Source organism: Mustelus asterias, chromosome 7 (assembly GCF_964213995.1).
Source record: "Mustelus asterias chromosome 7, sMusAst1.hap1.1, whole genome shotgun sequence".
NCBI lineage: Eukaryota > Metazoa > Chordata > Chondrichthyes > Carcharhiniformes > Triakidae > Mustelus > Mustelus asterias.
The window spans coordinates 74693303-74803600 of record NC_135807.1 but is presented as its reverse complement, the minus strand read 5'-3'; the positions used below and the strand labels follow the sequence as shown (position 1 = coordinate 74803600).

General features: G+C 43.0%; 1 protein-coding gene across 1 annotated transcript; it reads left to right on the top strand.

Moving 5' to 3' along the window:
- The first annotated feature begins 31948 nt into the window (after window positions 1–31948).
- ppp1r42 (protein phosphatase 1, regulatory subunit 42) lies at window positions 31949–86294 on the top strand. Its single transcript, XM_078217091.1, has 7 exons — window positions 31949–32080; window positions 33845–34011; window positions 37536–37674; window positions 41928–42044; window positions 56485–56602; window positions 63062–63190; window positions 86104–86294. Exons 1-7 carry the CDS (start codon window positions 31949–31951, stop codon window positions 86292–86294), a joined length of 993 nt encoding a protein of 330 aa, XP_078073217.1.
- The last annotated feature ends 24004 nt before the right edge of the window (window positions 86295–110298 follow it).

Below are 110298 nucleotides of genomic sequence, written 5' to 3'. Positions count from 1 at the left end.
TTGGAAGGTTGCTGTCGAAGGAGCCTTGGTGAGTTCCTGCAGTGCATCTTGTAGATGTTAGACACTGATGGCACTATGCGTCGGTGATGGAGGGAGTGAACATTGAAAGTGGTGGGTGGGCTGCCAGTCAAGCAGCTGTTGTGTCCTGGATGGTGCTCAGGTTCTTCAGTGTTGTTGGAGTTGTACTCATCCAAGAAAATGGGGAGTATTCCATCACACCCCTGACTTTTATTCATTCGTAGGACATGGGCATTGCTGGCTGACCAGCATTTATTGCCCATCCCTAGTTGCCTGAGGGCAGTTGAGTCAACCATGTTGCTGTGGCTCTGGAGTCATATGTAGGCCAGACCAGGAGAGGACAGAAGATTTATTTCCTTAAAGGACATTAGTGAACCAGATGGGTTTTTCTGACAATCGACAATGGTTTCATGGTCATCAGTAGATTCTTAATTCCAGATTTTGATTTCTTGCTTTGTAGATGGTGATGATGTGGAGATGCCAGCGTTGGACTGGGGTAAACACAGTAAGAGTTTTAACAACACCGGGTTAAAGTCCAAAAGGTTTATTTGGTAGCAAATGCCATTAGCTTTCGGAGTGCTGCTCCTTCGTCAGATGGAGTGGATATCTGCTCTCAAACAGAGCATACAGAGACACAAAATCAAGTTACAGAATACTGATTAGAATGCGAATCTCTACAACCAACCAGGTCTTAAAGATACAGACAACGTGAGTGGAGGGAGCATTAAGCACAGGTTAAAGAGATGTGTATTTCTCCAGACAGGACAGCCAGTGAGATTCTGCAAGTCCAGGAGGCAAGCTGTGGGGGTTACTGATAGTGTGACATGAACCCAAGATCCAGGTTTAGGCCGTCCTCATGTGTGCGGAACTTGGCTATCAGTTTCTGCTCAGCAACTCTGCGCTGTCGTGTGTCGTGAAGGCTGCCTTGGAGAACGCTTACCCGAATATCAGAGGCCGAATGCCCGTGACCGCTGAAGTGCTCCCCCACAGGAAGAGAACAGCCTTGCCTGGTGATTGTCGAGTGGTGTTCATTCATCCGTTGTCGTAGCGTCTGCATGGTTTCCCCAATGTACCATGCCTCGGGACATCCTTTCCTGCAGCGTATCAGGTAGACAACGTTGGCCAAGTTGCAAGAGTAGGTACCGTGTACCTGGTAGATGGTGTTCTCACGTGAGATGATGGCATCCGTGTCGATGATCCGGCACCTCTTGCAGAGGTTGCTGTGGCAGGGTTGTGTGGTGTCGTGGTCACTGTTCTCCTGAAGGCTGGGTAGTTTGCTGCGGACAATGGTCTGTTTGAGGTTGTGCGGTTGTTTGAAGGCAAGAAATGGGGGTGTGGGGATGACCTTGGGGAGATGTTCATCTTCATCAATGACATGTTGAAGGCTCCGGAGGAGATGCCGTAGCTTCTCCGCTCCGGGGAAGTACTGGACAACGAAGGGTACTCTGTCCACCTTGTCCCGTGTTTGTCTTCTGAGGAGGTCGGTGCGGTTTTTCGCTGTGGCGCGTCGGAACTGTCGATCGATGAGTCGAGCGCCATATCCTGTTCTTATGAGGGCATCTTTCAGTGTCTGGAGGTGTCTGTTGCGATCCTCCTCATCCGAGAAGATCCTATGTATACGGAGTGCTTGTCCGTAGGGGATGGCTTCTTTAACGTGTTTAGGGTGGAAGCTGGAGAAGTGGAGCATCGTGAGGTTATCCATGGGCTTGCGGAACAGTGAGGTGCTGAAGTGACCATCCTTAATGGAGATGCGTGTGTCCAAGAATGCAACCGATTCCGGAGAGTAGTCCATGGTGAGTCTGATGGTGGAATGGAACTTGTTGATGTCGTCATATAGTTGTTTCAGTGATTGTTCAGCATGAGTCCAAAGGAAGAAAATGTCATCGATGTATCTAGTGTATAGCATTGGTTGAAGCTCCTGTGCAGTGAAGAAATCTTGTTCGAACCTGTGCATGAAGATGTTGGCATATTGAGGTGCGAATTTGGTCCCCATGGCTGTTCCATGTGTCTGGATGAAGAACTGGTTGTTGAAGGTGAAGACATTGTGATCCAGGATGAAGCAGATGAGTTGTAAAATTGCACCTGGAAACTGGCAGTTGTTGGCGTTGAGTACTGAGGCCGTTGCAGCAATGCCATCATCGTGGGGGATGCTGGTGTAGAGTGCCGAGACATCCTGGACCACAATGTCTTCACCTTCAACAACCAGTTCTTCATCCAGACAAAAGCGTAAATGATGGTCACAGTGACAGATGGGCTGAGACAGCAGCAGTGTTGTGTGATGTTGTAAAAGTGGAAGTAGGTGATGTTGGATATGTGGTTGGAGTAAATCTGAAATGTCACACTTCAACAAATCCAGAGGCACTGGAATTAATCTTGCCAATATTATTCCTGCCTCTCCACTCCCACTACTGACCTGTGAAATCTGCAGTGAATCAAAAATCACAGATCCTCTGCATTGTCTTCCTGTATGTTCACTTTTGAACAATGCTTTGTTGTAGACGATTGCATTGAAAAACACCTGGGTCACAGCTGATGACAGCTTGCTCCATGCTGTAGCATCGTGACCTCCTGCCAGCTGCACTTAAGTTTTGATAAACTAATATCCAAATGTTTTGATGTTGACCTTTATTGGTGGTAGTGCTTAAAGTTAAAGTTTATTTATTAGTCATAAGTAAGGCTTACATTGACACTGCAATGAAGTTACTATGAAATAAACTTTATGCAACACAAAGAATTTTGTATTGCAGCATCTGAGAAGTAGTGCTCAGTGCATAATAGAGAATTGTGTTACTCTGTTGTGTCCTGGGTAGAAGCTGCAATGACAGGATGTGATATGTGCCCTCTGGCCTGTGCCCTGGCTCCTTCCTCTGTTTCACCCTCCCTGATGTCTTCTATGCTTTCTCTGTAAATATCCCTTTGATTCAACAAAGATTGGTGGTTTTGAATTAATCATTGGGTTATCCAATGTTGCTATCCAATTACAGAAATGCAAACAGAAAATATCTCTGCTTGCTCATGGTTCACTCACTCGTTTTAACTGAACTATTATCAATGCAGTTGATATAATGCAAAGAATCATGTCTCCACACTGGAGAGTTTTGCATTATTCCTGTGACATCCAAGTTGATTTGGTCATTCCAGCTGTTGTAATTCACAGAAACGTGTCTCCACTCTGCAGAGTTTGGCTCTTGGGGGTCATATCCAAAATTGATGAGCCACTTGTTCTTGGTTCCCATGGGAACATAGCAGTCTTTTTTTTACTTCCTCATATCATATTTTGTTGATAGATGACTCTTCCATGTAATTATAGTGAAGTTATTTATAATTGTCTCTTAATTGCCTTACTTCTCCCTCCATTTTTGTCAGCCTGCATGACTCACTAAGACTCATCTGCTGGTGCCAGTGGATCTGAGCTTGTACAAGCACTTAAAAAGCACAATGGTGTATTGTGCAATTAAACATTTATTCTCAAAAATTATTTAATAGACACTGAAGGATTCTCAGGAAATTCCATTGTTAAGAACCCTGCTGATAACTGCGAGGGTATTCTAAAACCCAGAAGGGTAACTTGGAAACACAAGCTCTTAGTGGTATACATTTTCAACTTGGTATAACGTGAGGAAAGATAGGCAAACCAGTGACAAACAATTAGAGCTTGTTGTAATTGATTAATAAAGAATATTTGTTAACATAAACACAACAGGAAAGACTGCAATACATTACAACAGTATGCTTAACTACAATAACGACTACACATACAGTATGTCATGAAGTTAACCCCCCCCCCCCGTTCCCAGCTATCTATATTGCTGATAAATGCCCCTTTCCCAAACAACATCCAATATTATATATCTCTGAGCTAAATCCAGCATATAGCTACCATCCACAGGTTTTTTTTCCAGTTTGGGAAAACCTCCTTCCGTTCAGTGTCGTAGTTTGTCTCAGTTAGAGTTCAGCAAGTTTTTCATCACCTTGTTGTTTCCTTTTGGGAGAGTCTGCTGTCTCCACTTGGGTGTGACTAGGGTAATTGGCTGCTTCTCTCCTTCTGTACCAGCTATCCTGCTATGGTTGTACTGTTTCTTCCCTTTAATGTTATGCCATCTTAATAATACCTCACACCAAGCTTTAACCAAATTTAATTCTCTCTCCATTCTGAACTCATCTCTTCTACAGTCCTAACATCTATTTCTATACATCATTGTTCATCCAATAGTCACTTGTTTTCCTGCTGCTATGCTAATTTGCATATCAAAGAACCGTTTCAAACAGATGTAGTTATTAATCCCATTCTACACTTTCTCCATATTTTACTCGTATCTTGACACCATCAGCATCATCCAAACTGCTTTGCTTCTATTTCATCCCAAAATCCACAAACAGGATTATCCTGGTAGATCCATCATATCCGCCTGTTCCTGCCCCACAGAACTCATTTCTTCCTATGTTGACTCCATTCTCTCTCCCCTTGTCCAATCTCTTTCTACCTACATTCGTGATTCCTCTGATGCCCTATGTCATCTCAAAAATTTCCAATTCCCCGGTCCCAACAGCCACCTCTTAGTTATGGATGTCCATTTCCTCTACACTTCCATCCTCCACCAAAAGGGTTTGAGGGTTTTCCTCCTCTTCCTTGAGCGAGGGCCCGGACAATCCCCGTTCACCACCACTCTCCTCCACCTGGCTAAACCTGTTCTGTCATGCAATAATTTCTTCTTTAACTTATCTCACTTCCTGCAATAAAACGTGTGGTCATGGATACCGAAATGGGCCCTAGTTATGCCTGTCTTTTTTTTTTGTGGGTCATATGGAACACTCCTTGTTCCAGCCCTACTCAGGCCCATTCCTGCAACTCTTCATTATATCCATGACTGTATTGGTGCCACTTCATATTCTCATATGGACCTGGAAAAATGTACTGATTTTTGCTTCCAATTTCCAATTCCTCTCAAATTCCAATCCCTCTCGCCTTTACATGATCCATCTTAACACTTTCTTTTCCTCCTTTGACCTCTCGGTCTCCATTTCCAGTGATAGACTGACCAATAATATTCATTACAAGCCCACCGACTTCCCACGGCTACCTTGACCACAACCCCTCAGACCCTACTTCCCCTAAGGACTCCATCCCATTCTCCCAGTTTCTCTCCCTCCATTGCCTAGTTCTGATGATGCCATCTTTGAAATGATACTTCTAACATGTCTGCCTTTTTCCTTAACTGAGAATTCCCCCTACCATAGTTGACAGGGCACTCAATCGGGTTTGACCCATTTCCCTCACCTCTGCCCTCACTCCTTCCCCTCCATTTCATTCCCTTTGTTCTCACTTTCCATCCCATCAGTCTCTGCGTTTAAAGAATCATCCTCACGATTTCTGCAAACTTCAGCATCAACAAAACACATCATCTTGTCACGTCTCCTGTCAGAATTGCTTGTCAGTGATGGTGTTTATCTCTTCAATTACGGCAGTGAGGGTAGGTAGTTCTTTTAATGGATAAGATATGGGGTCACATTTGATTCTACCCTTGTGCTGTCTGAGCTCATTGTGTCTCTAAACTACCTCCCACTCTCTTGATTTTATTTCCATTAATTGCTAACCACACAACTTCCGCTAGCTAGCTGATATGGTTAACGGTTACTGCTCCCTCAGGGACTGACCCCTACGTTTCAAATCTCATGTCACCACTCCATCCTCAAACAAAACCTCACCCGTGCTAACTACAGCCTGAACTCCAAATTTGCTTTCCTTTTCAAAGTGTTTGAACATGTTGTTGCCTCCAAAATTCATGCCCTCATCCTACTTGACTTTTCTGGAGTCTTCAACACAGTTGAGTACATCATGCTCCTACGATGCCGTTCTTCTGTTATACAGCTGAGTTGAAGGGCACTTTTCTGATTCCATTCTTATGTAACCAGTCATATAGAATTTCATGAAATAGTTCTGTCTTCAAATTTTGGAATACCACAAGAGTCCATCATTTGCCATTTCTTATTCCTCATCTATATGGTGGCTCCCTTCAACAACATTCAAATAGAGTCATAGTTATAGAGGTTTACAGCATGGAAACAGGCCCTTCGGCCCAACTTGTCCATGCCCCCCTTTTTTTTAAACCCCTAAGCTAATCCCAATTGCCCACATTTAGCTCATATCCCTCCATACCCATGTAACTGTCTAAATGCTTTTTAAAAGACAAAATTGTACCCACCTCTACTACTATCTCTGGCAGCTTGTTCCAGACACACCACCCTCTGTGTGAAAAAATTGCCCTCTGGACACTTTTGTGTCTCTCCCCTCTCCCCTTAAACCTATGCCCTCTAGTTTTAGACTCCCCTACCTTTGGGAAAAGATATTGACTATCTAGCTGATTTGTGCCCCTTGTTATTTTATAGATCTCTATAAGGTCATCCCCCAGCCTTCTACGCTCAGAGAAAAAAGTCCCAGTCTATCCAGCCTCTCCTTATAACTCAATCCATCAAGTCCCGGTAGCATCCTAGTAAATCTTTTCTGCACTCTTTCTAGTTTAATAATATCCTTTCTATAATAGGGTGACCAGAACTGTACACAGTATTCCAAATGTGACCTTACCAATGTCTTGAACAACTTCAACAAGATGTCCCAACTCCTGTACTCAATGTTCTGACCAATGAAACCAAGCATGCTGAATGCCTTCTTCACCACTCTGTCCACCTGTGACTCCACTTTCAAGAGCTATGAACATGTACCTCCAGATCTCTTTGTTCTGTAACTCTCCCCAACCATTAACTGAGTAAGTCCTGCCCTGGTTCAATCTACCAAAATGCATCACCTCGCATTTATCTAAATTAAACTCCATCTGCCATTCGTCAGCTCAGTGGCCCAATTGATCGAGATCCCGCTCTAACTGGGGATAACTTTCTTCACTGTCCACTATGCCACCAATCTTGGTGTCACCTGCAAACTTACTAACCATGCCTCCTATATTCTCATCCAAATCATTAATATAAATAACAAATAACAGTGGACCCAGCACTGATCCCTGAGATTCACCGCTGGTCACAGGTCTCCAGTTTGAAAAACAACCCTCTAAAACTACCGAATGGGTGGCATTGTTTTATATGTATAACAACCAACTCTGTTTCACTGTGATACCCAGTAAGGAGTTAATTTCATCACTAGAGACAGCTGATCACATTGCTGAAGGACAATGAACTTACTGTAAGATGTGGTGTATTGTACTATAACAACACCATAACATAACTTACTACATTTCAAGCTGGAAATGTCCCCACCAAGAGATGGGCCCTTCGTATCCTATTGTGCAGAACAGAACATGAGATACAAGGTGTTAACTATGGATCGTTCAGCAGGCTGGGCCCAGGAAATAAATCAATTAACAGTACAATATGACACATAAATTGAATTCCAGTGACTGGGAAAAAAGGAGGATAAGACAAGGCTCAAAGACCATTCAAGGAAGGAGAACACACAGAGAAAGACCGGGACCAATTCTCCAGAAGATTATCTGAAATGAGACTTTGCAAAGGCGTACCCCTGCTTTAGGCCTGATCAACCTGAGGACAGATGGGTAATATCACAAAAACGCATGAGAATAGTTTTGGCTTATGTAATTATGGTAAATTGCTTTTAGTGCAACAAAGCATTGTGATTGTTTAAATTGAAATTTGTGTTCTCCGGGTCATTACTTGGTACCATTGCAAAGTGCATGGGACATGTTTCTGGGCACAGGCCAATATCACTGGCTTTTTCAACCTCTCCCCTACCTTTGTGTTTTCAAACTATTTGTTCACATTCAGTCTTGCATCAGCTGCAAAGTCAACATTTGCCGTCAATACCCATTGAGCATGAATTCCGGATGTAGTCCTTGTGTAGATTAACACAGGAATCCAAACTTGGTGCTATGTCATTCAGTGGCGAAGAGCCAGCAATCAGTAAAGTCAGTGAGAATTTAACTTTTCTGCTCCCATAGAAAATGGTAAACTTTATTCAATCGGGTGTAGCTGGGTTTTAATGGCAATGTGATTAATAAAACTTAATGGACAACAGAACTGGCCCAGAAAAAAATTGTTATATTCATGGAGTGCTGTTAAATGATTTAGTGTACTTTTTAAAGTAAATTTTTACAATTTTTAAAAACATTTTTTCAAACTATTTTAGTTTCAACATTCACCCATGTATATGTTCCATTCTTTAACTTGATCGAATTAAACTGATGTTATTTTTCTGCTCTTTGTTTCCTGATTCCTGTGAAAATGATTTAATGCATTTGGCAGTGCTGTAGCTGTATGCTGGGAATTACCTGTAAAGAAGACTGCAATCAGTTCCAGTACTACTGTATCTCAGAGGTGGATATTTTTGCCTGTTACAAGGGTGTGATCCATGTCATAAACTCCAGTCCTTAGCAATTGATTCCATCTACTCTCCAGCCACTGTCAAAAGCTGAACCAGACTGTAACCTCAGTATCTTATTTGACGCTGAGCTGAGCTTCTGATCCCATATCTTCTCCAACCTTCCTACATTCACTTCTATAGTATCATATGTCTCAAATGCAACAATTTTCATTTACATAGAGCTGAAGTAAAACATCCCAAGGCATTCCTTCCCTGCTTCAGTTTATATGCAGTCAAAACCCTCATCCATGCCTTTATTACCTATAGACACAGTTATTCCAATGTTTTCTGCAACCAATATTGTAACACCTGCCAAATTCTGTGCACCAGTACTGTCCTCATTGACCTATATTGGGTCCTGGTTCAGTATCCCTCAATTGCTTAGTAAGCTTTGAAATTCCTTCACTAAGTTTCTACACCTCTCCACCTCTTTATCTTGCGCTTCCCTCCTTTAAGATGCTCCATAAAATATCCCTATTTAACCATACATTAGATCATCTGCCCAATATATATCTTTGTCAAATTTTATTTGATAATGAAGCATCTTGGGGAATTTTATTACATGAAAGGCATCACATAAATGCAAGCTGTCGTTGGATTTGGACCATATGAAATTGGTCTCCCAATGTGTGACAGTATCTCAAACTTTTAGATAAATGTATGATTCTCTACTGAAATAAAATCCAGTATATTAGTACATTACTATGATTACTATTTTGAATGAAATAAAGTCAGACAAATCAATTTCATTGAAACGTTTTCATTGTAAGCTTTTGCAACTAATGATACACATAGAGTCTCAAAAGGCATTCGATACAATGGCATACAGCAGAATTGTGAGCAAAGTTATAGCTTATGGAATAAAAGGAATAGCAGCAACATTGATACAAAATTGGCTGAATAATAGGAAGCAGAGAATAATAATGGATATTTTTGGGCTGGAGAAAGGTTTGTAGAGGTGTCCCCAAAGGGTCGGTATTGGGATCCTTGCTTTTCCTGATATATAAATAATCTACATCTTGGTGTGCAGAACAATTTCAAAGTTGGCGGATGACACAAACTTGGAAGTACTGTAACTTGTAAAAAGGACAGTGTAGAACTTCAAAAGGACATAGACATTGGTGGAGTGGGCAGACAGGTGGCAGATGAAGTTCAATGCGGAGAAGTGTGAGGTGACACATTTTGTTAGGAAGAACATGGAGAGACATATATTTTTCAATGGCATTCTCTGATCACAGTATTGTAGTATTGTCATAGTGCAGGAGGAGGCTAATCGGCCCATTGTATCTGCACTGTCTCTCCAAATGATCATTATGACTTAGTGCCAATCCCGTCTTTTACCCTATCTTGCATGTTGTTTATATTCATTTTATTTATATAGCCGGGACCGCACTCCCCTTGTTGAAGGAATGTTTCCCCATCCGCCTCTCCAACAAAGATCACTGGTATCAGGGCCCTCCCAATCAGTTCCCATTCATGACTCTTCCCTTCATGAGCATCCCTTTCACAGCCCCCCCTCATGAACCCCACAATGCCCTGGCCCCCTCAGGCTCCATCCTCCTCATGCCCCAGCCCACTTGACACTGCCCTGGCAATGCCCAGCCATGTCCACGACCACTGGGGGGGTTCAAGGGCCTCCAAGCCACTTGGCATAGCCATCACACCTGTTTGTAACTGTTAGTGGGGCCTGGGGTAGAATGTCAAAAATAAACTACAGACCATTTCAAGCAGGGTGACCAGTGCGACATTAGTGGGCTTTGCAATTGACATCACAGCCCAGCCCACTTCCCCAAGCACCCCACCCACCTTGCACCATGGCAGTTGACTCGCCCTTTTACACCCTGGAGGTTAATGCTAAGCGGTACTCACCTCCCTGCTTGCCCTCGCGATCCATGGTGGCTGAACCACACTTTAAGGGACCAGTGATTTGTGCCCATGTAACTTCCTCTGGGAGGGGGTGGGAACATTGTGGGAGGGGAGATGATTGCGTGCCAAACTCGCAGATGAGACTGAAAATAAGTCAATCTCATGCTAATCAGCTTTGCACCCTTTCTGAATGAGATCCGTTTGTGCTAGCAGAAAGGGACTGGGAAGGTTGCAAACTGTTTGGCGCCAGGTGCAAAACCCATCTTTAGGCCCGCGCACAATTTTCCCAGATTATTGCGATCTGCACCAGGCACAACACAGCCGGAAAGTCGCTGCCCATAAGAGAGAAGGGATATGGTGAGAAAATTAGTAGATGGAAATGATCTCTGAAAAAGGGATGGGCTTGTTGAATCTAGCATTCTATTTCTGTTCCCAATTCTTATGATTCCAAAACTATATAACAATGAATTATACTAAAACAGAAAATAAGTAAAGCCTTTATTAAAAAATTTTTCCCCAGCTAGTATACACTGAAGCACATTTTGTTTCATTCAACCTCTTTAAATTGGCAAGGGATTCTCCAGTATGTTTTCAATTAGTAAATGGTCACTTCATTTCCTTTAGAAAAAATCAACAGTCGTTATAGAATGCTAAACATCATGAGCTCTGAATATTATTTTTAGAAAGTTGAATGCTGATAAATGAAAGTGGCCAAATTACCATGGTGATATGTGAGATTAATGATAAATGGCTTCCTTCATTTTTAAGCATATAGTGACCTAAAATGCTTAAATTACTAAACTGATACACAGTAGTCTTAGGTTCTTATGTAAACTTCATGTTTACTTAGGATTTAAAAACAGTTTTAACAAGCATGTTAAATGATTGGCAGAACCCCTCTGTTGAAAAGGTAATGTTTGATTAATTACATTCTGAAGTTTCCTTCTTGCTCAAAAAAATCTGCATGCGCAATGCAGAAAAATATCCTTTACAGGAAGGTCATTTCTTGAATGTTCATTTTGTAGGTCACTGATTAAGTCCAGGTTTTTGAACCTTACATACTCTTATAAATACTGCATCCACATTCTGTTCTGCCGTTGTGAAAGGTTCAGTAATCCTGGTGCTTTACAAACTTGAGAATTGCAGCCCATATTCTATTCTCTTGCAGATACTTGACATATCTCCTAACCAATGTAGCCTAATATCACACATGCCTATCGTTATCTGGTTCTAACTATTCTGATGAATAATTAACAGATAAATTTAATATCTGGGAGATGGGGCTTCATAAAAAGTTAGCAATTTTTACAACATGAGACAATTTCCTGTGGATTTGAATGTTGGTAATTAAGACAAATCTTGAATTTTTTAGACCAGGTTGGGCTAAAGGGAGATGATTGAATCAATGTGAGAGAGAGAAATAAAAAGAGGGAAAATAATAAAGAACTCAGGAGGCAGGGGAGGTGAGATGTGCAATGGAAACAGATAAATAGGAAAATGTAAGGGAATAGGCAGATCGGAAATAGGAAAGAGTGTGGGAAATGGAGAAGACCGGAAGGTATGAAGAATATATTGGAGAAGGTGGACAGGAAGAGAGGAGGGGCATTGTGATAGGGACACAGTAAAAGACCTTTCGTGGTTTGAGGCTCTGCCCTTCAGGGAGTGAGATATCATTGACCAAAACTTAACCAACGGAGAGGAAAGGGTTGAAGTACTAACAAAAAAATCAGCTGGGATAGGAAAATTGAGACATGGAAAGTGAATATCAATTGATGGGAAAAGGGGTGGTTTGTTGCTGTGAGTTGAACAGGTGAGAAGTTTATTTTAAAAGAGCAAATTAAATGGGGAAGGGGGGAAGAGATTGATTGGAGTAAGGAAAAAGACGAAGCCTGAAAACATAATCATGGTGGCAACCTAATATTTGTTCATCATTTGGGGAGGGGAGGATAAAATTCTACCATTCATTTAGAGCTCCAAGAATTTCAAGATTGTTCTTCAGATCATTCTACAACTAACACCAAATATCTGGCATTTATTTTCAGATTAAACGCTTTTTATCTGAGAGCTCCATTGGATTTTCATTTTACTATAAACGTCCCTTGTGTGTTCCATTTTATTTTATTGCTCTATTTATAGCTGTCCACATTGAATTTGATTTCCACTTTTCTGGAACATAGGCATCTAACAAGTTCCAGTGTCCTTCTACTTTCTCTGTTTCAGTTAAAGATATATTGAGGTTACATATTCAAGATCCATTATCTAGGATTTCTGCATTTGAAAAGCAATCTGTCAAAGTCAGCCTGGATATACAAAAGGGAACTCTTCAAGGATGTAACTCTAGTACAGTTAACCAAGGAGAACCGGTGGTTGTGGTTTATTTAGACTTTCAAAAGGCTTTCCACAAGGTCTAAATACCAGACTACTATGTAAAGTTAAAGCACATGGGATTATGGGTAGTGTCTTGAGATGGATAGAAAGCTGGTTCGCAGATAGGAAGCACAGAGTTGGCATAAATGAATCTTTTTCTAATTGGCAGGCATTGACTAGTGGGGTACCACAGGGATCTGTTCTAGGACCCCAACTATTTACATTATAATGATTTGGATGAGGGAATTAAATGTATTATCTCCAAATTTGATTTGATTTATTATTGTCACATATTTTAATATACAGTGAAAAGTATTGTTTCTTGCGTACTATACAAAGCATACTGTTCATAGGGAAGGAGAGAGTGCAGAATGTAGTGTTACAATCATAGCTAGAGTGTAGAGAAAGATCAACTTAATGCGAGGTAGGTCCATTCAAAAGTCTGATGGCAGCAGGGAAGAAGCTGTTTTTGAGTCAGTTGGTACGTAATCTCAGACTTTTGTATCTTTTTCCCGACAGAAGAAGGTGGAAAAGACTATGTCCAGGCTGTGTGGGATCCTTGATTATGCTGGCTGCGTTTCCGAGGCAGCGGGAAGTGCAGACAGTGCCAATGGATGGGAAGCTGGTTTGAGTGATGGACCGGGCTTCATTCACGACCCTTTATAGTTTCTTGCAGTCTTGGACAGAGCAGGAGCCATACTAAGGTGTGATACAACCAGAAAGAATGCTTTCTATGGTGCATCTGTAGAAGTTGGCATGAGTTGTAGCAGACATGCCAAATTTCCTTAGTCTCCTGAGAAAGTAGAGGTGTTGGTGAGTTTTCTTAACCATAGCGTCCTCATGGAGGGACTAGGAGAGGTTGTTAGTGATCTGAACACCTAAACACTTGAAGCTCTTGACCATTTGACCAGGAATGAGCAATAAATGCTGGCCAGCCAGCGACACCCATGTCCCATGAATGAATATTTTTTTTAATTCTACTTTGTCCCCATCTATGTAGACAGGAGCATGCCCTCTATTACACTTCCTGAAGTCAATGACTATCTCCTTTGTTTTGTTGACATTGAGGGAGAGATTATTGTCGTCGCACCAGTTCACCAGATTCGCTATCTCTTTCCTGTACTGTGTCTCGTCATTGTTTGAGATCCAACCCATAAAGGTGGTGTCATCAGCAAACTTGCAGATGATACAAAGTTGGGTGGGAGGGTGAGCAATGAGGAGGATGCAGAGATGCTTCAGCGTGATTTAGACAGGCTGAGTGAGCGGACATGTGCAGTATAATGTGGATAAATGTGAGGTTATCCACTTTGGTAGCAATAATAGGAAGACAGATTATTATTTGAATGAGTGTAAATTGAGAGAGGTGGATACTCAGTGAGACCTTGGCATCCTTGTGCATCAGTCACTGAACGTAAGCACACATTAAAGAAGGCAAATAGTATGTTGGCCTTCAAAACAAGAGGATTTGAATATAGGAATAAGGATGTTTCACTGCAATTCACGACCCTTTATAGTGGTGTTGGTGAGGCCACATCTGAAGTATTGTGTGCGGTTTTGGTATCCTTATCTGAGAAAAGGTGTCCTTGCTATAGATGGAGTACAGCAAAAGGTTTACCAAATTCATTCCTGGAATGGCAGTTCTGTCATATGAGGATAGACTAAGTCGGTTCAGATTGAGAAAGTAGAATATAAATAAAGGCTTAACTCAGAAAATATGGGTTAACATGATTTGACAGGTTTTAGAGAGGATAGCATGAATAAAAACAAAATGAAGGCACACAAAGAATGGAATGTTCTAGGAAGAAAGCTAAAACCACAAAAGTGATTTAATTATGGGTGTAACATTGTATTCTGGTAAGGACTATTGGGTAAACAAGGTAGGAAATCCATTATATTAGATCTGTACAGAATTGAATATACTCATATGATTAGATCTGTATAAAAGATGGCTATAATAGAACAACTTCGAGTGGATGTTTCTAATCACTCCCAATGGCCATTGTAAGTGCAAAATAAAGTAATATTGTGCGGATTTGCTGCGATGTAGGTTGTTCTTTAAAATTTTCTTTAACAGGATTACATTCATTGGAATTTAGAAGAGTGAGAGGGCATCTCGTAGAAACTTATAAAATTCTAACAGGATTAGACAAGGTAGATTCAGAAAGAATGTTCCCAATAGGAACATAGGATTTAGGAGCAGAAGTAGGCAATTCAGCCCTTCAAGCCTGTTCCCATTCAATCAGATCATGGCTGATCTCTTCCTCGTCTCAAATCCATCTCCCTACTTGTTCCCTATATCACTTTAACCTGATGGCAGGGGAGTCCAGAACTAGGGGTCATAGTTTGATGATAAAGGCCTTTTAGGACTGAAGTGAGAAGTTTTTTCCCTCGGAGTGGTGAATCTGTGGAATTCACCACCACAGAAGGTAGTTGAGGCCAAAACATTGTGTGATTTCAAAAATAAATTAGATACAGTCCTATAAGGATCGAGGGATATGGGGGGAAGGTGAAATCAGGATATTAAATTTGATAATCAGCCATGATCAAAAAGAATGGCAGAGCAGACTTGAAGGGCCGAATGGTCAACTCCTGCTTCTATTTTGTATGTTTTTATGTCTATGTTTCTATGTATTATATAATGGCATGTTGATAGTGACACATAATTTGGATATTCTGAGAGCACCTGCCATTTTTATTATACATTAAAATTAATTAATTGACCTGGATTTTTCTGTAGTAATTGCTGTTAGCATTCATTATCATTCTTCTTCTTAGGCAGTCCCTCGGAGTCAAGGATGAATTGCTTCCTTGCTGAATATGAGTTCTCAGGTAACTGAGGAGTCCAATGTCTGACCTACAGTCTCTGTCAAAGGAAGCCAGACAGTAGTTTGGAGGCATGGGTGAGCTGGGTGCCTGGGTTGCCACACACTCCTTTTGTTGTTGGCAGCTGGCTTCAGCTTGGTCTCGACAATGGAACTTGAGATGTTCAGCTCCTTCCTGGATGCTTTTCCTCCACTTTGGATGGTCTTGGGCCAGGGATTCCCCAATGTTGGAGGGAATGTTGCACTTTTTCAAGGAGGCTTTGAGGATGTCTCTGCAGCATCTCCTCTGCCCTCCTGGCATTCCCTTGCCATGTCGAAGCTGCAAGTAGGGTGCTTGTTCATGAGTTTCGTATCAGCCATATGGATGATGTGGCCCCCTAGGTGGAGCTGATCGAACATGGTCAATACTTTGATGCTGGGGGTGTTAGCCTGAGTGAGAACACTGACACTGGTGCACCTATTCTGCAATAGATTTGTAAGATCTTGTGGAGGCAGCACTTCTCTACTGTGCCTGCTGCACGTAGTCCATGTCTCTGAGCCACATACGAAGGCAGATAGCACTACTGCTTTGAAGACCATGAACCTGCTACTGGGTCTGAGGTCTTGCTGAGGTTAAGAATGAGCACTGCAGCAAAGAAGACCAAGAAGAGTGTCGGTGCAGTAATACAACCTTGCTTGACCCCAGTTCGAACGTGAATTGGATCTGTGGTGGATCCATTGTTCAGGATCACAGCTTGCATATCATTGCAGAACAGGCAGACAATGGTGACAAACTTTGGGGGAAGCCAAAACGGAGAACACTCCATAATAACTCGCAGTTGAATGCCAAAGGACTTTGAGAGGTCAAAAAAGGCCATCTACAAGGGTTGGTGATGTTCCCTGCATTTCTCTAATGGTTGTCGCATAGTGAAGATCATCTCATTCGTGCCTCTTAATGGATGGAATCCGCATTGCAACTCTGGGAAGAGCTCTTCAGCCTCAGGGGGAAGGCGATTAAGAGGGACTCTTAGAATCCTCGAATCCTTACAATGCAGAAGGAGGCCATTCGTCCCATCATACCTGCACCAATAACAATCCCACCTAGGCCCTACCCCCCATATCCCCACGTATTTACCCTACTAGTCCCCTGACATTAAGGATCTTCTGCAAGACTTTTAGGAACGTAAAATACTAATCCCCCTCAAGAACAAGAAAGCAGCTTTACAGATGGCTGAAGGCTGAGGTCCAGCAAAAACCTGTGAAGCAGTTCAGTTATGTCACTGTATTCAATACTAATAAATTTTGAGATTAGAGTTTGAAATGGATGCAAATTAGTGATTTTAACTTGTTGTTAGAAAATAGAGATAGTTTTAAGTAAGTTTTGTATTTGTGGTATTAGGAATAAGTTTTAGCTTTAAGTTTAATTTATATTTTCCCACTTCACATGCACTATTAAACAGAGAAATCCAGAAGTTTTTGCACTTCTCTGCATTGTGAGAAATGATACTTAAATTTTAAAAATTGTTTTCATGAAGTTTGTTTATGATACTTTAGGTTCTATTTTTAATCACACGTGTATATCCCAATTATTTTGCTATCTGTAAAATTCAAAAATTAATTGTGAAGTGATTCAAGAGTTTTTATTTTCTGGCTTGCTGTCTGTGGGAATACTTTTGTGTTGGCTGCTTACTCTGCTTAATGATTTTACTGTTCTGGATACCAAGACATTCCTGTGACTTCACACCAGATTCAAACTGAGATCTGAAAAAGGAAGACAATGTCTAGATGTTGGTGAGCAGTGTTATTCAAGGTCAGTGACAAGCATCATTGCTTTGCCACTGACTACAAAATTTGCTTCTGTTTCAGAAGTGGACATTAATTGCCTTTGAAGGACCTTATCCTGTCACCGCTCAAATGTTCAGACTGGCAGGTTTGATGCTGCTGACTGCTGGCCAGTAAGAGGGGCGGGTACATCCCCAGTGTCAATCGGAGGATCATCTCTTTAGTTTTCCCTCACCATGTCCACCATTACCCCCCCCCCCCCCCCCCACACACACACACACACACTGGAACCTGTCAACTGGTACTGGCAAGATCCCAGACTTACCTGGGTTTTGAGGCATCCATGGTTATTCTACCTTCTGGGATTTATGCAGTACTGACAGTGGCCACTGATCCTGGTGGTGTTGCTGATAATACAGAGCTGCCAACCTCCAAATGGTCGGTAGTTCTATGAGGTGCGATTCCTCCTGGCAAGGGACGGAATGGAGTTTGTGAAAGACAATAGCATCTGCCTTTCCAACATTTAATTAGAGGAAAATTCTACTCAACCAATCCGATAGTTTAGAGGTGTGGAAAAGAGAGGTGTTTGAAACTGATACTGTGTTTTCACTCGACACCAACATGAAGGCAGTTCAGTTATGTCACCGTATTCAATACTACTTATAAATTTACAGTTGAGATTAGAGTTTGAAATGGATGCAAATTGGTGTGATTAACTTACTGTTAGAAAATAGAGATAGTTTTAAGTACGTTTTATTTGTATTTGTGGGTATTAGGAATAAGTTTTAGCTTTAAGTTTAATTTACATTTTTCCATTTGTGGATTAAAAAGGTGAAACCTGCAATATAGTTTCCTTTTGCGTGGAGACAGCAGGCCTAAGGCTGTGTTTGCATACTTGCATTTTTAATGAGGTTTTACAACTCTTGAAAAGAAGTTAAAAGTACACAAAGTAGAAAAAGTATGCTGTTGCTAAGCAAAATTGGATTGGAGAGAGATCCACGGATATTCAAGGTGACCCAGAAGGAAGCAGCATTCCACAGAGAGTACCAGAACAGGTGGGACATGAAAAGGGACAGAGAGCAATCCCAAATTAAAGAATGTTCCAATAACCAGTGATGCACAAGAAAAAGTTGCAAGATGACTGATAAGTCAAGGGACAAGGAGTAGAATCGTAAACAGGTTCTACTCAGTAAGTTAAAGAAAGGAGCAGAGGAGAAAACTGCAAATTAAAGAGAGAAAGCTGCAGGAAGCAGACGTAAGGCAAAATAGGCTTGCAAGAAGCCAGAATATCCAAGGAGAGTGTAGATGGTATATAGCTCTTTATTATGGGCTTCTGAAGCAGTGGTATTCTGTTGACATGGCTGAGTAAGATGATTGAGCCAATCATCTTAGTATGAATTGTTTACCTTGGCCAATAACATTTTACTCTCTGGCAGCATGAGAATATATAGGTCCGTAAAGTCTGGAAGTTCTTGCCCACTGTCTCCTAGTAAACACAATACTGTAGAGTTCAAACGTTTTTTCCCACTGTCGCATAGCAACTCTAATACGTAGGTCCATAGAGTTCAAAAGTTCTTTTTCCCACTGTCTACCTTAACAACCCCTTATCGGGAAAATTGAATTATTCTATTCATTCTACTGTTTGGGAAGCTTGTACTTTCTAAAGCTGATAAGATAGTTCTCAGTAGCTGTATTGTTTTCAAAGAATGTGGTTCTTCTTGCTTAGCTGTATCCCATCATGCCCTAGAGTGTCATTCGCCAAGGTGTATGCCTTTAATTCAGAATACAATATGTTTTTCAAAAAAACACATGTTTAAATTCTCTAACAGTGGTTATATGTGCTTCTATGCAAACCGTACCGTTGTAATTCCAGGTACTTTGTACTTTTTCGATACTATATTCACTCTAAATTAGTCTTAATCTATTAGCCTTTTAGTCCCTAGTTATCCAAAACCCCTCTAACAATCTGTCACTTGGTTTTGGTGTGTGGTGTTTCTGACCACACGTTGCTGGTTGATTTACATGGACTGTGTACTTACTGTGAATATACAGCATAAGAAGATTTAGTAACTTGTGTTATCCTTATGAATCTGTATATATTTGTAAAGTTATGGTTGTGGATGAAGGAACAAAGAACAGTATAGCACAGGAACAGGCCCTTCGGCCCTCCAAGCCTGCGCCGATCACATTGTTCTATCTAAACCAACCGCATATATCCCTCTATTACCCGGTTGTTCATATGTCTATCCAGATAAGTCTTAAATGTGGCTAACATATCTGCCTCAACCACCGCACTTGGCAGTGCATTCCAGGCCCCCACCACCCTCTGTGTAAAAAAACTTCCCCCGCTTATCTCCACTGAACCTTCCCCCCTTATCTTGAACTTGTGCCCCCTTGTAATTATCATTTCTGCCCTGGGAAAAAGCTTCCACAGTAAGAAGTCTCACAACACCAGGTTAAAGTCCAACAGGTTCATTTAGTAGCAAAAGCCACTAGCTTTCGGAGCACTGCTCCTTCGTCAGGTAAGTGACTTACCTGACGAAGGAGCAGCACTCTGAAAGCTAGTGGCTTTTGCTACCAAATAAACCTGTTGGACTTTAACCTGGTGTTGTGAGACTTCTTACTGTGTTTACCCCAGTCCAACACCAGCATCTCCACATCAAAAAGCTTCCAATCATTCACCCTATCTATATCCCTCATAAACTTCTATCAGGTCACCCCTCAGCCTCCGTCTTTCCAGTTTATTCATTCTCTCCTCATAGCTAATACCCTGCATATCAGGCAACATCCTGGTAAACCTTTTCTGCGCTCTCTCCAAAGCCTCCCTGTCCTTCTGGTAGTGCGGTGACCCGAACTGAACACAGTATTCCAAATGTGGCCTGACCAACGTTTTATACAAAGTGTAACATAATTTGCCAACTTTTATACTTGATGCCCCGTCCGATGAAGGCAAGCATGCCATATGCTTTCTTCACAACCTTTTCCACCTATGCTGCCACTTCTAAGTATCTGTGGACCTGTACTCCCAGATCTCTCTGAGTCTATGCTTCTGATGGTTCTGTCATTTATTTTATAGCTCCCACCTGAATTGGATCTAACAAAGTGCATCACTCGCAACTGTCCGGATTAAATTCCATCTGCCATTTCTCCGCCCAATTTTCCAGCCTATCTATATCCTGCTGTAGTGTATTATAGTTAATTTTTTTTGTTTAATAAATATTTTATTCTTTTGTTAAAAGTTCATCAGCTAACTCCTGTGACTTTGTTCAGTAGCCGCCCGCCACATTTCTAAAGGAGAAATAAAAGTTCAGATCTCTGGAGCCGGGTTCCACCCTGGGATCTGACTCATCCAGTAGTAACATCAGCTGGGATCATAACATTATGATTTCTGAGATAACTAGCAAATTAACAGCATTACATTGTCACTCTATTAAATTATTTATGCTTGTAGTCAGCAATATTTCCAGAATTTATATGACCGTGTACTATAACCATAGATGAAGGAGATTGTCAACGAAACGAAGGAGATTGTCATCGACTTCAGAAAGTGTAAAGGAGAACATGCCCCTGTCTACATCAACAGGGACGAAGTAGAAAGGGTCGAGAGCTTCAGGTTTTTAGGTGTCCAGATCATCAACAACCTGTCCTGGTCCCCCCATGCCGACACTATAGTTAAGAAAACACACCAACGCCTCTACTTTCTCAGAAGACTAAGGAAATTTGGCACGTCAGCTACGACTCTCACCAACCTTTACAGATGCACCATAGAAAGCATTCTTTCTGGTTGTATCACAGCATGGTATGGCTCCTGCTCTGCCCAAGACCGCAAGGAACTACAAAAGGTCGTGAATGTAGCCCAATCCATCACATAAACCAGCCTCCCATCCATTGACTCTGTCTACACTTCCCGCTGCCTCGGCAAAGCAGCCAGCATAATTAAGGACCCCACGCACCCCAGACATTCTCTCTTTCACCTTCTTCCGTCAGGAAAAGGATACAAAAGTCTGAGGCCACCGACTCAAGAACAGCTTCTTCCCTGCTACTGTCAGATTTTTGAATGGACCTACCTCGCATTAAGTTGATTTTTCTCTACACCCCTAGCTATGACTGTAACATTACTTTCTGCACTCTCATTTCCTTCTCTATGAATGGTATGCTTTGCCTGTATAGCGCGCAAGAAACAATACTTTTCACTGTATGTTAATACATGTGACAATAAGTCAAATCAAATATGAACTGGTTACTTTGTCATACACTGCCAGGCAGTGTGTTCCAGATCCTAGCCACTTGCTATATTTTTTTCCCCCTCATGTTGATATTGGTTCTTTGGCCATTCACTTTAAATGAGTGTTCTGTTTCTCAACTTACTTGCCCTTGTATTGTAAGACTTCATTTATAAAGCCCAGGATCCTTATGCCCTTTTAACCAATTTCACAAACTGCCCTGCCATTTTCAATGATCCCTGCATTTAATCCAATAACCCTTTGCACTTTTAGAATTTCATCTTTTATTTTATATTGCCTCGCTTCATTCTTACTGCCAAAATATATCACTTCACATTTCTCTGCATTATATTTCATCTGCTATATATCTGTCCTTTCCACCAGCCTGTTTATGTCCTCTTGAAGACTATCACTATTCTCCTCACAGAACATAATACTTCCAATGTTTGTGTCAGCTGCAGATATTTAAATTGTATCTGGTGCACCCAAGTCAGCATGACAACCTACTGGTGTCACATAAAACAATGTTTACAGGAATGGTTGAGAAATTTCAATTATGAGGATAGATTGGAGAGGTTGGGACTGTTAACTGATTCAGTGATGAAACAACTTCGCTGTTTAAAATCTAGCTAACCTATAAAGTGGCAGGTCAAAATCCCTAACACCAAATTCTTGCACCGTGCTGATGATGACTTGGTATGGAGAGCTCAGCTTCGCTAAATTGGCTATGTGGTTCACATGGAGGATTCCCGCATATCAAAGGCAGTATTCTACTGCAAGCTGAGAATCAGAACCCGTACCATTGATACGCCATTTTGAAAGCCAATCTCGGAGCCTCTAGATTGATCCCCATTACATTGCAAAAAAAAAGAGCTGGTGTCCATGTCTAAAGGTCTTGGTCACCAAACACTCTCAGCATTTGAGGAGACTACAGAGAGTGCAGAGTTTGTATGTTCCTGTCAGGATTAAAGGCAAAGTAAATAGGAATAAGGAACCTTGGTTCTCGAGGGAGATTGTAACACTGATTAAGAGGAAGAGAGAGTTGTATGAAATGTACAGGCAGCAAGGAACAGATCAGATGCTCGAGGAGTATAAAAAGTACAAGAAGCTACTTAAGAGGGAAATCAGGAGGGCTAAAAGAAGACATGAGGTTGCTTTGGCAGACAGAGTGAAGGAAAATCCAAAGAGCTTCGATAGATATGTTAAGAGCAAAATGGTTTTTTTTGCATCCGTATTTACTGAGGAAACGGGCATGGAGTCTACGGAAATAGGGCAAACAGGTAGGGAGGTCATGGAGCCCTTACAGATTAAAGGGGAGGAGGTGCTCGCTGTCTTGAGGCAAATCAGAGTGGATAAATCCCCAGGACCGGACAGGGTATTCCCACGGACCTTGAGGGAAGCTAGTGTTGAACTTGCAGGGGCCCTGGCAGACATATTTAAAATGTCAGTATTCATGGGGGAGGTGCCAGATGATTGGAGGGTGGCTCATGTTGTTCCGTTGTTTAAAAATGGTTCCAAAAGAAATCCGGGAAATTATAGCCAGTAAGTTTGACGTCGGTGGTGGGCAAGTTATTGGAAGGTGTGATAAGGGATAGGATCTACAAATATTTGGATAGACAGGGACTTATTAGGGAGAGTCAACATGGCTTTGTGCGTGGTAGGTCATGTTTGACCAATCTATTAGAGTTTTTCGAGGAGGTTACCAGGAAAGTGAATGAAGGGAAGGCGGTGGATGTTGTCTACCTGGATTTCAGCAAGGCCTTTGACAAGGTCCCTCATGGGAGGTTAGTTAGGAAGGTTCAGTCGCTAGGTATACATGGGGAGGTAGTAAATTGGATTAGACACTGGCTCACTGGAAGAAGCCAGAGAGTGGTTGTGGAGGATTGCTTCTCTGAGTGAAGGCCTGTGACTAGTGGTGTGCCGCAGGGATCGGTGTTGGGTCCATTGTTGTTTGTCATCTATATCAATGATCTGGATGATGTGGTAAATTGGATCAGCAAGTTTGCTGATGATACAAAGATTGGAGGTGTAGTGGACAGTGAGGAAGTTTTTCAAAGCTTGCAGAGGGATTTGGACCAACTAGAAAAATGGGCTGAAAAATGGCAAATGAAATTTAACGCAGACAAGTGTGAGATATTGTACATTGGAAGGACAAACCAAAGTAGAACGTACAGGGTAAATGGTAGGACTCTGAAGAGTGCAGTTGAACAGAGGGATCTGGGAATACAGGTACAGAGTTCCCTAAAAGTGACGTCACAGGTGGATAGGGTCGTAAAGAGTGCCTTTGGTACATTGGCCTTTATAAATCGGAGTATCGAGTATAAAAGTTGGAGTTTTATGGTAAGGTTATATAAGGCATTGGTGAGGCCGAATTTGGAGTATTGTGTACAGTTTTGGTCACCTAGTTACAGGAAGGATGTAAATAAGGTTGAAAGAGTGCAGAGAAGGTTCACAAGGATGTTGCCGGGACTTGAGAAGCTGAGTTACAGAGAGAGATTGAATAGGTTGGGACTTTATTCCCTGGAGCGTAGAAGATTGAGGGGAGATTTGATAGAGGTGTATAAGATTTTGATGGGTATAGATAGAGTGAATGCAAGCAGGCTTTTTCTGCTGAGGCTAGGGGAGAAAAAAACCCAGAGGGCATGGGTTAAGGGTGAAAGGAGAAAAGTTTAAAGGGAATATTAGGGGGGGGGCTTCTTCACGCAGAGAGTGGTGGGAGTGTGGAATGAGCTGCCGAATAAAGTCGTAAATGCGGGTTCACTTTTAAAGTTTAAGAAAAACTTGGACGGGTTCATGGATGAGAGGGGTGCGGAGGGATATGGTCCAAGTGCAGGTCAGTGGGACTAGGCAAAAAATGGTTCGGCACAGACAAGAAGGGCCAAAAGGCCTGTTTCTGAGCTGTGATTTTCTATGGTTTTCTATGGTTCTATAAGTGAGCATGCTGCAAAGTCGATGCCGCAACCACGCCAATGACTTTGTTTCTAATATTTGCAACCTGCAAATCAAGACTAGGCTTAATATCATACATGCAGATGACATTAAACTAGGCGGCGAACAATTTGTCTTTTTGCTGAAGACTGATCAAGCAATAGCTAGGAGAATCCATCATCCTCATATTGTCTCCGGACCACCTCACTGTATGCCTTGCCAACAATTATTGCTTAATTGCTTCCTTTGATTCGCAGTGTTACAGGTTTTGGAAATAAGAATGCATTTATTGTTGTTCATTCACTTCTAGAGTCCGAGATCAACGGTGAATGAAGTGAGCAGTACGAGAAGGTGAAAACTATTATTTGTAGTTATAGATCCTATTAGAATGGTGCGGTGTACTCGTAGTATTCAAAATTACCCCTACTTGAGGTTTCATTCTCTTTCTGGTGTAGCTCTGAGGCGAGTGAAGTTGAAGGACTTTCAGGATCTTCCTGACCCGCTGAGCGCGGGGCGGGAAGAACATGGCGCTTCACTGGAAAACAAAATGGTGGCACCCGTTTCCATAGCAACCGCCGATGCGTCGGCCACGAGCTTCCAAACAGCCAGTGTTCGAAACGGCCGCGGCGTCTGGCAGCTTTCCAACTGTACTGTCAGCAAAGGGAAGAGCAAACTTAAACATAATTTCACCTTTTTGTTAAAGTGAATGTTCAATCCTTTATTCAATTTGTTTTAAGTCAGTACGGGGCGAATCCCTTCCCTGATCTGGTTAACGAGCAGCTCCAATGTTCGGTGGAAGTGCCCAGGCTCCAGGAAGCTGTGTATCCACAACTGGTAGTTTCTTCGCTTTCAGCCTCGTGTTATGAAAATATTGCGGGAAGTAAAGCCGCCTCCGGGCAAACTCTGTGAAACGGCCTCAAGCAGCTTTGCACCGGCAGCCAGGTATGTTGATGTGACCTACTTCCTAACCTAATTTGCCCCAGTTAACGAGTCCCCCCTTCCCAGCAACCCTCCCACCTTCCCAGCACACCCCCCCCCACCTTCCCAGCACACCCCCCCCCCCACCTTCCCAGGAACCCCCCCCCCCACCTTCCCAGCAACCCCCCCCACCTTCCCAGCAACCCCCCCACACCTTCCCAGTGCACCCCCCCCTTCCCAGCACAACCCCCCCCTTCCCAGCACAACCCCCCCTTCCCAGCACAACCCCCTTCCCAGCACCCCCCTTCCCCCCTTCCCAGCACCCCCCTTCCCAGCACCCCCCTTCCCAGCACCCCCCTTCCCAGCACCCCCCTTCCCGGCACCCCCCCTTCCCGGCACCCCCCTTCCCAGCACCCCCCCTTCCGGGGCGCCCCCTCCCCCCTCCCGGGCCGCTCTCCCCCCCCCCCTCCCGGGCCGCTCTCTCCCCCCCCCCCCTCCCGGGGCGCTCCCCCCCCCCCCCCCCCGGGGCGCTCTCTCTTCCCCCCCCCCCCCCCCCCCCCGGGGCGCTCTCTCTCTTCCCCCCCCCCTCCCGGGGCACTCTCCCCCCCCCCACCCTCCCGGGGCACTCTCCCCCCCCTCCCCTCCCGGGGCACTCTCCCCCCCCTCCCCTCCCGGGGCACTCTCCCCCCCTCCCCTCCCGGGGCACTCTCCCCCCCCTCCCCTCCCGGGGCACTCTCCCCCCCTCCCCTCCCGGGGCACTCTCCCCCCCCCCCCTACCGGGGCACCCCCCCCCCCCCGGGGCACGCCCCCCCCCCCCCTGTCCTGGCCCCCCCCCTCCGCCCTGGGGTGCCCTCCCCGTCCTGGGGTTTCCCCCCCCCTCCCCATCCTGGGGTGGCCCCCCCTCCCCGTCAGTTATTTACTGTGCATTCAAGATAAAATAATGTGGAGTTGTAGACTGTGGGTTGGATGCAAACAACTCAGGTTTATTAACCAGCTGTTAACTCTACAAAGGCTTGAACTAGACTGAGGCAAAGAGAAGCAGCAGATGTCACAAACTATAGATTGTTGAAGTAACCATGCAACAACCCAACATCCCGAAGTGGATAACATCCCTCCCCCTTTCATTCTAAGGTCCCATAACAACAAATAACCAGTCTCACAACTCCAGGTTAACGTCCAACAGGTTTATTTGCAATCACGGAGTACTGCTCCTTCATCAGGTGAGTAATGTTGTGAGACTTCTTACTGTGCCCGCCCTCGTCCAATGCCGGCATCTCCACATCATACCAAATAACAATAGTACTTTCACATCGTCGTCAAAACATATATATTAGGGCAGACAATGAGTCATAACACAGTAATAATAGCTCGGAAAGACGATCTGTGACTGGGGGACGTCTGTTCCGCACTGGTTGCCTGCACACATAAGGGATTTGGTTCTTCTTGACCTCACAGTTACTCTCTGGATCATCAGATGATTTCTCTACCTTGGAAGGTGTAACAGTTTCTCTTGCAGAAGGAAGACTAGTAGCAGCAAGGGATTCTTTGGCAATCTTGGTTTCTGCTGATTGACCAGAAGTCGCAATTTCTGGTGCTATGGATGGCAGTTCGTCTTGAGATGGTTCTGACATACATGGTACTGGCTGGCATATTGATGCATGCAACTAACAACTGATCTGCATGTCATCCCCACACTAGCTCATCTTCAGTTTGTATTGTATAGGAGATGGGGCCGGTTTGAGTCAACACAGTTGCAGGAACCCACTTCTCATTGCTGATATAGCTGCGTGCTAAAATCTGCTCTCCTTGTCGAAATAAGAGTCTTATGGAATTACAAAGAACAATACAGCACAGGAACAGGCCCTTCGGCCCTCCAAGCCCGCGCCGCTCCCTGGTCCAAACTAGACCATTCTTTTGTATCCCTCCATTCCCACTCCGTTCATGTGGCTATCTAGATACGTCTTAAACGTTCCCAGTGTGTCCGCCTCCACCACCTTGCCCGGCAGCGCATTCCAGGCCCCCACCACCCTCTGTGTAAAATACGTCCTTCTGATATCCGTGTTAAACCTCCCCCCCCTCACCTTGAACCTATGACCCCTCGTGAACGTCACCACCGATCTGGGAAAAAGCTTCCCACCGTTCACCCTATCCATGCCTTTCATAATTTTATACACCTCATAATTTTATACACCTCTATTACCTCTCTAAAGCCTCCACGTCCTTCTGGTAGTGCGGCGACCAGAACTGGACGCAGTATTCCAAATGCGGCCGAACTAACGTTCTATACAACTGCAACATCAGACCCCAACTTTTATACTCTATGCCCTGTCTTATAAAGGCAAGCATGCCATATGCCTTATTCACTACCTTCTCCACCTGTGACGTCACCTTCAAGGACCTTCAAGGAATTACCTGCTCTTCTTAAGAGTTGTGACCGTGGATTATGTTCAACTATCCTGGATGTCTCCTGTGGTAAAAGTAGATCAAGTGTTGTCCTCAGCTTGCTCTTCAGTAGTAGGAAAGCTGGGGAACTCTTGAGTGGTCATGTGTGTGGTGTTGTGATATGTCGCCAAGACACTGTTTAGATGGTGATTTAATGAACCTTGGTCATTTGAGGCTTTCAGTGAATGCTTCGAGGACTGGGCAAACCTTTCGGCTAATCCATTCGTAGATGGGTGGTATGGTGCTGATTTTATATGTTGCTTACCACTCATCTTTAGATAGTCTTCAAATTCCTGAGCTGTGCATTGTGGTCTAATATAACTCACAATTGGTTCTTCTTTCCCAGCTTTGGAAATAATCTCATTGAGCTTTTTGATTGTTTGTTCCACAGTTGTTGACTTCATTAGGACAACTTCAGGCCACTTGGAGTGTGCATCTATGACAACCATGAATATGTGCCTTTTGTATGGACCTACGAAGTTAATGTGTAGATGTTGCCAGGGCATTTTAGACCACTCCCCTGGATGCAATTGGGACAATGATGGTGCGTTCCTCATCCACGCATATGACTGGCACAGTCCTGCTTTTTCCTCGATCTGGGCATCAAGTCTTGGCCACCAGAAATGGCTTGTCGCAAATTGTTTCATGCAAACTATACCTTGGTGTCCTTTACGTAATTGTTCCAAAACTCTGTCGCAAGTTTGGAGCAATTATTACCTTCATTCCTCCATATCAGGCCTCCGCCCTGTACTGCTAACTCGATTTTCTGAAAACATATGGCTTTAATTTGGGATGCGTTGCCGCTATTATCCCTTTTACACCATTTCCAGTACCTTTCCCATCACACGATTATTTGTGGTCTGTCATTGGACCTGAGCTTCAATCACTGGGAAATATTTTATCTGTGAAAAATAGAAGATATTGGAAACACTACTGAGTGGTACTTGACCAGCAGGCAAAGGCACGCGGGCAAAATCATCAGCATCGGCATGGCTCTTTGACTGGCAGTGCTGGATCGCACAGGAATGTGCTGATAATATTAAAGACCATTGTTGAAGTCTACTTGCAGCGAGGGATGGAATACCCTTATGTGGCCCAAAAATAGTTGTTAAGGGACAATGGTCTGTCAGCAATGTAAAGTGACTACCATCAACACCGCAAACGAGCAATGTAAAGTGACAACCATAGAGGTATTGGGGAAAATGTCTGCACACCAAAGATAATAATCAGTGCCTCCTTCTCCAACTGGGAGCAATTTCCTTCTGCACTTGTTAAGGCATGCTACGCAAAAGCTATTGGTCTTCCTTCCCCTGAAGGTAGTCTGTGTGACGCTACCGCTGCAACTCCGTACAGTGATGCATTACAAGCAAGTTGTAGTGGTAATTTCAGTTTGAAATATACCAACATTTCTGACTTCTTTAGAGCTTCTTCAACTGATTGATCTGCTTTTTCGTATCTAGTATCTATTGCTGTGCTTTTTGTGTGCATGAAGTGGGTGACCTGATTCCTTGGAAAAACTAAGTAATTTGAAAAATTAAATCTCACAAAGGCAAAATCCTTCCATTTTAATGCATACGAAGATTTATTAAAACATATAGAACTAATATAGACAGACAAGACCATGAAACAACGGCCAAAGGGAGACCTTCAGATTGCCAAGCGGTACAGAGTACCATAAGCCTTCCAAAGATCTCATCTTTGTGCCAAAATTCAACACACTTATACCCTTCTTTCTGATCTAAGCCTTCCCTCCCTACTAATTAGTTTAATTCGATTTCATTGCATTTAAAATTATCAGTCTTTATCATGTCAAATGTCTCAATCAATTACAATATGCCACCCGATATAGTGAAATTTTACTGGTCCATCCCAATATCTGATTCCCACCTATTCCTACTTATTGGCATGAATCCATTTCCTTTACGCTTTGTATCTAGGGATGCTACTCCTTGTCTACCTTATCAGTGGCATGTCGCCAAGGCATAGACAGCGCCAACTTCGGGCCCTGAAGATTGACGCTATTACATGCCTGGACAACATGTGTCCCATTGTTCTAAATTTAATGTGTTTCTTAACTCTACCTAATTTGAAACATTGTATTTTTTTTACTAACAAAGTTATGAGTTTCTGAATTTGTAGTTTTCTGTATAATTCACATTTCTTGACTGGAACTGGGATTTAAAAATGTTTAAATCACATTACTACATTCTTTTTAATTTAAACATTAAACTTTCCACATTTAAAATGATGATTCATTTTAAAAATATTAAGTTTAAAATTATTACATTCCATAAAACTTTTCATTATCAGTTAATAACATGCACACATAATCAAATATTCCAAATTCAATGTTGTATTGTTTGTTCTTGAAACATTATGTTACTTGTTAAGCAAATCTTAAACATTCAAATTCCATAACTGCCGCTTCTGTATTTCACAGATATATTAAATTGTAGTTAATACATATTATTTAAAAAATGATTTCTCAGTTGAATATACTTCACACACAGAGTCATAATATATAATTTCACTTCAGTTAAATGCATTCACATATGATTAAAATAATGGTAATATCCAACTTTGAGTAAAAATCATTTTAACTCTTTACTTACTATTCTAGCTAATTTCATATCCCCCTCTACAATGCACAACAAATTATGCAATTGTTTCAGGAGGGTTGCTAGATTCGGAACAAATTTCCCATAATTAATTAATTAATCCTCGGAATGATCTTAACTGTGTTAAATTCTTTGGTTTTGGGGCTTCCATGATAGCTTCCATCTTCTTAGGTGCCTTGTGTAAACCCTTGCCATCAATCATATGACCTAAATATTGTACTGACATTTGACAGAAGTCACACTCCTCTTTCCTGACATGAAGACCATGCATCTGAAAATGTTTCAATGTAGCTTCTAGGTTACATAAGTGTTCCTGTTCGTTGCTTCCAGTGATCAATATGTTGTCAAGGTAACATTGTACCCCCTGCAGACTGCTTAAAATCTGGTCTATGGACTGTTGGAACAAAGCGGGTGCTGACATTATACAAAAAGGTATAGTGGAATAGGCCTTTGTATTATAATGGTGAGCAGACATTGTGATTCATTTGCAGGTAGGCCTGCAATAGGTCAGTTTTGCTGAATTTCTGCCCTCTTGAAAGGTCGTCAAAAAATCCTCAATCAAAGGTAGCGGGTATTTTAAAGGCAGTTACTCTTGCCTTTCCTCTGGCTTCATCTCCAGGCTATGAAGGAGTCTGTAGCCAAATGGTGGAATGTAACTTTAGCACCAGTGAGTGGAGGGTGACTTATTGGCACTTTTGATGACATAAATAGTCTGTTCTTTGTAGATCTGAACATGAGATAAAGTGGATGACTCCCCCCCCCGTGTTACTTTCCTCACCGTCTGACATAAGCCCAATCTAGCAATTATATCCTTCATTACTCTGCCAGCTCAATCAGTGGTCGTTCCAACCCTTTGTAAAGTCAGTGCCCTTGTTTCTTTCCATGCTCTGTCCAAAAACATGTTAGACTCAAAACTACCGATTTGTCAGTTTCTGTGGACTTTGGGATGATGGGTGATAATTGTTTTACTTGAAACCATAAGACTTGAATCAGTGTGCAGATTCCCTCCTCTCTCAATCTCAGGTATTGCGTTAGAATGTGAAACCTCAGGACCCCTGAATGTCTTATGATGCTTCCCAAACTATTTTTCAATGTGACCCCATTTTAATACGTGCACATTAACCCATTCATGGTGGTCAACCAAAGGAAAACAGCAATAAAGCAGCATAGTAGCATTCAGTATACAATTATTATAATTTGCATTTATAGGTTAACATTATAATGCATCATATGAATCCAAAAATCTGTGTTTTTAAAGTACTTTCCAACCCTTAATTAACAAGCTGACAGTGATAGATGTGTGTTTTTCATTGGTCATCAAACTCATGTAAATGAGAAGTAACCTAGACATAGAACAATTGCCCCACTGACTCTACTGAAACGTTATTCCTTTCACCCTGTGCCATCCATTGGTTTTACTGTGGAGAAACTAAAATCAGCCTTACTATGTTCAAGAGGTACTTGTATTCTCATATATTTTTATTTGTATAATTGCCTGTTAAATTCATTCCACAGGTTAATTTAATTATTTTCTGGAAATAGCCAAGCTCTCAAAGACAACACCACGTGAAATACCTTTAAATCAAGTTCTGTTACGTTATGGGTCGACTTACAGTGGATCTAATTGCTAAAAGTAGTGTCCATGTAAAGAACAGAAGAGATGAGCCATTGGAACAATACCTAAAAAAACTGACTCATCTAAATTTTTCAAACAAGAATATTGATGAAATCGTAAGTTCATTTAATTGATTGAAGCCAAGTCATAGTCCCTGATTTTTGCTGCTTGTATAACTCTTTAAAATATATCCTAGGGATTTGAATCTCTCTGTGCCATCTCACTCATTGCCCTATGCTTGCTCTGTCCTCTGCTTCACAGCTGTTCAGCCATTGGAAACAGTTTATCTTTATCTATTCTATCCAATCTCTCCCAAATTTTAAACATTTCTATCAGTCTTTTAGCTTTCTGTGCTGTCAGGAGAACAACCTCAACTTCTTCGGCCTATCCATGTAACTGTAATCCCTCATTCTTGGAACCATTCTAGTAAGTGCCTTCTGTAATCTCTCCAAAACTATTACATAATTCCTAAAGTTTGGTACCCAGAAATGGACAGAATATGCTAATTGGGGCTGGACTAGTGTTTTATGTAGGTTTAGCATTACAATCCAGTTTTCATGCTTTATGCCTCAATTTATAGAGCCCAGGATCCCACATGCTTTATTATCTGCATTGTTAATCACCCTTGCGTGTGTTTGTTCTTGCACTCCTTTTTAAATTGGATCATTTAGCTTTTATCATTTCTTCACCTTCTTCCCAGCAAAATATATTACTTCACACTGCAATGCCATTTGTCTGCCCATTCCTGTCAGCCTGTCCATGTCCTTTTGAAGTAACTTAATACCTTATTCACTCTTTATTGCACTTCCAAGTATGTGTCATCTTCTAATTTTGAATTTTTTTTACACCCAAGTCCAAGCCATTAATAAATACAGTATAAAAAACAGCAGTGCTCCTAGAACTAAACCTAGGGGAAGAGCACTGTATTCCTCTCTCCTGTCTTAGAAAAACAATTATTCACCATAACTCTGTTTCCCAACACTAAGCTAATTTTGTATCGATGCTGCTACCTAACCCTAACCTGGCTGGCTGTAGGATTCGCATTCTAATCAGTATTCTGCAACTTGATTTTGTGTCTGTTTGCACTGTTTGAGAGCACATTTCCATTCCATCTGACGAAGGAGCAGTGCTCCAAAAGCTTATGGTATTTGCTACCAAATAAACCTGTTGGACTTTAACCTGGTGTTGTGAGACTTCTTACTGCCCATTTTGGCCAGCAGAGACACAATGGGCTGAACAGCCTCTTCTTGCGCAACAACCTTTCTATGGTTTTTTTTGTTTTTTATCCTATTAGCTTCAATTTGCTAGCAAAATTATTATCTGGTACTTTATTAAACACCTTTTGAAAGACCATAAACAGATTGACCACACTGCCCGCACCTGCCTTCTCTTTTTTCTGAAATCATATTGGTCAAACGCAATTTGTCATAGAATCATAGAAGTATCATAGATACTTGTCCTTCACAGATCCATACTGGTTCTCCTTTATTAGTCCCTGCTTGCCCAAATGGCTGTTAATTTTCTTCCATATTATTTGGGGGATTCACCTGTTCACCGGTCCTGTTCGCTGCTGGCAGGATACCTGATGTCCTGCTGAATTATGATGCGTCATATGAAACAATGTTCTTTAAGCTATATTGTTTCACAATGTCAAAGATCTATGACGTACCTAAGAAAGTTATCAAATGCAAATGCGACAACCGCTTACCTTTAGAGATTGGAGAGTCCGAGGATCAAAGAGTAGCTCCTCTCCAAGAGGGAGGTGCTGATTCTCTACCTGTAATAGCTTCTGATTTCCACAGTGATGTGATTAAAAGTGAAAGTACAGTTTATATATGCTGAGTTTTTTTTCTAAAGCTATGCTTTTTCTTTTGTTTCAGGATGACCTCTCTATATGCAAGAACCTGTCTGTCATATATTTATATGACAACAACATCACACAGATTCATAATTTAGATTTTGCCTTCAATCTCACCCATCTGTACCTGCAGAATAATAATATAACACACATTGCAAATCTGTCCTCATTACAAAACCTCTCTAAATTGTAAGTTAATCATGACTTTTATTTTTAAAGTGGAATTTGAAAGCAAAAATATAATGAGAATAATGGATTGTACCATTAGCTCAAGTAAGAAATAATTTGCATATATATTGTGCCTTTAATCACCTTGACGTGTCCTGTTTAATTATTTTTGAAGTACAGTCATTGTATTAATATGGGGAAATGTTGAAACCAGTTTACACAGACAGGTTTTACTGACAGTGCTGATACAAATGACCAAATAGTGATTGCAGATGAAGAAATGCTAGCTGGGACACCACAACACCTCTGTTCGTTGTCTTCAAAAATAGATGGGATCTGAAAGGACAGAAGGCACTTCCTTTTAATGTTTCATTTGGATGCTAGCACCTCTGACAGTGTAACACTCCCTCAACTTCCTCCATTTTGCACTGGTGGGGAGAAGGCGGGGGAGGAGCGACTGAGACTTTTGCCTGGATTTTCCCCTTGGAGTTGGGAGCCATGTGTTGAGCCATTTCCCAACAATTGTTTTCCTGACTTATAGAAGTCAGAGAACTTTCACAAGATTTTGGGCTAAGGAAATTCAGCATGTCCACTATGACTCTGATCAATTTTTACAGATGCACCCATAGAAAGCATCCTTTCCAGGTATATCATGGCTTGGTATGGCTCCTACTCTGACCAAAACGGCAAGCAACTACAAAGGGTTGTGAACATAGCCCAGTCCATCGTGCAAACCAGCCTCCCATCCATTGACTCTGTCTACACTTCCCACTGCCTCAGAAAAGCAGCCAGCATAATCAAGGACACCACGCACCCTGGACATACTCTCTTCCACCGTCTTCTGTCAGAAAAATGATACTAAAGTATGAGATCATGTATCAACCGACTCAAGAACAGCTTCTTCCCTGCTGCCATCAGACCTTTGAATAGACCTACCTTATATTAAGTTGGTCCTCCTTGACACCCTAGCTCTGACTGTAATACTATATTCTGCACCCTCTCCTTTCCTCTTCCCCTATGTAATCTATGAATGGTATGCTTTGTAAAGCGCGCAAGAAACAATACTTTTCACTGTATCTGATTGTATGTGGCAATAATAAATCAAATCAGTTGGTGTCAGGCCAGAATTGGGAATGCTGCCTCCTGAAGCAGATATGAGATGGCAACAGAGGCGAGGTGGGCTTGTTAGAAGCCTGCCTTAATTTGCTGGGACATCATCCCAGCCCTGTACATGGTTGTTAGGCTCCCCAGCCCTCACGCCTATCCCAGCATTCCTCACCACCTGTCCAGTCCCATGTCCACTTCATGTCCCTTCATATTTCCATGCCTCTCTATAGCTCCATGACCCCTCAGCAGCCTCTTATATTACCCCCATGTGCCTTCCATGTCCCCATACATCCTTCAAACTCACTCTATCTATATCCAGTATGTACAGAACCAGTCAGCAACATAATAAAAATGGGAAGTCTTTGAAATGTTCCTGAAACTGACAAAATAAGCAAACAAGCCTTGAAAATCTCTTTTGAAAAATCTGTTCCTCTTACAACCTCATAAAAGTGTCAATCAAAATTCTGTAAACATTGCCTAATGGTCTGAATGTTTTAGTCAGACTTGAAGCTAAGCTAAACATTCATAATGAGGCATTTGAATAAAAAACATATCTGGTCATCTGTTGAAACAACTGTCAGATGGTTTCATTATGAATGCTTGACTGAGCTCCAAGAATGGTTGAAAGAGGTGGTGAGTATGTAGAGCTGTGTATCATCAACTTGCACGCAGAACCGTACATTTTTTCTTTGGATAATGTTGCTGAGGGGAAGAATGTAGATGGTTAATAGGAGCAGGTTGAAGGTAAATCCCTGCATGACTTTAAAATTACAGTGTAGATGTTAATCCCTAGATAGTTGTCTTTCTGACATTTAGGACTGGGTTTTCGTGGTGTTGGTCGAACTACATGGACTTTAACAAATGGTGGACAGGACCTGGACGGGCAAGTTCCATCCCCATTTCTAACAGATCCAGTTTTTGCAGGCAGGGGGAAGGGAACATGGTATGATTCACACAAGAGGGAAATCTGAACTCGGAAGGGCCATTTGAACCTCAAACTCAAAGAGCCCCTATTTTGGCTGTTCCAAGGCCATAACTCACAGTATAGGAGTCACAAATTGATGGAGTAGATAGAAATACTCATTAAGAGTGGATAAGGTCTGTTTAAAGTGTCATGATCTGAAGTTTTTAAAATCACCCCTCCTTAAACATGAAAAAAAACAGTTGAAGCTGTTAGTGGGAGTTAACACTGTTGGGTTGCTTTGATTGACAACCATATGCATTTGAATGAAACATTATCATCTGTTCATGCAGTTTTGATGAATTTCTGTTATGACTGATCTCGAGGGCTATTATTGTATTATCATAAATACTTCGGTGAGTTTCAAAAGCTGCAATTATTTCAGCAGAATGTTCTGACTTCATAGTTTGGCTGTTTAAAAATGCTATTAAAGAGATTAATTGTTTTTAATATAGGGTATGAATAGAAGTTTGTTTTTATAAGAGATTAACCTGGCATTGGTGGCACAGTGGTTAGCGCTGCTGCCTCACAATGCCAGGGACTCGGGTTCAATTCCTGACTTGGGTCACTGTGTGGACTTTGTATGTTCTCCCTGTGCCTGCGTGGGTTTCTTCGGGTGCTCCGGTTTCCTCCCACAGCCTGAAAGACGTGCTGGTTAGGTGCGTTGACCCGAACAGGCGCCAAATGTGACGACTAAGGGAATTTCACAGTAACTTCATTGCAGTGTTAATGTAAGCCTTACTTGTGACTAATAAATTAACTTTAACCCCTTGAAAATATGTAAAAGCTTTAAATGGGTTTCATGATTGTAAGTGTTTTTCATTATCAAGTGTATATGAGTGAGAGCCACATTAGGTTGTTCAAAGTTTTTTAAAAAACGTAATCTCCACGTGGCTCCTGAGGTCTGCCATAGTGGATACTGGGTGAATTGCGATGGAGGTGGCATGGGGTATGTGGTGGCACGAGGTAGATGACAGTCATGTGGGTAGGTAGGGAACACGAGTTGTCATGAAGGATATGATAAAATATGGAGTTGGGTGGAGGAGCCATGGGGAGGATGAGAGGGCATATGGGGGTAGGTGGGGCAGCATGTGTTGGCATGGAAGGTCCAGGAGGGGTAGGTGGGTGGGGCTTTTGAGGGTAGAGGGCCTAATATCCTCTAAAACAACTGGGGCAAAGTCCCAGAGATCTGAGGCAGGTCTTCCAACAGCCCAGCTTGACTGTCACCCTCTCCCATGTTTATCTCAATTCTGCGTCCAGGGTGGCTGGAGCAAATTCTATCCCGCTCCCTTATCCCCGGTCTGAAAATTAGGGGTAATGAGGCTCTTTGGCTCTTTAAATGGAGGATGCTCTATCAAGTTGGGAAATTTACTGACTTGAGATACCCACTTGGGTCTTTCAATGTATTTGGACAGCTGAGAAATCCTCTTTATGCAATGTATACTGCTTACAGGAATGTGTTCACTTTTACATGTAGGTATCTCGGTGGCAATTGCATTTCTGTAGTGGAAGAGCTAGAGGGATTAACAGAGCTCCGAGAATTGCACGTAGAGAATCAGCGCCTCCCTCTTGGAGAAAAGCTACTCTTTGATCCTCGGACTCTCCAATCTCTAAAGGTAAGTGGTTGTCGTATTTGCATTTGATAACTTTCTTAGGTATGTCATAGATCTTTGATATTGTGAAACAATATAGCTTAAAGAACATTGTTTCATATGATAGACAGATTTAAAGTGTAATGACTTTACATTTTAACCTGAACTCAAAATGAGAAACTCATAAAAATATGGGGCAGAATTTAATGCCTCTTTGGCAGTGAGTTTGGAGGTAGTGGCATTTGGTCACGTGGGTTGGGTTATCCCCTGCGCTGGTATTCAACTATGCAGGAAGCCCAAGAAAGCAAACCTGAGCTTCTGGGGTGGTTAGTTGGGGGAAGAGGGGAAGGAGCGGCCCCTCATTTAAAGACATTCAGTGTCTGATCAAGATGGAATGTCCTAATTATGATAGGGGTTATGGTTTTTACACAAAAAGAATAAGATGTGGTATGCACACACAGATTCAAAGTAACACACAACAGCTTTATTGAAAGAGGTATTTTCTGCACAGAACAGAAAGTGAAGCTAAGATAGAAGCCTATGAAACACCCCAATGATTTCATGATCAAGTCTTTGACCTGCTCCTAAAGCAATCATGTAACATTTAAATACATAACATGAGGGATCTGGCATTGGGAAGGGGGAGCTGCTAAAAGCAACCCCCACCCCTGTCCTTGCCTCCAAACCACCACTTCCACCCCTTTCCAATGCCCTGCCTCTCTGTGATCCACATCCTGAATTCTCTCAACTGTGGTCTGGGTCCCTCAGTGGGCCTTTGGTGTGTGCATTGCCACCTGCTACAACTGCCCCCAGTGGTGCTGAGGAGCAATGAAGAGCTGCCACCCTTTGATTAGCAGCAGCTCTCAGGGTGGGATTTGCACACATGGAGTCCCAAATCCTGGGAATATCCACTGCTGTCCAATAACTTATTATGACAGGCTTTCCCCAACTTCTGAACTAAATTCTGCAAATGATTTCCGTTCTCTTTCTAGCCTGACACAGTGGTTACCATAGAACCATAGACTCCCCACAGCGCAGGAGGCGGCCACTTGGCCCATCAAGTCTGCACTGACTCTGTTAGAGCATCTTACCCAAATTCTACCCCCCCCCCCCCCCCAAATTTATCCCCATAACCCCATGCATTTACCATGGCATTTCCACTTTTCTGACACATTTTTGGATACTAAGGGGCACTTTAGCATTGCCAATGCACCTAACTTACGCATTTATAGACTGTGGGAGGAAACCGGAAGAAACCCACACAGACGCGGGGAGAATCTGCAATTGAAAGCTCAATTATTTTCCCCAGATTTTATTACATATTGTGGGAAACATTACTATAAACAAAACCATTGGTTAAGTTTGTGCTCGTAGCCTCTAAACAAATGACATAGTGTGGTGTGACTAGGGTATTTAAATTTGGGTTTGTAACTTCATCCAAGGCTGGAATCGAACTATTACCCTGCTTACAGTTCACAATACTGCCAAGGTTTGGATCATCTGATTATTTGAAATTGTGCTCTACATGCCCATATCTGGGTTATTAAATGATTAAGAAAAACAGAAGTCCTAGTACTAACTCCTGGGGAACCCCAATCTATATCTTCCTCCAGTCTGAAACAAAACCACACTCTGTTTCCTATCACACAGCCAATTTCATATTTGCTTTACAACTGTCCCTTTCATAATCAAATTTTCACACTTTAAAGGAAAAAGTACATGTATTTGGAAGGAAATGCTTTAATTTCTAAGTAAATGCTGGAAATGGATTGGGTTAGATAGAACCATGGCAAAGGAAATAGCAACGTTTCAGTAACTTATCCTTCGTATTTACAAACAGTAATAATTGCCATTAAAATCTTGCTTACTTAAGATGTCCCATGGAGGGTCTTAGCTATGAGGAGAGATTGGGTAGACTGGGGTTGTTCTCCTTGGAAAGATGGAGAATGAGGGGAGATCTAATAGAGGTGTACAAGATTATGAAGGGTATAGATAGGGTGAACAGTGGGAAGCTTTTTCCCAGGTCGGAGGTGACGATCACGAGGGGTCACGGGCTCAAGCTGAGAGGGGCGAAGTATAACTCAGACATCAGAGGGACGTTTTTTACACAGAGGGTGGTGGGGGCCTGGAATGCGCTGCCAAGTAGGGTGGTGGAGGCAGGCACGCTGACATCGTTTAAGACTTACCTGGATAGTCACATGAGCAGCCTGGGAATGGAGGGATACAAACGATTGGTCTAGTTGGACCAAGGAGCGGCACAGGCTTGGAGGGCCGAAGGGCCTGTTTCCTGTGCTGTACTGTTCTTTGTTCTTTATGCAAGTGGTTTGATTAACATTTTTTTTCAACCATCTTAATATGGAATATTTGTTTTCGTGATTCGATTGGTTTCTGTTAACCTGGAAAGACACTCGCTGTTAAATTACAGCATATTGTTTGGAGAGATGTTTCTTGTCATTCTATGTGATAGTTGGATTGGATATTGGAGTGTCAAAATGTTAGTAACTTTTGGTCCTTAAGGTGTTCTTAATGCTGGAATGAGTAGCTGCAAAATAGACTCCCCAGGGTTGAACTCTAATATTTTAGGCTGATCACTGGTCTTTCTAAGGGCCCTGCCAAGAACTTTGATTTGGTTTAGCCTCTCTGAACTTTTGTTTATAAAACTTTTATCATAGATAAATCAGAGAGGTGGTAATGTCATAATTTGCTGGTAAACACATCTAGGAAATAACTATATTTGAGAGAAATAAATCCATAAATCCTTAACCTATTATTTTTGTATGTTATCTCCCTCTAGCATCTTTTCACATTCCATGCAGGATATTATTCCCCAAATGAAAATCTTACCAGATGACCTATTCATACATCTTCTGGTTCTGTCACTTCAATCTTTGGGAGTTAGGTGAAAATCAGTTTTATTTATTAGTGGCACAAACAGGCGGCAAAGTAGCACAGTGGTTAGCACTGCTGCTTCGCAGCTCCAGGGACCTGGGTTCGATTCCTGGCTTGGGTCACTGTTTGTCTGAAGTGTGTCTGTGTCTGCATGGGTTTTCTCCGGGTGCTCCGGTTTCTCCTCTCAGTCCATAGATATGTGGGTCAGGTTGATTGGCCAAGCTAAATTGCTCCGGAGTGTCCCGGGATTAGCAGGTAAATATGTGGGCATACGGAGATAGGGCCTGGGTGGGATTGTTGTTGGGGCAGACCGGATGGGCCGCCCTACAGTGCAGCCTCCTTCTGCACTGTAGGGTGCCTATGGTTTCTAAGTAGGCTTACATTAACACTGTAATGAAGTTACTGTGAAAATCCCCTAGTCGCCACACTCCAATGTCAAATAACATGGGTTAACAGATTTTTCAGTTCTGTATTTCTCAATCTGTTCAAACTGACACTGCAGTCATGGACAGCGATTCTGCAGGCCCGTTTGTTACAGGTCCAAACCCTGTTATAGGATATAGAGAAAAGGCGGGAGTGGGATACTGAGAGTGCATGATTAACCATGATCATATTGAATGGTGGTGCAGGCTCGAAGGGCTGAATGGCCTACTCCTGCACCTATTTTCTATGTTCTTCTGTTTTTATCAATATTTATCCTGGATCAAAATTGCAAGAAAACGCAAGATAAGAGTTTCATAATGAAAAGGAAAGCCTGCTTATTGAGGAGTTTTACATACTGCAAGGATCTCTCCCCCCACCTCCTTCCTCCAAGTCAAAGCTTGGAAAATTACAAGGTTAAAAAAATGAATTTATTGTCATTCTGAAAGAAGTGAAGAGCCAGCTGGCAAAAAGACTTAGGAATATTCTATATTCCTGAAGACGAGGTATGAGAAGGAGATTCGCTGTTGTGATTTTGACATTTAGGCTCCCACTTGATTTATTCACCGGCCCACCATGCTTTCCACTCTCAGATTCTTACTTTAATTCCACCCTGGGGAGTGTGATTTTGTAACTGCACTTCATCTATATTTCACTTCTTAAAAAATTGATAAATGAGAATGATCTCCAGACTGCTTTAAGAGTTACCAGCAAAGTTTATGAACTGTTTAGGTTTTATTTATATAGTCCACTATATGATCAGCATATTTGTAATCATTAGTCTATCCATTATTCTCTGTGAAATACTGATCGTAAAATCATTAATATTGATTTGATTGTACTAGCCTGCATTGACAATTACTATGACAATTAAAACAGAATCAATATAGATAATAAGTGATAATTTAAGAGTAAGTAAGGAAATTTTGTTTTAAAAAATCTATAGAGTTAATATTTTTTATTTACAGAAATCCCTGTGTGTTTTGAACATCAAGAAGAATAATATTGATGAGCTAAAAGAGTTGGCTTGTCTTGAGAACTTGAACCAGCTTATGGCAGAAGACAATCAGATTCAAGATATAAAGGTAATCTTATTTGAAAACCAAAGAAAAATATTAAATCAAGTCTTTTTCTGTCACTCTTCAGTCACAACTGCAAATGTGGGAAGGTAAGCTGCCATGGGACCTCTGCGAATGCTATTACTTTTTGTCTTTCTGATAAGACATTAAACCCAGGTCCTGTCTGCCCTCAGGTGGCTATAAAAGAATCCCATGACATTGTTTGAACAGCTTTTACTTTTTTAAAAGTAAGTTACATATGAAAATGATCAGCGAATGGTCACACCATGGAAGGAGACTGCGTTAAATCTGTACCAGCTCTCTTAAGAAAAATTTAGCTACTCCATCTCCCCTGTCTTTTCCCCATAGCCCAGCAATTTATTTTCCTTCAGGTGCTTACCCAATTTCCTTTTGAGAGTTATGATTGAAACTGCCTCTATCAGGCAGAGGCAGTACATTTCAGACTCTAACAACCTACTGTGTACAAAAAAAAAGTTTATCTGAGTGTAGACTTTGGGGTTTTCTTGCCAAGCACCTTAAATTGGTGTCCTCTGGCTCTCCTTTTCACCAATGGGAACGGTTTTCCCCATTTATTCTGTCCAGATCGTTCATCGTTGAATACTTCTATCAAATCTCTTCTCAATTTACTCTTCACCCAGGAGAACATCCCCAGCTTCTCCATCTGTCTACCTGACCAACATTCCTCATCTCTGGAATCATTCTCATGAATCTTTTCTGCACTGTCTTTAATGTCTTTGTATCCCTCTAGTTCTGAACCCCAGTTAGAACTGTATCCTTTATTTTATGTTCACTTTATGCCTCTTTTCATTTTTCTGATCAAAATGAATCACTTCGCACTTCCTTGCATTAAATTTCATCTGCCACTTCTCCACTCATTCCACAAACCTGTCTACGTCCTTTTGAAGTTTAATCTCCTCACAGTTCATAATTATAGAATCATGGAAACCCTACAGTACAGAAAGAGGCCATTCGGCCCATCGAGTCTGCACCGACCACAATCCCACCCACGCCCTACCCCCATATCCCTACATATTTACCCACTAATCCCTCTAACCAATGCAGTTCAGGACACTAAGGGCAATTTTTAGCATGGCCCATCAACCTAACCCGCACATCTTTGGACTGTGGGAGGAAACCGGGGCATCCGGAAGAAACCCACGCAAACACGAGGAGAATGTGCATAATATATCCAAGTTTTGCAAATGTGCCTTATACACCAAAGTCTCGGTTGTTAATTGGTATCAAGAAGAGCAAGAGTCCTAACACCAACCCCTGGGGACCCCACTAAAATCTTTTTCCAGTCCCAAAATAAATTCTGAATTGCTGTCTGTTTTCTGACACTTAGTGAATTTCATATTCATGCTGCTGCTGTCCCTTTTATTCCATTAACTCTAACTTTTCTCACAAGTCTGTTGGGCAGCATTTTATCAAATATCTTTAGACAACCCATGTACACCACATCAAACACATTTCCCTCATCAATTTTCTCGCTAATCTATTATGAGCTTAAAGTTTTGATAAGATCCGGTTAGGGACCAATAACATTTTGTTTAAAGTATTTCTATGATAAGGTTTGAGATTCAAGACATTTGCTAATAGAATAAAGCCACAAGATTCCACAGGTTTTGGGCAAACAAAAATAAACTTTATTTAGGGTCAGAAAAATAAATCAAGTTAGAATATCTATCTTATATTCTAAAATTCAGGGTTAATATGAAGCATATGTGAAGTAACAGGCAAACTGTGGTCAAAAACACCATACAGCACATAAAATGACAGATGCGACTAACTCAGAGTCCATCGATTTCTCAACAACACACCCAGAGGTCAGTAAACACAGTCAACCAATCTCACTGAAATTCTGTTCTCTCACAATGAATTCCAGTCTTCACCTTCAAAGCTCTAACCAGAGAATTCTCTCCAAAAGTCACGCCAACATGGACAGCTTCAATGACAGCCCATCACACAGGTTTTCAATCTCATCTCCTGAGGTTCAGTTCCCTTGGATTTCCAACCATGCACCCAAGCACAATTTCAGCTCTTCACCACACTAAGCAGATGATCCACTGCTCCAAAGGGCTCCAAAGCTCAACACCACCAACCACAGAGTTATCAATCTTTGATTGTCTTCCTGGCTCTCCAGGGCTTCTCCTTAAAGTCCTTCACTTAAAGTCTGCCAACTTCAGCCCTGCAGCAGGGAATGATGGAGGAGTGGACCAGGGTGGCCTGGAGGGTGGCAGTCCCTGTGGAATGTTGACAGGAGGTGTGGAGTAGTTGTTTGGTGGTGGCACCATGCCGGAATTGGTTAAAATGACAGAGGATGATCCTTTGAATGCAGAAGCTGGTGGGGTGAAAAGTGAGGACTAGGGAGATCCTATCATGATTCTTGGACGGAGGGAAAGGGTTGAGGGCAGAGGTGCAGGAGATTGGTTGGAAACGATTGAGTTCTTGTCAACCACAGTGAGGGGTGATCTCTCGGTTCAGGGAAAAGGATGTCAGAAGAGTGTAGCAGAGAGCAAGAGTGACCTTGGGAAGGAGCAAGAGCAGCAGGGCTCCAAAAGACAGTGCAGAGATCAAGAGTTCAGAACCAGAGTTCTAAAAGAAAAATTGAGGTGTGACATCACAGGGAAGCAGATAGGTGATTATCTGGTGAGTATCCATTGACTTTGCTCATTTATCTTTTCAAAATTTGTAATTTATTACTAATTGAAAAATTGTTTTAGTAGTATTAAGGTTTAGTAAAAGCAGCAAAGCTTATCAGGTGTAGTAGGGTTTATCAATTAGAAATTAATTCAGAAAAATAATTAATTCATTTAATAAAGATGGCAGGGTAAGTGATATGTTGCAATTTTAGAATGTTGGAATTCCTGGATACCAGTGTGAAGCAGGTAAAACATGTCTGCAGTCGGTGTCTGTGACTCTGAGCTAAAGCTCCTCAAACTATTGAACTGGAGGCTGAGATAGTGACACTGCAGTGCATCAGGGAGGGAGATGTTACTTGGACACTTTGCTCCAGGAGGTGGTCGGAGCCCATAGTCTAGAGTCATCTGATTCAGTTGGTGGTCATGGACAGGAGGGTGTGACTCTGAGTGAGGTAGGTGAGGGAATCAAGAAAGTAGAAGAACCTCAGACCCTGAGGTCCAATAGGTTTGAGGTGCTTTCAGTCTGTATGAACAAAAGCGAGATTTGTAGGTGGATGAGTGTACTAACTATGGCACTGTGGTAGAGGAAGCCATTCAAGTAGGGGAGATGATTGGAATGTAGTGGTACTAGGGAACACTATAATCAGGGGTATCGACACAATTCTCTGAGCTGAGAGTGAGAGTCCAGTAGGCTGTATTGCCTGCCTCATGTCAAGATTCCAGACATCTGCTTGAGCTGGAGAGGAACTTGCAAAGGGAGGGGGAGGATCCATTGGATATGGTCCATGTAGGTATCAATGACATAGGTAGAACTAAATGAGTTTTGATTCATGGGGCATTGGCATCAGTTGTGGGGAAAAATTGGGACAGCCTTCAGCTGAACTTAGCTGGGACCTGTGTTTTGGTGAGTCATATAACTAGGGCAGTAGAAAGGGCTTTAAACTAAACAGTGAGGCGAGGGATCACATTTGAGAAGATGTGATAATTAAAAGAGAGAAGACAAGGCAAGACAGCAAGGTAGCAATAAGGGAAATGTTGTGTTGCAAAAAGGGACAGAGGTTACAACCTTAAGAGCAGAAAAGGCTAATGGCTGAGAAAGTTGTAGGACAGAACAAAATTGATGATTTGGCAGCTCACCAGCAACGTGTCCTAGTCCCTCTACGTTGATGCTATAGTTAGGAAAGCCCAGATGCACCATAGAAAGTGTCCTTTCCAGTCATATCACAGCTTGATATGGCTCCTGCCCTGACCAAGACTGCAAGAAACTACAAAGGGTTGTGAACGTAGCACAGTCCGTCATGCAAACCAGCCTCCCATCCATTGACCCCATCTATACTTCCCACTGCTTCAGAAAAGCAGGCAGCATAATCAAGGAGCCCAACATCCTGGACCATACTCTTTCCCACCTCTTCCATCTGGAAAAAAATACTAAAGTCTGAGATCACGTACCAACCGACTCCAGGACAGCTTCTTCCCTGCTGCTGCCAGACTTTTGAATGGACCTACTTTATATTAAGTTGATCTTTCTCTACACCCTAGCTCTGACTGTAACACTATATTCTGCACCCTTTCCTTTCCTTCTCCCCTATGTACTCTATGAACGATATGTTTAGTCTGTATAGCGTGCAGGAAACAATACTTTTCACTGTATACCAATACATGTAATAAATCAAATAGAAATAAATATGTATGATCTAAACCTGGAGTTTGAGCTGCTGCAGCTGATGGTAATGCAGGACACAAAGAACATGCTGGAATTCCTACATGGAATAGGATGTGAACTGGACAGGTCCAAGCTGCCCTGCCATGGTTCTAATAATTAGACAGTAAAATAAATAAAGACTCACCAATTGCACATCAATCAGCTTTTCTTCTGCTGAAGTCACTTTATTTTATTTTACAATGAAGTGTACTGAAATGGTTTACTTTTATTATCTAAAATCCTTTGATTTTAATTACTTACCCAGATAAACGTTTTTGTTTTGATTTTCCAGTTCCTAATTTGACCAAAGTCCTAGTTTAGAGAGAGAAAAAGGGAAATACTTACCTGATCACACTTTGTTTTTCGTCAAATGCATTAACTCCACTCTGAACCGCTGAGCTCTTTCAACTTGTCAGTCTCACTGTGTTCCTGCTGCTGGTCTTGCTGTGCTCTACTGCCAGTTTTGCTGTATTCCAATTGCTGGTTTCCCTCTGCTCTGTAGCTGCTCTTCCTACCTGCCAGTCTTGCTCTGTTCCCATTTATTAGTCTTTCCTGTACCAGCTCTTCTCCTGCCCAGTTATGACCTGGAGGAGGCAAAATAAGGAAAAACCCAGGGCCAATAAAAGAAAAGGTACTGAGAAATTCTCCACCACACCCTTAAAAATATTAAATGTAGTCCAGGAAATCTGTAAAATCACCTACCCTTCCATGTGATGCAATCCTTGCCTCAGTCAACAACTGTCCAGCTCCCTTTTGAATGCTGGCAGAGGGTTAGCACCAATAGCATCAGCTGAAGTATTGTCACAAATGGTCCCAGGGTGTGTTTAACATAGACTGGCTGGAAACAAAGCCTCTCTGAAGTTGTAAACACTTATTAACCGTATACAACTACATATACTCCTTTCAGAACCATCTTGTTCTGAGCTCTGGTCACATGTGATCTCACATCACTGATGATGTGTAACAGCTATTAACATGATGGGTATTAACCCTTTATACTACTATTTCACACGCCCCCCCCCATCCTGCCCAAGTATTTAATGCTACCCATCAAACATTTGCACATTACCCCACATCCCCCACCTCACAGAGTCTTGATGATGGTGGCATTCTCCCACTGTGTTCTCTTGAAGGACATTCAGAATATATGCTCTCCATATTCTTCCTGGAACATTGTTAAATCAATAGGCTTCTGATTTGCTGTGGAAAGTTGAGGATTGGACATTCTCTTCTACCTTTTCTTTGTTGAATTCCCTTTGGACATTATGGTACCAGTTTCTCCTTCCCAAAAGAAATAAGGCTTTGTCAGTTGCTCCTGGTATTTGTTGAGCTGTAGCAGCTCTGCAATTTTCCAATCCAGCAAGTCCATTGTCTAGCAGAACTATCTTTTGCTTAAGTGCATTCAGTGATTCCTGTCTCGGGGATGAAGTGTTGTGCAATTCTAAGGTCACATTCATGAATGAATCAGATTGATAAACTGAAGAATGAAGATTATTCTCAAGCAGGGTTGATGGTTCATTTGTTGGAACCACAGGGGTTCATGCAATATGTGCACATTCTGCTCTCACACCATTGTGTTTCTTCACTAGGTTTTGACACCAAAAGAGCTTCAGCAATCCATCAATATCTGGGGTAGAGCAGGATTTCACCTCTGTTTCTGTTGCGAGGTAGTAATCCACCTGATTAGGTTGTTGTTCTATTGCATCTCGTCCTAGTACAGCTGAAATGTGTGCAAGATCAATAGGTGGTAATTTAGATTTTCCTCTAAGATTTATTTTCTGCAATTGTTTTACTGGGTATTCTGGGAGCTTCTGTCCCTGATATGTCTTCAGGCAAATCAGTTCCTGCTTTGCCTGAAGGCTGTTCTTTGTTACTGGTATGCTGACTAGAATAGTCAGGCAGATTGACATCCTGGTCTCCTTCCTTAGTGGTGTTCTGGTGACCTCCACATTTGTCACCCATCCTCTCTTTGAAGAGATGTGCAATTTCTAGAATTTCCTCCTTCAGCAGCAGGTGTGGAACTTTTTCCAGGAAAATTGACTTGGACTGTTCAGGCTCAACCTGGGTAAATAAAGGAGCTGCAATTCCAAGCAAACTTCTCTGCTTAATAAAGAGTAATCTTTTCTTGATTCTGAATCGTGTACAAAGTGTCAATAAATAATAGAGTCATAGAGGTATACAGCTCAAAACAAGGCCCTTTGACCCACAGTTCTTTTCCATGATATCAAAATGTAGAAGTCATCTGTCCTTGCACCTTAATAGAATGCCTCTGGACCATGGACTTGAATGACAGATGGCTGAAGAAACTCTGTTCAGCTCCTGTACTGTATCAGAAAGAATTGACACGACTACTCCAGTGTCAAATTTCAAATTTAACTTGTGGCTATTGACCATGATAACTGTGCAACCAAAAAATCTCCTTCGACTTTGCAGTCTCACCCAAGAAAGGCACTTCATGTTTGTTAGTACCCTCTTTTTCTTGGATACTGGTTAACTGAGCTGATTTCTGTAAATTATTGAACTGGGATTGAACGCTTTCTCCTGTGGCATACTGTTTTAAAATGGCCCTGCCTCCAGTAGGAATGGCACTCTGCATTTATGGCAGGACAGTATTCACACCAATGGGGTTTTTTCATGCCACAACAAGAGCGCTGGACAATGGTGGCGACTATTCCCTCTTTGTTCTGGGTCTGCTGTTTGGTGCTATTGCTCAACAACTGGACTGAGTTTGTGTGGAGTTAGTACATTCTGTTTGTGTCTGCGTGGGTTTCTTCTGGTACTATAGTTTCCTCCCACAGTTCAAAGCTGTGCAGGTTAGGCGGATTGGCCATGCAAAATTGCCCCTTAGTCTCCAAAGATGTCGAAGTTGGCCGTACTAGTGAGGTTACGAGGATAGGGCAGAGTGGATGGCTTGGGTGGGGTGCTCTTTCGGAGAGTTGGTGCTGGCCCAAAGGGCTGGATGGCCTCTTTCTGTAGGGATTCTATTGTTCTAAGGAGTCAGTGACCTGACCATAGAGGTTCTCTATCACCCAGTTTAAATGTCAGTTCTGCTTCTAAAGCCCAGCCTGTCACACTAAATTGTACTGTCTTGGAAAATGTTAGATCCTCCCTGGACTACAGAAAATCAGATATGGCTTAATTAAACACTCCCACCACAATGTGGTCTCAAATACGTTCTTCCTTCGGAAGCCTATTCTTACAACTATCAGCCAAATGATACAGGTCATGAATGAAAAAAGTCAGTACTTGCTCTGGATTTCTGAGTGTGTCTGTTAAACCTCACCCGGTCTCTGAAGACAAATATTAATCGAAGGGCCTTAATAACCTCTTCGTGGATTGCTTTATTCTCATTAACACCCTTTCTTATTAGAATGCTATCTGCATTTCTGCCAATGGAATAGAGGAGTGTGCTGACCCGTTCTTTATCAGGCTTCCATGCTAACTATGAAATGGTCCTATACCTGTTGAATCTGCAACAACAGTTTTGCCACTGTGATGCTTGGTTGGTTCCTTCCTCATGGTCAAAGGGTTCCGGTAGAGGTAGCACCTTCTCCATGATTGTTACTTTTAGTCTACTGTCTTGGAACTCTATTAATGCTTTCCACTTTGATTCTAAGCAGCAGTTGTTCCCTAGCTGCTTTGTATTCACTTTGCTGACACTGTCAGCTTAATCGGGGATCCGTGTTATATGGTAGGTTTACTGCTGCCACCATGGATTCGTTGTAAACAATCCCAAGGTGTGTTTAACATAGACTGCTGGAAACAAGGCCTTTTCCATATTTATTAACTCTGTACAGGGTTAAATAGACATGAGGTTCCTTGCAGAGCCATTTCCCTCTGAGCTTTAGTCATATATCATCTGACATAATTGATGATGTATATTAGCTATTAGCTATTAATTCTTTATATTACACCAGCCAGCAATGCTTTCCAGAGGGTCACTACTCCAGGAAAAGCAGAACAGCAAAAGCATCCAGCCTATTCCTTTCCTCTTGTGCTGTTTAAACATATGTCATCTGTTCCTAATATATGAGTACTGTTGATGGCGTGCATTTATTACTAATCCCTTATTACCTTGCTTGTGCAGTTTCAAAGAGTATGAAGCCAATCTTTTTATTAAAGTGACTTGTAAGTCAGAGTAGACAAGGTGGCAGGTTTGCTTACCTGATAGGTTTTTATGACAACACCATAGCTTTCATTGTCACTTTATTTCTGACCACATTTTTCGACTTTTATTTCACAACTTCCAATGGTGGGATTTGAACTATCTATAGGAAGACTAGTACCAAAACACTTTGTTACATTTGACTATGAGCATGCAATTAATGGTAGATGAATTACAATAACAACTTGTACTTATATAATGGGTTCAATGTGAAAAAGTGTTAGATCGTGTTTCAGAGAGACATTAAGTATTGCAAATTCATTTTATTACAAGATTTTGGTACTTATTGTCATTGCCACAATTCAGCCTCATAGTAAAGTGTTTCGTCCTAATCTTTTTCCTTCCCAGAATGGAAATTTATCATTGCAGGAATAGTGGCCATAACTCTGCAGTTGAATGCAGAGTTGAATGGATTTCCTAATTTCTGTTTTCCATTCAAATTTACTTTGTAAAGAAAAAACAAAATCAGCCCAAAATCACAAGTGAAAACCTGAAATACAATTTGTACAACACAATTCTGCTGTGCTATTAGATCAGTAAAATGTATTTCAATTACTCTGCAGAGGGTTTAGTAAGTTTATCTATTGAGTACTGTAATCAGCAAAAAAGATTTGGAAAGGTCATGGGCTCGATCCCCTCTCTGAGTTTGCTGATCTCAGCTGGGTTAATTGTACAGATGCTGCAATTGACTTTCTACCTTTTTAGTTAAATAAGAGAACATTGGCCAGGATCCTCTTGCAAAAGATTCTGCTATTTTATGAGCAACTTTATTCTGTTTAATCTCTGAAGTATTAACTGAGTTATATTCTTGTTAACTAGAAATTGTAATTATAATCAAAAGGTTCTGGGCGAGTAAGCTAAAAGTCTGTAGAGTGTTCTCATGGAAAGACTGAATGCGAACAATTGAGATACACTGACACTGATGCAGTATAAAGCATTAGAAGAAAATCAATAAAATGTCAGTGTTGAACCACAAAGATTACATTTTAGTGTGATCCCAATTCCAATTTTCTTTGTTACTTTGTCTCCTTCCCATGTTCTAAAGGGATTTTGCTGAGAAATAAGTAAATTGATTTTATTTTCTGGGAATTAAGTTTTTTTTCTATCCTTGTGTAGAAGAGGTGTTTGAGGGGTGTTACAACCGCAGTTGATGTTGATGCTGAGCAAGCCAGATATTGGACTGAAATCTGTCTCAGTTGATCTGTATCTTTGTATTGTAGAAAGATGGAGGAATAGCTATTGAACTCATAAGCACAGTAACTCGAGTGATAAATTAAATAATTAAAATGTTTATTAAAGAAAAGATAAAAGATCCACAGTTAGAAAAGATCTTGCAAGAAAGATAACTCCCCAAAATGCCTTAGAAAAGGTACACAATTAAGCCACCTTTTTGGCAATAGCCCTTATAGATTCTTAACTGAAAAATCCAGGGAATGTTATCCAAATCAAGAAATTAATTGCCTTTCACTGCAAACAGACAGATCGGGGCCCATTCCCTGCAGGCGCAAATCCTGTTATGGCCTCTAAATCTAGCAAGAGGGCCAAAATGGGATTTGTGCCGGAGGGATCTCGGTTTGAGATCTTCCCCGTCCCCTGCCCATGAACTTGATTTCCATATATTTTAATACATTTTGATATAATTACACTGCTTTACACTGCAGCATTCGCCCACTGGCAGTGCCAGGGAACAGTGCCACGGGGCAGTGACAAGTGGACTCTGGCAGGTGGGGTAACCCTCCTCCATTGGGGGGTTCCCCTTACGTGTGGTGGGGAGAACTCTGATGACTTACAGGGGAAAAGGGGAGATGGGAGAGCCCCAATGACTTAATTGCAGCCACACAGCGCCAGAGACCTGGATTCAATTCCGGCCTCGGGTGACTGTGTGTGTGGAGTTTGTTCATTTTCCCTGTTTCTGCGTGGGTTTCCTCCAGGTACTCTGGTTTCCTGCCATACTCCGAGGATGTGCAGGTTAGGTTGATTGGCCATGCTAAATTGATCCTTAGTGTCAGGGGGATTAGCAGAGTAAATATGTAGGGTTACTGAGATAGGACCTGGATGGGATTGTTGTTGTTGCAAGCTCATTGGGCTGAATGGCCTCCTTCTGTACTGCAGAGATTCTATGAAATATTGTGGGAGAGCCCCAATGACTTAAATAGGAGAGGCAAGACCCCCAATGACTTTAGGAGGGGGTGGGAGCATTGTTGTGAAGGGGGAGAGTGCCCCCCCACCCCCCCTCCCCCAAATCTATGTGGCGGGGGTGGGTCACCCTGATGCTTGTGGGGTTGGTCCTACGTACCTGTGGGGTGGTGGTGTTCGGGAAGGGGGGAGCTAAACATGGATTTTAAATGCAGATTGTAGCGCCCTTTAAAGATTGCACTGCATCTATCAGGCCCTGCTCTGCCAGAGTGAAGGCATAAACCATGCCCCCAGATTTCTGTGCACCAAGTGCCAGACAATCTGGTCTGAGAACTCTGCTATATTTCTGGAGAGAAACATGTCAGATTTCATTTGGAGCCTGACATTCTGACAAATTTTGGGAAAATTTAGCCAATAATCTATGACTTCCCAGAACCGAAACACACTAATGTGGTTTTCCAAAGACATATTTAAACAAACTGCTTCACAAGTTCCTTTTTTCAGTTCACAACTTTCACAGCTTGTCAGCATACTCCACCACAAAGAAGCTGGTCTTCAGTGGGTTTCCCCCCACATCAACTCCCCTCCACCTGATAATCTATTTGCTTAAATACTTTTTTCACCTTCCATTGTCTTCACAAATCCTTTTAAATTTAGATTCTCCAAATACTAAAACCTTTCATGTTTCCATATTATCTCTATTTTGGATCAATAAAATTTGAAATGTCTGCCCGTTTACTCAAATCCCCTGTAAGATGCAAATGTTCTGGTCACCTTTGAACCTTTTTTGAAATTCAGTCATTGCCTAACAATTTCAACACTTAACCTCAAATCTAAATTTCAAACCTCCTCTGTTTGCCTGTAAATTAAACCTACCATAAGGCCTCATTGCAAATTCCACAGACAATTTGACTCAAAATTTGACTCCTAGATTAACCCTGCACACACGCATTCACAGCTTTCCTTACTTACGTAGAATATATAAATAACACAAAAAAAAATATGCATATCATCATAGGTACAAACAAAATAATGCAGATGAAAGGGAAAGTTACGATGAATTGTGTGATGGGTTCTGAAATTCAGTTCAGCAATTGATAAATAGGAGTAAAACTATCCAGCATTCTATGTACAGTTTAACTCGTCAATGGCATTTCTTGTAGTGTTCGGGTCAGTCAGGGTTAGAGGCAAGATAAATTGGCAAATTTGGGACTGTTCATCTTAGAGAAGAGAATGTTGAGAGGAGATTTGACAAAGGTTTTCAGAATCATGAGTAGATAGGAAGAGAGTGTTCATTGATGGAAGGGTCATGGACAAGAGGACACCAATTTAAGATAATTGGCTGAAGAACCAGAGGCAACATGAGGAAAAACATTTTCATGCGGTGCATGGTTAGGATATGAAATGGACTTCCTGACAATGTAGTGCAGGCAGACTTAATTGTGGCATTCAGGAGGAAATTGGATAATTTTTTGAAAAGAAAACATTTGCAGAGCTAGGGGAAAAGGTGGGATAGTGTGACTGGCTGAGTTGCTCTCACATATAGCTGCAGAATGTCCTTCGGTGCTGCAACCATTCTATGTTTCTAGGTGAATGGGGAAGAGTGGTAGAGGATTAGAGTGGAGATGGCCGGTGGATGAAAAGAGGGATGTGGGAAATGGGGTGGGAGGGAGGGTGTGGGCCAAGAGGAGGAAGTGGAGTAGCAGCAGGAGAGAGTATGGGGGAAGTAAAGGTTGGGAAACTACCTAACTACTTGAGGTGTTGGCAGACTTATTCAGTGGGAGTGGCCTGGCAATTATCTCATCTGATGGCATGGGACAATAAGGTAACGTTTGCCTCCCTCGGTGGTGGGAAGGGGTAAAATTTAATTTAATCAATGAGGGGTGTTTATCATTTTCTGTCTCCAGATTCAAAGCTGTCTTTGTTAATACTTATCCTCATTCCTCTACAATCACTCTGGCTAAAATGTTAAAGCAAAGCAGATACCTGTACCAATTTAAATAATTTTAAAACATTTTAACCATGTTATTAACCATTCTTAATATATTTCTAGCTGATTTCCTATGGTGTTGCATTCAGTGGGAGATAAAACAAAGAACATATTACAGGAAATGACAAGAGTGAAAGGAATGAGAGAGGGATGGAGTGAAATGGAGATGGAGGAGGTTTATGTAGTATGAGAGTCTGGCCTATACAAGGTTAATGTGGGACTTATCACAGTACCTCCCAAACAGTGATGTAAGAAGGTCCATTTTATGTTTGAAAAGAACAATTTTTTGTAAACTGCAAAAACTGATTTTAAGAAGGTTATAGCTAAGCTCTATCACAATCTCAAGAACATAGGTGAAAAATTAAATACCTTCAAACCTGATACTGATATGGCTCTTAAATTATCCACATCTTTTACTAGAAACTGCAAAGATTATCAAGGAGATATATTGCAAAGTGCATTTTGAGTTACCATTTTATTAATTGTACAACCATTTTCCATTGTTATTGCTGAAGCTCTCAGTGATACAGAACATAGGATTATTTCTTTTGAATACCTAGTTGATTAATATTACTATTTGCCTTTAAACGGGAAGATATTTCTCCAATTTTCTTAATGCATATTATGATGAGAACTAAATGACAATGGTAGATAGCAAGCAAAAACATAAACTAATAGGTTTCTCTGAATATTTTTAAATAAAATTGTAAACAAAAGTATTGTTACTCAATACTTTTCCAAGATATTAAATGTATACAACCTTGTCACAAATTTGATTTGGCTGGCGATTGTATCAGAAAGATAAATTTATCCCCCTCACAACTTAGTCAGAAACAAGCAAAAAAATTATAGATTTCTTAAATAGATTATGACAGACAGTCAGCTGGTTGACAAATTGGTGTCTATAGATGCAGTTAGCAGAGTTGAGCAAGACAGGCAAGATAAAGATCGGAGCACAGTGGTCAAATACAGGTTCATAACTAGCCATCATTAGCTGAAGAAAAGTCTGCTGCAGCGCTGGCTGAGCCAGTTGATGCTCATGCCTTGAATATAATTTGCTCTTGAGTATTTTGTGGCAGACCTCTGAGTGACGAGCATGACACGATCATTTATCAAAGCAAAGGAAAACCCCCAAAGGAAGTCCCTTTAGAACTGATTATTGAATAGTTGGAAAATGGAACCAGTTTATTAGAGGCAGAAAGGCAATGTACAATAAAACTTAGCCCAAAGGGTAATCATATTTCCACTAGGACTAATGGTCTGTTAGATAAACACTCTTCTTGAGACACTTGTCTTGTTTGAAACTCAGTTAACTGTCAGAAAAATCAACCAAGCTTCTTTGGGCAGGCTTTGCTCAAAGATGAATGAGTATATTTGCCTATTTTGTGCACTTTTTAAACTTTGTATCTGGCTTTAGAAAAAACAAGTAAAAGAACATTTGCAGTTATTATTTATGTGTTATTTACAATAAAATAAATCATGCTTAAAGTACTTGCAACACAGAATTTGCTTTTTGAGGGACGTTTATTGCACAACACTGACATCTTTCTTAGGTTAACATATAATAAGTAATAAGTGTATACATCTGATTATTTATCTGTACAAATGCATTGTACAAATATTATAGAACAATATATACTATTTGTGTTGTAGCTATCAATGTAATATTTTATATTAAAAAAACTTTTTTAAAGGTTCCTAATTTTAATGAAGAAATTATGTAAGTTAACAAGCACCTTATTGAAAGAAACTGAGCAAAAATGAATGTAGAAACTTCAGATATTGAAATCTTCTTTTATTCACAAACCCAGGAACTGGAATATGCATTGAGCCAGTGGCAAAAACTCTGGTATCTAAACCTGAGTGGAAACCCTGTGTGCCAGAAAGCAAAATACAGGGACAAAATAATAATCATGTCTACAAGCCTAGGTAAGAAATAGTATGTGTTATTTTCAATGTTCCATTAGGCAAAATAGAAATAGCTTTATTTTTTATTAAGAGGGGGGGGGTGATGGTGCAATTTTGAATTTGTCTTTTCCAGTCACAAAAACAATGTAGCAATTTGCTGCCTCCATAGCAATAAACATCATTTCATTGAATAATACAGCTGCAGTCTGGATAGCAAAGGTATTCCTACAGTCCCCAAGTTTGACTCAACAATGAAGGAACACCAATATGTTTCAAAATCAAGATGCTTTTTTTGAGTCTGGATGACCTTTCATCAGAGCTGGATTTCATTAATTTCTTTAATGTTTCATTTGCCTCAAAACGTCCTCAGTTATAGCATGTTTCATCGTGGCACTAAGTTCCAATGCAACATAACTGGTAGTGGGTCTTGTCTGAGTACATAGCCAATTTAACTGTCCAGTCAATCTTCTTAACTGTTTGTTCTTTGGATGCAAAATCATCTTTCAGTGATGATCTAGACCAATTTATTGTGATTCCTGTAACATTTTCTAGATATGATTGTTGATTCGTGGTTGCTCCGAACCTATACTGATTAATGTCTAAGCCTATATATTTAAATGCCCTTGAAGCCTGAATTCCAATCTTAAATTCTTCTTTGATCTTATCTATCACAAATTGCTCAAATTCCACAGAACCTACCCATAAAGAAATCATCAACATGCATCATAAAAATGCTTGAAAGTTTATTTTTGTGATGCCAGTGTAACACTGCTGAATATGCTTTCATCTGAGTACAGCCAAACAGGACCGAGTTAACCAAGAAATACCAAACCCTTAATGCATCATTCAATTCATAGATGCTTCATTCAGTCCATAAACACATTTGCTTAATTTCCAGAGCTTCCCAGCTATGTCATTTGCTTCTTTAGGTTGCTTCAAAAACCATGTTTTTGAATTTTTTCACCCTGCAAACATGCAGCTTTTATAGCAATCAGCCTACATTCCCATGGATGTGGCCAGAGCTAAGAAATTTCTCAAGGTTACTTTTCCTGCCAGAGAGGAATCCATTCTTACATCTTGATCTCCAAGTCTCTCTCAAAAACCCTGTGTCACTAGTCTCATTTTAGCCTTACACATCCCATCTGTGAATACTGTTTTCCATATATACAGTGTGGTAAGGCTGTCCGTCCCCAACCTGGCACTTCAGAGTAGGCACCAAATTCCTTCCAACTATCCAACTCTTTGTTTGACCTCTCTAATTAAATTGTCTTGTTCTAATTTGTTTGCAACCACCAAAACTTTCTGATTGTAAGGATTCGTAGTGTTCCTATTGCATTAGCCTCTTCAAGCTATGGTCTCTACTCTAGGATAACCCTCCTATCTCTTTCTGGGCCATTGCTACAGAAACCCTCCTCCCATGATCAGAGGTTCTGTCACCATTATGTGATCATTTTCTAATCCCAGAGTCACTTGTGGATCCGTTCATTGGGCTCTCCTGGTGTGTACATTATCCTTGTACTGACTTTAGGCAGTTGATATTTGGGTAGAACAGTCCTGTTCTATGCATCGGTAGCACTTTGTCTATCATCATCCAGCCCCTATCTACCTCATTCTGTTCCTCATAACTCAAATATTTGAGTATGTGAGATATATCCTGCCTGATCACCTTCTATTAATTGCTCATATTCTGAAAGTTTATAATCAATCCTGATTGACAGAGATGAGTGAGCCTTAATAGTTTGACTATCATGCTGAGGAACCACTGTCTTCCCACACCCTATCATCTTAACTAGACTTTCCCACTCTTTCTGATCCTCTCTCTTATGGTTTACTAAATCCCCAGGATTAAAGTATATGTCTGATTATTATCTTTTGAGCACACCAGGAAACAAATGTCAAATTAACAAATCAAATTTGAGTATTAGCCGCCTAAAGCACTGTAACTAAATTCAAAATCTTGAAGGAAAGTTAACCACTCAAAATTAAATGTAATTTTGGGGGCCCATGATGCACCCCAGTCCCTACTGTGCCTACTGACCATGAAAGGCTTCAAACCTACTGGGCGACCCTACATATACCCTCTCCAAGATATATCTCACATACATACGTTAATGGCCAACTTGTCCAGACCCAGGAATACGCTCACAAGGAGTTCCTCCTCCCTTCTTGCCCCACTGTGCACCGGATGCCCAAAGATCAGAAGCCAGGGGCTGAAGTGCAATCAAAACTTGAGTAACTCTTTCAGAAAACTGAAAATCTCTCACAACCCACATATGCATGGACCCCTGAAAGCCACAGAAAATACAGGCCTAGGAGTCCATGAACCATCGTAACCTATGGTTGTATGGAATCACTGCATGCAACACCCCCCATGTCAAATACTCAATTTGATTTGATTTATTATTGTCACATGTATTAACATACAGTGAAAAGTATTGTTTCTTGCGCGCTATACAGACAAAGCATACCGTTCATAGAGAAGGAAACAAGAGAGTGCAGAATAGTATTACAGTCATACCTGAGGTGTAGAGAAAGATCAACTTAATGCAAGGTAAGTCCATTCGAAAGTCTGACAGCAGCAGGGAAGAAGCTGTTCTTGAGTCGGTTGGTACATGATCTCAGACTTTTGTATCTTTTTCCCGACGGAAGAAAGTGGAAGAGAGAATGTCCGGGGCGCGTGGGGTCCTTAATTATGCTGGCTGCTTGGCTGAGGCAGCGCGAAGTGTAGACAGAGTCAATGGATGGGAGGCTAGTTCAATGGAAAAGAGGAACACCCCCACATAGAAAATCTTCTACTGGGGAACCCTGCTACTGTTGGATGGCAGGATGGACATGTCTGAATGGTTGGCAAGGGTGAAGACGTGAAGTATGCAGCAGCAGCCCTTACAGAAAATCCTCTGCACTGTGCAGAGGGAATTTCCTCAAATTTTGGAGCCATGGCTCCCAAGGAAGGTTTAGCCTCTCCTAATACTCTTTTGAGTTGAAACAATAGCTAATGTAAAAACAAGCTAATTTAGGCAATAAACCAAGTGATAGCCCCTAAGGGGCACTGTAATGAAGGAAAGTAATTAAAGATTAATGAATTAAAGATTTTAAATGACCAGATTAAATCAGGATGTTATTTTGTGGGGTGAGAAAGCTCCGGTCGTGGAAGATTTTTATTTTTGTTCCGTAGTTTACGTAAGAGTACAAACTAATGAACAAATGAACTTATTAAATTGATAGTCCCTTAAAGGGGTCATTCTCTCTTTGTACTCTTGAGTACCAGTAAAACAAACAAATTAACCAATTAAAAAGTTAAACCAATTGATAACGCCGAAGGTAATTAAAGAAAAAAATTTAAAGGAACCGTACCAAATTAAATTAAAATGGTGTTTTGAGGGCCAATAATGTACTCCAGATCTCATAGTGCCCACTGGCTGCAGAAGTGCACATAGACATTGTGTGCTCCCTTTCCAAGGACACCCAACTTTGAATATAGCTGTGGAAGAAAGGTAGACAGTTCGATCGGATGACCCTCTTGACCGGCTGTTGCCTAGATATGTTAATGGCCAACTTGACCAGGCCCAGAAACTGGCCTACTATGAGGTCATCCTCCTTGCATGTCCCCCTCCACAACAGGGGCCTAAGATCAGAAGTGTGAGGCTGAGTTGCAGCCAAAACTTGAAGTGTAACTTATTCAAAAAGCTAAAAAAGAAAAGGAACTCTACAATCCATATACACATGGAACATGGACTTCTGAAGGCTGCAGAAAATACAGGCAGTTTGGGAGTCCAAACCATTGTAACCTCCATTTGTATGGGACTACTACACACAACACCCTCCTCACCAGATCCCCGATGGAAAAGGAGAGGACTCCATTGGGGACACTCGCAATTCAAGGAAGATGGTCTCTCTTTATATATATTTTTAAGAAACATAGATCAGTAAAACAAATTAATAGTTAACATGAGTGACCAATTCTGCTGAGGCACTGTAACATAAGCAACACTATAAAGGAAATTTATGCAAGTAAATAAAAATGTCTTTCTTGGGACTGACAGTGTACTCATTTGGAATGGTTGTTTGGTTTGGCTTTAATTCAGCATGGTGACAATGAAGATGCTGTTATGGTTGATTAGAAGGCAAAGGTAACATTTGGGATTTTTGTTAAATGGCGAATTGTAGTTGTGTTCACTGGTACTGTGGTTGGATGAGTTAATTGGAAAGGTAATGTGTGTTTGCCTTTTCCACACCTACTCCATAGCATCCCGGGGCTCGCTAATTACATTCAAATTACAATTTAAATGATATAGTCTGCCTCATGACCTTTTTGGGCACGAGGCTGATCGCGCCAGATACCTGGTCCCAGTAAGATTGCAAGTAGTGAGAAATCGGGCGCAAACCTGATTTCTCATTCTCTCTCAATCTTACCGGTTCGCCCCACCATCAGCTGGCGGGGCAAGAAGGTAAGATCATGGCCATAGTATTTCTACTCTCTTAGCAATGACAACAGAAATCAATCATCAATTAATCTGAAAGTAATTGATTGTGCCTTAAATAATGCTGTTGTGGGTTTCTTCTTGTCGAGTGCATGTTCAACTGTGCATGTTTGAGAGGGCATTAGCTGAAGCGTTAAGGTTGGAATTGCTAAAACTGTAGAATCAGCATTACGCAATTTATGATACTACGAGCTACCTACTCTGCATACTTCTGACACTCCTAATGCCTGGACTAACACCCTGAACAAAATGTCATTTGGCCTGGACTACATGATGACATGTGCACACAGCATGGATACTATTTTGCACCCAAAATAGCAAACACAGTACTGGAAATACAAAGACATGGACCAAAGTTTTGAGGCTTGTGTGTCTTAATAAGAATTTTTGAATATGATTGTTTGAAGAAACACATTATTGCTTGCCCTAAACACACGGGTCTCGTTTCTCTTATCAAGGGCACCATGCTGAAATAGGCTCAGTGGCACAGTGGTTAGCACTGCTGCCTCACAACGCCAGGAACCTGGGTTCAATTTCTGGCTTGGGTCACTTTCTGGGCAGTCTGCATGTTCTCCCTGTGTTTGTGTGGGTTCCTCCGGGAGCTCCGGTTTCCTCCCACAATCCAAAAGACATGCTGGTTAGGTGCTTTGGCCATGCTAAATTCTCCCTCAGTGTACCCGAACAGGCATGGGAGTGTGGCGACTAGGGAATTTTCACAATTACTTCATTGCAGTGTTAATGTAAACCTACTTGTGACACTAATAAATAAACTTAATTATTTTAAGTTGATATGTAACAACCTGATAAAAGATTTGGGTAGCTGTAAAAATAATGAACAGCAACTACCATTTGTTCACTGATGGCTGTAAAATCTGAGCCCATTATTCACATCTATGATCATGGTCTCGGCTGTGTTGTCTGGGAAAGATGCCTCTATAGGGAGAGGGAAAAGTTTGATTATGCATTGATTGAGTTTCACTGTAATGGTTTTATGACATCTGAATCCCTTAATGAGTTACTACCTTGTAAAATAATTAAGTTTATGCATTACGTTAATTATAAGAGAAGCCTAAAGATGACATTCTGTAAATAAAGTTGAAATGAGTTAGACTCAAAATGGGGTTTCTCCAAGAAATGTTATTCTTGAGTTAGGATATCTATTTATAAAATATTTTTACTTCAGTGCATTTAATCATTCATTGCAGCCATCAAATACAACATGCTTGTATTTGCATGACCTTTCCTACACTTAATTAGTTTGTGAAAGATGATTGATGTACTGGAATCACAATACACAGTGCACACTGATGAAAACATCAGTAATTGGCAAACTTTTATGCATGCATCAGAAATTCTACACAATCAATGTAGTTCAGTATATTTAATTCCCAGATTTGAATCAGAATTGCTTAATGATAAGATGTTTGACCATTTAGAGATGAGAGCACAATTTCTCAAAATTACATAAAAGCTTCATCAGAAAAAGACTTCTCAGAAGTTAAGCTCTTTTATAGAATATTTCAGTTTTCAATACTTGTGTAGATGAAACATCTTAAGGATCTCTTTTGTGGTCAAAAACAAAAACACTCCATTAACTGATGGTGCAATTTTTTTCATTGACTGTTTTATCTGTCTGCTGATGCAACAGTACCACGCTTTCTGCAACACTGTGTTTATTACGATAACACTGCAGAGGTAGATAAATAATTCAGTTGTTTCTGGATAATTAACAAATCTTGGCATTTAATAGTTATAATATAATTTTATTTTTAATTATTCTTGTTTACCATGCAGGTTTGTAAATTATTCAGTCATAAATTGAATTTGTTTTTGTCACTGATTGTTCTAGAAGACTAATTCTATTCCGGCTAAGATTTCATAATCGTGTTGGAAGTTGATTGATTGAAATAAATGAACATCTTTGGAATTTGTTTGCTTTCAGCCAACGTCATATTTTATAGAAAAATAGAAAATGGGATGTTCTCCTTTTTGTCTGCAGAGATCCTTGATGGAAAGGAGGTAAATAATACAGCCAGACAGTTTTTATTGAACTGGAAAGCTTTCCGAGAAACCAAGAAGAAAAATGCCAAGGAAAAGGCAGATGATCAGGGGGTGCAACAGAAGTTAGGTATGTCACATAGAAAAAGGAATTATTTTAGCTACCTTATTTTCATTTGAACATCAGAAAATTGATGTTAAAACGGCAGTACCAAAATACATATATATTATTCTGAGCAATTGTGTTGATTACATTGTATCGCGTGCAAAACAGTTCTAGGGAGAATATATGACAGACCTCATGAAGGTATGAAGAATTCAATAGGGCATGTCTGGAGCAGCACCAGACATGCCTCAATATGAGGTGTCAGCCTGGTGAAGCTACAACACAGAACTACTTGCATGCCAAACAGTGCTGGCGGTATGTGATAGATAGAGTTAAATGATCCCACAATCAATAGATCATTTCAAAGTTCTGCAATCCTGCTACATCCAGCCATGAATGATGATGGTAAAATTAAAAAACAAACAAGAGGATAAGGCTCCACAAATATCCTCATCCTCAATGATAAGGGTACATCAATTCAAAATAAAAGGTTGAAGCATATGCAACCATCTTCAGCCAGAAGTGCTAAGTGGATTATCCATTTCAATCTCCCTCTGAGGAGGCGGCACAGTGGTTACTACTGCTGCCTCACAGTTCCAGGGACCCGGGTTCAAATCTGGCCTTGGGTCACTGTCTGTTTGAAGTTTGCACATTCTCCCCGGATCTGCACTGTAGGGATCTCAGCATCAAAGATGCCAGTTTTCAGCATATTCAAATCAGTCTGTGCAATATGAAGAAACAGCTGAAGGCACTAGACACTGCAAAGGCCCTGACAACAACCAGGCAATAGTGCTGAAGGTTTGTGTTACAGAACTAGCCGGGCCCTTAGCCAAGCTGTTGAAGTACAGTGACAACACTGGCAGCTACCCGACAAAGTGGAAAATTGCCCAAGTATTACCTGTGACAAAAAGCAGGACAATCGAATCCAACCAATTACCACGCCATCAACTTCCTCTTGATCATCAAAGTCATGGAAGGTTCCTTTAAGTGCAATAACCTGCCGGCTGATATTCAGTTTGGGCTCCGCCTGGGCCAGTTGGCTCTTGACCTCATTACAACCTTGTTCTAAATATGGACAAAAGAGCTAAGCTCAAGAGGTAAGATGAAAGTGACTGTCCTTGTCATCGAGGCAGCAATTTGCCCAAGTGTGCCATCAAGGAGCCCTGGCAAAATTGAAGTCAGTGGGAATTAGGGTAAACTCGACCAGTGGAATCATACTTGGCACAAAGGAAGATGGTTGTGACTATAGAGGCCAATCATTTCAGTCCCAGGATATTTCTGCAAGAGTTCCTCAGGGTAGAGTCCTAGGCCCTGCCATCTTCAGCTGCTTCGTAAACTACCTTCCTTTTACCATAAGATCAGAGGTGGGAATGTTTGCTCACAATCGCATAATGTTTAGTATTCTCATGCTGATTGGTCCATGTCAATATGCAGTAAGACCTGGACAACATTAAGGCTTGGGCTGAAAAGTGGCAGGTAACATTTGTGCCATACAAGTGCCAGATAATAGCTATATCCAACAAGGGAGAATCTAACTCCCCTTGACATTCACTGGCATTGCTGAATCTTCCACTATCGCCATTCTGGGGGTTACCATTTACCAGAAACTGAACAGGATCAGCCATATAAATACTGTGAGTACAAGAGCAGGCCAGAGACTGGGAATTCTGCAGTGAGTAACTCGTTCTGATTCTCCAAAGCCTGTCCATCACCTACAAGACAAAGTCAGGAATGTGAGAGAACACTCTCCACTTGCCTGGATGAGTGCAGCTCCAACAGCACTCAAGAGGCTTGACACCATCCAAGACAAAGCAGCTGACTTGATTGGCACCCGATCCACCTAGTTAAACATTCACCTAGTGAAACATTCACTCAGTCCATCATTGAAACACAGTGACACGATTGTATACAAAATATAAAGTGCATGTAGTAACTCACCAAGTATATCCTTCAACAGCACCTTCCAAACCTTTCTGCCGCCTAAAAGGCCAAAGGCAACAGATGTATAGAAGTACCACCTCATACATGTTCCAGTCTATGCCACACACCATCCTGACTTTGAACTATAGTGCTGTTACATCATTATGGAGGGATTAAAATTCCTTCAAACAGCAGTGGTGGGTCTACATGCACCAGCTGGACTGCAGCAGTTCAAAAAGGCAGCTTACCACTATCTTCTCAAGGGCAATTAAGAATGGACAACTGAAGCTCACATCCCATGAAAGAACTTTTGAAAATTAATTTGCATCTCAAGACTTTCCTCTAAAGCCAACCTTTTTATATATCTACAAAACATTTTGCAATTATGCTTTTCACAGTTGTAAGATTGCTTCCCATATTCACATTTTTGGATTATACATTTTCTGGTTACCTATTGCTCACTAATTTCATCTCAAGGTAAAACAGCAGATATAGACACGTAGGCTAGTGAGGCAGTCAGCTTATCCCCAGGAGACACATAATCCCCATTTTGTTTTCCATGTACTCAAACGATCATGACTGTAAAACCTAATGTTAAAGGAACCGTGGTGCACGAAAGCTGTGGGGGACCGAGTCGAGAAGAAAAGGAAAGCGTACAAAAGGTTCAGAGAGCTTGGCAAAGATAGGGATCTAGATGAGTATACGGCTTGTAGGAAGGGACTAAAGAAGGAAATTAGGAGAGCCAGAAGGGGTCACAAGAAGGCCTTGGCAGGTAGGATTAAGGAAAACCCTAAGGCGTTCTATAAATATGTGAAGAGTAAAAAGGATGAGATGTGAAGGAATAGGGCCTATAAAAGGTGAAGGCGGGAAAATCTGTACAGAACCAGTAGAAATGGCAGAGGTGCTTAATGAGTATTTTGCCTCGGTTTTCACAGAGGAGAAGGACCTGGGTGGATGTACTGCGGGCTTGCGGTGGACTGAAAAGATTGAGTATGTGGACTTTAAGAAAGAGGTTGTGCTGGAATCTTTGAATGGCATCAGGATAGATAAGTCGCGGGTCCGGTTGGGATGTACCCCAGGTTACTGTGGGAGGTGAGGGAAGAGATTGCAGAGCCTCTGGCGATGATCTTTGTGTCATCGATGGAGACGGGAGAGGTGCCGGAGGATTGGAGGATTGCGGATGTGGTTCCTATTTTCAAGAAGGGGAATAGGGATAGCCCAGGAAATTACCGACCGGTGAGTCTAACCTCAGTGGTTGGTAAGCTGATGGAGAAGATCCTGAGGGACAAGATTTATGAGCATTTAAAGAGGTTTAGTATGCTCAAGAATACTCAGCATGGCTTAGTCAAAGGCAGATCGTGCCTTACGAGCTGGTGGAGTTCTTCGAAAATGTGACTAAACACATTGACGAAGAGAAAGCGGTAGATGTGGTTCATATGGATTTTAGCAAGGCGTTCGATAAGGTCCCCCATGCAAGGCTTCTAGAAAAAGTGAGAGGGCATGGGATCCAAGGGGCTGCTGCCCTGTGGATCCAGAACTGGCTTGCCCAAAGGAGGCAGAGAGTGTGTATAGATGGGTCTTTTTCTAAATGGAGGTCGGCCACCAGTGGTGTGCCCCAGGGATCTGTTCTGGGACCCTTGCTGTTTGTCATTTTCATAAATGACCTGGATGAGGAAGTGGAGGGATGAGTTGGTAAGTTTGCCGACGACACGAAGGTTGGTGGGGTTGTGGATAGTCTGGAGGGATGTCAGAAGTTACAGAGGGACATAGATAGGATGCAAGACTGGGCGGAGAAGTGGCAGGTGGACTTCAACCCAGATAAATGCGTAGTGGTCCATTTTGGCAGGTCAAATGGGATGAAGGAGTACAATATAAAGGGAAAGACTCTTAGTACGGTAGAGGATCAGAAGGACCTTGGGGTCCGGGTCCATAGGACTCTAAAATCGGCCCCGCAGGTGGAGGAGGTGGTTAAGAAGGCGTATGGTGTGCTGGCCTTTATCAATCGAGGGATTGAGTTTAGGAGTCCGGGGATAATGATGCAGCTATATAAGACCCTCGTCAGACCCCACTTGGAGTACTGTGCTCAGTTCTGGTCGCCTCATTACAGGAAGGATGTGGAAAAGATTGAAAGGGTGCAGAGGGGATTTACAAGGATGTTGCCTGGATGGAGTGGCATGCCTTATGAGGATAGGCTGAGGGAACTCGGTCTTTTCTCCTTGGAGAGACGTAGGATGAGAGGAGACCTAATAGAGGTATATAAGATGTTGAGAGGCATAGATCGGGTGGACTCTCAGAGGCTTTTTCCCAGGGTGGAAATGGCTGCTACGAGAGGACACAGGTTTAAGGTGCTGGGGGGTAGATACAGGGGAAATGTTAGGGGGAAGTTTTTCACACAGAGGGTGGTGGGCGAGTGGAATCGGCTGCCGTCAGTGGTGTTGGAGGCAAACTCAATCGGGTCTTTTAAGAGACTCCTGGATGAGTACATGGGACTTAATAGGATGGAGGGTTATAGGTAGGCCTAAAAGGTAGGGATATGTTCGGCACAACTTGTGGGGCCGAAGGGCCTGTTTTGTGCTATAGTTTTTCTATGTTCTATGTTTCTACCAAGAAACCTGAAGTAAAAATGAATGAAAAAGACTAAGATACTGGGTTTTCATCTCACTAGTCTGGACTGAATCAAATCTAGATTATTGAGATGAAACTCTTCCATCTCTGTTGGTTCTGAGAATCTCAAATGTATTCAATTTGAGCTAGTGATTGAGACTACAATAGAAAACAGCCTGCAATTCAATATTAGTTTGTACTAAATTAACATCCTCATGGCCTCTAATGAAAAGGGACTGAATTACAGGAATAAATAGGTCTAGCTACAGTTGTACAGGACTTTGGTGAGACTACATCCGGCATACTGTGTGCAGTTTTGATCTTCATGTTTGAGGGAGGAAGGATATACTTACATTGGAGACAGTACAGCTAAAGTTCACTAAAATGGTCCTTGGGATATTCTCCAAAGATCAGAAAAATGAAAGATGATCTCATTGAAACATACAAGATTCTGAAGGGGCTTGATGGGGTGGATGCTGAGTAATTGTTTCCGTTGGTTGGGGAATCCAAAACAGGGTGGGGTGGGGAGCATAGTTTCAGGATAAGAGGCTGATCATTTAAGACTGAGATGAGAAGAAATTGCTTCATTGAATTATGACTCTTGCAGTTGTCTACCTCATAGGGTTGTAGATCCTCCATCACTGAATACATTTAAGGCTGGCATAGGCAGTCTTTCGGTGTCTCTGGGAATAAAGGGGATATGGATAATAGGTGGGAAAGTGGAGTCGAAACCCAAGAACAGCCATGATTGTATTGAATAACAGACCAGGGTCGACGGACCATTTGGTCTACTCCTGCTCTTTTTCCTGGGGTGTTCCTGTGAAGTCCATACTTCTGCTGGCTGCCTTTTGAATTTCTCTACTCTCTTCATGAACTATAACTTCTGCCTCTGCCTCCCTTCTCTCCATTTTTTTCCTGCAATGTGCTTCAATGCCTCCCATGCCATTAAATCTTCCTTTGCAGCTGTCATGAAGTCACAACTCTTTATTTTTTGAAAGCTTTTATTTAAAAAATTCAAGAATTTCAATTGCCCTCAACTGAAAACCATTAAAACCATTTTTCAAAAAATAAAAAGGTGTGCCTTAATGGCATTTCTGCTCCAGGAGGAATGAAATGAGATTCGCTCTCATTTTATTATCAGGTATATAAAAATGTAATATAAAACAGCAACCAGAAAAAACCCCACATTCATCTGTATTCACTGTCTTAGCCTTGGCCTAGATAATCCGAACAGTTCTAACTGGGTTTCTTCAAGTTCAGGACAAGGCGTCTGCAATCACATTCAATTTTCCTGCATTTGGTCATTTTTAGTTGAGATATTCAGATTCACAAACTGCCTTTATTGGAAAGCTTCTGTGCCAGAGCAGCGACCCAAATTGCCTCATCATTGCTCAGAAAAGATCACTCTAAACCTCCCCCCTATTCAATTAATGTCCTCTAATTCTGTTCAGTTCCTGTGCTGAAGCTCCAGCTGTTCCATGTTACACTCCAGAATTTTTATTTCCTTCCCAGACATGACTTTATCACAAATGAATCTATAGACTCCTCGGCAAATGGAAACCTGACTCTTGAGTAGTGCATCTATTCTTTTAAAAATCATAGAATTTTCACAGCATAGAAGAAGTCTATTTGGCCCATGGTGTCTGAGCCAGCTCTATGCAGGAATACCTCCACTAGCCCTATTCCCCCAACCTTTCCCCATAGCCCTTGATTTTTTTCCCTTCAGATGCTTATCCAATTATCTTTTGAAAGCCATAACAATCTCCCTCCACCCCATTCTTAGGCAGTGTATTCTAGATCCCACTGTGTAAAAATGCTTTTTTTCTTGTCGTTTATGGTTCTTTTGTCATTTACCTCATATTAGTGTCCTCTTGTTGTAAGCCCATCCGACATTGGGAACATTTTCTCTATCGACTCTCTCTAAACTTCTCATGATTTTGAAAAGCTCTACTAATCTCCTCTCAATCTCTTTTCTAAGGAGAACAGACCCGCTTTTTCAATCTATTTGCAAAACTGAAATATGTCTTCCATAAAACTACACTAATAAATCCTTTCTGCACCTTTCACATCCTTCCTAAAGTACCATGTCCAGAATTAGACACAATGCTCCAGTTGAGGCTGAACCAGTGTTTTATAAAGATTCACAACTTCAGCTGTTATCTTTGTGTCATCAGCAAATTTACAGTTTACAATTACAACCATACATTCAATCCTTTCATCTAAATCATTGATATGAATTGTAAATAGTTGAGACCCCGGCGCTCAGGATCTGTGGCACTCCACACCTTGCCAACCCAAAAATGACCCATTTATGCCTACTCTCTGTCTTCTTGCAGCTAACCAATCCTCTATCCATGCTAATATGTTACTCCCCATACTATGAGTTCTTATTTTTTGTAGTAACCTTTGATGTGCTATCTTGTCAAGTGCCTTTTTGAAATATAAGTACACCACATCTGCAAGTTCTTCTTTGCCCTGCTATAAGCTCCTTAATAATATATTTTATAATTTTCCCAATGACAAATATTAGGCTGACTGTCCTGCTTTCTGTCTCCCTCTATTTCTTGAATAGAGGAGTTACATTTGCTATTTTCTAATTTGATGGGACATTTCCAAAATCTAGGGAATTTTGGAAATTAAACCCAATGCATCAACTGTCTCAGCAGCCACTTATTTTAAAACTCTAAGGTGAAGTTCGTCAGGACCTTGGAACTTATTAGCCTTCATTCTAATCGTTTTCTCTTGGGATTGTAATTGTTTTAAGTTCTTTCACCTATTGATTTACAATTATTTCTGGGATGTTATTTATGTCATCTGTAATAAAGACATACAAAATATTTATTCACTGCATCTGCCATTTCCTTATTTCCCATTATCAATTCTTCAGAGTTACTCTCTAGAGAACTAATACCCACTCTAATTACACTTTTCCTTTTTAGATATCACTTTTATTATTTTGTATGGATAGATCTTTAGATTCCCTTTTATGTTAGCTGCCAGTCTCTTCTCATACTCTCTTTGCCTCTTATTTCCTTTTTCATGTCCCCTCTGAAGTTTATATTTTTGGCCTGGTTCTTGTGCATTATCAACCTATCTTCTATAGAAATCATAGAAACCCTACAGTACAGAAAGAGGCCATTCAGCCCATCGAGTCTGCACCGACCACAATCCCACCCAGGCCCTACCCCCACATCCCTACATATTTACCCACTAATCCCTCTAACCTACGCATCTCAAGACACTAAGGGCAATTTTTAGCATGGCCAATCAACCTAACCCGCACATCTTTGGACTGTGGGAGGAAACCGGAGCACCCGGAGGAAGCCCACGCAGACACGAGGAGAATGTGCAAACTCCACACAGACAGTGACCCAAGCCGGGAATCGAACCCAGGTCCCTGGAGCTGTGAAGCAGCAGTGCTAACCACTGTGCTACCATGCCGCCCGGTATATAATATGCAAGTTTTTTTCTGCTTCACCAAGAAGCTCTGAATTTGTTCATTGGTTTTCCCTCATGGGAATATACCTCAATTATACCTGAACTATCTCATCCTTTCCAGCTCACCAATTATATTTGCCACACTTTGTGTGTTTCTTTACATGCACTGTGAACCTATTAGGCTCTCTTACTCTGACCCACCTAATGTCTTGCTATTTCTCAGTCAAGTGTTATATGTCTCTCCAAGTTTTTTGTACACTTTGTTTCTTTTGAATGCTACACCTTGGTTCCCAATTCCCTGCCCTGTTAGTTTAAACTCTCCCCAATTGCACTTCCAAACCAAACTGTCAGGATATTGGTCCCAGGTCTGTTCAAATACAGCCCTCAGGCCTGTATAGGTTTCACCTTCCTCAGAACCAGTTCCAATGCCCAAGAAACTAAAGAACACCCTACAGCATCATCTCTCTATCCATTAATAATCTGGTCTATTTTCCTATTTCTATCATCATTTGCTCATGGCACACAATAATCCAGAGATTGCTATCTCCGAGGTCATGCTTGCTAGTCTCCTTCCTTGCTCCCTAAAATCTGTCTTCAGGCCCTCATTCCTCTTTCTACATGTGTCATTAGTATCAATTCAGACCACAACCGTTGATTGCTCACCTTTCCCCTACAGAATGCTCTGCAGCCACTCTGACATCCTTGTTCCTGGCATCTGGGAGGCAACATACCATTTGGAATCACATCTACAGCTATCTGTTGCCCTATCTGTACAATCCTCCATTGCGATTGTTTTTCCCATTTTTCTCCCAGTCACCCACCCCTCGCCTCACATACAGCACTTCTGGTGCTGTGGGGTTGGCTCTGGCTGTACTCCCCAGAGAAACCATCACTCTCACCAGTATTCAGAACTGGAAAACATTTGGAGAATGAGATGCACTCAAAGGACTCCTGCACCACCTGACTTGTCCCACCTCTCTGTCCGGCTGTCATCTCTTGCTTACATACCCTTAAGTTGCAGGGTGAGAAACCAATTTGCACATTCTCAATCACCTGACAGACTGACAATACATCATTTGTTTTTCTCTGGCATTTTTTGTTGAGATCTCTGCTCTATTCTTTATCTTTAACCTCTGCACTGAATGACTTCTCTTCTTCACCTGAACACCCCAGCACCATTTCGCTGACATCCTTGGCCTCTTGGCTTCTTTCAACCTCACCATGCACATAAATACTCACTTCTACTATCCCTTAGATTTTTGTCATTGACTAGATTATTGCACTATCTAATTCTCCTTTTATGTCATCCATCTCACATCCCATGCACGGGGGGAAAATCCTTCCAGTTTTCTTACTAGTACATCCTCTGTCTTCCAACATTTTTCTTTGAGTTGCACATAATACCAATATTGCTTTAGTCAAAGTCATCAATGACTATGATTTCCCTACTTGTTATTATGCTACTCACTAAAATTCATTTTCCTCAACTATCTTTTCTTTGTAGTTCACATCCATCTAGATGACTTCCCAATTTTAATTTTGCTCCCATCTGCCTCAATAGAACTAGTGCACCTTCAGCAATAATTTGATTTCCAACATAGTTGCCTCTGGATACCTTGTTCCATACCTTGCTTTCCCCTGGTCACTTAGTTTTCTGACATTATCTGCAGTCAGCTTTCATATGTGTGTTGATCATGTACAGCTTTACCTTTCAACCAGCATTCTCAATTTTACTACCATCTCTTCATTGTCTGATTGTCTAACTGACATTACTCATGGATTATCAGAACTTTATTCACTTGAACATAGAGAATCCATTCTATTTGGCTCCGTCTGCTTGACTGTGTCTATTTTTGTAGTATTTTATGGAATGTGAGTTTCACTGGCTCGGCCAGTATTTATTGCCCATCCCAAATTGCCCTTTAGAAGGTGGTGGTGAGCAGCCTTCTTTTCAGGGGCAGATTTATATTTTGTAGGGCCCTATGTTACCTTCATTTCTGGGCACTGCCTCTTCTGATCCTGTCCACTGTCGCTCCACAGAATGCAAAGGCACAAGCCACAAAAATACACAAATTGATCATTGCTTTAATGCTTTTTATCTTGTAAAAACATGCCTGTGTGAATAATTGCTGAATTGAAATCCCAATTTACCTCTTGTTAGAATGACAGTAAAGATGGTCAATATTGCGATTCATGTCTTGAGGTAAGCAAACATGGAACTTGCTGATGAGCAATGATATGGAAAAATCAGCTATTGACATCAATGAGGCATAGGCAAGTGCAGGAAAGAATGAGTCAGTCCAGTGCAGGAGCAAATACTCCAATCAACAAGATGCTTATGCTGCCATTCGATATATTTCAGAGTCTCATTCAGTTTCAAAAGTTAGCTTCCTTACTTCCTCTCACAAAATTAAAAAAGTTATTGCCATAATTTCAATATCATAGAATCCCTACAGTGCAGAAAGAGGCCATTCAGCCCATTGAATCTGCACCTAGCACAATCCCACCCAGGCCCTATTCACATTACCCCACATTTTTACGCTGCGATTTTAATCCTCTAACGCTAGGGGAAGCCTATCAACCTAACACGCACACCTTTGGACTGTGGGAGGAAACTGGAGCACCCGGAGGAAACCCACGCAGACACAGGGAGAATGTGCAAACTCCACACAGACAGACCCGAGGCTGGATTTGAACCCAGGTCTCTGGCACTGTGAGGCAGCAGTGCTAACCACTGTGCCACTATGCCACCCAGTGGCTCTGTCTGTTGGCTTCCATTCTTTGTCCTAGAAGACAAAGAATGGAATCTAGCAGACAGAGCATTGATGCTGGGATGTTCATACAGAGCAAATGGCATTTGAATACATTTAAATGGAATTAATGGGCTGCACGCCCAACTTGACCAGCACTTCCCCTTTATCACCGCGTTCGCCAATCCCGAACTGGCGCAAAACATGCTGCATAAAAGTCCAATTCGGGCGCTCCATCAGTGAGGGTTAGTGAGGAGATAAGTCCATAGCGTCTGACGGCTCTCTGCTGCTCCTTTCGTTGCAGCCATTTTATTTCTCAGGTCAGTGGCAGATCTGCGAGTGTGTGGGGGGTTGGGGGGCTGTTTCTCAGCGGGGTCTCCGATGTCCGACTTGCAGCATGGACCCAAGTCTCAGCACTGACCTCGAGTCTTGCGGTGCTGCTGGATCCGAGCGCACTTTAGCTGAAGGATGCGCACAAAGCGCTTGCAAATTGCACTGCTGCAGCCTCTCAACTTTTCAAGGAGCTGTGATTGTGGGGAGCATGTGGCTGGGGGAATTGGGGGGTATGGACAGTGACTGTTGATGTGGTACGGGCAAGCAGTGTTCCTTAACCTCCACATGTGTTCCTCTTCATCTCCCCCACCCTCCCCTTCACAGTGAAGAGATGGCTTTTGCGATGCAACCAATCGATCTTGCTGTTCTTTTGGTTGCTGCTGGAGCTGAAGAAGAGGGGCTGGAGGAAGAATTGTGGGCACAGGATGCACGGGCTTTATCACTTGCAGGAGTAGAAGGAGACGACCATCAGAGGCAGGAGGTGGCCGCCATTCACCCAGAGGGGAGACGCAGGTGAAGGAGGGGAGCAGAGACCGCGGCATTTCCGTGCACGAGTGTCCTTTGAACAGATGTCGGACACCATGTGCCGCCGACGTCTCCGCCTCCGAAAGGAGACAGTGCAACACCTGTGCAACCTGTTGCAGGACCTGGCACCTAGAGGCGGGGGGCACCCACTCTCTGTGGCTGTCAAATTGACGGCCACTCTGAACTTTTATGCGACTGGCTCCTTCCAGACCCCTAGTAGAGATGTCTGTGGCATCTCCCAGTCAGCTGTGCGCACCTGTGTCAAGCAGGTCACTGAAGCCCTGTATGCCCGGCTGGGCAGTACATCAAATTTAACCTGGACCAGGCCCATCAGGAAGCCCGGGCTGCAGGGTTCACAGCCATTGCGAGGATGCCTAACGTACAGAGGGCCATCGACTGCACCCACGCCATTAGGGCCCCCTACAGAATCTGTGAAGATTCGTCAACAGGAAAGGGGTTCCACTCCTTGAATGTTCAACTAATGTGTGACCATAAGATGAACATAATGCATAACTGCGCAAGACACCAGGGAGTGTGCACAACAGCTTCATTGTCAGGAGCTTGGACATCCCAGAGGCATTTGAGGAGGAGCCCAGGCTGTGGGGGTGGCTTGTGGGTGATATCGGTTACCCATTTCGAACATGGCTGATGACGCCTGTGCGGAGGCCTGTGTCTGAGGCGGAAACCCGCTATAATGAGGCCCATGTAGCCACCCACGCGATAGTGGAGAGGTGCACTGTGATCTCTTCCCGCATAGTGGTGGTGTGCTGTGCCTTGTACACTCTGGCTGTACAGAGAGGTGACATATTGGAGCAGGAGGAGGGGGACCTGGAGGCTGACCAGCCGGCTGTCGCTGGGGAGGATGACCAGCAAGAGGAGGAGGAGGAAGAGCACGCTGAGGAATACCACCCAGGCACTGGAGGGCTGGCAGCTCAAATGAGGCATGCGAGGGTGGCAAGGGAGGCCTTAATCACCAGGTGGTTCAGTCACTAGGGCCTTGTGTCTGTGGGTTCCATCCCCCCCCTCCCCAAAATTCCTTCTATCTTCTGCAACATTGTCACACAAGAGTGGTGGACCTGGGTACTCTGTGTTTTGTGGCAGGCAAGAGGGTGATGATGACTCGCTAAGCACCATTATGATGATGCCCTGGTGCAAACTAGTCTGACTCCTACCTGAGCTGCACGTGCACGCTGGCACCTGGGCCCACATCTGTGTAATGGGTAAGGGATCTGAAACCCCCATACAGGGCCCTGGGGCAGGTGGGGGAGAGGAGGGAATCGCTCATGGGTTCTGGGGAATCAATGGCTTCCTTTTCTCAGTGACACAGCATTGAGGGGCCTCCCCAACTGACATCAACATGAAGCATCGCTCCGGCGATTATCAATGGAAGAGGATTCCGATTCGAGACAAATCTGAGACAAATTAAGCACAGGTCGATGGTGAAAAAACATTTAATTGCAATAAAGGTGATTAAATAAGATGTTCTAACATAAAAACTTATGAACAGTAAATGTTAAGGTCCTTAAATATCTTTCTACCTAGTGCAGCCTTTCACCCATGCCACCTCAGTGCAACTACAACTTCCTAACCTTACGTGGCCTACCACTACATCTCAGTGACTCCCAAGAATGTACATCGGAAGTGGAGGGGGCCAGCTGCCTACCTCACTCTGTTGCCTGTAATGTGTGTGGCGGGCGTCCTCTGGAGGCCCTGGATCTTGAGGGCCCTTGCCTGCTTCCAGGTGTCTGGGATCCTTTCACCACACCCTCTTCGTCCCATGCCTCTGAGATGTCCCGGTGTCAGGAAGGGGGGAGTCAGAAGGTGTAGCCACAGCCACAGTCTCCTGGCTGGAAGGCCTCGGCATGGACTTGAGCCCCTCCTCCTCCCTTGGGGTTCCTGTGGGCCCCGGGTCACTCTATGGGACGGTGGTGCTTCTGCAGTGAGCTCCAGAAGCTCCGGCATCGCCTGGCACTGCCAGTCCCAGAGGACCACCTGCATCCTATCCATGATGGTCGAGCCCTCTGCGATGGCCACTTGAGTTAGGAGGCCATCTCTCAATGACCGCAGCAAGTGCCTTCTGAAACTGGGCCATGCTCTGCAACGCCTCAGCTGTGGCCCTCCGAGACTGGGCCATGCTCTGCAACCCCTCAGCCATGACCCTCTGCGACTGGGCCACGTTTTCAAGGGCTGTTGTCATAGCCTACTGTGTCTCAGCGCTATCCTTCTGGGTCTCCTGCAAGCTCTCGAACCTCTCAACCATGGGCCGCAAAACCTCGAGAATCCTGTTCAGTCCCTCAGCTGTGGCCCGCTGTGACTGAGACGCGATCCTCTGGGACTCTGCTGTGGCCTGCTGTGACTCGGCCATAGCTTGGAGCCAGCCACTCATGAGGATCCCCTGCCCCAGGCATTCCACTGCAGATGCCACCCTTGCAGTGTTGGCCTGGGAAGCATGCAAGACAGGCAATAGCTGGTTGTCTGAAAGCTTTGGGACTCCTCCCAACAGCTTCGCAGTCAGCCCCTCCTGCATTCCTTGGCTCCGTTCTGCATCTCCAGCAGCTGAGGGAGAAGTGATCTCAGAGGCCCAGCATGTGGCCTGGGGCCAGCTGAGTCCTCGCCTTCGGCAGGCTCCCCATGCCCAAGGCCTCGGACGTTCCCTCCTCCATCCAATGTACATTATCAGATGTGTCGTGCTCACCAGAGAGTGACCCAGAAGCCTCACCACTAACTGGACCCACCGACATGTCAGTATGTGGGATGGTGAATTGTGAGGTGGAAGCTGACACCAAAACTGTGCCACCCTCAGAGGTCCCTTCACCCATATTCTCCAAGCTGTCTGAGCTGTCTGGACCAGGATGGGCGAGAGCTGCAGTACAGGCCTGGAGTCCAGAAGGCCCTCCGAGCGTCCGAATGTGTCCCTGCAACACAAGACACAATGTTAAGTGCAAAGGAGGGAGAGGAATCCGGGATGCAAAACACGTAATTCACATTTCTCCATTGAACAGAGAACAAAGCACCAAAAAAATTACATCACAGGAACAGGCCCTCCAGCCCTCCGAGCCTGTAGTGACCAGGCTGCCCATCTGATTTGTAACCCCCTACCCTTCCGGGGACCATATGCCTCTATTCCCATCCCATTCACATAGCTGTAAAAACACCCCTTAAAGGTCACTATCGTATCTGCATCCGCGACCTCCCCCAGCAGCGAGTTCCAGGCACCCACTACACACACTGTGAAATAAACATGCCCCTCACACCCGAATCTCTGCCCCCAAGAAGTTGCCTCAAAGTGGGTGGAGGAATAACAGGTGCTCATGTCTTGACAGCAGCCCAATCATGCTGTCGCTGACAGCCCTCATCTCCCCTTTTCTTGAGAGCTCCAGCACCCGCTCCTCAAAAGGGGCGAGGACCCGGAGGTCTGGCTCACCATCCCCTGTCTTTGCCCTCTCACAGGTGTTATGGTCGGTCTTCTCCTGTGGAGACAGAAGGAGCCATGAAAGAAATGATGGTATGACTCCTGCAGAGTATCAGGTGGTGACCCTTAGAGGGCAAGCGCAATGGGGCTCTTGGGGCGGGGGCGGGCGGGGGGGGGGGGGTGATAGGAAGGAGCTGCTTGGGGGTCAGGTGCTGGAAACATGCAGGGTGCTGAGGATGGGAGGATCTGGAGGAGATTTGGAGGAAGATGCAAGATGGGGTTCAGCACTCACTCTTGCTGCACAGATGAGTTCATTCTCTTTCTTCCGGCACTGCTTCCCGGTTCGGGGGGCCAGTGCCCTGGCACTGACCGAGGCAGCAACTTCCTCCCAGGCCTCATTTCCATCAGAGCCCTTGGGTCTGCATCCTCCTGGGGGGAAGAGGGTGTCCCGCTCAACTCTGCTGCAGTTGACCCCCCCCAGCAGCTTCCCAAGATCACCCTCAGTAAATCGGGGGGGCTGGTTGTGCACACATTTTGTGCAGGAATGCCTGCCTGCCTGTCCATTCTTGAGTTTTTAATGGAGCTGCTCCTCATTAGGGGCAGTTTGGCAGAACATTCCAGTAAGTTCCATGCAGTTTGCTTGTTAGCATCGAGGGAAAGGCAACTGAGCACTTGCAGGTGTGCTGATGGGGAGTGGGGGAATGGTGGATCAGTGACTCAATGACTGGGGACAGGGCAGAGAGAGGGAGGTGTCACACAGCCATCGGAGTCCGGAGGAGATGGGGTCTTGTGCAGGAGGGTCTGGGGTGGGGGTGAGGAGGGTCACTCTGCCTGATATCTGTAGGATGGAGGGGGAGGGTGAATCTCTCTCTGCCTGAGATCAGTGAGGGGGAAGGGAGGTCCGCTGCCACTCTGCCTGAGATCAGTGATGGGGAAGGGGGGTCCACTGCCACTCTGCCTGAGATCAGTTGGGGGAAGGGGGCCAGCTGCCACTCTGCCTGAGATCAGTGCGGGGGAAGGGGGGGTTCACTGCCACTCTCCCTGAGATCAGTGAGGGGGAAGGGAGGGTCTGCTGCCACTCTCCCTGAGATCAGTGAGGGGGAAGGGAGGGTCTGCTGCCACTCTGCCTGAGATTAGCGAGGGGGAAGGGAGGGTCTGCTGCCACTCTGTCTGAGAACAGTGGGGGGGAAGGGAGGGTCTGCTGCCACTCTGTCTGAGAACAGTGGGGGGGAAGGGAGGGTCTGCTGCCACTATGCCTGAGATCAGTGAGGGGGGGAAGGGGTGTCCATTGCCACTCTGCCTGAGATCGGCAGGGGGGGAAGATGGGGGAGGGTCCTGTGATTGGTCTGGGTGGCAGAGGAGGTGGGGGATAAGGGGGTCAGTAATGTTGGGGGGGTGGGGCAATGTCTGTGGGGCCCAGGGGGAGGCATTATCTAGCTCGGGGGGAATGTGACAGGGGAGCTGCATTCTCTCATTTTCTTCCTGCACATGTGCAGTTGGAGACGCCGATCAGAGCTGCAGGATTTGGGGCACGTTAAGCTTCACCCACAGGCTTCTGCGGCACGATTCGGAATTGCTGATATTTTCTCAAGCAGAGTGCGTATGGCGGCACCTGAGAACGGGTCTAAAAGTCTAATCTGAAACACTCGCAGTTTCACGTCTGCCCAGCACTTAGAATCAAAATGGTAAAATAGTATCCAGTATCTTCTGACTAATAAACAGAAAGATACCAAAACAGGTGTTTGGCTCCTCAAATTCAAAGGACCTCTATCACTTGATTTAGGTAGCTGCCAGGGTTGCCTGAATGATCAGCAACCCAAAATGGGGCCGTTTCAGGACCTTGTTGCCTCAAAGTATGCCCTTTGCCTCCATTTTCCTACTGTGGTCTTTTTGCTCTTTTGTTGAATCCTGGTGACCAACAGCTCAACATGGCTCAGGCTGGAAAATGAGAGGAATTTGAGTTGAAATCTTGTAATGTTTTCACACATACAAAAGATAATTGCACCATTTTTTATTCTCAAAACAAGCTGGTGACAGCATGCCAGTTTTCAATGGTGCAGAACAACACAAATTTATTTTACAAAAATGCTCTAACAGGGGAATCTGACCCACCTGTCAATGTATTTAACACACCTGACCAAGCTTAAATATGCCTCTGAGGAAACAAAGCTTCTCCACATGTTGATGCCATCAGCTGATTGCCAAATACAATATATTTTCTGAAAATATTTTAAAATCTGTACATTGTCGACAGAAACTGTAGCGAAAGAATCACTGATGAGGAAACAGAAAGTTGGACCCTGTATGTCGAACATTTTGATTCCTATTTGTGGATGAAACCTAATGGTAGCAGTTTTTCTGAGCAACATCGGAAGCAAAACTTTTACAACCCTGAGGAGTCTGGTGCAACCAAAAAAGCCCACAGAGAAAACCCTTGGGCTGGTGAGGTGTTGGGAAATCATTTTGCACCCAAGTTACTAATAATTGCAGAATGTTATGTTTTTATAAATGGGTACAGCAGGAAGGAGAGTCCATCACTTGATTTGTGGCCGATTTAAAAAGATTGGCGGAGCATTTATAATTCAGAGGGTTTCTCCAAGATGTTTTGCAGAACTGTTTAGTTTATGGCCTCTGTCATGAAGCCATTCAAGAAGAAAGTCCTGGATTTCAAGGTGACTTTCAAAATAGCTACCACGATGGAATTGGCTGCCAACAACACAACACAGTTGGGCACGGTGCCTGAGTGCATAAAATAGCGGAAGCACAGCAGAGTGTGATGCCAACTGCAAGAATGCTGCCAATGTGGCAAGTCTGGCCACAATGCGTCAACATGTTGGACTTGTGAGGCCCAATGCCACAGATGTAAGTGGGTGGGTCACATTGTCTGAAATTGCCGGGCACAACCAAAAAAACAGATGGGGAGTCGAAAAGTGACAAACCAAAGGACAAGGCATAAGGTAGGAAGGAGACAGGGAATATACTGAATCTGCAGAAGAAACAGAAGAGCCAAAATCAGCTGAATTTCAGTTAAACATCCCATCAATACAGGAAGAAGCATTTGGTCCGGGTCCTTCCCAAGATAGAAGAGAAGACAATTAAAAGAGAGGTGGATACAGGCACAGCGAAGTCACTGATCCCTGTTTCAGTGTATAAGGAAAAATTAAGGACACTGCCTCTGAAGCCTGCCAAGATTACATACATGCACGGAACAAGTGGTGTCACTGAAGGGCTATGTACTGGTGAAAGTACAGCTAAGGGATCAGTATGCAGAGTTGCCACTGTATGTAGTTAAAGATGACTACCCTGCTTTATTTTGACGCTCCTGGTTGCAAAAATTGAAGTTAAATTGTGGTGTTGTGAATAGGCTGGTGAACTCAAAAACAAGTCTGCAAGATGTCCTAGACAAGCAAAACCTTTTGTTCAAAGGGATCCTGGGAGAGAAAAAAAGGGGTCGAAATTAAAATTCGGTTGAAGCCGGAGATTCGCCCGAGTAGTCTGAAGACTTGCCTGTACCATATGCCATCTGGTCTAAAATGGAGGCAGAACTGGAACAGCTGGTGAACATGGGACCAGTAACCACCAGCGAATGGGCCACTCCAATTGCTCCGGTTTTTAAAAACAGATTGCGCTGTTAGAATCTGTGCTGACTTTAAACTCACAGTCAACCCAGCGCTGTGTGTGGATAAATACCCACTTCCCCTCATTGAGAACCTGTTCAGTGGACGGGCAGGGGGAAAGAAATTTTCAAAGATGGACCTGTCATAGGCCTATTTACAAATGGGGGCCACAGAGGAGTCCCAGCCACTCCTGACAATAGTGACATGCCGGGGACTTTACCACTACAAGCAACTTCCCTTTGGCATCATGTTGGCACTGGCTCTTTTCCAGAATGGATCAGTTATTAAATGGGTTGCCAGGGAGTCAGTGTTATATGGACGATATTTTGATTACGGGCTCCACCAAAGAGGAGCATTTGATGAAACACTCAGAAGGTTACAGAAGTACGGCCTGCAAGAAATGTGATTTCTTTAGAGACTCCATTGGTTACTGGGCCATTTAATAGATGGTGTGGGTCTACACAAGGTGCCAAAGAAGATGAAGGCAATCATGAAGACCCCTAGACCAGAGAATGTGTCTCAGTTACGATTGTTCTTGGGTTTGGTGAACTACTATGGCAAATTCGTCCTAGATCTGGCAACCGTGTTAAACTCCTACACCGGTTGTTTGGGAAAGGGCGGCTGTGGAAATAGACCCAGGGATGTGAGGAGGCTAACCGGGAGGTGAAGCAAGTCTTAAGGAGGTCAGAAGTGCTAACCCATTTCAACCTGAAGTTGCCACTGCAGTCGGCCTGTGATGCCTCACCTTATGGGGTTGGTGTATTGTCGCGTACTTTTCAAATGGAGAGGAAAGACCCATTGCCTTCACTTCAAGGTTTTAGACGAAGATGAAGGAAAATTATGCCCAAGTCAAAAAAGGATTGAGCATTGTGTTCGGTGTGAAGAAGTTCACACATTTCCTTTACAGCCGGTATTTCGTGCTGCTGATTGACCACAGGCTACTAACATTTTTGGGCTCCAAACGAGGATACCATCAATGGCGGCAGCATGCCTACAGAGATGGGCACTGGCTCTTTCAGCCTACTCTTATGAGTTAAATAACGGCAATCAGAGAAACATGACAACGCAGAAGCCCTGTCAAGGCTGCCTTTACGGGGGAGAAAGATGTTCCCGATTGGAACCTGAAATCATATATTTCTCCCAGGAAGTTAAGGTGCAGGTGTCCGCAACCCAGGTGCGGAAAGCTACCTGGAATGACCTGGTTTTAAGCCAAGTGGTGGACTTAGTCCTGAAAGGGAGAACTAGTTTTAGAAACCAGCCAGATTTATGACCCTACCTGTCCAGGAGGTGGGAGTTGTCCGAATCGGATGGATGTCTATTATGGGGGGTGAGAGTTGTCATTCCTCCCCCATTCAAAGGAAAGGTGCTGGAACAAGTGCACCAAGGTAATCGTGGCATGGTCCGAATGAAGGAGGTAGCCAGGAGCTATTTTTGGTGGCCGAATGTAGACTCCAAGATCAAGAAGAAGACAAGATCTTGCGGACCCTGCCCATTAGTAAGGAAGGTGCTGCCGTTGTCGCCCCTTCACTCATGGGAAATGCCCCAATCCTTGTGGCAGCGGATCAACGTCGATTCTGCAGGCCCAGCAGAGGGCAGATGTTATTGTTTGCCCATTCCAAGTGGCCCGAGGTGGCAACCATGAAGTCGGTGCCTGCGGAAGTGACAACAGATCAACGAGATTAAATATTTGCCAGATTCGGGAATCCCAAAAAAGTTGTGAGTGACAATGGGCCCCAGTTTGTGATGAAGGAGTTTAGAAAGAGTACCTTGACCACATGGAGTCAAGCAGGTTGGCTCCGTACCATTTGGCCAGATGAGGCTAGATGCCAGAAACAGGCGTTGAAAGCTTCACAAGGGGAGATTTTGCTAGGACAGCGAGTAAACAGGTTCCTCAGTATGTACCATAACATGCCACACACGACAACCCAGTGTTCACTGGTATCTTTAATGTTTAACTGCCAGCTGAAGACCACGTTTGACCTGATGCGACCAGAAAGATGGTGGAGAGGAATCAGGAAGGACAGATGACCAGAATGGCGGTAGAGTCCAAGTCGAGAATATTGCAGAAGAAAGAGACTGTCTTGGACAGGAATTACACACCTGGAGAAAAATGGGTCCCAGCGACAGTGGTGGTCCAATCAGGACCATTATTGTATATGGTGCAGAACAGGGATGATCAGGTCTGAAGGAGGCATGTATACCAGTCAGTCACTGCACCTCATCAATAGATGGAAGTTCTCCAAGATTCTGAACCATTTCAGATAGAGCCAGGAGTTTTTCAGAGACCTATGTATTATGCTGGCTTTTACGTGAGAGATTTTTCTTTATTAATTGCAGCTCAGCAAATACAAAGAACTCACAAAGACAGTAATTCTGATTGAAAATGTACTTTATGGTCGCCCAGGCCTGGTCCACACATGTGGAAGAACGATTTGGGGCAGCCCAAATCATCCTAAATTACATTATATTGCATTACAATTATACATTTTTCAGAAATCACCTGCCTGCCTACTCTGTTCACCATAACCAGATGAGCCAATCATTTTAGTATGAATCATTTACCTTGGCCAATAACATTTTACCCTCTGGCAGCATGAAAATACATAGGTCCGTAGAGTTCAGGTTAAAGAGATGTGAATTTGGCCTGGGTTTGTAAAATCCTACTAATTATCCTGGCTTGAGACAATTCCCACCTCTTTAACCTGTCATTATCCCTCTCTCCACTCGCATTGTCTGTACCTGTAAAGACTTGATTACCTGTAAAGACTCGCATTCCAACCATTATCTTGCAATTGAGTCTGTGTCTGTATATGTCCTGTTTGTGAACCCAACTCTCCACTCACCTGATGAAGGAGCAGCGCTCCAAAAGCTTGTGATACCAAATACACCTGTTGGGCTTTAACCTGGTATTGTGATACTTCTTACTATGATTAATAGGGATTGTAGGTGAGTCATGGGGATGTGGCAAATTGAGCAGTTTCTGTGGCTAGTAGTGCAGTTTGTAGGATTATAACATTTGAGAAGCATTGATGAGTTTGGTGGTGGGGGCCCCACCATCTTCTGCTCCAATTAAGTCTGTGACAGTAAGACCCATGAATGGTCTTCCTTTCCTGTCACTAATTAAGGCCCTTTGTGGGCAATTATTGCCAGTTAAGAGTCTCGTGCTACCACCGCTGGTATTCACCCAATAGCATGATGAGAACACCACCGGGAAGCCCAGAAAGCAAACCTTGTTGAGGTTGTTTGGGGCTCCCAGGGCAGTCCTTCATTTAAAGACATTCAATAACTGATCAAGGGACCCAGTATTGGGAAGTTTGGCGGGGGGGGGTGGGGGCAGGGGAGGAGTATTCACTAAGAGCCACCCTTTTCCCTAGTTGTTGGCAACTTCCTCCCCTCCTCCCTGATCCCTACCCCGCAACTCCCATGCCACCATCACCCAACATGACCTGGATCCCTCAATGATAATAGGCTTTTCGCTGGTTGAATTGCTGAAGAGCCTATTCCTGTGCTGTACTGTTCTTTGATCTTTGTACCTAGTTTAAGTCCCTGATTGGCACATAATTTAGCAGGCCTTCACAAAAGGCAGCTACAAGGGGCCCTGCTGGCTTTCCAGCTGCCGGATGAGATCTCCATTGCTCCAGTTACCACCCACTGTGGGCAGTTTTGAGTATGTTATCTTCAGAGAGGAGCAACAAGGATACTTCTCACACTAGGAGCTCTTACTTCATGAAAGGACTCAGAAGATCTATACTTGTTTTCATTGGGGAAGAAATGACTGAGAGGAGACATTACTCAAGTATTTTAAATGGTGGGATGAATGCCTGTGTATATGCAAAAAAATTATTTAACTTACACGGAGTTCAGAATGGAGGAATTAAGGGTAAAATTATCAAGCCTCAAGCAGGATTTGAGATTGTGACAGGTTTTTATCCTCCTGCTTCACAGAATTGTGGATTTGCAAACAGCAAATTAATTGACAGCATTTAAAAAAAAAAAATAAGGGGCACATTTAGAACAAGAATTGAGAATTATAAGGATATTTACAGGTACGGATAATTGAGCGATGTGCTTTATAAGCTGAATTGCCTTTTATTAATGCATAGAAGCTTATTGTCTTGAGGTGTCGTACATATATGGGAAAAAAGTAGGGAATGGATTAAGTTGAGTGTACGATGCATTCATTGAATTGACATAGACTGGCCAGTATTGATTTCTGTGTACTGACACACTCATATAGGTTACATAAGAGAATATATTGTAAAAATGAGCTTTCCATCTTAATTTTTGTGTTCTTCTGTTGATCAAAAATAAGCTAATCTGTTTCTCTTTTTCCACAAGACACTCCTCAAGCAATTCAGTATCATGCACCTAGAACCTATACTTCTCCTGGTATTCGTAGATTTAGGAAACCCGTTGATCTCCTTACGAAGATTCCCAACTTTGTATTCTCTGGGGATGATGAGAAAGGTGTTTTACCACAACCCCTCGAGTCCAAGGGTATGGGTGATGGTACGGCAAGAATCGGGTAAGGTCCTTACGTCTTCCGAAATGCATAAAATATGCAACAATGAAAATTAATTTGACAAAACCCAAACCAGCACCTCTGTACTATCCAGTTCTAATACATATGTCGTCACTAGAATTACATAGGATAATGTTTCCTACTGGATAGGTTGAAGTGCTATAGAACTAAAACTGTGTTGTTCCATTCCAATGTTCTTTAATTTTAATGTGGAGTTCCTAAATTTAAACTTCTAAGTCTGAAAAAAGAAATTCAAATCCTTCTAACTTACTAAGCTAAAGAAATTCTTGTTGGTTTCATTTTAATTTTCAGTCAACTGAGGGCCTACTGCTAGGACCACAGATTCAGGTTTAGATTTCAATAACTGAATATAATGGCTCTGAATTCCACAGGGGTTTTCCAAGTTTTCATTGTAATTTCATTGGGGATTCAAAGAGTTATGGCGAGTCAACAGAAGAGCCTCAATTTTCAGAAAAGGAGAATTTTCCCTGCAGGCTTCTGAACCCTGCTGCAGGCTGAAATCTGGGCCAGAAGCCCATACTGTGTGGGAAACTGTCATTCATTGTGATTGTCCCCAGGAGGCCAATTATTGGCCAGAGGACAGGCTCGTCATCCCGATAAGGACAGTGGATGGGCCCTTGAAGCTGATGGGGTGCGTAATAGAGGTTTCCAGCTTGAAAGTAGTAGCAGCAGGCTGCAATGGGAGATAAGGGAAAGAGCGGGTGCTTCAAAATGTAATTTAAATTAAAAAATGAGTTTAGCAGCTGGGCCACCACTATTGGGTGGAGGACAGGAGAAAATCCTCTCTACGGATTATCCTATAGCAGCTGCAGTACCAAGGCAGGCAGGAGGGCGGATCTCTATGCCTATCTGGAGCATTGGTCACCTGATCTGCTGCCGGGAGGCTGCATCCAGGCACCTAACTAGTCCCTGCTGCCTGTGGGAATGTGGAGGCCGACTAGAAATTCTCAGTCGTCCTCCTTTAATTAAGTAGTCCTCAACAAATTGTATTGGTTATCCGCCACTTGTGAGATTAGACCTGCTACTCATTTCCGTTTATCCCACCTCCACAAAAAGATCCCAAAGTGAAATGGAATTGGAGAACTGCAATGCTGCCAACAAGGCTATTTTTATTTTTGGGTCTGCGTCTGAACCTGGCCCAGAGGACTTAAAAATCTAACCCTGTCTAATTTATTTAGAATGAACAGTCATGGATCCACGTTACATTAAGTAATTCAATTTTGCGTTAGAATATCTTGTTTTTCTTATCAAAACAATGCACAGTGTAAGAGTGGATGTACAGGTGCACTTTGGATTTTATCTTTTGTTCATCTATTTGGAAAATGTTAGTTACTAAGAGCAGTTAATGCACATCAAGCTACAAATAGAATTTGTGACAATTTGTGTTATTCCTAAAGTGAAAAGGAAATAAGATGATTTTATTTTCTGAATTGAAACATTATCGCACTGTTTTCTGCTTGTCAGTGTAGTTAATACCGACACGTGGTAAAGAAAAGCTTCCAGATTTCACAAAATAATGGGAAATGAATGCTAAAACCAGTATCATGTTTCTGCTCTTTCTACTGTACTGTCTGCAAACTATCTATACAGTTAAAAATAATCAATGAAAATGATAGATTCTGTAAAAAGAACCTATAGTTTTTCTTTCTGTTAGAAAATCCTTTGCTGATGCGTAGGTCAGACTGATAATTTGTATTAATTTGTAAGATAAAGAAAGCAATTGCTACCTAACTTTAAAAATATCTCCCAAGTGTATGTGCTTTGTGTTAATACAAAACTGGAATTCATATTTATGGCGATATTAATGTTATATTATGAAACAGGATTCTTAGTACATTGGTTACACATTTTCAGAATCTCATTTTTGAATAGTTAACTGTCTAGATTACATATTCAGTATGGAATGCAGTATGCCCAGTTTAGTCCTGTTTTAATCAACTTTGCATTGATGTATGTCTTTGACCTTTTGACAGCTAGTCACTTTAGATGGTTCAGTAAGAAAATGTAAACATTAGTTTGTTCCTTACATCAAGAATGTTTGGTTGGGTGAAGGTGAAATGGAAAAGATTAATATGTACTTAATGAAGTTTGGAAAATTGAGAGTACAATTAAATAATTGTATGAATAATAGTAGTTAAAAACGGGTTTTACTTAAATACTTACTTCCTTCCTTTTAGCCCCCACCCCCCATCAATAAGATTGATGAATAGCCTACTGTTTGTACCTTCCAATCCAGTCTCAAAGTTTTTTTCCCAGCAAATAAACAACATTTTCTTCTCTGTTAATGACCCAAAGGTTGTATCATTAAAGGAGAAAAGTAGACTTTCAGTCTCGGACCAAAATTTTTTTTAAAGTTTTGTTCGCTGACATTTCTTAAGAGGTCTGCCTTGCTTGATTAATTCTGGCTATGCCTCCTGAGAGAAATAATGAAATGAATTCTCCTTCTGGCTGTTAAGATCGTGGATTTTTTTTCACTAAAACGATAGTTGATCATACAAAAGAATAACAATTTCTGCATCCAATATTTAATTCATTACATTAGGAACTCAAATAAATACATATTTTAGACTTATTTTGCTTTAGCCAAAGCATACATTCTATTAAGGTTGATTTCAATTTGTTAAAGTAGTATTAGTCAATCACAGATAAATACATATTGATTTTCTAGCCCCAGTTTTAGTGTCAAGAAAGTGTAATGCATATTTATACAGGATATGCACATATATATATATATATTTCTATGACGGTTAACTGTACATTTCTAGAAATCAGTTTGGATAGTAGGGAAAACACATAACTTTATTCGAGAGCTGACTATGTTGAGCTAACATAAATTACACAGTGTCTTGAAATAATTTAAAAGCATTCGAAAAATAACTGAAATCTGATATTTCATTTGTTTTGTTCTGCCGTTTTCAAATATTGTATTAGGTGAAAGGTCATTATGCTTATGAAAGTTATCAAATATTTCCCATAGAAGAGGATTGTGTAATTTGGCCTGAAAGCATGGTAAATGTGTGTCTGAATTGAAAATGGCTGTAGACAGAAATGGTTCAAAATTTGAATTTAGATTAATTTAACAGAAATGTTCACACATTGTTACTTAGCTGTAGTATAAAACCTTTGTTTTAACTTTAATGAGGATATTAGTTTTCATATCACAAAGTTCCTCATTCCAGTGAGCCAGCTCTCCTTGTCCAATAAACCTCAGTGATTAATATAGTTCATTTATTTTTTCCAGTGATGTCAAATTGTGGACCTCCACATCTCCCTTATACTCCTATGTTCCAACACTGCCAACAAAAGCAATTTACATTTGTATAACATCTTTAACTTACAAAATGTTCTAAAGCACTTCATAAAGAAAAAAATAGTTGATTGTGAACTATTACAGTTGGGTTTAGATCTGACCTCTGGTACAGATCTGATTTTCATTCCTCCACCATTGGCAGCCATGCTTTCAATTGCCTACGGTCCTAAGCTTTGAATATCCTTCTAAATCTCTCCAGTTTTAAGGGCTAGATTTTGTCAAGGAAAGTTGGGAATTGTCTTGATTCTGCGATCCCATCTCCATCCTGGAGGACCCCACCTGCCCTATTTTGGTGTCATGAAAGCAGACAAGGATTGGAGCGGTCCCTCTGCCTCCAAAGGCAAGCACAGTAAGAAGTCTCACAACACCAGGATAAAGTCCAACAGGTTTATTTGGTAGCACAAGCCACAAGCTTTCAGAGCGCTGCTCCTTCATCAGGTGAGTGGGAGTTCTGTTCACAAACAGGGCATATAAAGACACAAACTCAATTTACAAAATAATGGTTGGAATGCGAGTCTTTACAGGTAATCAAGTCTTAAAGGTACAGACAATGTGAGTGGAGAGAGGGTTAAGCACAGGTTAAAGAGATGTGTATTGTCTCCAGCCAGGACAGTTAGTGAGATTTTGCAAGCCTAGGCAAGTCGTGGGGGTTACAGATAGTGTGACATGAACCCAAGATCCCAGTTGAGGCCGTCCTCATGCGTGCGGAACTTGGCTATCAGTTTCTGCTCAGCGATTCTGCGTTGTCGTGTGTCGTGAAGGCCGCCTTGGAGAACGCTTACCCGAAGATCAGAGGCTGAATGCCCGTGACTGCTGAAGTGTTTCCCAACAGGAAGAGAACACTCCTGCCTGGTGATTGTCAAGCGGTGTTCATTCATCCATTGTCATAGCGTCTGCATGGTCTCCCCAATGTACCATGCCTCGGGACATCCTTTCCTGCAGCGTATCAGGTAGACAACGTTGGACGAGTTGCAAGAGTATGTACCGTGTACCTGGTGGATGGTGTTCTCACGTGAGATGATGGCATCCGTGTCGATGATCCGGCACCTCTTGCAGAGGTTGCTGTGGCAGGGTTGTGTGGTGTCGTGGTCACTGTTCTCCTGAAGGCTGGATAGTTTGCTGCAGACAATGGTCTGTTTGAGGTTGTGCGGTTGTTTGAAGGCAAGAAGTGGGGGTGTGGGGATGGCCTTGGCGAGATGTTCGTCTTCATCGATGACATGCTGAAGGCTCCAGAGAAGATGTCGTAGCTGCTCCGCTCCGGGGAAGTACTGAACGACGAAGGGTACTCTGTCCACCATGTCCCGCGTTTGTCTTCTGAGGAGGTCGGTGTGGTTTTTTCGCTGTGGCGCATCAGAACTGTCGATCGATGAGTCGAGCGCCATATCCTGTTCTTATGAGGGCATCTTTCAGTGTCTGGAGGTGTCTGTTGCGATCCTCCTCATCTGAGCAGATCCTGTGTATACGGAGGGCTTGTCCAAAGGGGATGGCTTCTTTAACGTGTTTAGGGTGGAAGCTGGAGAACTGGAGCATCATGAGGTTGTCCGTGGGCATGCGGTACAGTGAAGTGCTGAGGTGACCGTCCTTGATGGAGATGCGTGTGTCCAAGAATGCAACCGATTCCGGAGAGTAGTCCATGGTGAGTCTGATGGTGGGATGGAACTTGTTGATGTCATCATATAGTTGTTTCAGTGATTGTTCACCATGAGTCCAAAGGAAGAAAATGTCATCGATGTATCTAGTGCAGCGGTCTCCAAACTTTTCAGTATGAGGGCCACATCGTATATTTTACACATTTTCGCGGGCCAAAGAAAAAAAATTGTTTTATAAATTAATGAATAAAATTTAAATGAATGAATACGTTTTATTTGGATCTTTTTTGTAATCAGCATGATATGGGTTGCCTCTTATCTGCCGCACAGTCTGTTTTAACCCTTATACGGTGGACAAATAACTACGAGTAGACGTCTTATTAGTACAACCAATATTTATTTAAACCCACACAATCAATAATCATCCACCCAACCAACGATAAGTTATCTTACAGGAAAATACTAGAATTCAAGTCCAATATAAGACATTAACTTAACTTTGCGTGACTGGCAAGTACCCAAGCAGATATTGGCCTTTATCTGTGTGCTGGTCTCGGCAGTTGTCTGCGTAGTCTGGTTCTTTGGTCTGGTCTGGCACTCTGTCTCTGGTCTTCCTTCCTTCCTTCTCGGGTGTGGTGGCTCTCCTCGTGCTGGTCGTCGCTGGCGATGTTCACTGTTGTTGTAGCCCGTTCGTGGGGTCAGAGAGAGAGAGAGATTCCTGGTTGCGCAGCACCCTTTATACCTCGTTGGGTTTCACGCCCCTTTTGGCCATTGCCAACCAATCGATCAGGACTTGATCACCCTGATCGATAAGAGTCCAATCAGGTGCTGCCACACCGATCCCTGGGTGTGACCCCAACGGCCGTGTCTGTAGGTGCTGGAGGCATATAGGTCACATACCTCCCTCCTAAATACGGGGTCACGGTGCCCTTACGTCTGGTAAACAACCCAGTGTGAACTGAAAGTCTCTTTCATCCTGGAGATGAAACCACCCAGTGTGACCATAAAGTCCCTTTCATCCTGGAGATGACCCATATCCTGTTTATTCATCCGTCAAGGTTGCAGCCTGTTTGTCTCTGTCTTTAAACTGCAGCCTGTCGTTTTAGTTCTTGCCCAATTGTCCCAGAGTGCTTTACAAATTGCCATTTTAGATGGCACGTTTGGCCACATATGATTCAGAACAAAAGAGAAATATGACAATTACAAAGAAACAATGCCGTGCTTACACTGAGAAATGATATATAATGAGTAAAAATGTCAAACATTAGCAAATGCTCTGACAAAATAATCAATTACTTAACTGCAGATGAGAAAAGCAGGCTATTCACTTTTTAATTAATTTTATTTACTGAAATTTTACAAATGTTTACCTGAAATGAGAATTTGCCCAATTTTGTGGCACACAATAAGAAAAATAAACACGCCCCAAGAAAGAACTTCAGTAAAACAAAGCAAAGAAATTCAAAATAAACTTGAACCATTAATAAAGGTCGAACAAAAATAAATTCAGTCTGCACCTTTCTACACAATTCTGGCAATTGGAGTTTTCAATCGTAACCAACAAATCATGAAGTTTTGCACAAGATTAATGGGAATGATGGAACTGCTTTTTTAATTTCAAAATATTGCTGAACTGAGGTTTCAAGCTTGAGGAGCCAATTATTAGAATGGACTTCAAATGCTCATCAGATAAATTTGCTCGATATTTGGACTTGACATACTTCATTTTTGAAAATGTTTGTTCACACAGGTACGTTGTACCAAAAACTGATACAAATCCACAAGCAAATCGCTTCAAATTTGGAAACTGCTCAGGCTGCAAAGATTTATAACATTGGATCAGATTTCCTTCTTTATACTTGTCTTTCAGTATGTCATCTGATTGGAGATCAATAATTTCTATTTGAAACTGACTTGGGACTGTTTCAACATTGCAGTCAAATGGATTTTGAAACAGCTTTATTTCATCTGTGTTTCCATCAAGATCAGAAAATCGTTCCTGAAATTGTTTTTGCAAGTTCTTAATGATTTCTGTTGCAAATGAAGAAGGAAATTCTGCTTCACTTTCTTCATGAAATTTTTCACAACATGGAAAATGAACCAAGTTATGAACTTTCAGCTGTCCTTGAAATAGCATCAGTTTTGCCCTGAATGCCTTGACATGCGCGAATAGATCACAAATCAAATTTGTTTCACCTTGCAACTTCAGATTCAGTTGATTCATATGGCCTGTCACGTCTGCAAAAAATGCCAATTTCCAAAGCCAGTCAGTGTTTGATAAAAGTGGTTCGGGTCAATTCTTCTCTGTGAGAAATGAATCAATTTCCACTCAGTTGAAAGAACCATGATAGAACCTTTCCACAACTAAGCCATTGACCTGCTGTATAATAAGGCAAATCAATAAACTTAGAATCAGTTTCTTTCAGAAAATCACGAAACTGATTCAGCCCGTGAGATCGAATGAAATTCACTGTTGAAACAACAGGTTTCAGAACGTAAGACATATCCACATATTTTCCGCACAATGCTTGTTGATGGATAATGCAATGCAGAAACATGGGCTTTGAGAATCCGCCAACCTCACAAGCTTCTGTGATTTGTCCAACCAAATCTTTCTTCACCCCAGACATGTTCTTTCCTCCATCAATTGTCATGCATTGCACTTTATTCCACTCCAGGTTATATTCTAACACAGTTTTTTGCAATTCTTTGAAGATGTCTTCTCCAGTTACTGTGCTGTGCTTGCTATGCACTGATGCTAATTCTTGTGTGACATTAAATTCACTGTCAACGCCACAGATGAATACTAGGAGTTGTGATGTGTCACACACATCAGTCGATTCATCAAGTGCGAGAGAATACAACTGAAAATTTCTTGCTTTGTCTGCAATTTGATGAAATATATTGCTTCCTATATCCTCAATTCTACGAGCAACAGTATTTGGCACAAGACTGACGATTTTGAACAGATTTGCTTTTTCTGGGCATAACTCTCCCACTGCTTCCATCATACACTCTTTGATGGGATCTCCGTTGGTGAATGGCTTTCCTCTTTTAGCCAACACATAACCTAGTTTGTAACTGGCCCTGGTTAAAGCTTCATTTTCAGTTCTCTTCTGCATAAAAAAAGCTTGTTGGGAAAGCAACCTGCGTTGCGTTGATTCAATTTTTTCCAAACGCTGTGTTCCTGTGAATTGGGAATAACTTGGTTCATGTTTGGTCTCAGTGCCGACGTACATTGTACTCCTTCAAAACTGCAACAGTTTTGTTGCATACGACACACAAGGCTTTATCACCTGCTCTTGTACAAAGAAGTACTTTACAGTCAGATATACCCATCATTAAACAGGCAGCACTCACTGTCCACTTTTTTTTTCTTTTTTCCTTCCATAACTGATGGGTATATCTGACTGAAAATGAGGGTTCGCCAAGCCGACACCACTCTGGTCATATGGGAAGGAGCGCGGCGGACAGGAACTGCACATGTCAACTGTCCGACCGCGTGGTTGGGAAAAAACGAAGGGAAATAATTAGTTTTATTATTTATAAATATTTCAAGTTGCTGCGGGCCGGATGTGGCCCGCGGGCTGTGGTTTGGAGACCCCTGATCTAGTGTATAGCATCGGTTGAAGGTCCTGTGCGGTGAAGAGGTCTTGTTCGAACCTGTGCATGAAGATGTTGGCATATGGAGGTGCGAATTTGGTCCCCATGGCTGCTCCGTGTATCTGGATGAAGAACTGGTTGTTGAAGGTGTAGACATTGTGGTCCAGATGAAGCGGATGAGTTGTAAAATTGCATCTGGAGATTGGCAGTTGTCGGCGTTGAGTCCTGAGGCAGTTGCAGCAATGCCATCGTCGTGGGGGATGCTGGTATAGAGTGCCGAGACATCCATTGTGACGAGGAGTGCTTCTGGTTCAAGTGCTCCATGTGTGCTGAGTTTCTGTAGGAAGTCTGTAGTGTCGCAACAAAAGCTGGGGGTTCTTTGTACAATGGGTTTCAGGATGCCCTCGACGTAGCCGGAGAGGTTCTCGCACAGGGTCCCATTGCCCGATACGATGGGACGGCCGGGTGTGTTGGCCTTGTGTATCTTCGGGAGGCAGTAGAGATCTCCAATGCGGGGAGTACGTGGGATGAGAGCACGGAGGGTGCTCTGAAGGTCCGGATCAGTCTGTTGAGTTGACGAGTGTGTTCTTTGGTCGGATCTGCAGGTAACTATCTGTAGTGTTCCTCATTGTTCAGTTGTCGGTACACTTCTTTACAGTAATTCATTCTGTTCAGTATGATGATGGCCCCTCCTTTGTCTGCTGGTTTGATGACAATGTTGCGGTTGGTCTTGAGAGCGCGGATGGCGTTGCATTCTGCTTGGGTGATGTTCGGGGCTGTCTTGTGAGTGCAGCTGATGAATCTGGCATTGACGCACCTCCTGACGGCTTGGGCATACATGTCGAGTCGAGGGCAGCGGCCTTCCGGAGGAGTCCAATTCGACTCTTTCCTCTTCGGTTGCTGCACCGTGGATCTCTCTGTCGGCTGTTCCAGTTCATTGGCTGTCTCATTGTGTTCACTGTTGGCCTCTTGGGGTTTGTGGAAGAACTCCCGCAGCCTCATTCGCCTGATGAATTCCTCTGTGTCCACTGCGAGACTGATGGGGTCTATTTTGGTGGTGGGGCAGAAATTGAGCCCTCAGCTGAGAACTTCGATTTCATCTGGTTGAAGTGTGTAGTCCAACAAGTTGACAATGGACTTCCCTGCAGTGGAATCATAGAATCATAGAATCCCTACTGTGCTACTGGGGGAGGCTTGGTTGCTGCTGGTGGTGATGCCGAGTTTCTCAAGCTTTCTGTTCTTGGTGTGCATGTAGATGGCGTAGTTCCTTTGTCTCGTCTGCTTGGCAGAGTTTCGCAGCTGGTCTGCATCCTGAGCTCAAGTTGAGAATATGGACTCTATCTTGGTTTCCAGGATGCGGCATTTGCTGTAGAACTGGTGTATGAGGTGGTTGAGGAGTGTGAGAGAGGTGTGAAGGCAAAGTCTCTCAGCGTAGTCAAAGGCAAGCCCAGGGTAGCAACAGAGTTGGGCAGATAGAAAGGCTGTAAGTCTAGAAAGTCCACCATTGTTTACTGGAACATCCGTCCAGTTGTATTCATGGGCCGGGGTCCTCCTAAAAACATTCTGTCCCCAACGTGTGGGAAAATAACGCAAGTTATTTTAGCATGATTTCCAGAATGAATTTCTGACACTCTGTACATCACAGAGTGCCCTAGCATGATTCACGCTGGAAATTGGGGGCAGGGCCTATTCCCACCCAAGAGGCTGGCAGCATAACGCTGAGCAGGCCACTGCTAATCTGTCAGAGAGGACATTGGCACATGAGCAGTGACCTTCCGATCGCTGGCCAACTCTGCACACCCCGACAGCTGGACTCCTGGACCTCCCAGGCCATCCCCTATGTCACCCCGCTACCACCCCGGCCAGCCCTGATCCCCCGACCCCCGCTCTCCCCCAACAGTCCCGATTTCCCCGCTGACAGTCTCCTCTCAATGGCCTCTCTTCCCTTCAGCGGGGTTGGGCCACGTTTCCCATTATTGGGGAGCAGGAGTAAATCACGCTGGAGTGAACCACTCCCAGCAGGGAGTGGGGGGAGACGCTAGCAGGCCCGCAGACTTCAGTCCACTAATAAGATATAAATGTGAATTTCAATATTGAAATCAGTTCCTGTGCGGAGCTGATTATGTTGCAATTCTTGGTCGCAGAGACTCTCGGAGGCTATGAGGCCCAGTGGGAAACCCGTGAAATGGCCCCCGCTGATGTCTCTCGGCCGCTGTGCTATTAGAGCAGTGCAGTGGGCTCGGAGAATCACCCCCATGGCTTTTGAGCTCTCTAGCCCTCCCATCTCAGCCCCTCATGCCTCCATAATCTCTTCATGCTCCCTCCCCATGCTGTATCCATCCCCATTGCCCTTTCAATTCCCTTTCCATGTTCTTCCATCCATTCTCCATACTCACTCTTCTATATCCAGTCTATACAGAACCAGTGAGCCATTAGCAAGTCTGAAATGCTTCAGATGCTGACATATTAAACAACCAGGCTTTGAAAATCTCTTTTTAAAAACTGTTAATCTTCAACCTCATAAAAGTGTCAAGAACAAACAACCATTGATTGTATCAATGACAGAACAGCTTTAATCCTCTTAACACCTCTTAATCTTGCCCAAATGAATAAACAGATATTGAATAACCACATCAAAGAAATAAAACATCTCACAACTTCATAAATCTGTTAATCAATTGAAGGTGGCACTCCCCTTCAAGCTGTGTAAACACTCCTGCTAGGCTGAGCCCATTAGCCATTCTTGGAGCTTAGCCAAGCATTCATAATGAAGAAATCTGGAAACTGTACAACAAAACTGGTTGAGCAGATGACCAGACGTTTGTCATCAGGTGAGGAGCAGCGCTGTGAAAGCTCCTGATTCCAAATAAACCTGTTGGACTTTAACCTAGTGTTTTGAGACTTCTTACTGTGTCCACCCCAGTCCAATGCTGGCATCTCCACTTCATAACATCAGGCAGCATCTGGAAAGAAAAAGAAAGTTAACAGGTGGATTCTTACCAGAATTTGGCAGAGTGTCCATTCTGATGAGGAAACTGACATGAAACTCTCCATTTTTGATTTGATTTGATTCGATTTGATTTGATTTATTATTGTCACATGTACTATTATACTGTGAAAAGTATTGTTTCTTGTGTGCTATACAGACAAAGCATACCGTACATAGAGAAGGAGAGAGTGCAGAATGTAGCGCACATTCATAGCTAGGGTGTAGACAAAGAAAGTTTTAGAATAAGAGTAAAAGGTAGAATTAGAGGGTATGCTGCTATAGCTTGCAAGAAGTCGCCTCGTTTTGGCGCCATCTTGGAAAAAAGACTGGTCAGCTCCACTGAGATCTTTGCACCACAGAGCACCACAAAGGTAACTGTGCACTCTCCCAATGAAGAAGTGGAAGTCTCCTACTAACTGTCAAGAAACTGAAATATTCAAACACCCAACTGAGGCTGCCTTTAAGTCTGCCTTTGACAGCCAGCATGTGTTCCACAATCTCTCAGTTTCTCACCAGAGCTAAAGCTAGGAGTGATTGTTTAATGAAATTGACGAGTTAGGAAGACTATGAAGTCTGAAGTTGACATGATTGTAGTTAACCACAGTGAAAGGTTTATGCTAACCAGATTACTTCAGTTATTCTGAAATTAGCAGTTTCAGAGGCAGTTGAACTGGCCTGCATTGCAATCTTTTGATACCATACTTAACTGCAGGTGCTTCGGTTTGCCTTGTTCTGGCTGACTCATCCATAAAAACATAGAATCTCTACTGTATAGTAGGAGACCATTCGGCCAACCAGGTCTGCACTGACTCTCTGAAGAGCATCTTATCCAGGCCCAACCCCCATTCCAGTAACCCCATGCATTTACCATGGCAAATCCACCTAAGCTACACATCTTTGGACACTCAGAGACAATTTAGCATCGTTAATCTACCTAATCCCTTATGGGGAGGCAGTGGCGTAGTGATACTATCACTGAACTTGTAATCCAGAGACCCAGGGTAATGCTCTGGGAACCCAGGTTCAAATCCCACCATGGCAGATGGTGAAATTTGAATTCAATTAAACGAAATCTGTAAAAAAAAGTCTATATGTGACTCCAAACCCACAGCAATGTAGTTAACTCCTAAATGCCCTCAGGGATGGGCAGTAAATGATGACCCAGCCAGCGACCCCCATATCCCATGAACAAATATAAAACCTGCACATCTTTGGACTCTGGAAGGAAAACGTAGCACATGGAGGAAACCCATGGGGTTGTCTGACCCACTGATTAGGCGTCTTATCCCTTTGAATTATGCCATTTGCATTGTGAGTTGTTCTCCCAAACCAGTGTGTGTATGTACATTGGGCTTGGTATTGGGTGGGATGGACTGCACACCTTGTCAAATCTGAAGTTCAGTCAGTGTTGTGTTGTGCTCCTACAGCTGAGAGTTTGAAGAGCAGTGCACTAAACCATTCTAAATCCAATTAACTGTGCTGAACTGGTTATGTGCCTGACAGACATTGCCAGAGTCAGATGTTTTGGCATGAGCTTCCTCTCTTGCGAGCCAGGTTATTCATGGCACACATGAACTCCAGTCTCCCAGATTGCCTGGATCCACTACAGTTTGCCTATCGCCACAACAGATCCACAGCAGACGCCATCTCCCTGGCCCTACACTCAACCCTGGGACACCTGGATGACGAGGACACTTATGTCACACTCCTATTTATTGGCTACAGCTCAGCCTTCAACACCATTGCCCCAGCAAAACTCATCTCCAAACACCATGGCCAAGGGATTGGCTCCTCCCTCTGCAACTGAATCCTAGACTTCCTAATCCACAGACTGCAATCAGTAAGGATAGGCAACGACATCTCCTCCAAGATTATCTTCAACACCAATACCCTGTAAAACTGTGTCCTCAGCCCCTGACTGTACTCCTTATACACTTATGATTGTGTGGCCAAATTCCGCTCCAACTCCATTTTCAAGTTTGCTGATGACACCACCATAGTTGATCGGATCTCAAACAATGAGGAGACAGAGTACAGGAAAGAGATAGAGGATCCCTCAATGTCAGTAAAATAAAGGAGCTAGTCATCGACTTCAGGAAGCGTAGTGGAGGACATGCCCCTGTCTACATCAATGATAATGAAGTGGAAATGGTCAAGAGCTTCAAGTTTCTGGGTGCCCAGATCACTAACTATCTGTCCTGGTTCCTCCTCGCTGAAGCTATAGTCAAGAAAGCCCACCAACACCTCTACTTTCTCAGGAGGCTAAGGAAATTCCGCCTGTCCGCTATCGACTCTCACCAATTTTTACAGATGCACCATAGAAAGTATCTTTTCAAGTTGTAGCACAGCTTGGTATGGCTCCTGCTCTGACCAAGACAGCAAGAAACTACAAAGGGTTGTGAATGTAGCCCAATCCATCACGCAAACCAGCCTCCCATTCATTGATTCCGTCTACACTTCCCGCTGCTTTGGAAAAGCAGCCAGCATAATCAAGGACCCCACGCACCTGGCCATACTCTCTTTCACCTTCTTCCATTGGGAAAAATATACATAAGTCTGAGATCACGTACCAACCAACTCAAGAACAGCTTCTTCCCTGCTGCCATCAGACTTTTGAATGGACGAACCATATATTAAGCTAATCTTTATCCACACCCTAGCTATGACTGTAATGCTGCTGTGAAGAGGGACCTGGGGGTCCTTGTGCATGAGACGCAAAAACCCAGTCTGCAGGTGCAACATGTGATCAAGAAGGCAAATGGGATGTTGGCCTATATTGCAAGGGGGATAGAATATAAAAGCAGAGATGTCTTGCTGCATCTGTACAGGGCATTGGTGAGGCCGCAGCTGGAATACTGTGTGCAGTATTGATCCCCTTATTTGCGGAAGGATATGTTGGCCTTGGAGGGAGTGCAGAGAAGGTTCACCAGGTTGATACCAGAGATGAGGGGTGTTGATTATGAGGAGAGACTGAGCAGATTGGGTTTGTACTCGTTGGAATTTAGAAGGCTGAGGGGGGATCTTATAGAGACCTATAAGATAATGAAGGGGCTGGATAGGGTAGAGGTGGAGAGATTCTTTCCACTTAGAAAGGAAACTAGAACTAGAGGGCACAGCCTCAAAATAAAGGGGGGTCAGTTTAGGACAGAGTTGAGGAGGAACTTCTTCTCTCAGAGGGTGGTGAATCTCTGGAATTCTCTGCCCACTGAAGTGGTGGAGGCTACCTCGTTGAATATGTTTAAATCACGGATAGATGGATTCCTGATCGGTAAGGGAATTAGGGGTTATGGGGATCAGGCGGATAAGTGGAACTGATCCACTTCAGATCAGCCATGATCTTATTGAATGGCGGGGCAGCCTCGAGGGGCTAGGTGGCCTACTCCTGCTCCTATTTCTTATGTTCTTACGTTCTTATGTAACACAATATTCTGCACCCTCTCTTTTCCTTTTCCCCTATGTATTCTATGAACAGTATATTTTGTCTGTATAGCGCGCAAGAAACAATACTTTTCACTGTATCCCAAACATGTGACAATAATAAATCAAATCAAAGAAAATCAATGTTTATGATGTCTTGGCACAAGGATGTAAATTTGTGGCTGTTCATATCATCTACCTATACCTGTGGGTTGTCATCTGGAACAAAGAACAAGGACAAAGAACAGTACAGCACAGGAACAGACCTTTTGGCCCTCCAAACTGCGCCGATCACATTTACCTATCTAAACCAACCACTTATATCCCTCTATTCCCCATTTGTCCATATGCCTTTCAAGGTAAGTCTTAAATGAGGCTAACATAACTGCCTCAACCACCTCACTTGGCAATGCATTCCAGGCCCCCACCACCCTCTGTGTAAAACAACTTCCCCCACAAATCTCCACTGAACCTTTCCCCCCTTATCTTGAACTTGTGTCCCCTTGTAATAGTCATTTCTGCCCCGGAGAAAGCTTTCAACTGTTCACCCCATATAGCCCTCATAATTTTATACACTTCTATCAAGTCGCCCCTCAGCCTCCATCTTTCCAGGAAGAACAATGCCATTTATTCAATCTCTCCTCATAGCTAATACTCCATACCAGGCAACATTCTGGTAAACCTTTTCTGCATTCTCCCCAAAGCCTCCATGTCCTTCTGGTAGTGTGGTGACCAGAACTGGATACAGTATTCCAAATGTGGCCTAACCAACGTTTATACAACTGTAACATAATTTGCCAACTTTTATACTTGATGCCCCATCCAATGAAGGCAAGCATGACATATGCTTTCTTCACCACCTTTTCCACCTATGCTGCCACTTTTAAGTATCTGTGGACCTGTACTCCCAGATCTCTGTCTGTGTCTATTCTCCTGATTGTTCTGCCATTTATTTTACAGCTCCCTTCTGAATTGGATCTACCAAAATGCATCACCTCGCATTTGTCCAGATTAAATTCCATCTGCCATTTCTTCTCCCAATTTTCCACCCTATCTATATCCTGCTGTATTCTCTGATAATCTTCATCACTATCTGCAACTCCGCCAATCTTAGTATCATCCGTAATCTTGCTAATCAGACCAGCTACGTTTTCTTCCAGGTCATTTATATATGCTCAAAAAGCAGAGGTCCCAGTACTGATCCCTGCAAAACACCACTAATTACAGACCTCCATTCACAAAAATACCCTTCCACCGCTTCTTCTATGGCCTAGCCAGTTCTGAATCCATCTAGCTCACTTGTTATTCCTGTTGCTTGTGTAAGGAAATTGAACAGCTCATTAGTTACCAAATTCTTTGCTGCATCTAGAGTCAGGTTCTTGACAATTGAGAGAGAGTTGAGTGACAGTGAGAGAGAAATATTGAGTGAGTGTGTGAAAGAGAGTGAATGATGTATGTGTGTAAGAGAGAGAAACTGAGTGATTGTGTGAGAGTGAATGAGTAATTGTGTGTGTGTGAGAGAGAGAGAGAAAGTGTGTGTGTGTAGGAGAGAGAGTGAGGAACTAAGGCGGGATTTTACAACTTCGCTCGTCGGGAAACCGTAAAATCCTGCCCAAGATCAACGGACCTTCCCATTGTTCGCCTCTTGTCCGCTCCAATTTCCGTGGCGAGCAGGGTGGTAAAATTCCGGCTTATGTGTGAGACAGAGTGAGTGAGTGTGTGTGAGAGAAAATGAGTGGCTGTGAAAGAGAGTGACTGTGTATGAAAGAGAGTGAGAGGGAAAGAGAGTGAGAGGGAAAGTGAGTGGCAGCGTGTGTGTGAGAGAGAGTGAGTGAGTGTGTGTAAGAGAAAATGAGTGACTCTGAGAGAGAGTGAGTGAGTGTGTGTGAGAGAAAATGAGTGGCTGTGAAAGAGAGTGACTGTGTATGAAAGAGAGTGAGAGGGAAAGAGAGTGAGAGGGAAAGTGAGTGGCAGCGTGTGTGTGAGAGAGAGTGAGTGAGTGTGTGTAAGAGAAAATGAGTGACTCTGAGAGAGAGTGAGTGAGTGTGTGTAAGAGAAAATGAGTGGCTGTGAAAGAGAGTGACTGTGTATGAAAGAGTGAGAGGGAAAGTGAGTGGCAGCGTGTGTGTGAGAGAGAGTGAGTGAGTGTGTGTAAGAGAAAATGAGTGACTGTGAGAGAGAGAATGACTGAGAGAGAGTGAGTGACTGTGTGTGTGAGAGGGAATGAGTGATTGCGTGCGAGAAAGAATGAGTGACTGTGTGTTTGAGAGAGTAAGTTCCTTGGTGTTTAGAAAAGTGAGGGGTGACCTTATTCAAACATATAAGATCCTGAGGGGGCTTACTAGGGTAGATGGTGAGATGTTTCTACTGGTGGGAAAGTCTCAAACAAGGGGACATAGCTACAAGATAAAAGGCCAGTCATTTAAAATTGAGGTGCATAGAACTTTCTTCTTGCAGAGGGTGGGTACTTATATATTTAAGTAGGTGCATGATTGCTTTAAGAGCAGGTCACAAGATTTGATGGTGATGACATTGGGGTGTTTCAGAGGCTCTTGCTTTTAGTTTCAGTTCTTTTTTATTTAATATTTTGATTTGATTACTTTATTTGATTTATTATTGTTAAATATATTGGGATACAGTGAAAAATGTTAGGGGCGATTCTCCCCAAAAAATTCTAATTGCCAAATTTGCGTAAAAACTGGAGTAAAGAGTTCAAAATGTATCTCCCACACTCTGTGGACTGCAGAGTGCACTAGTGTGAATCATGCTAAAAATCAGTGGATGGGCTTATTCGCGCTGGAGAGGCCCCCCAGAGGGTCGGGCGCAGTGGGGATGGCCCCAGGCATTGCCACCTTGGCTGGGGAGAGCTGGAGGAGGTGTCAAGGCTGGCCCGGATATGTTCAGGGGGCCAATGATTAGGCCATGGCAGGGTCAGAGGGTCAGCGATAGCATAGCCCTGAGCAGGCCACTGCGCATGCACCGATCTGTCAGTGCCGAGATCGACGCATGCGCACTGCTGGCCTCCCGATTGCAGGCCAGCCCCGCGACCCCCACATCGCTGACCCTCTGACCCTGCTATAGCCTGACCGTTGGCCCCCCGAACATATCCGGGCCAGCCTTAACACTCCCTCCAGCTCTCCCCAGCCAAGGTGGCAATGCCCAGGACCACCCCCATTGCGCCCGACCCTCTGGGGGGCCTCGATTGCCCCTCTTCACTCCAGCAGTGTCGTGCTGCCAGCTCCCCGCAAGTGGGGAGCTATAGTAAACCCTGCTGGAGTGAACCACTCCTGGCTGGGGTAAGACGCCAGCAGGCCTGGAGATTTCAGTCCTGGGCCCGTTAATTACGTTTAAAGTAGATTCAAATAAGCATTACCGTACATTATGCAGTTCCACTCCGAACTTTGGCCTGGAGCTGGTGGCGCTGGAAATCCGACTGCCGGAGACTCACAGAGGCCGTGGCACCCAGCCTCCGCTTGAGTCTCCCGGCCCGCTGCACTACAAAAGCAGCGCAGCGGGCTTAGAGAATTGCCCCCGTTGTTTCTTGCATGCTATACAGACAAAACATACTGTTCATAGAGTATATAGGGGAGAAAAAAGAAGAGGGTGCAGAATATAGTGTTGCAGTTACAGATGGGTTGTCGAGAAAGATCAGCTTAATTTATGGTAGGTCTGATGGCAGCAGGGAAGAAGTTGTTCTTGAGTCGGTTGGTACTTGCTTGTATTTTTTTCCTGATGGAAGAGGAAATGGGCGGAATTTTACTGCCGCTTTACGCCTGTTTTGCGGCAGGAAAGTGCTGTAAAATTGGGCGTAAAGCAGCTAGTGCGAATGGCGCTGGTTTTCACAACCGGTGCGATTTTTACAACACCTGGATTTCCGGGGCGGTCAGCCTCTCGCAGGGAATGGGTGAGAGGCTGGTTAATTTATTTAAATTTATTAAAATGTTTATTTTAATGTCTTTAGCGAGCCCGGTGCTCAATCATCCGGGCTCGCTTTGATAAAGGGTTATCTGGACTCGAAACGTCAACTCTTTTCTCTCCTTACAGATGCTGCCAGACCTGCTGAGGTTTTCCAGCATTTTCTCTTCTGGTTTCAGATTTCAGCATCCGCAGTAATTTGCTTTTATTTATTTAAACCTGAATTGACTTGAGTGCTGCTTCTCTGTTCCAAATATATCCTGCCGACATAAACAGTGACAATGCTTCAAAAGTATTATTTACTTTAAGCATTTGGGTTGACCTGAGATCATGAAAGGTGCTATATAAATGCAGGTGATTATTTCTAGGTGGGGCCCACATCATCTTTCAGACAGCTGGCATGCCTCAGTTCACTCTACAGGTTCATTTGTGGCCTAAATTCACAAAGTACAGAGATTGCCTTTGGAGTAATAAAATGTAAGTTTGTCATTATTCCACTGAGGTTCAAGTCTGCCAGACAGCTTTGTTATTTTCGGGCCAATTTTCATTTCTCATCATTAAAATGTTCTTTTAGACTAATTCAAAGCCATATTTGAAGTTAAGCCAAGGAACTGGTCTAGAAAATTAAGTGTACACAGCCCACTTCAACCTGAATCAGAACCAGATAATCTAGACTGGTATATGAAGGATCATAAGCATACTTCAAGGGACCGTTACTGCCTGCCTCAGTACATTAGTATTCCAGTGCTCTCTTATTTTTATGCATATATTTAAACTATCCTCCTGGTCTATTAAACCATCTCTTCATGCAAAGTGTTTGGTGTTTTAACAGATAAAGTCAATTTTACAAATATTGATTTACAATGATTTTGAAAATATTAAATGAGCCATTATACACAAATAAAATGTACTCTTAAGTAGGTCTTCTCTAAGTAAACATCCCTCCTCATGTTTCAGTTGCAGTCACGCAGAAGCTAGGCCAACAGGATGTGGAACCCCTATTGCAGTTTAGCTGTGCCCTCTCACTAGCCTAAGTTTATACTTTCTTGCAGTTGCTGGAAAATGGAGGGATGAATTATGATTTGGCCACAACCACTGTTTGCCAACTTGTAAATACTATTTTACAGAGAGGGGAGAAAAGCAGCCCTTCAAATCTCTTTTTTAGTAAGATCATCCTAAAGTAAATTACATAACTGTGATAATGGTGTGACATCTCTTTATTCAAGTATTTAAGTTCATTGAAATGCCCAGTCATATCAAATATTTGTACAGAATTACTCTCAACAACAAACCAAGTGAAACAGGAATTAATCAATGAAATATAGCTTGGAAGAACCAATTAGCTTTAATTGAGTAATTCCACTGAACCGTTGTGTTTGCTCTCTGGCATATCCACCCTGCCAGAAGCCAAATGAACAAGACCACATTAGATTTGATGAGCTGTTTGACAATAGTCATTTGCTGCATTTGATCCATAACTAATGCTTCTAAGCAAAGTGCGATAAGTAGCCTGGCTGTGTGTCTCGCAAAAAAATGCCATGTCTGGAACAGAAGAGTGAATAGGCTTTTTTTTCCAGCTTTTTTTATAAAAGGGGACAAGTATTGTGTTTGATTTAAGGAACAAAAATATTCCAATTTTTCCATTCTGGTTTGTTCTAAACTTTGCTTGCATGCTATTAAAAAAAATCTAACATTGTCCTCTTTGCCCTGCAACTAAGACATGTTAGCTATTTAAATATCAGCACAAAGCGGTCTCAGTCATTGGGAAATTCATCCTATTTTTCTGACTTTCCTGATCATATGCATATTGGATCTCTTTAGCAAATATTTTCTTTGAAAGGAAACTGCATATATCATCAGGTTTCATCTGGTAAAATGTTGATGAAGATTTTACACAAAATGATATCAGATATTCACATTTTGAAATGTGACTTGTAAACTAAACTAAAAATTCATAAAGTCCCAGTCAATCTCCTGTAGTGTTATCATGGATAGTCGTTTCACCAAACTTTATTTACATAGTAAGATGTCAAGAGCATTATCAAACAAAATGTTGTATCTATGCACATAACCTTAACTGGTGACCAAAGCTTAGTGAAAGAGTACTATACCAAAACATTTTGACTATTTCAGCATTCAGATTGGTGCAATACCAATCAGCAATCATTTGACATCAAATGTTCTAATTTGGAATGAGTTTTTCATGCAGTCAGCAGCATTTTGCCAAAATTGACATCAAATACAATTAAAGGCATTGAGTGGACTCATAGGCATTGAGTGGACTTGGAGCTATCGAATACACTCAAAGGCATCAAATGCACTCAGCAAGCTGCATTGAAAAATACAATACAAAAGTATTGTATTTATGTTTGAGAGCACCACCATCAGTTCTTAATTCATTTACTCATCCATTAATTGCCATCCTTAAGGTGAAGGGGAACTTAAGGAGAAGGAACCCTTAGGGAGCAGTGACCACAATATGATAGAATTTACCCTGCAGTTTGAGGTGGAGAAGCTGGAATCAGATGTAACTGTATTGCAATTAAATAAAGGTAACTACAAAGACATGAGGGAGGAGCTGGCCAGAGTTGATTGGAAAGGGAGCCTCGCAGGGAAGAAAGTGGAACAGCAATGGCAGGAGTTCTTGGGGGTTATTCGGGAGGCACAACAGAAATTCATCCCAAGGAGGAGGAAACATGCTAACGGGAGGACGAGGCATCCATGGCTGATGAGGGAAGTCAAGGAAGCATAAAAGCAAAAGAAAAAGCATACAAAGTGGGAAGCCAGAGGATTGGGAAGCCTTTAAAAGCGAGCAGAGGGCAACTGAGAAAGCAATAAGAGGGGAGAAGATGAAATATGAGTATAAGCTAGCTAGTAATATAAAAGAAGATAGTAAGAGTTTTTTTCAATATATAAAAGGCAAATGAGAGGCAAAAATAGACATTGGACCATTGAAAAATGAGGCTGGAGAAGTAATAATAGGAAACAAAGAAATGGCAGAGGAACTGAATAATTACTTTGCATCAGTCTTCACGGTTGAAGACACCAATGGGATGCCGGAGCTTCAAGAGAATCAGGGGGCACAGGTGAGTGTTGTGGCCATCACTAATGAAAAGGTTCTGGGGAAACTGAAAGGTCTGAAGGTGGATAAATCACCTGGATTGGATTGACTAAACTCCAGGGTTCTAAAAGAGATAGCTGAGGAAATCGTGGAAGCATTGGTGGTGATCTTTCAGGAATCACTGGAGGCAGGTAGGGTCCCAGAGGACTGGAAAGTAGCTAATGTAACACCGTTGTTTAAGAAAGGAGGGAGGCAGCAGATGGGAAATTATAGGCTGGTTAGCCTGACTTCAGTCATTAGCAAGATTTTAGAGTCCATAATTAAAGATGAGATCACAAAGTACTTGGAAGTGCATGATAAAATAGGACTGAGTCAGCACGGCTTTGTCAAGGGGAGGTCATGTCTGACAAATCTGTTAGGGTTCTTTGAGGAGGTAACAAGGAAGTTAGATAAAGGAGAACCAGTGGACGTGATTTATTCAGATTTCCAAAAGGCCTTTGACAAGGTGCCGCATAGGAGACTGTTAAATAAGTTAAGAGCCCATGGTGTTAAGGGTAAGATCCTGGCATGGATAGAGGATTGGCTGACTGGCCGAAGGCAGAGAGAGGGGATAAAGGGGTATTTTTCAAGATGGCAGCTGGTGATTAGTGGTGTGCCTCAGGGGTCGGTGTTGGGACCACAACTTTTCACAATATACATTAACAATTTGGAAGAAGGAACTGAAGGCCAAATTCTGCTCCTATGTCTTATGGTCTTATGAAATGGACAGTGTTTTCTATAGTGCTACTGCAGCATAAACACAACAGTGGTTCATCCTTTACTATAATGCAGAAAATGTGCTGAAATAATGGGCTGTAACTTACCTCCCAGAAACAGATGGATTCAGGGGTTAGAATTCAAAACATTTAGAATCTGAAATAGGAACTCAACCCAGCTCTAACCTGTTCACTTCCAGTTTTAACAGAGGTCGGATGAGGGTGATGGACCAATCCATTTGTGGAAAGTGGATTGGCCATTTAAATATTATAATGAGGCTGCATGCCTCCAGTCATTATGGGGGGGAATTGGGGATTTTCCCAGCCCACTGGGCAGGCTGGAAGAAATAAGCGGAGGCTGTTTAGCGGGCTCCCTGCTGGGCACCATGGCCTCCGCATGTCTCCAGGCCCAGAATTTTCGGCAGTGTCAGCTCTGCGCTGGAAATCAGCATGAAGCTGCTTTAAATACTTAAATTTGTATTTACATTTCATTAGCGGGCCCAGGACTGAAGTCTCCGGGCCCACTAGCCTCCTCCTCCTCCCCCCCCCCCCCCCCCCCCCCCCGCTAGAATGGTTCACTCCAGCAGGGTTTACAACAGCTCCCCACTAACGGGGAGCTGGCGGCCCAACCCCGCTGGAGGGAACAGAGACCATGGGGTCTCCCCCAGGAGTCATGGGTAAAGGGGGTGTCCTTTGGGCATTGCCACCCTAGCAATGCCCAAGGGGCACCTTGGCACTGCCCACTGGCATCGGGCAGTGCTGGGGGTGGGACCATAGGGAAAGGGGCCTATTTGGGGTGAGGCCTATGGGGGTGAGATTGGTGAAGGATTGGGGGGGTGTGGTCCGGCTGCCACTCTGCACTTGAGATCAGCAGCAGAGGGAGGGAGGACAGCGAATAGGGCTGGCCATCAGGGTGGGGGGGGGGTGGAGAGTCGGGCAGGTCAGGATTGCAGGGGGGGGTGGGTGGAGGAGTGTTTTGGACTGTGGGGGAGGGGCTGCCAGTGGGGATGGGGTGGGGGGGCGGTGATTGGGAGATCAGGACTGGCAGGGAGTCGGGGGTGTCGAGGCTGGCCCTGGGATAGGTCTGGGAGGCCAGCAATCGGGATGTAGGAGGGTCGGAGGGGCAGCGTTGCAGGGTCGCAGGGCTGGCCAGCTCAATCACAGGCCAGCAATCGGGAGGCCAGCAGTGCGGGGCTACTGCGCATGCGCCAATCTCCGCTCTGACAAATCGGCGCGTGCGCAGTGGCCCACTCAGCGCTATATTGCTGGCCTCTCCAGTGGGAAATGCCATTAGCATTCGGAGCACTGCTCCTTCGTCAGATGGAGTGGATATAAATTTGTCAGATGGAGT

Coding starts and splice junctions, on each gene's coding strand:
- ppp1r42 (XM_078217091.1), top strand. CDS start 31,949: ATGGGTCGACTTACAGTGGATCTAATTGCTAAAAGTAGTGTCCATGTA. Junction 32,081..33,844: donor ACAAGAATATTGATGAAATC/GTAAGTTCATTT, acceptor CTTTTGTTTCAG/GATGACCTCTCTATATGCAA. Junction 63,191..86,103: donor GGGGGTGCAACAGAAGTTAG/GTATGTCACATA, acceptor TTTTTCCACAAG/ACACTCCTCAAGCAATTCAG.